The sequence below is a fragment of the Cyanistes caeruleus genome, chromosome 1 (genome assembly GCF_971803275.1).
Source record: "Cyanistes caeruleus chromosome 1, bCyaCae1.hap1.1, whole genome shotgun sequence".
Classification (NCBI taxonomy): domain Eukaryota; kingdom Metazoa; phylum Chordata; class Aves; order Passeriformes; family Paridae; genus Cyanistes; species Cyanistes caeruleus.
The window spans coordinates 69,837,158-69,981,336 of NC_141701.1; the positions used below are offsets into that span (position 1 = coordinate 69,837,158).

General features: G+C 38.1%; 1 protein-coding gene across 2 annotated transcripts; it reads right to left on the reverse strand.

The window, feature by feature from the left end:
- Window positions 1–27,282: 27,282 nt before the first annotated feature.
- On the reverse strand, window positions 27,283–85,154 carry VWC2 (von Willebrand factor C domain containing 2). Of its 2 annotated transcripts, none has more exons than XM_086899198.1 (4): window positions 85,069–85,154; window positions 83,354–84,129; window positions 76,597–76,726; window positions 27,283–27,753 (listed from the first exon to the last, which is right to left on the reverse strand). In XM_086899198.1, the coding sequence occupies exons 2-4, from the start codon at window positions 84,059–84,061 to the stop codon at window positions 27,602–27,604; spliced, it is 990 nt and encodes a 329-aa protein (XP_086755324.1). In that variant the 5' UTR covers window positions 84,062–84,129; window positions 85,069–85,154; the 3' UTR covers window positions 27,283–27,601. The 2 variants fall into 2 exon arrangements, with proteins under 2 accessions (XP_086755324.1, XP_086755256.1); XM_086899130.1 differs by having other exon boundaries at window positions 84,905–85,130.
- Between the last annotated feature and the right edge of the window lie 59,025 nt (window positions 85,155–144,179).

Here is a 144,179-nt window from a genome sequence, read left to right on the forward strand (position 1 = left end):
CTGGATTCTATTTACACAAGTTGCAGTTTCATCTCTGTAGAACAGAAAACCATAGCAATATCAGGCTTCTTCCAGCTGACAGGGTTAAATCCCTTAGGGCAGATTTCTTGAGTTGTATCCCAAGTTGCTATGCCAACCTTGGTTCACTAGCAAAAAATCTATGGTGGCAGGGATTCTTGGCCTGTGGAAACTTCAGGCATACTGCAATCAGCAGCAGGAGGGCAAAAACCATTTCAGTAAGAGAAAAAAATTGATTCCTTGATTCAACTTCGTATAGGGATGAGTTAAGTTTGGGAAAAACAATTTTTTGAAAATGTTAATCAAAAGACTTCATTTCAGCCACCACAACTTGTTAAATACCACAGAGACACTCCTTATTTCAGAGCTGTGATACTTTTTTTTTTATTATTCAGAGAAAATATAAATGGACAAAAATCTATTTAAAATTTCTAGCTCATTAAATGTTTGCTGTGTAAAAAGAATTTGATCATTTGGCCTCCTTTAACAATGGGTGTAATCCTCTCTACACAGTAAAAAATACCTGGGTTTTTATGTGACTACTGAGTCTTCTAATACGTGTCATAGCAAGACTCCATTAAAGTGGGAAATTGGGATTCATAAACTTTGCTTGATACACCATTCCATTTTCAGTGCGGTCGTAGGAAAGGAAAAATGGAAATGATGAATTGTGAATCAAGTTTTAGGAAAGATTAATAAAATACCTCTTCTTGGGATGCTTTAAAATAAATAAATAAATGCAATTGTTTAAACATAACATCTGCAGGAAGAGAGCCTATCTTTCATTGCACTATCTGTCAGAGTTAGAAAGAACAGTTCTCTCTTCAGAAATATTAGTTCTCGACACACACACTCCCTAAGTAGGTTTTTTGTGTCCCAAAAATCTGTCTAGCTACATGCATTCAAACATCATGAACACAGTACAAGCCCACAAAGTGCAATAAGCACTTTCCTTTCTGTAGCATTAAAACCCAATTGTTTTTTGAACAAGCAGCTTTGTTCACAGACTGTTCCGGTCCACCTATAGAGCAATGAAAAATTAAATACTGCAAAAACTTTAATTTAAAAGCACTACAGCTTTAAAATTAGCAAACCATTTTTCTTCAGTTGGCATAGTGGCTCTTTTGTACTGAGATCTGAAAATTGTACTTTGAAGTTTTTGAGCAGCTGTTGGGATGACTGAGAATAAGAGGTTTTTAAAATATACTTTGAATGCAGGAAAAAACTCTTCAAAATAATTGCTTCTTAAGTTCAGGATCTTAGATCAGATCAGAGATCAGATCATATCAGAGTTTTACTGCATTAACCAGAATTTTTGATGTTCTAAGCAGCCAAATAGAACAAAAAAAAAAAAAAGGATACTCTTTCAATATTTATTTCCAAATGCAAATATTGGGATAGGCCTGTTCCATTTGGGTGATAGATTTATAAGGAAGTAACTCCTTTTCATACACATCACCCCCTAATATATGCATAGAAGGAATATATATATATGGCAAGATTGTGACTGTCCTTTCATGCAGAAAAAAGAGCATCCTAGAATTTTGTAAAACAAAGCAACTGAGTAGACGAGAAATTAAATACCTGTACTCAGCCTCTCAATACAAGCTAAACTCCAGACATCTAAAACCTTCTGTTGGTATATAAAACAGTTCCTCTGTGGATAGGAAAGAAAAGAGAATCAGAAGAAATATGAACAGCTTTTAGGAGATGTGTCTCTGTATACTCATTTAATCCTTATAAACGGTACATGAGTTATTTCCTGATAAGACTGTCAGAGTCCTACAAAACAGTATGTTTCATTCCTAAGAACCTTTTCAGTTAATTCAAGCTTATCATACATGTATGTATGTGTATACATATATATATAAGTTTTATTTGTACATATATAGTAATATGTTATCTTTTGTTTCTGTACATGAATAATTAAGCACTGAATTTCCCTATTTGGACATCTTTATATATTACTTATTTAAATTTGAGCATTCCCAGTAGTTTCATCTGAATTTATGGTTTGGATTGATAGCTGTTTCTAACTGTCTGAAAGTTCTGTTTCTGAAAAGACGATCAGCATGATTCTGCTGTCCTTTAATTTTGTTCATATTGTATAATTTCAAAATAAAGAAGTTGATCTACTGTAAAACTGGTCTGAATAAGAGCTGGAAGAACTGAAAGAATTGAAAGAAGTGGAAGAAGAATCTGTTGGTTTTAAAATTAGTAAACAGAGAAACTAAAAATAGGAACATTAGCTTTAAAAAAATTATACAAAGTTAAGGGATTCATAGACCTTGCTTGATACATCATTCATATTTTTTCAGTGGGATTCAGAATCTGCAACATAGTTCTCACAGAAATAGCTCTTCTTTGCATCCTTCTAATTCCAGAGGGTCCTGGAAAATGGTTTAGCTCCCTCTCTTATCATTAATTTACAAAGAAATTCAGTTTTAAAACATGCCAATTTCCACTGACTCCAGGGAACCTCTGAATTTGCTTTTGGTCCATGATGCATGTGAGAGGCATCCTGTGCAATACAGACATATTCACAGAATCACAAAATCACAGAATAATCTGAGTTGGAAGGGACCCACAAGGATCACCAAGTCCAACTCCTGGGCTTGCACAGGACCATCCCCAAGAATCACACCATGTGCCTGAGAGCATTGTCCAAATGTTTCTTGAGCTCTGTCATGCCTGGTGCTCTGAACACTTCCCACTGTTCCAGTGCCTGACCATTCTCCAGGTGAAGAACCTTTCCCTGACATCTACAGCAAATGAGAAGCTACATGCAATCCTCAAAACCACAAGACAGGTTTACCTAAGAGAACTGCCAGAGATCCATTTCTAGTTTTGTTTTTCTGTCTCTTACAGTAGTGTGTGAAGGATTGTTAGGGGAAAAAATTAACAACAGACCAAAAATGGAATAAAGCCGTCTTGGTGTTGACTCTTGCTCTTGGCGATCTTCAGTTTAGAGACACTCTGAACCAAAGTCTCTGACATTAGTCTCTGACATTACTTCTATAATTTTAAACTGTTCTTTAAAAACAAAACTCTACCAAAAAAAAAAAAAAAAAAAAAACTAACAAAAAACCAAAAATCCCTCAAACCAAACCAAACCAAACCAAACAACCAAAAACCTCAAAAAACCCCAAAACAACAAAAACAATAAAACCCCCAAAAAACAACAAACAAACAAAACAACAAAACAAGCCCCCACAATTCAAGTATGTATAATAGTAAAAAACAGTAGGTATGGTTTGCTTTGAACTTGTTTACTCTTTAGTAGGTGCCCCTATTTTCCATAGCACAGCAAGTGCTGAAAAATTGTTTTACTCCCTTCCTCATTTAATTTTACAGTTCACAGCATCACAGAATCACAGAATACGCTCAGCTAGAACTGACCCTCAAGGATCAAGTCCAATTCCTGGCCCTGCACAGGATCATCCCCAAGAGTCACACCATGTGCCTGAGAGCATTGTCCAAATGCTTCTTGGACTCCCTCGGGCTGGCGCTGTAACCAGTTCTCTGGGGAGCCTGTTCCAGTGCCCAATCACATGCTAGGTGAAGAACCATTCTCTAATATCCAGCCTAAATCTTCCCTGACACAACTTCAAGCTATTCCCTCAGGTCCTGCCACTGATCACTACAGAGAAGAGATCAGTGTCTGCCCCTCTTCTTTGCCTCACAAGGAAACTGTGACAGCAATGAGGTCTTCCCTCAGTCTCCTCCAGGTTGAACAGACCAAATGACCTCAGCTGCTCTCATACGGTTTTCCCTCAAGGCCCTTCACAATCTTTGCTGCCTCTTTGGATGCTCTCAATGTCTTTTTTATATTCTGTCAGCCAAAACTGCCCCCAGCACTGGAGGTGAGGCCGCCCCAGGTCAGAGCAGACCAGGACAATCCCCTCCCTTGCCCAGCTGGCCATGCTGTACCTGATGCCCCCCAGGACATGTTTGGTCCTGGCTTCCAGGGCACTGCTGACTCATGTTCAACTTTCCATCCAACATATTGATTAATATATAATATAATTCACATCACAAACATGCTTGCTTGTCTTACTGAACCTGCTGCAGAAAAGTAACATGAAAAAAATGCTAGATTTCAGGGAAGGGTGGATACATTAGTCACTTCAAAAAATTGCTTTGAAGATAACTGTCTGTATGGTAACTCAAATTCAGCTGAGTAGGCAGTATTCATTTAGATAATCCCATGGAGCAAGGCATTTTAGTTTTGCTTTCTATTCTAGAACTGGTGGAAAAATCCACATAAACCAACAATATAGCTGGCTCATGATTACATGATGTGAAAGGAAATTCCTTACACTCAGACATACCCTTAAAATAATTAATGGTTTCCATGTAGAAATTCTGATCTTTTCTGGTACATGTTATATTCACTCTTCTAGGTAGGATTAAAGTTCTATAATAAAGTCAGTGACTCAGTCCATCAAAAGAACACTTTAATTTTCCATTGCTGCTGATGTACTTTGAAAAAATATTTTTGATCAGATCCCTTCACTGGATTTCCAAGCTTTGTCTTTTCCAGTCTTCTTGTAATTTTTCAGTTCAGTAACATATGTTATACATCTGGCAAAGCTGTCCTAGATACATCTTAAAGGTGTTCCAGCCATCAGTCAACTGACAGTGTTCTGGCTTTTGGCCCGCACAGGACAGTTGCATATGTCAAAGATCAGACCTGCATGTAGTTCTTAAATCTATGCAGTTTTTCTGACAATGTTAATCTATTAGCTATTGCAGCACACAGGAGAAAATGATATCTAGTTCACAGACAAAAACCAAACCATCATCCAAAAAATGAAGGACTGTGTACCATTATTGTAAGAGCCTAGGTAAATATGGAATCTCAAACCAATATTGCCAAAGAATTTACATTTTCTTTTTAATAGTGCTCCTTTTCACTAGCACTTCAATTTTTTTTAAAACACTGTCACTTATATAACAAAATTAATTAAAAGCTTAGTTTCTTGCAAAACAAAGTTGTCCTATATCCTCCTGCAAAGTATGTAAAGTGATGCATTTCAATTGTGTTATTTTTATTCCTCAATATCTTTCTTAAATCACAAACCAAGAAAACCAGCATGCATCTACATGCATCAACAGCAATATATTGAACAGGAGTGTGACTTTGAAGGGAATTGCTTGATTGTACCCACTTACCACAATTTGTTTGGATCATTGTCTGGTTTCTTGAGTGCATAAGCTGGATTAATTTTGGATGAAGCTTATTGAAGAGGTTTGCTTCAAGACACATGTGCTCAGCCTGTAAAACTGAGTGGTCTGAAGTAAAAACCCTAAGATGTGTGTAATACAGATATCTCACTGATTCTTTTTTTCAGTCTAAAAATATGCTGCTTTTGAACCACACTAATTGTTTAAGCTTGCATTCTCTACAGAAAAGTGAATTATTTAGATCATTAAATGTCTTGCAGGTTTTTTGTCTGAAAATGGAACCAAAATATTTTTTCTCAACATATTTTATCGAAGTGAGAATTTTACCTTGAAATCTATTACAATTGACTCTAAGATAGTCAGTTTTATACAGGTTTTTTTCAACCGCAAGATGGACTGCATATCATTATTATTAAACTCTTTATGGTTACTGCCTGAAGACTTTTGAGGAAAGGACCCATCAACTGTCATCAAATAACCCACATGCAGAATGCATGGGAAGACTCTGGGTCATGGTCAATGCTCATCCCAGACCCTTAGTAGTGCTTCTCTTTCAATTAAAAAACTTAGTTTAAGAGCCATGCTCATGACCTGTCCTTTGAAGTAGAGCTTACTTCCACTCTGTGTTAAATTGGGGAGTTGTGTTAAAGACTTTGGCCATCATGACAATGCATAGCTTTCCCTTCAGAAGGATTATTTTATAATATTAAACACATTTCCTATTTTGGCATAGAAATATAATTCTTGAAGGTCCATTGTGCAGTACTTGCTTAACGTAAACTTCCTGTCTTGCTTACTTTGAGGTTTACTGCATGTTAAACACCAGCAGCAGCTAGCTAATGAAGCAGTTCTGAAGACTGAAAGGTTGTTAGTCTCTTTGACTATACAGAGGTATAAAAAGAGATTATTTACACATGTTGTCCTCTTTTTTCAGTAATATTTTTGAGTAGAGTTTGCCTTTTTTCCCCCATTATTTATAAATTAACAACAGTTAATATAGATAGAACCCTCCTAATAAACTACTTTGCTTATATTGAGTGCCTGAGTCCAGGTAAGTGGGGTGGTGTTGCATTGAACAAGTTTTACTTTTTAAAATATGCCTTGCTAATTTTAAATTAATGGACTTATTTAGAATTTAATATGAAGAGATAAGAATATTCTGTTTCTCTAGGAAATAATTTTTAATATTAGTTACTACCAGGCAGTTAATTCAATGCCATTTACAGAGCCTTAAGCTCAGTGGCTGACTGAGAAACTTACAATACAGTTCTTGACTAAAATAAGAAAGAGAAAACATTAAATGTAGCAAATTGAATAAGCAGTAATCCTTAATAACATTAAAATACTGTAATTTTAAAGTTATTCTTTATGAGATTAATTTTAGCACAGACATATGAATTTATTTCACACATGTTAATGCCTTATTATCTGATTGTGTTTTTAAAGAACATAAAATTTATGAGGTACTTGAAGCTTATTTTTTTCCTGCTCTGATTACATTTTCTTCTGTCAGTAGGTAAAAAGTCTTTGATAAAGTGAAAGACTGCAAAGGGAATATTATTTATTAATTACTAGCTCTTCTTTTTTTCTTTAAAATATATTTTGTTCTTGAGGAGATGTAGGCAACAGCTCCTATTGCCCTCCAGGAACTACATCTGTTCTTGAATTTACAATGCATACTAGTGCTCATTTAGAAACATGGGACAGCCCAATAACTTTAGTTAACCTCTGAGAAAGTTCAAAATTTGGTCATGTAGCCTTCAGTCAGAATAATCATGACTTTTAGCACCTGGCTTCCTTGACAGAACAGGGAAGGAAAAGGTTTCTTTGAAATAGTTTTGACAGAACAGTTACAGTTTACATAAATACAAAAAAAATTCTGAAACATTAATATTTCAGATAGAGGTTGTAATGAGCTGCCTTAATTTGGTACTATATTTTTGGTGTTCTGTTTCTCCTTTTTGGTTTCTATTCCTGCTTTCTTCCATGCCATACCTCCTCATTTTTGATACCGTACCCACATTAGGGTACCTCTTCTTCATTTCTTTATTCCTATTTTCTATTTAACATTGTGTTCTGTTGATCTTCAGCTTTGGATAAGTAGAGTGGTTATCATGAAATAACTAGAAACATGTACATGGTACATTGGATTACTTGTGAAAGATGCTTAGATGTGCACTTAGCTTCACAGTAAATGTGAAGTAGTCAATCCATCCATAAAAGTAAACTTCTTAACTATAAAGAAACTCTTTCAGTTGCTTCTGCTCACAGAGAAGGAATTCCTGTTCATCTATTAGTTCATCTAGTAGTTCATCTTCTTGATTTCTGGGGAAGAGGATTCTGTTTTTAACCTTTGAAAATTCTTTTGTGATAGTTGACTAAAAATGTAGTCAAATAATTAAAACTGGCCAAAATACATATATTTATGTATATTTGGATATAATATATCCAAATGAAATATTGTGCCACATAGTAAAGTGTATTTTGTATGCCTCTTAACCTTCAAGCTTCTTAACCCTCATATTCCTGATTCTCTAACTGTAATCTGTTAGTTTAAAAATTATTAAAAAAAATACAATAATAAAGAGCAAGATTTCCTTATGGATGTAAATAAAAATGTTGAATTGTAAAAATCTCTTTAGCATTTCCAACAGACCCAGCATATGCTATTTCATAATTTAAAATTTTGTATGGGTGCAAAATAAACAAACAAACAAACAAACAAACAAACCGGAAATTTTATTTTCAAATATGCAAATACTTTTCCTCTTCTGATTTTATATCTGTTCCTCATCATCGTCCATATTTTTTCTTGAAGCTTAATCTGATTCTAAAAATTACTGTGAGTTCATAGCCTGTTATCAAACAGCCCCTGCAACAGTTTCTGTAACACTTCTGAGTAAGCATTGCTGCTGATATTAAGGAAAGTAGCTTCGGAACTTTGTGAGTGGCCATTAAGTCAACTTGCCATCATGTAAAAATGCAGAGAGGTCTACATAATTTTACATCTTTAGGTAAAAATCTGCCTTGCTTTTTAAAAGCATGATTATAATTTTCATTTTTAAAAGTATTTACTGCTAACATGCAGAAAATAACGTAAAGATTTAATAATAAAGTTTCTCAACCATAAAAGTGCTTCCAAGTATTAAATATGAAAATCATGTCAATAGCAAAAGGATAGCTGATCTACTCAAAAGTGCATATTTGACATTATTTCAAATAGCTTTAGAACTTTTTATAGCTCCGGATAGATGAAGACGTTTTTAGTTTTGTATCATAAACCATTATAATGTCCCCTGTTGCGCAGTAACACAGGAAGGAAAGTGATACAGTGCATTGTTTAACTGCCCCGATAACCTTCATCCAGCCACATACAGCAGGTATATAAATCACTCCATGGATGTGCCTTGGTCTTTATAAACAGCTTCCAAATGACAGACTAAGGCTGGTTCAAGAACTAAAGTTGAATGAGATGAACCTAAGTACTTTTCCTTCTTTAAGTGGCAACAGTCAAAGAGAGATATTTAATAATTTTACATTTCTTTAAAACAAAAGGAGCCTAAAGGGGACTTGGGTAAAACTGAGTTGCCAGAAATGTTGAATTGGCTTGATTTATAGGAAGTGATTACCTCTCTTGGGAATAGACCATCAAATAACAGAATATTTAAGGAGTCTTAATGATCATCATTGTGTATTGTATTAATTATAAAACTTTATATTTGATATCCAGATATTTAAGTGTTTGTATATGAATGAGTTTACACAAACGTCAGTGTCTTAGTTACTCATTCTCCTTTGATAAAGCTGTTAAAAATACATTTTTGCTTCAAAATGAATTTTCTTTTATAAAATATTTTCATTACCAGATTTTCACTGAAGGCATTAAGTGTGGAAATTAGAAATCTCACTGCCATGTCAATCCAAAAGAGATTTGTTTTTTTTCCCTGAGATTTGCACTTAAACCCTTCATTCTAAATACTGAGTACTGGGAAAAAAAAAAAAAGTGTCATCTTGTCTTGGTTTGGAAGACAGGTCTCTGGTAGGGAAGGCAGGAGTTTTCATTCCCTTGGAATGAAAATGTAAACCCCTCCCACCAAATTACTATAATTTTGAAATCAAGGGGCTCTCAGACAGAGATCCAGGGATAGGAATAACAGTTCTTTACTAGTATGTATGCATAGCTCACCACAATCAGGTTGGTTAATCAGTAAGGCAATTTATTAATTCATTGATAAGGGATGAGCAAGCAGTGCTGGGGACGTGGGGAGTTTCAGCTTCACCAACACGTCCTCATTACCCCTGGTCACTGGCTCTTTTACAGGCAGTTTCTTGTGGGGCTGTCATGCCTACTGTGCTGGGGTACAAGCCCGGGCCAGCCCGAACATTTTGGCTATCTCCTAAGCAGCAGTGGCTGGAAGCCCCGGCCAGGTCTGGACAAAGCTCCAACATGTGGCCAGGTTACACTCCTAGCAAGCAGGTCACAGCAGTAACAAGTTTCTACATGTTCGCACAAGCCTGCTGTTTCTTTATACATAAAGAGTGGGTACAATTCATAATTAAAGCAGTTACATAGTGGCAAAAATACATAACAGCAAAAGCTAGCAATTCACAGCAAAGGGATTTAAACAAAAATAATGAAATCATGATATTTTACTTTGTGTCATGTCCATGTTTTACTTTAAGATCAGTATTCTTATATTATACTGATCTTTAAGATCAGTATACTGATCCCATGGTGTGTTTCCATAATGACACGAATCACTGTGTAACATCTCACATATAACAAGGCAAGCAAACATCAATAACTACAGCATTAGCAAGAAAACAGAACCAGGGACCCTGTGACAGCTTTCTCGGCTGAGACGGGAAGGGATGGAGGAGAGGCTTTGTTTCACAAACCCCTCGGGCAGTCAGTCCCGGTGCTCCTGCAGGGCTCTGAGGAACACTCAGCTGGAACAGCAGGGATGAGCTGAGATCCTGGGCCGGTGGCTGAGGTGTATCAGCAGCTCCGCGGCGGTGCCTGACACTGCCACACGTCCCGGCAGGACAGGGGGTACGAGGCCACCAACGAAGAGGGAAGAAGGAGAAGAAGCAGCAGCTCCGTCTGGGTGATGGCGAATTCCCTTCTCCCAGCCACAACAGCTCCGAGAGAGAGTGTCTCGCTCTCAAGCCTAAGAAACCAGCCAGCCCCAGGTGTCCCTACCCTTTCCCTCCCCTGCCCCCCTTCACCCCTGGGCCCAGCCAAACTCCCTTGTGTTTCTCAAGCATCCAACAAGTACCATCAATCAGGTTTCCCCTCAACTAATGGGAAAAAAATTCCATAGGTGAGACGGAACAAAAGAAAGGACAACCAACCCCCAACAAAACTTTAACAGAGTTCCAGTATACAATCAGTTCATTGAAGTACTTTGTTATTAAAAGAGATATCTAAACCCCAAGGAGGTGCTACTTATAATTGTTAAACTGAGTGTACATAAGAACATCTGCAGTATTTTCTTGGACTTGCTGCTTCTAATTATTTTGGTTCTAAAAAGGCCATTGTTTCCCAGTGTTGTATTAGATTAGTCACTATGTATCAAGACACGCAATTTGAAAAGGTTTCTTTCTGAACAAAGTGTACCAATTTTGCTTTTTCTTTTCATTAAAGCAATGAAATCTTTAGTCTATTGTGTTTCTTTGAAAACTGTGTTTGTAGTGGACGGTGCTCATGTACCCAAAAAATCTGTTTCCTCTTATATGTAGTTAGTTAATTCTAAGGTTATTGAGACTACATAAATGAGATTTGGCCAATGTGCAGGCTTTATAGAATATTGGAATGTTAGTAGGAGAAATTCTTCAGTGAGAGATTTTAATGAATGTAAACTTTGGTATGAGCCAGTCGTAAACTACATAGTCTTAAGCAGCTTCAAGTCTAAGAAAGTACTTTTTAATTTCTACATAGCATTTGGTGTTTCAGAATAACTTCCATGCCAGAGGTAGGTAAAGCTTGTCATATAAAGAGTTAAATTCAAATTGTGAAAAACGACGTTGACTGTTCTGGTAAATTTTAAAATATTTAATAAAAAAGACAATAGGAGACAAAGACAATAAAGCAAAGGGCACTCTGCCAAGAGCACACCTGGTGTTTTGGAAACACCCTTTAAATACCATTTCTATTGCATCAACTTGATGCATATTCATAGACTTTATGCATATTCAAACTTTAATATTAACTAGTTTACACTTCCCAGGAACTGTATAGCATGGCCACTCTTTAGGTCCACCTTTTTAGAGCATGCATGTTTCTTGGCTTGTGGTTTTAATCCTCTTCTTATCACCTTTTAATTTGGGCCTTGGCTCTTTCTGCAGACGGCGAGTGTTGATAATCAGTAGGATCCCCATCATCTGTTCATTGAATGTTATCCTAACTAAGCAGACAGCTCAAACATACTATATTGACTATTATAGCAAAGCCATTTTAAATTATACATATAGCATTCATCTTAATACGTGCGAAAAGCCAATATTATGCTGTGTATCTATAACACAATGTTAACAGTTTATTTTATTCTTAATATAACAGCTTACTCTAATGTCAGTCCTGAAGAGCAGTCCAGCAGCTTAGTTAATAATCCCCCAGGTCTTGACAACAACATGTTGGAACTAGTCGGCTGATAAGGAGTGTGGACCCATGCAAATGGATTACTAAAATATAATTATGCTTCTCCTTCAGTCTGTCTTGAAATCTCCCTTTTTTCCTATGTGTCAGAGACATTCCAGGGAGAATGTAAAGTGTTGAGTGAAGGAGGCTCAAGAACTGATATATTTGTGTAGTTTTTAAAAGCACTAGATACTAACCTGATTGATTGTTCTTGAGGGAAAACTCAAGTCCATAAGAGAAACAGCCAGGAGCTGACACTGTTATGGTTCCTGTATGACTGTTTATAAAGCTGAATCTTCATAAAGCCCCAACAGCAGGGAAGTTGAGAGGGAGTAGCTTATTTTTTTAAGCAATTCTGATTATATGAATTTGGGAAGAGTCCAGAATTATACTGTTCCTTGCCACTAAAATTTGAAAATAAATGACAGTTCCCATGAAATATTTAAGTACACTGAAAATCAGGTGTAGATATGTGGTATTTATTAGAGGGATGAATTCCCTGAATACTTGCGTCAAAGCTGACTAGAATCTTGAACAAGCAAATGAAAAAATAAATTATTTCTTTTACTTTGTTCTTCTATAACCAGATTATGTTTTGTTATAGTTGCTTCCTTAGAGAGAGAAAAAAATCAGCCTATGTCAGCAGAGCAGTTGTGATTAGAGAGACTAAGGAAGGTTCTGTAGATGGAAGAATAAAACAACACCTAACATAATAAGCTACTCTCACAATAAAGAATAACAGCACTAAAAAAATGAAACTTACTTTATTTAGTAAATTATTAAATTGATAGAAAAGTCCTAGTGGATACAGAATTTTATCAGTTACAATTGCTAATAATCTATTGTCATCATGCGTAAGGTAGATCACACTTTCAATCTATATTAAGAGTATGAAAAGTGGCAAGCCAACCAGGAAACTTTGAACATGTGCTATCTTAAAAAAACCAACATGCTGTTCTGCAATGGGAGTGCCTTTCCATCACTTCAAAGTGATTTTATTATTAATTGGGAAGAATTTTAGCTGCCTGAGGGCATTTGGCTGTTACACTCAAGAGCCACAAGCCAGAGTCCTGCTTATCAAGTTAACTGTTAATTCAAAGATTCTTAGAGGGGAAAGGACAAAATGAAAGTATGGGGAAATACCAACAAAGAAGTATACTTTTGTATATCTATTGTGCTTTGGGATTCCAACAGAGACGTGAGGGAGTATAAAATGACATTGTAGTCATTAAGCAGCTTTTATCTCATCCACTGAAAAAAGTCTGAATTTGTAGGGAGAGCTCATGACCAAAGTGCATTTCTTCAATACAAAGGGATGAAGTTAAGAGAGCATGAATAAATTTTGTTTTGCCAATCTGTGTGTGTACTGAACCTTGTAAGCATTATAAAGACTTTTTTTTTTCTTTTTCCTCTTAGCTTTCTCTCTGTATAACTAGATCCTTTATACAAATATCCACAGTGTGGATATGAAGCACTGACAACTTTTATTGCTAAATTTTGTCAGATTGCTATTTTTTTTTCTGTATTCTATGTATTTTGGCCAGTTAGAAGTCACATCTTCAAATTTAACTGCTATAACTTTAAACCTTTAATATTCAAATGGAAAATAGTGTATAAAAATAGTCCAAAATTCATGAGAAAATAAAGCATTTTTAAAAACAAGCATTGTCCTTGGCTAGGAAAATGGAATAGAGCTCCATTGTATTACAACATTTCTGTCATTCTGTGCTGCAGTTTCTACTCTGATTGAAATTAATGTTTTTCCTATCTAGAATTGTATTTGTACTAATATTTTTGAGTAAGGATATTAGTCTCCCATGATTATATTTGACTGATTAACCATTATCATCACCATTATCATCATCCTAATTTAACTTGGCTTCAAGGGACTTTTGGCATTTTCTCTTCATTGAACAGAAATAGCTAATGAAGAAAGTATTTCTGAAATATAACTGGACATAAACAACAGTATTAATACAGTTGAGAAAGCTGCAAGTCTACTGAGGGTGTGCTACAGCTGTCTCGTGTAGGCAAAGTTGCCATAGATTAGCCTTGAAAGTTCTATTTGTATAATCCTGAACACTATCAAAGACTTGAACTACTTGAACAAGGTTTATCTAAACTAAACCAAACATATCCAAGAATATCACTTGTCCTGTTTCCATTTAGCTACAGCCCAAAGATTCAGTGGTACATTGTTTACGTTTTAATCCTAACTCATACCTACATGCTTCTATCTTTTCTTGTATTCTGACCTCTTTAAATCAAAGGTTCTGAAAAAAAACCTGTTTGCTTCAATTTAGGCAAAACACTGTATAGATGTTTTCATTGTGGAACTGCCTGAAGTCAGAAGGGAAAGTCCTGATATATACCCTGTAATACACCACACTGAAGGTACTCTGCAAATGGTATGAGTTGATTCCTACTGTCCCAGAAGTATCCTGGGGATATCCATGGAATGAATGCTCTAATACATCCATACTGTTGTTTTAAGTTGCAAATTAATTTATCATATGAAGTACTAAATACTGCAATGCTTTTTACTCTGATTGGACTCAGTACATTGATATCTAACTTCATAAAATTATTATGCCAGACAGTTTTTGGACAAGTCTGTCAAGGTAAGAAGTGCTAGATCAGGTTAGTACTTAGCTAGAAATTTATTAAGACCTTGTTGATTTAGCTTTCAAGCCAGACCCTAAATTTCTATGGCCTGATTCAAAAAATTTCTATGGCCTGATTCAAATTAAAAGCAATAGATTGAGTTCAGACCTCTTAAGTAGCAATGGTGGGGTTTTGTAATTAGGATATAAAATCTGTAATCTGACAAGGTATGTTTCAAGGGCTCTTTTATAGTGAGACAAACAAGGTAATTATTTTTGTTCTTAAATTTGTAAAGGGGGTCATGATAATGCAATGCTTTCATCTAATTACAAATTCAAATGTGCCATTCCAAATCTAAGTAAAGTAAGGATAATAGGTATAATAATTATTCTGTATAAATGTGTAAAAAAAAAAATTAATTTGAAAATCAAGTTTAAAAAATAGGGCTTTTTTAGGGTACTTGTTTTGCATAGACTTCAGTTTTGTTTTGATCTTTCACTCAGAATATTTTACTTGAGACTAAACTAACTTGTATTTATTTTTTCTTCAAAACTCAACTTTCATATTAGCTCTGGTGGCTGTTTAACATAAGTGGCAAAAAATAATACTGTTTTCTTAGTTTCTACGCTCTGGTACCTCCTGCACCAGACAGAAACATTACACAGCCCTACGCCAGTATCAACTCAAGGAGCTGATCCCTGTTCAGCAGGGACTAGAAACATCTTTGGGAGAGACTTTGGCAAGTTTTCACATTTGAAGAACCTAAAATCTGAAACTGTTAGTCCTGAAACTTAACTGCTACTACTTCCCACAGCTGAGGATGTCCCATAGCTTGAGTGTCAGCATGCTCAAAAATCCACTAGTTTCCCTGGTTGACCTGTTGGTAAAATCAGGAATTTCCTTTCCCAGAATCCAAATCACATTGCTTATCATCCTCTGCTTATCATTCTATCTCAAGGCAAGATATGAGCTTCAGTTATATCTGAGAGATGCATTCTCCATAATCTTTAAAAACCTGAGAAGGCTACACAGATTCCTGAGGAAATAAAACTCTACTGCATATCCTCACCACTGGAAAGCAACCTGTGTCCTACATGTAATTTTTTATTTTAGTATCCTTACAGAAGAGTCACTAGATTTTAACATGGTATTTCATATGAGCTCTTACCAGTGCCTTTTACATCATTAGTTCTTTGCTTTTGGTCCAAAGAAACTCTTCCACAAAAGATGTCACAGCACACGCTTCTCCATTCCATTGTGACTGTTTGTGCTCAGAGTCCTCTTTAATCAAACAAATATACAGGCCACTCTCATTCTTCTGTTTCTTCCTGCCTATTTACACGTTGTCTTTATTCATGACTTCTCACACTTCCATTGTCAGCATTGTCCATTGGGACTTTTTCTGATAATCTTGTTAGTGGAAATATTTAGTAAGTCTTTCTATATGCAAGCTCCTGAGTAAGCCCTTTATCAAATTCTCTCTAACTTTCATTTCCCTTTAAGAAAAATTCTGTAATATTTTTTAACATTGTCTTTTTTTAGATATGCATGTGCTGCCATATTGGGCACCTTCAAATCAATGTTTATCTTAGTTTAAAAAAGGCATCATTCTGTATTGCTTTATGCTTAACTGCATGGTTTTCAGCATTCATTCATGAAGTCTTCACATATTATACAAGACTGATCAGCTGGTCTGTGATTTCTTGGATTTTTCCGTTTTTGGAAAAGTTTATACTACATTTCTTACCAGTCATAGACTATCACCACAGACACATTGAAAACCTCATATTATCATCTGTGGGTCAGTTCTAGTTTGGAACATGCAAACAGATGTCACTCAGACTTTCTAAAGTACATTAAACTTTGAACAGTGCATCTGTTTCTAGTCTCCATGTCTTGATAAGGATATGACGGAACAAAAGAGGTCATGGAGTAGGCCCAGGAGCAGGAAAAATTAAAAAAACTATGCAAGGTCTCTGCAGGTTTCATAACCAAGACTGCTCTATTTTTACTTCTTAGTACAGAAAAATAGCTTGATGTTCAGTTACACCTATTCTCTTTCCTCTAGTATTTTTAGAATATCTCTTTCCATGTGGTGTTTCAGTAGTTCTGCTCCTGCATACCGTTGTGCAGTGCTCTGCTGTGAAATGCATCATCTATTTCACACTGCCATCACACTATCTTTGCACTAAGTATAAACCCTTTTCACTTACTGCATCATCTGCCAATCTAAATCTTTGTATCAGAACTTTCATTCATTTTCTTCACTCATCAGTCTCATACTCTTTGGTATCAAACAATATCCTGATTTTTTTTTTCATCTCTGGTTTACTACTAACATAGTTAGCAGGAAATATTGAACTATTGTCTCAACTTCTACTCCTGCTTTATAGTCTAAATCTCTTTCAGAAATAGTTAAATGTGCTATCTCAATTAGCCATTGTGTGCTGTACCTATCTATCAAGAAATATTTTTGTCAGAAAACACAGGTGGTAAAACATATCAAAGTTTTGTTCATCCAGTACTAGATAAGCCTCAGGCCAACCCTTTACTAAGCAATTTTGTAGAGGCAATGTCTTAAAGACATAGAGTTAATGATGATTAGTAATTCCATTTAGTCTTCTGCTTCAGTAAAGCACTCTTGAATAAACAGAATTGATCAACACAAAAATCTGAGAAGCTGTTTCTTATAATTTTGTATTAATTGTAATGATTTTCTGCTTTTAAAATATTGTTTTATTTTAAATAAAGAATGCTATTTCAGAGTAAGTTAATTAAATATCTTGGTAACATTTTTGATCCACTGCTACATTTTACTTAAAATAAGCAATGGAGTCACTTTCAGTCATCAAAACTTTTAAATATAATTTGTATGCTTTATAAATAAATATATATATATATATATATATATATATTAATCATATGCAGCTGCAAGATTAATACAGTACAAAATGTCATAAGTTACTTAGGCCTTCTCTGGAGAGACAATCTCATATGAGATGCTGTAGTAACTTAATGAAATATTTTTATTCTGCAGAGCTTGATTTCCATGGTATTTTTAGTAGATTAGATACAAAATAGTCAGTTCTAATTTGGTTTTCTTCAGCTCTTTCTCCTAGTATGGTGATTATTTATGTTGCAGAAATATAGTAACTTGAAAGTTCAAAAGGAAAAGCATTATTAAAAGAATATTGAAACAGTCCTAAAAATCAGAAGAAAGTGCAAAATATTATTTAGTTTATAGGATACAAGAAAAAATTAGGATGTGTCCATTTTGGTTTGTGAGGTGTGATGTGGCAAGTATGTAAAATATGCTATAAAGAGTATATTGTTAAGATTTTTAGGCTTTCAGTGTAAATATAGAGAAATATAACTTTTCCATTAGCAAAAAGATTGAAACAATTTAACAGTTAGAGAAAGTTTCCAGTAGCTGGCTAAGTATACTACTGGTCCTTACTTCAGATTCATTTCTGTTTTTCATGCTTTCTGACAGATAGCAAACAGATGACACTTCTGAGAAATAAAGTTTTTATCCCATTGTAAGAAAAATCCGTCCTCCTACAATTAAATAAACTGAAAATTCTGAAGGATTTGCTAGAAATGTACCTATAATCTTCAATAAAGAGAGAAGAATTATTCCTCTGGTGCACAAGATGATGGATTTTTCAGACTGAAAGGCTAGAAAATAACTTTAGTTACCTGTAAAGCTTTCTCTTTCCAATGAAGCCATCTTGGTGTGCCTGTACTAATGTACAGTAAACTTCAAGGTTCTGACATTACCTGCAGAGGACTCCTTCTCTCTTACAATTCTATCTAGATTTGGAAGACAGGTGTCTGCTAGGGAAGGCAGGAGCTTCCCTTGGAATGAAAAATGTAAACTCCCTCCCTCCAAATTATTATAATTCTGAAAAGAAGGGGCTCTAAGGCAGAGATCTGGGGATAGGAATAACAGTTCTTTACTAGTATTTATAACAAGGCAAACAAACAACAATAACTACAGCATTAGCAAGAAAACAGAACCAGGGACCCCGTGACAGCTTTCTCGGCTGAGACGGGAAGGGATGGAGGAGAGGCTTTGCTTCACAAACCCCCTCGGGCAGTCAGTCCCGGTGCTCCTGCAGGGCTCTGAGGAACACTCAGCTGGAACAGCAGGAATCTGCAGAAATTTTAGGCCAATGGACAAGATGTATCAGAAGCTCTATCTGGGTGGCTGCACTGGCACATGTCCTGGCAGGACAGAGGGTGCAGGGGCCCACAGAAAAATAGCAACAACTACAGTAGTAGTAGTAGTAGTAGTAGTAATAATAATAATAATAATGATGATGATAATAATAATAATAACAATAACAACAAGAACAACAACATCAACGAGAAGCAGCAGAAGAAGCAGAAGACAAAGAAGAAGCAGCAGAAGATGGAGGAGAAGAAGATGAAGAAAATGAAGACAAAGAAGATGAAGAAGAAGAAGACAAAGAAGAAGACAAAGGCCTTAATTATCTTTGCTAATGAATAATTCTAATAATAATACTGAATGCTAATGCTCTTAATTAAAAGTCTATCCCAAAGAAAGGCTACCATTGCCAAACTGAGGTATGATTCAGGAGTCATAACCATGCAGTGAAACCCTGCTTTTTTCTGCCAGGAGAACAATACTGAGACTTCTACAGTGAAGTCATTCTGCAGGTGACTGTGCAGACTTTGTCAAATGGCATTACATGAGTGAACAGGAGAAAAACATTTCATGCAGAACACTTGTTCTGCACCATACATTGATTTCTGGTTTGATGTATTATTTTTGTACTACTTCTTAATACTTACTGGAACATAAATTTCAGCTTTATTTTGTCTTGTACTTATATAAGGAGGCATATAAGTGTATTTAAAATATTACTGCATATAGGCTATGTTAAAATGCAATTGATGGACATATCCCCATATGTAAATGGAGCAAAAAGTGAGGAAAAGTATGGTTTAAGAAATGGATGATGTATAAAATATATACAATTTTTTCATCATCAACTCAGAATGCTGAAGAAATTTATTTCAAAAAAGATGAGTTCTAAACATTTTAAATGTAAGTATTATTTATTAATGTCACTGAAATTCCACTCTTTTTTTTTTGACCATAGTTATATGCAGTAATGGAATTCACTGTCTTCAGTGTGTCGGTGGTTTGACATACAGAGTAACAAAACTAACATCTGAGTGGTTTTCACTCTTGCAATAGGTCTTATGTATGTTAATGTAGTAATATGAATATTTTTAAAATGTGTACAGTTTATTTTTTTCATATAAATAGAATACATATGTTTTCAAGAAATGATTTATCATCATATTGGTAAAATATTTTAGGTCATGCCACTTAGGACTACTTAATTTTTAAGGTCTTCAAAATATCTGCTAGTTTAATACTATTAGTCAAGTATTTGAATCATAAAGCTATTTGAATACAAAAGCAGAGCTTGTATTTTGCATACTTAATCCTAGTGCTAGTTCTCTCCATGTGGGCTCATGTAAGGAGTCTGTACTGTAGTTTTCAGCTCCCTGCCCATTCAGGTGTAGGTAAAGAGGATTAGAGTGAGCAGCTTGTAGTATATGTGAAAGGTCATGATGATGCCATGTAGCTTCCAATGCAAAAACATCCTAAAGTCTTTCTTTCAGGGATAATTACACTATCACTACTGACCCATTGGTAACTTCTTCCCAAAGGATGTAACAGTCCACTTGAGTCAGTCATCTGTCCATCAGGTTGAGCACAAAACATTTACTCTAACCTGAGGGAAACAAACAGCTACATGAAGTACCTTTGATACTTTCCTTGACACTCATCTTCTTTACTTTTGTAAGACTGCTCAGAATTACAGCCTGGTTGACTCAACACATTCGTCATCATTCACCAAGACTATATTCATTAGTGGACTCCTATTTAAAATCCTGTTTGTTTTGTATTCACAAATTGCTTGGTTTTTAACAAATATTACAGAGTTTATAATCGTCTTCCACTTAACTCTTTTTTTTCCATCTAGTTAATGCATAATAATGAGCTAGATGTGAAAGTCATTTGTGCTGGATTTGGTTGGTGTAGAAACCATTTTATTCATAGTGGTTCTTTTAGGCCTGTGTTTTGGATTTGTGCTGAATGGCTGATAAAGTTATTTTTGTTATTGCTGAGCAGGGCTTACACAGAGCCAAGGCCTTTTCTGCTTCTTATACTGCCATGATGGTGATGAAGTTGGGAAGAGACACAGCCAGGACAGGTGACCCCAGCTGGGCAAAGGGATATTCCAGACCATATGAAATCATGCTCAGTATATAAAGATGGGGGAAAGAAGGAAGGAGTGGGAACATCTGGAGTGAGGGTGTTTGTCTTTCCAAGTAACCTTTATGTGTGACGGGGCCTTGCTCTCCTGGGGATGGCTGAACACCTGCCTGCCCATGGGAAGCAGTGAATTAATTCCTTGTTTTGCTTTGCTTGTGCATGTGGCTTTTGCTTTCCCTATTAAACTGTCTTTACCTCAACCCATGTGTTTTCCAGCCTTTACACTACCAAATCTCTCCCCAGTCCTGCTGGTGGGGCAGTGAGCAAATGGCTGCACAGACCTTGGCTGATGGCTGGGGTGAAACCATGACACCATTTTCACCTCTTTGTCACATCTGGAAAATGAGGTTTGCAGGTATTTATTTTTTCAAGCATAAATATGGACAATGAGGTAAGTATGTGTCTTCAGAAACTCTACTCTGAAAAAATGGACTAAGAAGAAATACTGTCCTACATCTAAGAAGTAATTTCTCAATATGATACATTATCTTAAGATACTATACAACAAGATTCCCACTAATAGCTTGTTAATGTCACATAGCTTGAAGCTCCAAATATATTTTGATTTGAAGGACAGCAAACTGAAAATAGTACATTTGAAAGGAACTACTAAGACTGTATTACTTGCCTTTCTAGTTGGAATTAAGTATTTATATGAAGTTTTTTGTATAAAACATATGCAACTAAGGCACATGGAAGAAAATGGAAAGCAATCATTTCCAGAGTTACACTGTTAACAGCCCCAGCATTAGTATAAAAGGCATAACTAGCAGAAGATATAAAATAACTCTTTTTAGGAAATTCCATTTGAAAATAAATATCTGGAAAAGAACCTTACAAAATATTTGGCAGTTAAGAAATTGAACTCTCTTTTACTGTAACCCTTAGAATGACTAAAGGCCATCTTATTCTCTTGTGGCAACCAGAATTGAACAGCCACTGGGTTATTACATTAGGCAGAAGCACTGCATGTCTGTGTTATCTCCATGATTTCCCACTCACAACAGCACTAAATTAGTTAGCATTCATTTCAATTATCAGTGGCTAACGAGAGAACATAATATGCAGAAGTGCTTTTGTGAAAATACAGACTTTGGTTTCGTTAAACAAAACTGTAACAAGTACTACAGCACATGGACCTTACTGAGGTATGGGCAGCAAACTAATTTGAGTACTGCCCTCTGAAATGGATGCAGCTATTTAAGGAAATAGCCATTTAGGTTAAGCAGCACTTATAAATTTTTAAATTATTTTTATTTTTAAATAAAATAAAATTTTTATCATTTGCCTTCCCTTATATCAGAAATTGAAAGCTCTGGTTGGCAGTCAATTTCATCAATTAAAGGCATTTACAGATTTGCATCTATACTTTGATAGAAAATAATAAAGCTGATGTATTTTTCACTGGGGTACTATATACACAAGAATATTGAATTTCTTCTCCATGCATTAAGGGATTTTATTAGAGTATAGAAATAGTGGGATTTGGTCTTCCTGATAGGTGAAATTCACTTTTTTTCACAAAGTTTGCACACCCTTTAGGACTTACCAGGAAGTGCAAAGTAAATTATTATAAAGGTTTGTCTTTAATTCTGCCTGCTTCAAACAAAGGCACTTTACACAGGATTTGTAAATGTTCCCTCTCATTCACTGACTGTAGTCAAGTACAGAAACTTTTTTATTTCTACCTCTCGAAGAAATCCTGATCTCAGTTAACAGTATTAACCTGGGACTCTGAAATACCCTTGTTTTATGCTGACTTAGCTGAGAAAATAATTTTTTCCTATTACTGATAATTTAATGTTCCATATAATTACTTCCACTTCTCTGTAACTAGTGAGTGACACACTAGTTTGGAGTTTTCCTGTACTTTTTTTGCAGGCATATTAAATAAGTAAGTAAATAGATAAATAAATAAAATACTAAATTGTGTTTATTTTTTGCCTGCTATGGAAGAAACCGCAAATTTTCATTTTCAGTGTGGTTATGCCTACATGTATTTTCAAAGGAAAGAGGATTCTGGGAAGGAGTGGCTGTCATCTCAAAACTGAACAAGTTATATACTTTCTAAAGTAGTACTTAACTTCAACCAAAAAGTAATGAAAAATTCGAGTTCTTGAATAGTCAGGAAAATAGTCTGTGATATTCAGTTCAGTGCTGTCTCCCCAGTTTGAATTTGATTTTTAATGCAGCAGGAATTTGTATTTTTGCAGAGAGAAAACCCATGTTAACACAGGCTGTGAAGAAAACTCATTGCTTGATAAGGGGAATAAATGGAGCAATTACTTGGATTACATTAGATTCTTAAATAATGTGTGCCTTTAAAAGCCTCCTATGTATCACAGAGCTATGATAACTTAGGTATTAAAGTTACTGTCTTTATCAAGACATTTTATATATTAAAAATAATATCAAGTACTTTACAAGCATGATAGTTCAGTTCCCCAGATGGAAAGAATAGCTGTTTTCCAAACTGAAGGAACCTTTTATATCTTTTTATTTCTTGCATGTATTAAAGACTTTAATACAATGGCATTAGAATCTGGTTTTAAATTTTGTACCTCTGGAGATCACCCCATCCAATACCTTGCTGAATGCAAGTTCAGCTACAGCAGGCTGCTCAGGGCTGTGCCTGGTTGAATTTACCCATCCTCTAAGATAGAGAGTCCAAAATATTTCTGGGCATCATCCCCTAGTATTCATTCATCTTTACTGTATGATTTTTTTTTCATTGCCAACTAGAACTTCCTGTAATTTAATCTGTGCCCAAATACTTTTCTCATTTACTTTTTTTGTCATATTCTTCACAAATCTATTTTTTTTTTTAAACATTCCTATTGTAATGCTCAGTCTCTCATATTTCCTCATTTTCTCATTTTGCCTCTTAAATCTCACATAGTATTTAAGTGAACATCAGCTCTTCCATTTTTGTGGCTTAAACGAGTAGTACAGAGAATCCTACTGCACACTAACTGTGCAATTTTATAATTACCTGAAACCATCTAGAATGTAATCTCTTCAGGCACCTGCTTACACAGGTTGGAAGACATTCATTTGTGATGCACTCCTACAAAAATGGCTTGTCTTGATTTCAACTGGGAAATAAGCAGAAGCAAGTGAAGCAGAAATCTCATATTCATGCCAATGCAGCTACACGAGAACATCTAAGAATTCATTACCCAAGCAACAGACCTTCAAATACAAAATTATTCATGAGTTATCAGTGTGTCTGGAAATACATGCACAACAATCCACGTGCAAAGCTGAAGAACTCCTCATGGAGGGATCCATAATCCTGTTTGCACTGTAGCAAAAACCAGCTGAGTATCTAGGCCTCAGGAGGAAGGACAATATTCTCTGGAGTTTAGCTCACTGGAAATGGCGCAGATGGCTCTTCTCCTATTTTTTAATGTTACATATGAACAGGTATATTACATAACCAAAGTGTCACATTTAGATTAGTACATGGGCCACCACAGCAGTTCTGGGGTTGTATTTTATTGCTTTGAGATTAAATTAGTTTAAAGGCAAATGGTTCCCAAATGCATTCTATAATGACTAACTTTAAATATTTTACTTTCTCTATTTTCATTATCAACTCCAGTAACAAGAAAATTTTAAGCGTAAAGTGGCATTACACATCAGGCTGCAAATCTCAGCCCAAACTCTGCTGCCACATGCGACTTGGTGCAGTCACTGGCTGTAGTCTGGCTTTTGAGGTCTATTGGTGCATTTGCCTCTGTGCCTGTGTGAGGCTGCTGGTGGAATCACCACATGCTGGGATGGAATAAACTCTCCATAATAGCCAGTAGGGTGCTGTGGTTTAGACTTGTGACCAAAGCAATGCTGAAACACGAGTGTTTTGGCTATTGCTGAACAGGGCTTGCACAGTGTCAAGGTCTTCTCTGCTTCTCACTCATCCCCTGTGGGTAGAAAGGGGTGTGTAAGAGCTTGGGAGGGATCACAACGAGCAGGTAACCTGAACTAAGTAACCAAAGAAATGTTCCATGCCATATAGTGCTCTGCTCAACAGGAGGGGAGCAAGGCTGAGGTAAAGTTTGTTATCTTTTGCTCGGGAACTGGCTGTCCACTGGCCTGCCCATGGGAGGTGGCAAGTGATGGCCATTGCCATCTTTTTTGTTTCTTCTTTCTTCTCTCCCTTCTCTCTTTACTGAATTATTTTCACCTTGATCCATGAGTTCTCTTGCTTTTGCGTTTCCTTTCTTCTCTCCCATTCCACCTGGGTGGGTCGTTGGGGAGTGAGTGGCTGTGTGGTGTTTAGCTCCCTTCTGGGGCTATCCCACAGCACACTGTGTGCCAGCTGTGCACTGGTGAGATCTGCTCAGAAAGATTTGCTCAGCCCATTTCCCGATCTCAGAGATACACCTCTAATGTGGTAATACTACAGGACAAAGCTGGATGTGGCCAATGACCTAGGAATAAAGAAGGTAAAAAACTCAGTATAACTTCTACATCACTCCATAAACAGAAAAAAAAAATAAATATCTGAAAATACCTGAAGTTTGTGTCTCAAGAAAAAAAAAAAAAGTTACATAACTCAAAATACCATCTCTTTCAGAAACCACTCACAATGCTGGATGTCAAGATGAACATGCCTGGGAAGTTTCACCTGCAACTGAAAGGACCATCCTATTACTACAGTAAAAACTGCATTAATATGTTGGCACCAGGACTAAAAGACAGAAAAATATTTTTGAAAAAATGTGCAATAGAAAATATTTATAAAAACTACACTAGAAACTAACCCTTTAACTTTGTACTCACTACTTCAACAAAGAGAACTGCCTAAAAGAACAGAAATTTACCTAGGAAATGGTATAAGGCAGAACAAGAACCTTTAGTGAAGGAGAAGCCAAGAGTGACTAGTCTGAGTTGAGATTTCCAAAACCTTACTCATTATGGCCATACGTTGACAGACACAAATAATGAGCTTCTCACAGTTCACTGAAAACACCTGTGTCTCTTAGAGACACCAAAAAGCCTACTTGGAAAGGCAATCCTGTGCTGAGTTGCAAGTTCACCTTCTCTGCTCAAGCTACATGGCTGCTTCCTACATGGGTACTTCCACTTGTCTTGAGAATTCATGTACGGAAGACTACTGACACTCATGACACTCTCTCAGAGCTTTGCAGACACTTGATTTCAGTAAGCAGAAGCCCACATGGCCATGAGGCATGGCTCTGACTGACTTAGGAGCTATCTCTCTGTCATATGACTACTGATTCTTATGAAATGGATTGGTGTTCTTTCATAAGTCTTAGACAAAACATACATCCTTTACTCCCAAATAAATCACAATGATAAAAATATGATCAAAATAAGGTAATACATGAGGTAATAACTGGGATCCACTGAAGTCACTGGCAGAAGTCCCTTAGTGTTCAGAAGCAGTAGAAAGTCATACTTTGTATGGATGCAAAGCCTATAACCAGGTTACACCATAGGAGAAATTAGCAAAGAGTAAGGCATTTAAGCAATAGTCTTCTGGTTTCAGATATTGATTCATGAAATCTTCTCTCCAGCAAAAGATTAAAAGTAAATCTCTATTTCTTTAGCCACTGCCTTAACAGGTAGCCAAAGTAGACATATTGTTGGATTTGGTGACAAACTAAACTAAAACTGAAATGAATTTAAACAAAGGCTGTTGGTGGCTGAAGTAGGGAGATATAATTCACATCCCATGTCATCAGGGTCAGGCTATGTGCTAGAAATCCTCTGATGGATTCAAAGATGGAGTTTTAAACCTTTCAATTCAATACAGAGTGCCACAGATCCTGTAAACACTGCCAAACAAAATTTTGAACCAGGTTCCAAGAAGGTGGCGAAAGCAGAGTCTAGGGAATGGTGCAGCTACTAACCACACCTCTAACTACGACTTAGCAATGTGGAGCCACATCAGTGAAGGCTTGCTTGGCTGCTGTAGCCTTTCCAAGCTGCACTTCTCCATTATGCATCACATCAATGACGGTCTGTGGTTACTTACCATCACTTCCACCAGCATGGTGATGCCATGTTATGTCACGGAAATATTTGTCCTGCTGATAAATTTTATGTCTGAAATTAATATTAAGAACTGAATTTCTCTGAATAATTTTTTATAGCAGCAGCTATGAGAGACCAGTTTCATATTACCCACTGCTCCAAGTTATCTTGGCTGTGGAGCAGGAGACAGGAGCACAAGTAAAACCAAGATATGGAGCTGACTCACCTCTATATTGTAGCCCATTTATGTTCATAAATGAACACATGTTCTCTGAAAGCCTATTCTCTTTTTTCCAAAAACAGAGAATGTCAAAATTGTCATGGGCTATCTCTTGCCTGCCCCAATAAACTCAAAATAAGCAACAGAAAAAAACAAAAACAAACCCAAACCCAAAACAAAACCAAGAGACACACAAGAAAACCCTTATATAGTGAAACTGGAACAGAAATATAATGTTTTAGCCATGGTACATATATATGAGAGAAGAGGCAATGATACAGTACTTCAATCTGTATTGTCTATATAAAACATTTATTTTTAAGCTCTATAATGGTATTATAGAAATACATAGAATATTTTATAGTGTATTTTAGTGTACTTACTCTGAAAATAACACATTTAAGACAGGTATTCTTATGTACAAATGTTTTAAATATATGCACTTTTTTGCCTTGCAATATTATGTTACTTTGAAAAACAAAATATCAGTATTTTACTCATTCCTCCTTGCCAGAATCTTCTCATTTGGATTTCCCTGCATCATCTTGGGTTCTCTCCACTGTGGGGTATTTTATAAAAACCACAAAAAGTCCGTAGGTGTGTAGATTTCCTATATTTGCTTGCATTCATGTCTAGTGCACATTGCTTGCCGTTCAATCCTCCAAGTGCCTTCTTCATAAGTACAGTGACATATAGTGCATTCATCAGTTTTCACCTCCCGGCCTGCTGGAATGACAAGGGTTTCTGCAAAACAGTTTGGGCCTGAAAGAAGGAGAGAGTTCATTATGTGACACCAACCGCACACTGCAATGCAGCCTAACATGGTCCTAGACCTGGGCATGGAAAATCTATTGAGTAGTGAGTAATGCTGGGCACATTAAACAAACATTGGCATCATGCACAAGCCATAAAAGCAGCAAAGAATGCAAGGACCCAGCCCATCAAAGTGGCTGGATGTTTCTGGTACAGATTGTCTCTGCCCTCCGTGCAGGAAGGTGCAATAAAAATGCAACTGTGACAGAGACCTGGGCACACCCTGATGGTGAAGATGGACATGGACTGAAGCCAGAGAAAATGCCAGCTGTTGATAATTCATCAATGCTACTGTAGGCTACTAGGGAGACACTTATACATTTATTACTTTTTTCCTGCTGGAAGAGAGCATTTTAGTTTCTGTAGTAATCATAGTATCACATTAGTTTATCTTCCCTTTCATGAGAAAATAGTCTATTTCTTGCAGAGTGTAATAGCGTCAGCCTCTTCTGAATAAGGACACGTTTTATGTATAAAATGAAATAAAAATGACTTTTATGTAAGTCAGCAAGTCTACAAACACCTCTTTTCATAGTACACTGAAATAACTTCATTTCCAAGGATGAGACGGAGAAAAACCCACCAGGACAACGTTCAGAAGACCAATCTGGTTCTTTCAAAAAGCAGAAGGCTGCAAGGGCTGTATTATCTATATTTCTGTCTAAAAATAAGTCTATTTCTGCCTTGAAAATCCACACGCACTTACAGGGCAGCATTAAACCCTCCAACCACGTATCTATCCACTGTCATGCCCCCAGTGGAACTCGGCCCCTCCATTCAATGAGCACAAATAGCAGCTGCTCAGGCACAGCCTGGCCACTTCACAGCACTTTGGCACCACTGTCATCAGAGCAGGATTTGTAGGAAGAACCACGATACACTGATCTGACACTGCTGAAATTCCAAAAGGCTATGGATGCACAAAACACTTGTTGACTGCCAGCCTGTCTGCCATACTCAGATGGGCTCAGTCTTCCATTGCTGAGGGTTTAGTCCAAGACCTGCACCAAAGAGCATGGCTTCTTTTTTTGCGGGAAATGTAGCCCACCTCCTGGGCTGCGCATTTTAAAGCACAAAAAAAATAGTTCACAAATCAGTTTTAGCAATTACCTCAGAGAAACAGGTTATGTCTTTGTGTGCACACAACAGCCTGAGAATCAGATGCCAAATTGGCCATAAAGCAAGCCTTTCCTCACTGAAGAGTTACATCTAGAAGAGATCTGCAAGACCTGCAGAAATTTGCTTCCCCAAGTTGTACTCCTTAATGCTTTGAAAATTTAAGCCCATGCTTCGTTTTCATAGAATAATTGACTGTAGAATCATTAAGGTTGGAAAAGACCTCTAAGGTCCCTGAGTCCAACTGTTAACCAAGCACTATTGTGTTCACCACTAAACCATATCCCCAGGTGTCACAACCTTTTGAACACTTCCAGGGGTAGTGATTTCACCACTTCCCTGGGCAGCCTATTCTACTTTTGGAACTGACTGTTGGCAATTATCTCCAACATGTGACTTCTTCCACAATTTTGGGTGACTTCCTGCCCATTTGGATGCATAAAGTACTGCAAAATACAGCATATCTCATCTAAAATCACCTGCTTTACTATCCTAATGTTACTGTGATACGTCTCTCTTTTCTTTCCATCTGTCAGTCCATGCAAAATATTATGAGCTGGAAACACTGGAAGGAGGACTTTCAGGGTGGAAGGAATGCTCCTGGGCCCCCACTGCACACTTGGAGGTGCCCTGGGTTTCAGCCAAGGTAAAGCAGAGATAACCATGCTGTCCTCAGTGGAACTTTTAAAAAAATATTTGAATGCTGAACTGTATACTTCTGTTTCTGTGAAATAGAGTATTCTTCTTTCACCTAAAAAAGTTTCATCCCAAAATGAGTTCACCTGCACATTAGGTAAAGACACCTGAATGTTTCGCTGGACTGTAATAGCCCCATTATTTACAAAGCTATATGATATAAAAAGTTAAAATATTAAAAGCAGAATCTACTTTCCATGGAGAATTTGTATGAAACCTACAAGACCATTTGAAATTTAAGCACTATTTAAAAGGCACCATAGGAAAAAAAGTGATGTGAATCCCCTGTACAGGATTTATTTTATTCTGGAAAAGCAAATGTTATACGTGGTTATAGAAACCAACTGGGGAATGAAGTAAAAAGGGTGCAACACACATGATATTATTCACTCAGATTCAGAATGTAAATGCCTCCAGTCACTACTAGCAACACTTCATTGTCATGTGTGATGAGTCCCTTTTACACCAGAAAGTTATTTAATGTAAAGATTCAACAAGTCAGACCTTTAACCTCAACTGTTAAACTATTTTATATGGGGGTAAGTAATTGCTTTGGTAAACCTACAGAAGAGCAATAACCACCCACCTGAGAAAGGAACCTGAAAAAAATAAATGGCAGCAACAAATGTTTTAGTACCATGGAACTTTTCCTTAGAAAATTACCCACTTTCTGGTTCTGCATTTGCACCCATCATTACTGTAAGTGCAAATCTTATATAGTACTTAAGCTGACAACAGTCAGCTGGCATCCTTGCCCTCACCTTTTTCTCTGCAATATCACACACAGCATTGTGGGTAATGTTACAGAAAAGGTCATGAATGAAAAGGCTGAACTGACTGGATTACTGCAACATCATGCACATAAATGTCAGTGCAATACAGTGTCCAAACAAGGGAAAATAATTCCACAACTCTCCTTTTAATACTTTAATACTTCTCCAAACTGTTAGACTTCTAGGGGAAATAATTCTGAGCTTCACCCCAAACTGAAGCTGTATTAACTTCTCCTCACTCATGGTGTCCAGTGGCTCCCTTCCCACAAAGCAGGGAATGCTCATCCCTTTCCTCTTCCTCTGAGGAGCAGACAAAGGACACAGACTGAAATGGCTGGACTGATGAGACCAGCCTGCAGTGAAGGGGTATATGTGGGACAGCACTGTTGGAGACCCTTGGTGAAGGGCTGCTCTGGCTACCAGCAGCTCTTCCCTGGCCCCTGCCTGTCACACAGTCACAGAATATTCTAAGTTGGAAGAGATCCACAAGGATCATCAGGTCCAGTTCGAGGGACAGTGATGATGAAGCCACTGATGATTCTCTGCCTATCTAAAAGGACAGTAGGGAAACTGAGGAATTGAGGATTTTGAACAGACAGTGGGAAGTCCAGGAGGCACAGCAGGCACACAAAGGCCAGCTTTTAAAAGCTGAAGAGTGCCTTTTCCTCAGACTCCCTTTGGAGAGAGAGGTCCTTCACATCCAGACTGGATGAGCTGCCCCAATAGCAAGGCACTTGCTGAAACTACTGCTTTATTTAAAATTGGGCAGTTTATATTGATTTAGCAAGGCTTTCAAAAGGTAAGCTATTTTTGAGTTAAGTTTGCGAAATTACCTGACTTAGCACATGAAAAAGCATTTCCAAGTAAATTGGCTGTTCCTACCCCACAGCAGTGGTGGGCTTTCTCACTAGGTGCTGCTGCTGTAGCAGTGAATTTGTTCTCCTTGGTCTACAAAGGAGGTTGACTGCTTTCTGAGTTCCTTCTTGGCTCCACCACTCCTCTGCCCAAATTCAGCACCTGGTACTTGCTCGGTGCAGCACTAGCTGGTTTGCTCTGTAGTATAAACTTCCTGGCCCCAGCTATGTACACTTAAATAGCACCAAGGCAATCAGTGGTGCTGCACTTCTCTACAGCAGATGAAGATCTTTCCATATCACCTTAAATCTGGCAGAAAATTCATTATGACAGATTGTATCAATTCTGAGTGCAGCTTGAAATCTACCACTACTTGTTTGTTTTCTTAAAGTATTCAACTGGTGCTGTCAGACTCCACTTGAGCCATACCATGATTGTATCAGCACAGATTTCTTTCCCAGGGCTAAGGCACAGTTGCTGCCATTGCAGCAATGTCTCAAAGCAGCAAGTTCAGTGCAAATCCTCAGCTCTCACACTGAGCACCAGATTGGCATGCAGCTCTTGGCTTCCCTGCATCTGAAACAGAGAATCCTAGTTTCCAAAAGCAACATTTTAACTGGATCTAAAGAACTAAGGAGGCAGATCCAGGTAGATAATTCATTGAAAGATTATGAAGAGATCCTCATCTTGGAAACACTTAAAAACTAAAAAAAAATTCAAAATATTATTGGGGTAATGCTGCTATTGTAATTTTTTTAAAAAATCATTTCATGGTCCTGTGGAAAGTTTCTAATTACTTATATGCTATGCTTCAGTGTTGAAAAAGGAAACAATCTAATTAAAATGCAATTTTTTTTATCTTGGAAGGAAAAAACTGATGCCAATTCTCAGCAGAGAATGCCCAAGCCACTCACCTGCAGAGGTACCTGTAACCTTGACAACCTCAGAAGTGCCTCTCTGAAACTACTCTTCCCCTCCTTCCACAAAACCAAACCTGTTACGGAGCTGTTCCCATTTCCTCTTCCTCTTGCCCTTGCTTTTGTATGGGCACATGTTCCAATAAGTTAAAAAATATGAGATACAGCAATTTGGTAAATCACAATTTAATCAACTGTTTTCATAATGTGTTAAACCGAATCACGGACAGAGAAATCTGTTCAACTGCAAGTTAATGTGCTTGCCTGGAGAATAAGTCATAGCAGATGCCAACTAAAACGACAGTGACAACCTCTGTAATACAACACTTTGATGTAAGACTGCTTTGGGCTCTGGTCTGCACTAAACTTCCTCATAGCTGCCTTTCTAATAGCTCCTTGCAGGAATCAAACAGGCTACTAAGGCACCTGATGGCAGTCCCATCTACCCTGACAGTTTTCTGGCATTCATCACTGGCATCATTCGTTTTGGCATCATTCACGTGGTATTAGAGCACTCTGTAAAATTACAATTAATCTGTAACCTCAATATTTCGTTTATCCCCTTAGTTTTATTTACTCTTATTTCATTTGTCATGGAGACAGTTCCAACAGTTACAACCTGAAAAGAGAGGTCTTATACTTTGCCCTGGAAGTGTTGAAAAACATGACAATATACAAGAAGCTGGGTGAGATCAAAGGTCCACCTGAACCTGCACCAGCCAGAAGGAGATACATAGGGAAGTACACAGGGACAGAGCAAGCACACATATCCAGCTTCCAGCACTGAATAGGAGATTTGGTTAATGGCTTCTCCTTGCTGAGTTAGCGGAGTTAATGGATGTAGTTAAAAGGTTATTCTATCATTAACCTCTCCAACATCTTGCTGAACTCAGATAAACAGAATTTGGTTGCAAGGAAGTGCACAGCCATTGCACACAGGGTAGAATAGTTTTCTTTTGTTGTTTACCCACTACCTAAACTTGGTATTTCAAAATCCCCATAGTGGAAGAGGTGGTAACAACCATCTCCACCTTTGTCATACTGTTCATGATCTTATTGACCTGTATCATGCTTCCCTTCTGTCTCACTACCTCACCTGCAGGTTGAGGAGGCCAGCTCTGCACTCTCACTGTCCCTGCTGACCTCCCCACACATCCCCCAGTTCTGCTACCTCTTTTTGGGGCTGTGAGGACCTGTGTACCACACACAAATTGTAGAAACATCATGGATCTATACAGTAGCACAGTAATATTTCTTGTTTTGTTTCCTATTTTCCTCCTACTTCCTGACTACTCCCTGACATTTGTTGCAACCACTGATGAAAAAGTTGAGCTGATGTTTCCATTACACTTACAAATTTTACATCAGATAGAAATCTCACAGAAACAAATGTATCATTGCACTCAAGTAAAATCTGCTTCTGCCTGTGTTATGTAAAAGTTTCACTGTCCAGAAATGCTACTTGACAGTCTTCCATGTACAGCAAGAGTGTTTTTGTTGCTCAGTTATTTCAGGAACGTGCTGGAGAAAGCAAAGCCTTCCCTCTCATGTCTCAGATCTTTCTTCTGACATTTCGAGACTTTCTTCATTGCAGATGCCAGGGAGATTAATGAAACACTGAGCTGAAAAATTTAGCCAACCACCTGCCTGCATTTTAAGCTGTACTGCTGCAGATGACCTGTGATGCCACAATACAAAGCCAAAGACGTTTTGGAAGTTACACTGGGGAGCAAGGACAACTGAGGACCAAACCACAGACAGATGTTGGTGCCTGCCTCCCAGTGCACAGCAACACAAAGTCCCTTTGACCTGCTTGGATATTTGAGATGAGTTTTGAAATGTGCTAATGTGGCATGGTAAGACATTAAAATAAGGCTGCTGTGCCACATAGTACTGCAACAGAAAGATTTCTGAGACACAGGCATTATCTCCCTCACCCCTCTCAAATCTAATCACTTTCTCCTGTAATGGTATCAGTACCTACTCTGTGTCCTTCCAATCTCTAATCTCTTCTAAGGGGTCTGTATCTCCCTGACTTGATTTTGTTTCGCTCTCACATGGATGTGTGTGTATATATCACATCTATCTTCTGGGAAATGTCAGCTCAGAAGATAAAGCATGAAAAGCAACTGGAAAAAGGAGTCTGTGACTAGGATTACAGTAGACTCATACTCTCACAAAAATAAGTTCATCACCCCTGCTACTGTCATGATTCTGACCTCTCCCAATCCATCAAAATCTTTTACTTGCCTCACTACCTCTGGACACAACTGAACCAAGTCCAAAAGAGAGTTTTCAATTACAGAAAAAGGATTCAGGTAAACCCATTTTTAAAAGCAATTTGAGACCGTGAAAAATCACGTACTATTTCCACAGTTAATCAATGCTTTAAGAGACTGTCAGCCAGAGAACCACAGTATATATCCTAACAGACTCCTGTAAATGTGGGCATATATATGTATGACATGGAAAAGCAGCATAAAAGTATATCCATTTTGTGATATCTCCTAGCTGCTATTGGAAGTAACAAAAAAGCAGTGGGTGCAATATGCAACCTTCCATGAAAGCATCTTTTTTTTTCATGCTAGACAGAGCTTTGGTGATTTTAAGAATAATAAAACCCCTCCTGTTAGGGCCATATTTTGTTAGATGCATAGGAAAATGACAGATTAGAAGAAACAATTTAAAATAACATTTTTCCAACTAATTTAGAAATATGTGTACAGCAGTGTCTGCTGTGAATGGACAGATAGGAGAGAGCCCAAGGAAGTTCTTCTGTAACTAAGCAAGGTGATCATGTCTTTAGTGGCACTGCTGTGAAAAAGTGGGTATCAAAGCTCTGGCACTTGCTATAGCCTAGGTGTGCCTGTGTGTGTGTATATGGTTTAATCCAGAACATAAACCAGCTATAATCTGCTTAAGATCTGAGTTTTAATGTTCTGCTGATGAGACTTGCAAGCCCTGTTTACGACCATGTTCTGTTTTACTTTTTCATTTATCACGTGTGAACAGCTCTGTTAATAAACATTTTATTTGGGCTCCAGTTCTAGAAATTGCAGTAGTGTCCAAAAAGACACACAGAACATGAAACAATGCCACCACAGCCACTGGACTGATCTTTTTCATCACTGCTTCTTCCCAGTTCTGATTCTCCATCACCTTGCACATCACTTGATGGTGATGATAGCAACCCTGGAATGACAATGCCAAATACTACTGAAACCACTGACAATGCCAATAGTTACCACTACCAAAATGGGCTGCACAGCTTTGCACAGATATAAATGGCTTGCAGGAAAGGAATGGTCTGCAACCTGCCATTGCCACTGTTTCCTTAGGCTCTCAGGTGTATCCAGTGAGCAGCATATTTCAGATATATGCTTTTTGTGTTCTGAATACAAAGAAGCAAAGGAGCATCGAACACCACACAATCCAATACCACAGGAGCCAAAAGAAAGCCTGAAGCATAAAAGGGCCCTATTAAACATGAGGTTTGACTGTCATAAAAATAAACTGCTTCAAACAACTTCCTTTATCAGAGAAAATACAGAAAGACTCAAATAGGCTACTTAAAATTATTTTCAAACGTCCTATGACTTGTTAAAGGACATTGTATGCCATCCAGGAAGAGAACCAATTAGACATGAGCTGAACATTGTGGGTATCTCACAGAAAATTACATAAAAACTTAGAAGCCAGCAAGCTGTGCATCGATTTTAGGCTCAGCTTTCTTGCAAGTCTGTCACAACCCAGATGATTAGGAAATTAAAGACATCAGGCTTGAATGTATGAAGAAAAATCATTTCAGATGCCTGAGATAACAAAGAATCACAGCAATATTTATGTTGGAAAAGATTTCTAAGATCATTGAGTCCATATGTTAAACAAGCACTGCCAGGTCTTCCACTAAACCATGTCCCCAAGTGCTACATCTACATACTTATTGAATGCTTTCAGGCATGGTGACTCCATTGTTTCCCTGGGAAGCCTGCTTCAATGCCTGACCACTCCTTCTATAAAGAATTTTTTTTTTTTAATATCCGGTCTAAATCTCTTCTGATCCAACTTGAGGCTACTACGTCTCATCCTGTCACTTGTTACTTGGGAGAAGTGACCTGAACCTAGCTGCAATCTCCTTCCAGGTAGTTTTAGAGAGCAATAAGGTCTCCTTATTAGCCACCTTTCCCTCAGGCTGAACGACCCCAGCTCCCTCAGCCAGTCTTCATATGACATGCACTCCCTACACTGCTGTTCTCTGGACATGCTCCAGCATATCAATGTCCTTGTGAGGAACCCAGAACTGGACACAAGATTTAAGGTGTGGCCCCAGTGCTTTGCCCTGGGTACATCAGTAGTGACCAGCTGCCAGCTGGAGGTAACTCCATTCACCAGCACTCGCTCGGTCTGCTCATCCAGCTGCTTTCTTTACCAAGTGAACAGCGAACCAGTCCAAACCATGAGCAGCCAATTTCTCCAGGAGAGTGCTGTGGGAGAAACAGGAACTCTTAGGGGCTGTCCCTGCCTGTTGGGCCCAGTAACACCTGCAGAAAGCTGCCTGCCTGCACTCCCTTTAGCTCTCTCTCTGCTTCCCCCTGCACCATCCAGACTGGCCTGTGAACCAGCCTGGGCTAAAGCCAGCCTGGAAGAGGGGAGGGTGGTTTGGTCTGGGTCATGAGCTGTGGCGCAGCATTCTGCAGAGATGCTTGCAATGCACTGGAGACCAGGGAGTGTGTGGGAATAGCACTGGCTACCTTGGAAATTACTTCTGAAGCCCAGGGAGGGCAGTCATATCTAAGAAAACAAACTGAATCATTGCTAATTTTTCCCTCTGTTACAGAAACTGCAGAAGCATTGCCAGGCATTGCATGGACTGGCAACAGTAAAGGGGCAGTCTGTGGGCTGCAGTGGGGTAAAATGCCTGCCTGTCCCAGCACTTGTAGCATGGGAGCTTAAAAACCCTGCTGCTGAGGCTAACAGGGAAAAATCCTTCCCGTTCTTAAGCTGTTTATTCATCCCAGTGACCCAACTGGGCTTGGCAGGATAACGGGCAGCCTGGTGAAAACCTGCTCAGCACAAAAACATCTTCTTTGCACTGGGAAACATCAGCTTATTCTTCAGATTGTTATAGATACATATTATATTATTGGCTTTTCGCAAATATTGAAATGAACATCATGTATATGATGTTGGAAAACTTTGCTGTATTAATATGGTTTCTTCTATTTCTGTTATTGATAGAATTTAGAAATAGTGGTATTATATATATGTGTTAGGCTGTGGCATGGTATTGAAATTAAAAAAATCTGCTTTGGTTCATGTAGCCCAGAAACTGAAAATCAGAAACCCCCCTGCATTCTTAAATTATCTTACCCAGATGAAGACAGCAACGACCATGCTCCAAGGGAGGAATTTAATGAACCTTGCTATCAGGGAGTGTGAGCCTCAACAGAGCCAAGAAGATTGATCTATGGGGGAGGGGGCAAGTTGGGGCTAAACAAACTAACATCTAAACTTACATCTAAAACTTAAGAGGAATGTTTGAATCATGTATAAGAATTTATGAATTTGTAGTAGGGTTCTATTTTTAAGGACATTTCTTTGTTAGTAAGGTGTGCTCTCTTGGCTGAATGCTGAGGCACCCGGCCGTATTTGTACATTTTACTTTATTTCTATCTCCTAATTGTCTTTCTATTAAACTTTTAAAATTTTATATAAAAAATATGTGAACCTAGTTTTTCACAAGATTAAGGAAGCCATGTGAAATGCCTTTGTTGAAAGATCCTCAAAAAGTTATCCTAAAAACTGTTATGCAAATTTAAAAAATATTCTACTCTTCCAAGAGTACATGATACAGGCCTCAGAGATTTGCTGCAAACACTGTAACCAAAAGCACATTTTAATTAGCCAAAACACTGCAGCACTGGTGGGCTGTAGTGTCTACCAGTTAGGTTAGTTAGGTCACTGAGAAGCGGTCAGTAACTTAGGCAAAAATGCACATACAGTCTGGATTTTATCTGTCTTGAAACACAGGCTAAATGCAGGATACTAATGAAGGATAAGATTTAGAGAATTATTTTGGGAAAATCCCTGAAGATTTCAACTAGATCAAAAGTGGTACCAAAACACAGTATAACTCTGCTTTAGCAATGAAGTAGAATCTAAATCGATATATTTTTCCAGTCACTATAAATCACTGGGGATTGAGAATACCATATGTGAGGATGGTCAGTGGCTACCTACTACTACAAGGAATTATTCAGTCAAACCAACAAAACAACATCAGTCAAGCATCAGCCATTTTTTCACCATATTCATGCACTGAATACAGTTAAACCAGAGGTTATCTTTCTTACTGGGAATGATTTATACCAAAATCTTAAATGTAGTATCATTCAAGTCCTGACAGACTGTCACAGCAGTGACAACTCTCCCAGTTACACAGTCCCCTTGCAAGTTCAGGTATTTTATAAAGGCTTGGTTTGGCTTTTTGTTGTTATTTTGTGTTTTGTGTCATCATTACTAAGATCCTTTGGGCTTTGTTTTGGTTTTTTTTGGTTTTAGTTATGATCTTAGGGGCTTGCATTCACAGACAGATTTCTAGCCACTCTTCATTAGAGATGATTTGTTCTGGTTGTAGGTGTACAGATGTCCTTAGCATGCCTCTCTTTAGGTAATCTGCTGCTGAAGTGATACACACCAATGAGAAAAAGGTGTCAACACTGAAGGAGCTGCAGTTTGGGATCTCAGACACTAGTGTCTCTCATACAGACAAGCTGTAAGCAAAGCTGACCGCTGCAGAAAGAAGAAACAGAAGTTAAGATTCTTGAAGGGAATAAAGTTTGTGCAGTAACAGAAATAAGTAGTCTGTCATATCTGAACTCCTCAGCTTTGTACTAGAAGATTTTAGCCCTGTGGCATTTTCTTGATTGTATCTGTGATTTTGTGCTTATTTTATCCATTTCCTTTGAGTTATGAAAGGTAAGTACCCAGCCAAGACCAATACCAGCACAATTTTTATTTAAAACATTAAAAAACCCCAAATAGTTCCACAAAGGATATTTTTCAATATATACTGATCACCACCTTTCTCTCTTCTACCTTTCTCATTTAGAATGTTTCCAATAATTGTCCTCCTAAAACCAGAAAAACAGTACCCCTTCTTACAGGAACAGAAGTGTCAGGAATTGTGCCAAAGAATGAATTACAACTGTCAACGTGTCGTGCATTGTTTTAAAATACAATGAATTCTAACCATGTCCCTTGCTGTGCATTTTTAGCTTCACTGACTGAAATAAAAAGCTGTCCTTGTGAAAAACAGGTGTGATGCATGGGAACCAGAACAGGAAAATTAAGAACCTGTTTAGTCACCAGTCTTAACATATTACTTCTATAGGTGTGAAAATTTACAAAAATATATAGTTGTAATAGCTAATTGTTTTAGTATCATACAATTACTATGTGAATATACCTGTAAAAAACTGAGTTGTTATGTTTTCCTGAGGACAAAATTCCTAAGCAGCTAGCTTTAAGATGCACCTAAGTTACTTCACAACTGAGAAAAATAACTGTATTTTTATGAGCAAAAGAGGCCATGCTTTGCCCTCCATGCTTCTCAATCAATAATTCCAACTTTTTATTCCCTTTAACAATTCTCCCCTGGTGGTTATGAAACACAGCCCTGACACAGCTTGCTTTGGAAAGACTGCATTTTGTACCCATGGAGGAAACTGAATTCAAAATCACAGGAAAATGTCTCTGTGAGAGCATGCTCTTCCTGCCCCTGGTACCCCAAGCAGGGTTCCCTGAGTAGCCCAGCTCCCATGGCTGGCTAGGTTGCAGTCTGGGAAAAGCTTGGCATCAATCCCTGCTCCAGCACACTGATTCTGGACAGACACAGTTGTGGGGATAGGCACCCAGCTTTGCCACCTAAAAATGAGGGATCTGGTCCAAGCCAGCCACCTACAGACTCTGTATATGGAGGGAAAGGGAGAGGCACCTCTGGGGACAAGTCCCTGTACATCCTGCAGACAGGTGCTGCCACAGCTGCTCACTAGTCTGGCCTGCAGTTGAATTCTTCACCAGCACGCAGGCATTCTCCTCACATTTCAGTCCCATTTCTCACATGGGCTCCTCTTACCTCATCAAGGTCTTGCACAGAATACTGAGTGAGATGCTGTCATGGAGTTACTTTACCTTTAAGGGAGCTGGAGTTGCTGGGAAGTGCTTGGAGTCTTTTCTCCTGACCAATTATCGGTCATTGCTGAGAATTGACAGCAGTTTAGGCCATTGAAAAGTGGGATCAACTTGTGAACCCTACCTTAAAGTGTAAAAGCAGAGCTCTCTGGGGGCTCTTTGTTTTCCTGGCTGTGAAGGGTGGCGGATCAACTTGTGAACCCTACCTTAAAGTATGGATGCTAAATCTGAACCACAGTGCCTGTACAAATTACAGGCCGCATGGCTCCTCGGGCTGCCTGAGAAAATAGCCTGGGAAAAATATGAGAAGGAATTAAAACAATTCTCAGAGATACTAAACAGCCTTGCAGGTGTTGTTTTGCAGTCTTGTTTCTCCTTGCAGGAGACAGTCAGGGGGGCAGAGTGCCCCTGACCAATGATGGTGATGTAGCACTTTGTTAACCAATAAGAGTTTCTTTTCTGTACTTTTCCACGTATCTGTCTATAAGACAGGCCTGAAGCAATAAACTAAGGAATTCTCGTGTTGTGACTCCCTTGAGAGTCAGTGTCGTTCTTTCTAGCCATTCCCAATTGGAGCGACATCAAAGTGTAAAAGCAGAGCTCTCTGGGTTCTCTTTGTTTCCTGGCTGTGAAGAGTGGCAGAGCTCCAGGCCTCCCGTCCCTGCCCAGGCCATGCGGCCGGGCGGGGATGGGGCCGGGCTTGCCCTGTCTCCCGGCCGGGAGATGGGGGGGCCTGGGGAAGGTTTTCCTCGGGCCCAGGCCGGGCCGAGCCGATCTCTGGCTCGGCTGCAGGTTTTGCTGTAACTACATTCACTAGAAACTGCCCAGTGAAGAAGGAGAGAGGCCCTGGACTTGCAGCGGGTTGGAGCAGTGACTACACGCTCCAGAGCAGCCATGAGGAACTTTCCATCGCAGACGGCTCCAGCTCCTGTTCGGCAGAGATCTCCGAACCATCTACAAAAGCCTGGGCAAGATGTTAACTCTTTCATTACCCAGATGAGACTTGCGGATTAATCTTTTTATCCAGAGAGAGAGAGAGAGATCAACATGAAAAGAGACTTTATAAACTACCAGTGACAGGAAAGAAAAGAAGCTTCAGGAAAGGTAGAGAATTAAGAAGATGCTTTAATTAAGCTGAAATATCTTTCTGTTAAAACTATGGAGATGGACAATGAAGTCCTGAAAAGAACTCCTTTAACTCATGATACAGTATCTAGAGAGGAATAAAGTGTTCAAAGTGTAAATTTGAGTAAAAAGTAGAGTAATTATGGTATAGTGAAGTGCTGGGAGATTTGAAGCCCTGAGAGGCAATGAGAAAACTGTTTTCTAGTGAAGCTCACAGAAACAGATGAAGAAGACTTTTTTGCCTTTGAATAACTTATCCTTAAAAATGCTATCCTTAGACTCATGGCCCATACACACTTGAGAGTGATGTGAAAATGGGAGGAGTGAACTCTAATAATAGCAGCTCTGGGCAGCTAACATTAGGGCAATGGAAAACTATAACAAAAATAGTTTTCTTGTGAGAAACTCCATAAATTAACAGGAAGAAACTTCTGTTTCCCTACAAAGACGAGTGAAAAGACTGTAGCAAGAATTAAGACTGTTTTAACCATCAAAGTTCCAATGTTTTTGTCTCTGTTGTCATGTGAACAAGGGAATAGTGGGTAGATAGGGGATGAAAAGGTTTTTCTAGAAGTTTATTCTGGTGTTCTTATTGCTGTAGTTTGTCAATAAACTTTCTCTTTTTTTCCCTTTTAAGTTGCATGCCTGTTTTGCTCTTGTTCTAATCCATATCTCATAGCAAGAAATAAGTAATTTTCCTAGTTATTGGTTTAAAACCACGACAGATGCTAAACGAACACCATTTGGATGAAAGAAAGACTCAGGATAGGAAAGGGTGCATCAAATATTCGTTATTATGTTGATCAGAAACTGTCAACAAGTCAGAGCTGAAAATTTGAGACACCATTCCCGAGGGGACTTCACACACTCCACTTAGTTGCATACTCCACATGTCTAAAGCCAGCTTTTAAGAAATACAACCAGATATTACGTAAATCTTAATATATTAAGTCGCAACATGAAAATCTGTCACTACCTGAAGTTAATTTCCTCTTATTTCCATTTGCATCACCCTCACAAAACTCATAAATCAAAAACTAGCTAAAGAGGGATGCCTTGGAGTAGGAAGAGTGGGAAACCAGAAGATGGATGGGTGATTCATTGCAAAAGCAAAAGATTAGGAAGCCACTGGTGTTGGAAGAAACCAAATTAGTGTGATTTCAAGCAGGAAGAAAAAAGGAAGAAAGCAGGCAGGGTGACTGGCAAAATTATTTTAAGGAATCAACTTTTTGTTGAGATGGGAAGACAGATGGTTTGAAGTGAGAGACATGAATTATGATAGGAGAACCAGCTTTGTTAAATGTAAGGATTGCCTCTGTGAGTTAAACAAATCCTTTCATCCAAGAGAAGTGCAGCAGCACAGAAATTGCATGTCACTCACAGGGGCACACATAAAACGACACACAGTACCCCAAAAAAATCTTCCACATAACATCACTCAGCTTCTTCACTTTTAGAGTATTAAACAGCATTTATTTTCCCATGTGCTGCATAGCAAGAACACCATTTGATAGTGCAGTGCTCTTCTCCCATGATGTTGTTAGTGCAGGCTCTTTCTTTCCTTTATACAGGTGTGAGAAATTGGGCAGAGCCCAGCAGACAGCACAACCCCCTTGGAGCACACAGATATTTGGCTTCCTGGACATATGCCAGCTGGGCCAGGGGCTAGTAAAAGAAACAGAGGAAGGATGATAAGCTCTATATTCTGTTTAGCATTCCCATGGCAACTTGTTAAGGTATCAATGGATTGAGTCTGCATATTTAGCCACAAACACTAACATCGCTGTTTTGGCTGTTTTTGGAAGATTCAACATTTCATCCCAGTCACACAGCAGGATACAGACACCTTCCAAAAACACCAGGGCTCATATAGAGCCCTCTGGTTTTATCCAATGCAAATCCACAATCTAAGAAGCCAACATTTGTATAATGGAGCTTGTAAAGATGTCTGCTCTTCTAAGGAGAGACGAGATATTCCTGTTCACAGAAGTAGCCATCAAGCTCCTGCAAAGTTGCTCAGGGAAAAGTAAGAAATCAGATCAGGCCTTTCATTAAATTAATAGTCCAGAAATCTCTGAAAAAAATCAGATTGGATTCCAGAAAGGGCCCCCAAGATGGCCGAATTGGCATTAGGAACCTGAGCTGATTTCTAGAACTTTCTTTCCCTTTTTTTACCCTAACATGTAAACCTCTGGAGCAGTTCCTGAGACATGAAAACCAGTCTTTGTATTTACAGTAATAAAATTATTGTAAACCTAATCTCAAATATTTCCACATAGTATATGCTGCTTCTTGTAAAATTATCTCCAAAGGCAATTATGAAAATAAAAGTTCTCAAGGAAAACAGCTGGTGCTTTTATGTTTATCTGAAAGCTATGTTTGTTTTTTCCTAGGCAAAACCAAAGCATTATGCAACTGTAAATGATTCCCAAGACTTTTTGAATTGATTTTTTTGAAACTCAGATTAGTGCACTAGAAAAAGAGTAATAAAATAGTACAAAAGTGGTAAAACTAAAAATTAAATTTTACTTTTCTAAGGAAGTTATTACTCCAGAATGTCCTACAACCAACAATTAAACACTTGTATGATTATAGTGATACCTACTCAATCTGTCTTGGGGGTATTCTTCTACTCTTTGGTGATAAAAATGATCACTACTCAACTGCTGCATACACAGCGTAAGTGTAAAGAAGACTTCAGAAGTTTGTGTTGAGTAGAAGTTATTAGTTTCAGGAACCTCCCTAGAAGACAAAACTAAATTAAAATTAGAAGCTCTTAATTACAGAGTACGTAGGAGTGTTGTAAAACATGTGAGATTCAGAGATGTGGAAAGGAGATGTTTCCTGCAGAAGAACTGATATCCTAGCAAAGGAATAATATAAGCCCAAGTGGAAGAAAACAGCAGATCTTCTAAATTGCTCCCTTTTGCAAGGTGAGGCTTATTCCTGTCTCACTGTAGGGTTTAACTTGAAATTACTTCCTTTGCACTTGATACCATAACCATTAATAGCATGATAGGTACTTGTAAAGTCTACAACCACTACTGGATTAGTAATTTATTTTCTGTTTCTTTATTTCAAGTCTGTACGTAATTTATGCATGTGCAATTGAAATCCATGTATTAACATGCATAAAAAATTAATTCTTTAAGGAATCTTTGTGGAATAAAAGCTGTGTAACAAAAGCTATCCTTTCAAGAGAGCAGAGATAATTGGTCAGAACAGAAGGATAATCACAAAAAAAACTCCAAACCAAAAACCAAAACCAAAACTCCGCAACAGTTTTTAAAGGAAATCTTGACAGCAACACTGTGAATAAGACCACGTAAATGCTTTAAAATAGACTAAATCACTTGGGAATAGAAACATTTATATAGAATATGTATCATTCCAGGCACATTACATCGAGGAATAAAATACATGAAGAAGTCTCTTTCTCTCAATTCCTCATGATCGTCAACTGATTTCTACTGTATTAGGAACACTGCTGCAGGTAAAAGCATCTAGTGGCAGGGCAAAATAATAATACAGCTGTAAACATGAGATTCCATGAGGGACTCATGTGACAACAGATCTTTTTCAAACATCTCTTCAAAATGCCAGCAATAAAAACCAAGGTTAAATACATCTTCATCTTTGGTTGTGCTGCAAACACCAGAACTGTCAAAGGATACTGAAACTAAGTCAAAATACCCTAATCATGCTTAAATAATTGGACTGATAAATTTAGATTTCAGATTTTAAGCCTTCTTGGCACATTACATCATTTTTTTCCTCTGGGCACAAAATCTTATCAAGTAAAACACCTCTATACCTGAAATTATGAGATTGATATTTCAGCTAGTTATGACATATTTAGTCTTACTGAATAAAATCATGTTGCCAAGTAATGACTGAATACAGATGCTGGCAAGGCAGAAAGGGTAAAACTCTTAAAATAGGATAAAATGGCAGCTATAATGGAAGGCAGGAAGAAAAACTTTGCTTTTTGGTATTTCCCCTCCTTAACTTTCACTTCTTTTCAAAGTGGAATTCCTAAAAGCTGCACTCAGTCACTTATTTTCCCCCAATAACCAATGTTTTGTGGGTTCTCCCTGCAGATGGCATTGCTTTTAAAAGATCATTTCTAACACAGGTTTCTGGTTAAAAGACAGATTCCACTTACAGGATGTTAAAAAGTAAGAAAAAATGTCTAAAGGAAACAGCTAGCCTGCCTAGCCATATCTGACCACATCTGACTCCCATTACAGACAGAACACCTATGGCTTTGTTTCTTATTCATTTGCTTACTGTTTAGAGAAAGATTTTAAGAAAAACTTCAACCTTCACCACATTTATTTTTCCCCCTTAAGATACAGTCCTGCCAGGTGTTCAGTTTCCCTACGTGAGCTGTGTGAAAGGATTGTAGAAAGATTGTAGGGGGAATTAAACATATAGACTTAGAAGAGAGCACCTTGGCCATACTGCAGTAGAGAGTAATGGGATTGGTAAAAAAAATCATGGAAAAATAAGAAAGTAAGGAAATTAAAGAATCTGCAAGGTTCCCACGTAGAAATGTGCAAGTCTGCATGTTAAGGAAACCGGGCCCAAGGCACTAAAAAGATTTCAAAAGAGGTCATGCAATATAAATAAAACTTAAAAGCACTTTTTCTTCCTCCAGCAATCATGGCATGAGCACGTCACATCTAAACAAGTTTTCTCAAATGTACCCCACTGGCAAATCTTTATGTGCTATAGCCCCCAGTATCACCTTTAGGACACTACTTTTCTTACTACCCAAGTCCCCCACCTGCCATGTAGGTACAAGTACAATCTGTAAGAAATTTTCCTACCTTCTAATAAAATTTATTATGATAAAATAAAATTACAGAAAGCAAAAATCTCCAAGTTCTCATTCCATTTATCCTTCTGTCTTCACCTCTAGTCTTCCCATCTCCTTCTGCTCCAATCACATTTACCTTGCTTCCTTTCTTGCCCTTAACTCCTCCTGATTTCTGAGACAGCTGCACGACCCCATCTGCTGTGCAGAAGCATCACTTCATGTTGCCTGTTCAAGCACAGACAGCAGACCTGACCAGAAAGATGCATGGCACCACAGACAGGCACCACAAGTGCTCCCTTGTGCACATTTACTTCAGGAATTCCACACCCTGGTGAGGGATTTGCTTCTCTTCATAGCTCATTATAGTAGTGCCTGTTGCATTAATTCACCCATGTATCTCCTGATCTCCTGCAGAACGTGGATAAAAAAGCTGGTCCTGACATCTTGGCTATCGCTAACATTCTGAGGTATATTGAAGGTAGATCAAAAATACTGCAACCACTTTGGTGCTTTTGAACAGCTACTGTAAGTTTGCATCTTTCAGGACTTTTTTCTGGACTTTTTTCCCCCAGCAAAAATCAAAGAGCCTTATTAGGATCCTAGCAGAAATCTAGAAGAATAATTGCCTCTTGTTTGTTTTATGACAGGTTCAGGTTCTTGAAAATTTCCATGTTCCTAATACAGGCTAGTCATTGTCTTAAATTATAGCCCTGGGGTAATACAGAGCTTCTGCATATAATTTATTTTCAATCAGTAACATTTTCTTTTAAAGATTTACCCAATATGTAGCATATTGAAAACCTTGAAAAAGTTTAAATTGTTTCTTTTTACTCATCCAATATGCTGTGTCACTTCGCAGTAGTGGGGGTGCCTTGCTACACGAGTTTTTCCCCTACAGCTGTTTCATAGATTGAGCTGCTAAATTAAGCACAGAATGCTACTGACCATCCACATTTTTCATCATTGTTTTTCTCTGTATTTTGATACACTTTTCTAAACCATCCAAAACCTAAAGATTCCTTACAGGTTTTAAGAAAAGAAGTTCCATGTGCAACTCCAACACAAAACTCCGATGTTACATTGCTGGAAACTGCTGTCTTCATGCACCTGTGTACACATGCATACAAACCTAACTCCAAAGTAGTTCAGTGAATTGAGGACTCAAATCCCCTTTCCCAAAAAGAATTAAATTGAGGAGACACAGTGAATAATTATGGGCACTTGGGCACTTATAATCTATGCTTTTAGTATATTATAGATGTATTTATTTGGAAGTTCCCAAATTCATACTTTTAGAATAACGGTACTTGCAGAAAGCATAGGCCAAGCAGACGGCAAAGCACCTTTCAGAGCATTAATAGCAGCCTGTGAAATTTCAAGGAGGGGACAAACAGACACCTGTCATCTTCGAATAGATATACTTCAAGGTTATTTTGGTATAGATTTAATGTACATAAGAAATCAAAATATGTGATCAGTCAGAGCACGAAGACCATGTGGCTGAAGCAGCCTGGCCTCCTGCAGACCTCTGGTGCAGCATGGGCAGCGCTGATCATTCCAAAGACCAAACAAGATGCCAGAATTAGAACAAATCTATACACTCAGCCAAATAAGACCCAGCACAAATGGAGGGAAGGTGTTTCTTTTAAAGAACTTTGGAAGGAGGGGAGAACAGAACAAACTGGCTTCCCAAACTCATGCCATGAAAATTTTTTTACTTCACTAAATATGTTAGCCATTATCTATGGCTAAGATAATTCAAAACCTGATCAATTTCTAACAGGAACACACCCTGGTGCTTGTTATGATAATTTCTATATGCATTTGAAACTTTCATTTGCAAAGAACTTATCAAGCCAAATAAATTCTACCAAGGCTTTGCAAAGTAAGAATATATTGGAGTCACAATTAAAAGTGCCACTTTGAAGAAAGACTGCTCTCCTCCCTCCCAACATCTGCCAATAAATAGATTAGTCTTAGATGATAAAGTAACTTCTGTTGTTGATTCTGTGTTTGGGTGGCACACACACTCAAATGACTACGAAATTTAATATTACCTGTCTGTGCAATATGAAATGAAGCACCTGTGCACAAACACATAGACAGAGGACCAGAATGGAAGGTAATTGAAAAGCACGAACAATTCCTTAAACGAAAATTATGTATTATAGTAATATTTAATGCTCCAGCAGAGACCCCAATCGTGATACAAAATACTACTGTATAATGAAACTTGTTCTGCTGTAATTCCCATTCAAGCAAGAAAAAATAGATGAGGGATGAGAGATTTTCATTCTCATAATTTTAAACATAAGAAAGTTCTAAAATCTTTTTTTTCAAGGTCATGAGAAAACTCTGTGTCAAAGCAAAAGTTTGTATGAATATGTTTAGCGATGTTCATAGCATGTGAAAATTGAGCCAGATCCATGGCTGCTATACACCAGATTACCTCCATTGTCTTTGAAGTATGAGCTTGAATGACTTTTATTCATAGGGCCTTGCTGACAATGCAGACCAGTGCTACTTTGCTGAAAAGTAGTTAACTATAGGATCATGAATGAGGGGGAGAATTTAATCTTGAAGAAGATCTTGAAGACAAGACTAAGGTTTCATCATATAGCCAGCACCTTTGCAAATAGAAATTAAGCAAACTGTGTCCTGCCTGAGGGAAATAAACCCCTGTGTGTAGGTGCAGTGATGCCTAACTGGTACAGGGAGAGCAGCACAGACACAAAGCCTGGCACAGTGGGAAACGTCTGATGCAGAGAGACTTTTTTGTACTATAGCTTGGGGAGAACAATTGGGTGAGCCTTTGAAATGGATCAGGGTAAGACACACAATGGCCAGGTCTGCGATTAAAAACATTTCTGAAACATCATCTGAAACTAACTCAAACATGAGTCTACACCAGACCCAGCTTGAAAGTTCTTCAGAGACCTGTGTGTGCCAAGAGTGTCCTCCAGTCCTTCCCAGTGATCAGTGTTCCTTAAATGGAGGAGCCAGGTTGGGATTCATGGTAGGCAAGAAGCTAGAGAAATCTGAACTAATGCATGGAAACATGCAGGGGCCCCAGGGAGCTCCCACAGGGCAAAGGAGTGGTTGATGACACAGAGACTACACAATAGACCAGTTTCTGCACCTGTCATCTTTCTGCACAGCCCAGAAGAAAAGTCCAGGATAAGAACTGAATCTTCCAAACCATCCTAGTGTTGAGGAAGCATTTGGACAATTTGGACCACCACAGAAACAAGCATGGCTTGCAGGCTGGCTAACCTCAGCTCTGCCCTCAGCAGCTGCAGGCAGGATTTTCAGATAATTCTTCTAGCATCTACAGCTGAAAATTCTCATCTGAGATTTTTGTCTCACTAGTACATATATTTCAAAATACTAAACCTCCGAAGCCCTGATTTTATTATTAGAATATTTTTTTGCAAATTCTCCAAACATGTACCATTTGATTTTTCAAGAAACACAAAAAATTACTCCCCTCCCCCCATCAGATCTTTACACTGCCTGCATAAATTACATAGAATTCTATAAAGAGAGACAAGAGTTTAGTGGAAAAGCAGTCATCCATCAGAACTCATCATTGGACATGCTGGACTAGCATTTGTCTCTCAGGTCCTGCTCCCTCAACAGGTGACGCAAAAAGGTACAGATGCCAAATCATTTTAGCAGCTGACTATAAGGAAAAAAAAAAGGCTTTTGGAAATATGTTTGTTTGAAGGACTAAAAGAGAAAGATTATTTTAAGGATTAGAAGTCAAACAGTAGGAAGTATGAAACAGTCTCACATACTTTAATATTGCATTACTGCATTAGTCCAGGTACGGGGTCAGGGACTTTAAAAACTTGTAAGAAATTTTACCTAGCTAGAGGTGTAATTAAATACAGCTGGAGAACACACTTAAAAAGTGCCTCAAGGACTGCTCTTGGATGTATGAGCTTTGTCCATCTTGCTCACAACAAAGAACTTGTCCAAGTACTTTCAGGAAAACACAACCAGGGATCACTCTGCTCCTCAGGCCCAGCTGGCACTCTTTGTTCTCCACAGTGTACCAGCCTGTAACCTCAAATTGCTGCTCTGTGCTGATCGTACTCCAACAGCAACAATAGACAGAATAAATTTCCTTGTAATGGAAAAAAATTGTGCTGAGAGCCAGTGTCCTTCAGCCTCATGCTCTTCTACTAATAGCTAGGGGCTTGGCTAAAAAAGAAAGATATTTTGCCATTAAAAAAAAATGAAAAAAAGCTGATTGGCATGTATCATATATTTTTCCACAGCTACATTCTCAACAAAATTTCCAAACATGTGGGACACTACAAGTCACACTATAGAAGACTCAAGTTTCAGCTTGTGACAGGACATAACTTCATGGAATATTCTTAAGTAAGTTGCACAGATCTGTATCTAAAGTGGAATTTCAGCTCCGGACAATACTTTGAATTAAGGAGATAGTAGTGAATAAGAATGTTGTTATCATTTTGGGAATTTACACAGACATACCACAGGTTTTTGGCTATCAAAGAACTTTTCAAAGACTGCTGTGGGACATGTTGCACTGAACAATCCCAGAGCACAGATGCATATTGACCCTGTATTTAATATCTGAAAAGATCAGAGATATTGATTTTCATTACTATTATTTCTTATTATTATTTCAGTTTATTTAAACTCTTTTAATATTAACCTATAGGTTTTACCTTTTTTATGATTCTCCTTCCCAGCCCACTGGGGACAGGGGTGGGGAAGGAAGTCAGTGCACAGCTGGTACTTACTACCAGCTGGGGTTAAATCACAAGAGAAGCAAACAGCTGCAGCTTACAGTAATAGAGGTCAAAAACTATCATCTCATCAACATTTGAAGGCTCATGAACTGGTGGGTCAAGGAAAATTAGCTTAACTTATGTAACAACATAAAGGAGCTGCAAAACAAGTTTCTCCGTGTCTTTGATGAGTTCTTCCAGCTCAACAAAGACAAAAAAAGATCCTTCTCAAAACCCCTCTATACCACAAATTACTTTGATTGTGCTTCATCCTACACCTAGCAGACCCAATTTAGTCCCCATATTAGTGCACACCATGCTTGGGCTCTTTGGTGATATAACATGTCCAGGATACCAGAAATTTGGAACATGCAACACAAATTAACCAAAAATCAATCACGTTGTTAATACATGGAATCAAAATCTTCACAGCATTAACAGACCAAAATGCCTTTTTGGTGTGATAATCAATCAGTGCACTTGCAGGCAAAGAAAACTGGGAAATCTACACAGGGACAAATATTTATTTGGGAATATACTCCTTTCTGTATATGTGAAAAGTTCCTGAACAGCGCTTCCACTGTTCACTTGAAGAAACTAGCAATTCATGTGCCACCTCCACATCCCTAAGAGCACGATGACTGTCATCAGTTAACACAAACTCCCTTGCCAAACAAAAACATGATTCACTACCTACTGACCCATCAGATAGAAGAACAAAGTAGCAGCTGGAGACAGCTCCTGCAAGGCAAAAACCTCCTGGCAGGACCAACAAAGTATATGGATGGAACCCAGGGCTTTTGAAATTAATTTCCATCCTTTCTTACCAAATCAGTCAGAAGAATAATTGTTCCCCTGTGATATTTCAATGTTATCCACAATACATGTATTAAACTTTTTCCTTTTTCTTATAATTTATTTAGAGTAAGGTTGTCTCTAGCAAGCATATATGCATGCTCTCTCTCTATATATACATATAGATGTAAGCCATCAATAAGAATGTATTTATCAGTCCTAGGCTACTGATGCCTTAAGTTTTAGCTTTCACATTTTCTAGATTCTGTACTGCCTTAATACGTGACTCTGAACTTCATATAAAGTGTTAGCAAGTTCTCTTCACAGGGTAATCAGAAAAAACAATCCTTTTCCAGCCTGAGAACCAAGGACACCATTGCAGCTTCAGGCCCAAAAAAAGTAAAAAGAATAGCTAACTGAGGACAGGACTTCATACCCTGAAGCTGTAATTGGACAATTATCCCCTATATGTAAATGGACCAAGACTTATAACAGTGTGAAAACTTGTGACCAGTTGTCCATCTTGTGTCCATCTTGGATAAAGCCATGGCTGGGCTCTTGTAATGCCCAAGGTGGATCCTTCTAGGGCCTTTTAATAGACACCTGCTAAATTCCTTTAACTCTCTTTAGCCTCTGTTCCAGGTAGCATCTTTAGGCATCACTACCATTGAGAGCTGGTCATCAGGGCCAAATCAGAATCTACAAACTGTCACAATCCAAAAGAAAACCCCTAAAATTTATAACCCCAGGCTGTAAGAAGCTGAAATTTCTCAGTGCATCTCAATGACTAAAACAGATTGGAGGAGACACCTGCTTTATTAAAACTGTGGACTGAATTATATTTTCTATGTATTATGGCAGCCTTTCAGTGTCATTTTCTGCTCAGGGGAGCTAGGAGAGAGACCAATTACAGCAATTACAGAATGTGCAACAGGGGACATTTACTAATGGGACTAAGCTGTGATCCTGCCATTAACTTATTGTAAGTAGATGATTTTATACACAGCTTACGAACTGACACTCTCTCCTGGTCAATGAGATGCTGTAATTACACCTAAACCCACTACCCCTGCAGGAGAAGGGTTTTCAAACCCTTCTGTGTCTGTGCACACATACACCTGTGTATACACATACACAACTAACCTTATGCTGTGTGTATTATATAGTACATTATTGTAGAATGTATTGTACAATTATTATATATTACACCATCCGTATGCATTGCATAAAGTGTAAAATGAAAGATCATATTCTACTTAGTATTATAAACCTTATATACCTTAGTATTATAAACACATGTATTTGGTAAAATATTAAAATACAGCAGCAAACATGAGCATGTCAGTGACAATATTTTCTTCTTTTGTAAGATCTGGATTTCCCGTACCATGCTGCTTCAGAAACAACTGATTTTTTTTCAAACACTAAAGCAGCATACAAAGTTGCAGGGATAAACACATGATCTAGCTGTCTGCTAACCAGATCCCGAAGAGGAGCATCAGTCTGTGGGAAGTGTGTTGAGGCCACTGGCTCAGCATGATTCATTTGAAGCTGTTACTGAAGAGAGCTCAGCTCTCAAAGTGTTCACCTACCCACAATGCAAGATGAATACTTGATCCTGGGAGTAAACAGCTTTGGTTCATCTGGCATGAAAACTCAGAGCAAAGAAAAGCACAAAAAGACTGACAAAGTATTTGTTCTGCAAGATGAAATTTGAAACTATAGGCTTAATTGTGAAACACTGTTTTTTTAAAACCAAGACTATGCTATCCAAAAGCTACCAAAACAGAGCTCAGCCTCCCTTACCAAATTAAATAAATGAGTGCACAAGCACAGATTTCTTTCTCTACATAGCTAGCACACTCCTCTCTCCTCCACATCCTGACAGGTGCCTCTGTTTTGACAGTGCTGTGCTGGAACAAAAAACAACTGCACACAACGAAACAGATGAACTTGTGATTAGATCTTTAGCCATTTCTCTTGAATCTTTGCCTAAAGGAGAAAATACAAGTGTTTTAAGGAGATGGTTCAAGAGAATAACTTAAAGGCTCAGGACTTGGGCTGCTGAGCCAGGAAGCCAAGAGCAGCAGTGGAGTCTGATCCCTGCAATTAATAGAGCTGGATTTTCCACGAAGCGCAAAAACAGGGATAAACTACTTCAGAGTATTTTTACTATTAGGCATGTAATTATGGACAATTATTACAGAGGTGTTATCTGTAATATTACCTTTCCAGAATCACTGTCATTCCCAAAAGATAATTAGCAGATCTGTGTTCATCATCCACTGATATATATTATATTATATGATATATGATATTATATGATATATCATATCATATCAATCCATTTTAATTCCCTCCTCCACTTTTAAGGAAGTACTTAAAAATTCTAATAACAAACTTAAGGTAAACAAAGAATCATGCAAGTGTGACAGCATACTGTATAGGAAAACACGTGTGTGGATCCTCACCTCTCAAAGACTCAAACTATTCACTGCTGTTGAAAACACCTCAACCATGACCTCCATGCTGGATTTGAACATAATGCCATTCCAAGAAATTAGCAAAAAATTAGTTGCAGGCTTCCAATTTTGATTTGTTTTGTAATGTAGCAGGAGCAGGGTATGAGTTAAGGGTGCCTGGCCAATGGAATTTCATGTGGCATGCCTATTTCTTACAATGGCTTTTACCAAGTTGTAAAACTGAAATCATTAATTTAAACCCTTAAAATATTGACACAATATATTCACTACAAAGTCTTAAAAATAATTGGACCATTATCATTAAAAGCTCCTTAACTGACTGCAACTTGAAAGTGCTTGCAATGGTGGAGATATGATGTATAAAATGAGCTTGTTTTTAATCTTGTTTTTAATCTCATTTTTAATGCTATGTGATCTAAAGAACTAAGACATCAAAGACCAGCATTTTCTAAAAGGTTTGTTTTTTGTTTGGTTGGTTTTTTTCAGTTAAATGACATCCACTTTTCCTTTGCACTTTCCTCTTTGCCTCATGCCTCCCAATTTTCCCATTTATTTAAAATCACATTAAACCTACAGCAAAGAACAGATGTGCTAAATGTGTGGCTAAATGCCTGGGTGCATGATTCTCACAGTGGCAACCCCCAGCAGCCAGCATCACCCTTCTCAGAGGTCACTTTATTTCCTTTTCAAATAATCATCATCTTCACAGCACAGGCAAATGAGTCAACATATCCTCTAATTATCAGAAATACAAAGATGACTTGAAGAAATAATGAATGACAACTCTGATGCACCAACCCTCTGCTGCTGGTTTTGTCCTTATTTCTACTGCTTAACAGAATTGTCCCTTGCCATGTGAGGGCACATGTGACTATGACACTGCCACATACTAATGTATAGCCTTTAAACCACAAGGTGGTTTAGAGATGATTGGCTTAGATCCTGCTCTATGTGAAAGCAGCTTCCTGGTGCTACAGAGGCTCCTTGGTGAGCACTGCTGCTTGGCTTGGATTCCTGAGGCACTGCAGTAGTGCAGCACTCATTCCTTCAGCTCCAGCCATATGTGTAAACTCCTCCTGCCAGTCACATTAGATAATTTCTTGGGTTTTCCTTTCTCAGATGTTTGATGCTACATGAGCTGCTGAGATGAAGGTTTAGTCCTGTTTTGCTTGCTGGGGCACCCTGAAGCCAGAAGAGGAAGTAGCAGCAATTCACATGTGAAGAGCTGAGGGAGAAGAGGTTCCTGCTCCTCTGTGGATGAGCAGGAACTTGAAAAGTGCAGAAAACTGCTGGCCGAAGATAGGAAAAACAGAGAGGCCTAAATGTCTTGCAGAAGACCAAGCAGTACTGCAGGTAATGTGAAACCTTGAATGAAGGAAGAGTGGAGAGACCTCTCCTCAGTCAAATCCATCCAAGCCATCCACAACACAGCTTGGGAGACATAGGAATGCTGTGGACAATCTCCTATGGTCAGACACATTCCAAGTCATCCGTTGACATAGAGATGAACAGCTCAGTAAAGAGGTAAACTCACAGGCTGTCGTTCCGATTGGGAACGGCTATAAAGAACGACATAAACTCTCAAGGGAGTTTCAACACGAGAATTCTCTGGTTTATTACTTCAGGCCTGTTTTTATAGACAGATACGTGGAAGGTCCAGAAGAGAAACTCCTATTGGTTAACAAAGTGCTACATCACCATCATTGGTCAGGGGCACACTACCCCCCTGACTTTCTCCTGCAAGGGAAAACAAGACTGCAAAACAACACCTGCAAGGCGTTTTAATTCCTTCTCATATTTTTCCCAGGCTACTTTCTCAGGCAGCCTGAGGAGCTATGTGGCCTGTAATTTGTACAGGCACTGTGGTTCAGATTTAGCATCCATAACAGGCTGCAGAGGGGAAAAGGAGATCTGAATAGTTCAACAATTTGAACACTTTCAGCACTGAGAAGTATTGGGTTACAGAGCATCTCCACACCCCATGATGGTGTGTGCACAAACTCACACTCTTCTTTCTCCCATTCTCTTTATGCTTGCACAATTATTTATTTAAGATGTGAGTTGTTCAGAGGAAGGACCATCTGCTTTCTCACCTCACAGCTGCTCTTCTGTTTTCAAAAAACTTAAAATAACCAGACTGTCTTTACTGTAAAGCACATGTAATATAGATACATGGGTCACTTACCGGTGTTTTTTAATGCAGTGAAGTTCACTTAAAACACTGTTGGCCTTTATTACAGGTAGCAGCAAAAGACCTTGTCCTAGATCAGGATCCTGCTGAAGTGCTGTTGTCTTGTTATTTTATTCTTTGGATTTCCTGTTTTATTTTTTCGTTTCCTTTTTCTCCAGAGATAAGGTTAGAGCATGGTGTATCCTAGCTTCAGTCTGTTACGACTGCATGACCACACAACTGTGCAACACAGCCAGATCAGACTGAGTAACTCAAAGAGCTCAGCTGCTGTACCTAGATGTCTATACCCAGGACAAGGCACTCCTTCCTAACAGTTTTGCTAAATCAAATCTGTAAAATTGTTGCAATGGCAATTTGAATTCTCCTATTCTGCAAAACTGCAACAGCAGAAGCCCATAGGAAACATTTATAAGAGTGCACACAAATCAACACCTGCACTGTCTATTCTGAAAACACTATAAATGGGCAATGACCTGAATGTAACCTGGCTATGGTCCACACCAGTCAGTCTGAAGGTTAGCAATTAAAATTATACCAACCCAAGAAAACTACCTAAGAAACACTACACCTTCATTCAGATGTAAGTCCTTATCTAAGAATGACCCTCACACCTTTTTTTTCCCAAAGGAACCAGACAACATAGCAGTATTGATGGCACTAATAAATGTCTGAGTACACATATTCTTAATAAATGGTTTGAACATGGAACTGGAAAGTTCCCCATTTACTTAGACATGTACACCTTCTGTGTGGTTTAATAAAAGCAATTAAAGAAACTGAAGTCAGGGTTAAACAAACAAGCTTATTAACTGGAACAAGCATGCTTATGAATAATAATTACTTTTAAGGGTGTCCTGAAGGCTTCTTGTTTCCTTCACTGGCCAAGCTTCGAAATCAATGATTGACACCATTCTCTATTTTTTCAATACCTTTGAATTGCACCAGTATAATGTACTGAATTGTTCTGGTTGTGAGTAATAACAACGATTGGATTTTTTTCTCTCCTTATTTGATAGACATCTTCAGTGCTATACAAATCCCCTATGTTTTGTGGCTATAATAGATGACATGTCAGGGTGAGAAAACCATCCTGTATATAGGATAGGCAATTAATAGTTTAAGTAATGATAGTGTGGGGATTATGTCATGAAGAACCGTATTAATGAAAATAACAACATAGTCCTTATGAGAAACATGCATTTAGACTGTATACTAGTTAAAGCAGGAATTTACTTTTTATTCTCCATACAAATGCTCATGGATTTTGAAACCGTAGTGCTATCACCAATTTAAGCCAATTGCAAATGTAGTGAACATTTCCCCAAGATTAGAAGCCTCTCTAAGCAAGAGACATTTCTGATCATGTGGTGTTAGAAAAAAGAGGCACTGAGATGCTGAGATACATTGCTTGATCTGGTCAAGAAATCTGTGCTAGAAATCTATTCTGTAAGAATATGTAAGTAAAAATAAAACCACACAAAAGCAGCTAAGTGGGAGTCATTTTATCTGAGCAACAAATTCATTACCATTGCCAAAAAAGTCACGTGAGCTACAGATGCCACCAGACATCAGAAATGCTCATTTCAGAACTTCCTGTTTGAAACGGATGTCATGTCCTTAAACTGAAAAAGCAAATCATTCCTCAAACCTGAAATATTTTTTTCCAGCCAATACCAGCTTTGATGGCTACAAGCAAAATTTGGCATCACAGGTTTCCTCAAACAACACAGCACAGGAATATCATGGACTCATACTGGATGAGATGCCCTTGGGTCCCCATTCTGAGTTTCTCATGCTCAGGATACTTGCCCTAGACACTGAAAATCTGGGAATCACAGAATTTGTATGATATTGACCTTAGAACAAAGGGAGACTTTCTCCTCTTTCCTATACTCCCTTAAAAAACACAAAACAATTTCCTTGTGTTTTGTCTCCTTGTAATAGATGAAACAGTATCTTACAACCTGAAGCATGGAAAACTTTTTCCAACAAGAAAAAGCATCATGTCTGTTCACCCAGAAAAAAAAAAAAAACAAACAAAAAAACAACTCAGAAGTTAAATCATTCAATCTTAAGTTCCTCTACCGTTCACAATTAGTTTTAAGGTCATGAAAAATCCATTATAACTAAAGGCAATAACTAATTAAAAAAATCAAATTACAAACAAAAAAACCCCAATCTATTTTCTTGAATAACCTAGTGCCTCTACTGACTAGAGATCTCTACCACCATATTCCCTTTTTTTTAATAAGCATTTAGCTGTGCAAAAGTTCCGCTATGTTTCATACATTTAAAAAAACCAAAAAAACCCAAATCTCCTGCCAAAGCAACAAAACTGTGGTGTGCTGAAAGCCACACTGTCAGACAGATACAAAATCTCAATAATTTCATCAGTATAATGACTGCTTAGCTCCTATGATGCTGGGGAGAGAGTTTTAAGATGGTGATGGATGACTTTGTTGAAGATGATTAAAACAATGAAATAAATCTGGTGCAGGAGGGATTCAGAGAAGACAGAGACATATGCACCACATAGTTTGTTCCCATCTACCTTGCAGGGCTATGGCCAGCCAAGCAGATGCAGGCTGGGTTTGTGTAGAATATACGGCCATCACAGCTCTGCTTTCCACACCTCCCACTCCCTAATTCTTCACCGGACAAACATTTTGGCTTGACCCTGTGGCTGGGTATATTCTTCTCCTTCAAATACAGATAAACAAGATACATCAGACTGCAATAAAAGCACTTCCTGCCTACCTCACTTTGGGGATACGATCTTTTTCTTAAGTGTGTGTCTCTAATTCACCCTCTCCCATCTTCTTTGACTCTTCCTCTCTTTCTTCCTCTTCATTCTTCTCTCTCATTTTTTCTTCATTTCCATACCTTCTGTCTCCTTTCCTCAAATCAATTAAGTGATATTTAAACTAAGATGCTGTCAGAATTAAAGACCAAGATGACCAAGAAATATCCACACCAGACAGGTGCACCAGAAAAAATTTTTCAGGAAAGGAAAAAAAATACTACTTTATTCCATATCCCAGACTTTTTCTGAGTTATATTCCAAACAAATGTATGAAATGTTTTTTGTTTAAATATTTCACATTTCAAAGATGACATCAGAAAAAGTGCCCACATTTTCACTGCAACACCAGAACAGAGAAGTTTACTCTCCTTATAAGTCTGCATGTGTACAAGGACATAACAAAGGCTAGCACACTCTTTGTTTGAAATTGTTCGAGACAGAGGTGGGGAAAAGAAAAAAAAAAAAAAATGCAAGCTTTCCCTCCCTTATTACAGATTTTCAAACCTCCTCATATCAGTGTGTTCCTGGGATACAATAATATTTTCTATCCTTTTATCATTCCTGTGCATGTAATCTTTATAACAGTTTGGCATGGTTTTGCTCTGTGCCTCTGCAAACAGGTATAGCTCATACCGGTGGGAAAACAGCCAGTGACAAAACTGAAGCTTCAAACCTTATACCTACAGACCTATCTCAATCCCACCAGCAGTCTCAAAGCTGACAGAGAAAATACACAGACTGCACACCTGTTTCTGGTTAAACAAAGAAAACGGGATTTTTATCAGTTTCACTGCCACCTTCTACATAGCACTGTTTTGTCAAGAGCCACTAATGAAAGGGATTAGCAGCAGATAAAGAACATACAGTTTTGATGGAATTCATAGGTTTATCTAAACCATTTTCCAGCCAGAAATATATTACATTATTTTCAGAGCTACAATAGGACTACAGAGCATGGAAATTAATGTCTTAAAATACGTATCTATATTATCACCTATGACTGATAAGCTTCATTAATAAAGATGTCTCTAAAGATTTTGGGTTTGTGCATAGTCTTGGTGAAGGTTTAAATATAGTGACAGTACATGTCAGTAATCTATATTCCTTTCAGCTGGCATTTTGAATGGATGCCATAGGAAAGAACAGAGAAATTTAGTAGTTCATAGGCTAAGACATAACCCAAGAGTTAACATGTGATTTCTTTTTCCATCCATGTCCTATGTACATGTGACCAACGATGTGGTACTCAGCCCACCAAGATTCTTCTCCAACACTAGTTCTGTGTGCTGCAGAGGCACTGTGTGGCTGAACTGCATCGGAGATGGCTGGGTTGGCTACATACTCTGCTTGTGGATGTCTGTATAAAGACTTAAAATAGACAATGCTAGCTGTAAGATGATGCAGCTGGAAGACCTGGAGATCTTTTGGAAATGCCCACCAAATCACTCAGTGGTGCAAGAAGAATGGAAGAAAATTCTGAAAAACTGAAGAGAAGTTCTAAATCAACACACAGATTTTAACTGAGACAAATTAAAGAATTTAAAAAAAATAAATTACAGGATGAAAATGCAAATCCCAACAGCAGACCAGTAGGGCAAGTTCTCCCCATAAAACTTAAGAGGCAAACTCTTTTCCAGAGTCACATATAAGGCTATCCTGGCAATGCAGCTGCCAGCAGACACCTTTCCGTGCAGCCAAGGAGTCAGAGCTGACTAAATGGTGTGGTAACCACATCATTTCTTCTTGCACACAAACTGCAGGAAACTTGTGTGCCTCAAGCGTACTTGCCAGATGGGATAATTAGGCTCAGACAGATCACTGACCTTCCTAATAAAAATAACCCAGAAATAGAGGTTGACTGAAGAAATTTGTGTCATGTTGCCAAACGTCTAATCAGTCCATGGAAAGCCATCTATACTGACTCACCCAGCAGCCTGGTGTTCCTGCAGGTACATCTTGTGAGGGCACAAATCCCTTGGTTTGGGGTATTCTTAAGTATTTGTTGAATTTTCTTTACAGAAAATATGCACTGAGATTTTGCTGGGAACTACTCAGTTGTCTTTCTATGAAAATGATGAAAGCACATATATATGCATTTATGCTAAGCTATTCTCTCTCTAATTATCACTGAGGCTGGTTTCTCACACTAAAACAATTTTAGGGAAGCCAAGTCTTTCAAACATCACAAAATGCAAATGCCATTTAACCTTTCATAAATGGAAGGCTGGCACCCATTCAAATAACATTATTTTATCTGGAATTAGAAATGTAAATATAATCAAATAATCTGATGCTTGAAAATAAATTCATTATTTTAGAGTTTCAGAAGCCATATGAGACACCATGCTCTCCCTGAAATCAGGGAGATTTCCATCCTTTCTCCAGCAATTCTATTTTTCTTTCATGTGTACCACTATGTTTAAACCCATGCTGATGAATAACCACGTTCACACAAGGCTACTGTGTTATTTTCCAGGCATTGTCACATCATATAATTCTCTTCCATGTCCTAAACAAGAAAGGATTAGACACAGTGCCAATTATTCTAAGCACAACCTGTTATGAACAAAGCACACACCGCAAGCCCAAAGACAAGCAATTTTGTAAGTTCACAGGCAGAAGATAACTGGAACTCCTCAAGAGGCTCATCACTCCCATGGAGATTAGGCCCGCCTCAGTGAGCTGCAGCAACTGGCAGCATCTTTTCTTGTACACCCACGGCCTGGCATTCTCAGGCAGCCAAATATTTAATGTATCCAGAAGCTTTCTATGAACACAGCCTACAAACACCTTACATACCCCAACACAGACAGGCAGCTCCACTTGGCCATGCACTGGATGCCCTGACACAGATGGATCCATCTTGCTGTTTGAGACTTAGATCTATATATATTATTTCCACAAGGAAAAGCTAGGCATCAAGGGCTAGTCCTCATTTCATTAAAAAACGTCAATTCCAAAAATCAAACTAACAAATATTCTAATTCAACTCAGAACAATATCTACCTTTTACAAACAGTGGTTCTTTACAGTATTCAGAGGAGATTGAATGGACCTACACCAAAGTTAGAGGCAGGACTTTGGCAAGAAAGTTTTAAGTCTCTGATTCACACAAGATACACTCATACACATGGACACCACTTCCTATATATCCAGCTGCTGTCCAGCAAAAAACAGTGAATCACAACACAATGGAAACAGTATCTGTACATTTAACTTCTGAACCCAGCCCCTGACTGAAAATTATGTTAACAGCTATTCAATTCAAACTCTGCCAAAAAAACTAACCCACAAATTTGAAAAGGAACACAGATTTTTAATTATAAAGTAGGCAAGTAAGCAGGAAGGGGGAAAAGAGAAGATAATAAGTCAAATCATCTTGTTACTTACCTCAAAAGCATTCACTCCATCAAAACAAGATAATAAGAATGTATGAAATGACTCAACCCAACTATTTAAGCTCCACATTTTACTCATTTTATGCAAGTGACACTGTGTCACAACCACTCACAGCTTGAATCTACAGACAATTCACCACATGGTAAGAAGAATTTGATATTAAATTTGATCTTAAAATCACTTTAATGCTGACCTCTAGTGACAACTGATGGTAATTTACCTTTTTATGGGCCTACCCATTTGGGAATACATCTTTGGGCTTTGTAGTTACAGAGCTTGCTCCAATTCACAGCTACCCCCACTGCAAGGAGTTTGCAGCCAAGGAGAGACCTTGAACTCACATTTATTACAGTCACAGGTAAATTAAAGGTTATTCACCACAGTCTGTAGAAATGTTGTGATTTAATCCAAACTCTGTTTTCACGTCTTCAAAAAGAGGAAAAGGCGACAAAGTACAAGCACTAGATTTTGAGCCTCATAACTGTAACAAATGGACTACAGTATCAGCTACGTGCAACTAATGACAGACAACTGTCCACGTCTTTGGGCAAGAAACCAAAATGTCATCTTTCATCTCTGGGACCATAATAACAAGGCAACCCTTTGTCCTCTAGTACTCTACAGCAAAAGCAGCCCTGCAGCTTGAGTAACACTCCTGCAGCTTTCTCTGCAAAACAAGGGTGTGATGGGCCCTTGGGGGCAGGCATTTCCCCCACACACACATTGCAGCACAGTCCAGATGGAAGGATATGCAGGTTGCAGCAAGTCACCAACCACCTCGTTTCATGAAAGCAGGGAGGAAATGACAGTGGCCATTTCAGAATGCAGCCTCGAATGTTTCCAGTGATGGAGCATCAACAACATCTGCACCATAAAATACTTCTTTCTTATATCAAGTCTAAATCTATCTTCTTTTCATTTAAAACCATTACCCCTTGTCCTATCACAAGAGCCTCAATTAAAAAGTTAGTCCCAGTGTCTGGGAGGCAAAGTAAAAGGGGGGTGGCCATGGACCACTGTAGGTAACTGTTTCAAGAGGGTTTCCAAAGTGGGAAACATTTTCATCGAATATGGTGATTGATGACCCTCACAGCATGTGTTTGTGTATATATATATATCTGTGTATACACACAAACACACGTTGAAAGAACATGCTTAGACAGGAAGCTGGAAATCTGCCAGCTGGATCCCAGAGGGTGAGAACCCCCTTTGGAGCTGATCCCAGCTTCCAGTAAATATAAGTGAGTTTTGTGTTATCTTAATCTATAGCATTCCCTTTTGCACTGTCCAGATGTTGTAACCTGTGTATATCATTTACATGGACATGACTGGCATCAGGGGTTTTTTTTCAAATTCTGTCAGCTGTCCACCCCAAATATTTGTCTCTGGTAGAGTCCTCAAAACCAGAGCTGAGAAAACTTCTGCCTTCTTGAAAGCTTGCTTAAAGGACTGTAAAAGTTTCCAGAGTGCTCCTCCACTTAGCTGATAACACAGGGATTTTTACAGAAGCATCTTCTGGTGCACAGCCATAGCCAGGTGACTGCACAGACAGTAGCACAGTCAGGGAGAGAGCCCTGAGGCCCTGAGTAAGTGTGCACCACAACAGAACATGGAGATAAAGACTAATCAGTCATGCCTAGCCACAAACATAAACCAATGTATTTCAAGATAATTGACTTGACTCTTCAGTCATTTTGACTGGGAAGAATCAGCTGTCACAACAAGCCTAACTTCAGAAGACTGAAGATTAAACACTCAGCTTGATGTGAAATTAGAAAGTCCTCTCATACTGACAAATACATCATATTTACATAGTCTTCTCATAATGAAGACTGCACAATGGTTAAAACATCGCTGCTGAGCAAGCAGCACAAGAAAATCCAAGGAAGTTTATTTCTCAGCACCACAGGCATATAAGTGATACACCTGATGAACACCTGCTTGCCAGCAAGCCAGGCAGCCTTTGGCAGCAAACCTGGATCTTTCTTCCCCCAACACTTGGATTTGATGATTCTTCCAATGTTTTAGCAGCTTATCTAATCTCAGTGAAACACAACAGTCACATGAGAAGGAAAGCATACCTTATTTAAACACACTGAAATCAAACCCCAACTTGCAGATTTAGTGTCTAGGCTACAAACAAGGTAATGAAGCTTCTTCATGTATGCCAGCCACATGTAGGAGTGCTTAAAGATGTACAAATATAATTAGACTTAATTATCTAAGAGAGTTGGTGGGGAAGAGTGGAGGGGAGAGAGAAAGAGGGGGCTGGAGCTTAATAATGGATAGACAATTGCCTCTAAACTGTCATAATCATCACCTAGTGTGGACATCAGCACAAAGTGGTCTACAAAACAATCATTTGCAGGTGTCAAAGCTCCATCTAATCCATTCATTAACAAAGTATCAGGTAAGCAATCTGCTGTGGACAGAAGATAATTAGTTTTCATTGTGGGGTGGCACGTTCTGCACCACAGCAACATAATAACTCCAGAAACTGCTACAATTAATTTGCTTCCAATAATTTTTTTCCCATTAGTTCTTCAGCAGATTGTATTAAACACATATCAACTATAAATACAGAGAGTCCTTTGACCAATCTCAGAAGTCTTAGCATGGGTAGCTATTACACAAGCAGTTCATGGGTGACTTGCCTTTAGGTCATGTAGAGAAAAGGTTGATAGAATAGCTGAGAGCAGACCATGCCAAAAAGGCATCCTCATTTGGTCTCATCTCCATCATCTACAAATACTGAGTAAGGTGCTATTGTGGCCTAGCCCACAACATAAGGACTTTGTTTCCTGCAGAACAATGGTTCTGCAGGAAAAGGACTGCTGCTGTTTTAACATCTCATCATTAGGTCTGTCTTCTTGCCTTCACAAGAAAGTACCCATTCAGGATGGGTTTTGCTGGGCTAAAGATAGCTCAATCCTTTTTCTGCAAAGTAATTGAAAAAGAAGCAGTTCAAAAAGGAAATTGTAAGACAAGGACAGTAAAAAACAATGTTATATTTCTGTTCCCAGGAAAATGAGCAGATCTGGGAGGCTCTACAGCATGCCACACCAACCAGTTTTATGGTATCTAGGTTAGAGTATTTTATTCCTTCTATCAAAGACATGATCTTTATTCTAACCATAGGAAACTGTGTATCAGCACTATCTTCTGCAGTGAGTTCATGAATTATGTGTTGTTTTAAAGACCTCCTATACGATGTCTTTTGATTTTCTCATGTCTCCCTTAACTTTTTAGCACAGGGAAGATTTTCATTGGTACTATCCCCCTCCCCTGGTACCACACTTTACCACATGATTTTTAATTCATGTGCTATCACTACTAGAGGCTTAATCTGTTCTTACAGGAGAATATTCAGGGGAAATTCTTGCTGCTCTTTTCTGTACTTCTGCAACCTCTTCTTGCTGAGTGCTCAGCAAACATGGAAGATTATACAAACCAGGTGGAAGGAACCAGTCTTCATATAATAGCGTATTATTAGCATATCTAATAAATGTAAGCCTTTCTTAATGAAGCCTGACAGATGTTTACATACAATACTTCACAGTGATATGTAAATAAAACACTTGGCAGAAATCTTAAAAAAGGGTCATCTGTCACCCTGAAAACTCAGCTTCTGAGCTTGCTGACATAGTTTTCTAAAGACTTTCCCAGGACAGTAACTGTAAACATAGATATGTGTACATTCTTTCTGTTACACATCTTGTGACAGGCATCTCTCATGGCCAGTGCAGTGAGAAAGTGTTATCCTGACCATCCAGTCCCTGTCCGTGGTCAGAAGCCTATAAATTCTGGGAGGAAAAATAAACTCTCTCTTCTTTTCACCACACCTCGACCTGCGTCCGTGTGATCCATTCATCTTCAGCGGCAACAGTCATCAAAACATCCAAGAAATTTCTTTCACTACTTAACATATGGTTTAGCTGAATTTCATTTACCTTTGTGCTGCCTTGTTATTTGGCTTCATAAGATATTATTAATGGTCACTACTCCTTTTTTTTCTGTCTTTAACAGGACTTGTTATTTGCGTATCTCCCCCCAAATCGTCCAGGTTAACCAGGGATTTCCCTTTTGAATTCAGAATGTTTGAGAAGGTCTGATATATTAGCAGAAAGGAATGGGAACTATTTTGGAGCACAAGAAGTTATTTTTTCTGGAAAAAGCAATTAACATCACACTTCAGTGAAACTACAGCTGAGAAAGGAGATAATACGGCAAGTATTTGAAACGCTGGAGGCCCAAAAGCAATTGTTTGGATATGGATCTTCTTTATTCAATGCTATTCATCAAATAGTATTTTGAATCCTATTGCAATGCACTGCTTGTTCTTTTCTTCTTGCCACTGCTCGATCTGATCAATTCCACTTAAAAAAGAAAACAAAAAAGAAAACATTGGGTAAGCACACAGTGAAGACATAGTTATCTTTTCCATGGGCAATAAGGAGTGTGCGACTTGCTGCTCATAAGTACTTCAAAGAGAGGTGGTCAGTAATCAGTGTGCAATAATGAGAAGAAGTGATGCAGGAGAAAAAACATGCATCATCTACAAGACTGTAATTTATTTAATTTATGTAATTTAGCAGAATTTATGCATGTGTTTTTTTAATGGGCTCCTATCCAAGGGTTAGCAGCACAGAAATAACCAGAGAGCTGAAGACCCAACAAAAGAATAGGTCATCCAGAAGAAAGTGATGTTTACCAGTAGGAAGTCTTTCCTCATGAAAATTTTACAAGCACTAGTATAGGCAGGAAAAAAAATTACTGTTTCCCTAAATGAAAATAGCAATCAAAGTTTTTGATTGCCTATCAGCTTTGAAATACTAATCATTACAGTAACTCTGTTGGTGAAGGTAAGGAATTAAAGTGTGTTATTTTCTTTTTTCAGGTTTTTTTTTTGTTTTTTTTAATCACTGCTGTTCTACACAGCAGTGTTTTTTTTTAATCACAGCTGCACATGCTCAAGGCAACAAAACTGTATGGATAATTACCCCTATGGAAACAATCCAAAGGTCCACATAGTAATAGCTCCTTCCACCTTAAAGATCAAGGTTTTAAATTAGGAAAGTACTTAAGTCTCCAGCTGATAAAGATGTTTGACCTGCTGAGCAAAGGTAATCACCAGGGACTTAATCCAGAAGTCTCACAGCACGCAACACGGGGCAGGGAGGGACCACCAGTGCAGCAGTTTGATGCAGTTAAATGCTACTAGAGGAACAAGAAAAATAATTTTACAAATACTAATAAAAAATAAGAGAAGCTTTTAGCCTTTTTCCTAAGCACTCATCATGCATTTTCCTTCAGAATCCTTTTACAAACACCAGCAGAAGGGTCCAAATCAACCCCTGGTCAAGCTTGTGTCAGGAAAGGAAACATATTTTCCTGTTGTTGATCAGATTTTGATTTCACTTACACATACAGTTCCAGCAGACCTGGAAGAAAACTTCTGAGACTGCTGTCATGCTCATTATAAGACCTTCAACAAACTCAAAAGAAAGAGGAGTTATGTCAAGTTAAGACAAACCTGGCATTAGCAGTTCTGTACTATGTGGAAAGGCCATCACGATTACAAAGCTCAGCCACAAAAAGCAAAGTGCTAAGGAAATGAATTCTAATGAAATCAGCTAATTCTCTGTTTCCATCAACCAGTAAGTCACTCGGATCAATTCACATCTTCCTTAATGCCTAAATCTCAACTTCTATGAAAAAATAAGCCGAGAAAATTGCATTGCACTTAACTATAGGAGATTTTGATTATATCATTAATCATCAGAGGGCAAGTGTTCTTTTACGGGAGAGATATACCAACATACCATAGCACTTTAATATAAGCCTCCATTTCCCCTCAAAGCCAAGCAAACTCTTGGATGCCTCATTGAACATAATGGAATAGCAAAGAAAAAATGCAAAAGAACGTAAAGCAAAATGCACAAAGTGTGTATCTTTCTTCATTGTTCCTTTTGATCACACCACAAAATACCAATCAGCCATGTAGACCTATTACTGCAGCACCTAGCCAGTAAACAGCTTCTATTTACCAACAGGATTATCTGCAAAGAACACAACTAAGAGCTCCCAATTTAATCAAACAGTGGAGTGTTGTATTCATAAGGAATACTACTCCAAGGATGTAGCATACAGCAAGATGCACACAAGCATTTCAGACCTTGGAACCCTACATGCCCCCCCAAATGTCTGCCACAATTTCAGACAGTGACAAAATTAAAATAGATGTCCAATAGCAGAATGGGGGACCAAATTAGCACCGTTTCCAGTGCTAATTTTTCCTATTATTTTCTCTAATGAAAAGCATGTAAAGAAATACCAGATGCAGAAGACAAGGCAACTCTCTTAATGTTTGTTACCTTTGAATAGTAAAGAACTAAGGGGGAATGTATTGAGCAGGAGGAGCCCACAATGTGAGATCTGGGAGCTATTTTTCTCTTTTTATATCTTACCTATCTCCACGTGTGTGGAAACAAAACTGCAATATAAACTCAGAAAATTCTTGTATGATGTACTTAAAAATACAAAACAAACAAACAAACAAAACCCCAAAGCAATTGATGACTTCACTTTGGAGAGCATGAGCTAGCTGTTCTGCTAGAAACCAAATCAAAATCAAATCAAATCCCCAAATGTGGCTCTATGTAACAAAGAAAGTGTCAGGAAAGACAAATCAAGCAATAGCACACTGTTTACTCCAATACTCTGATAGGTATTGGCACAAAAGCACTTTCCTGTCTGAACCCTAACCAGCATCCAGAACTACACAGGATGGCAGACACATGAAACTGCCATGACAATCACTCTAAGGTGCATCAGATACATGAAAGCTGCTAGAAAATCTTCTCCTCCCAGGATTTCAGTGTTTGTTCTTTTTCTATCAGCACAGTAAGCATGTTCATTTTTCTGCTCCTGAGGCTGACACAGAACACACTCTAAGAAGGCATGTATCTGTGACACAGGGAAGTTCTGACCACCACAAGGAACCGGCTTATTTCCCACACTCAAATGGGGCCGTCACCACCAAACAACAGTTCAGGGCACATCACCATTGGCTTTTGCTTCAACTTACAGTAAAATGACAAGCCCTGCAACCACCTGCCACAGAAATGGACTGATACAATAGAATTTAACTTTGATATACAACTTAAGCCTTCAGTATCTATTAAGGAGCAAAAAACTGAATGCTCTTCAGGCTCATTGTAACAGCCTGTAATGAAAACGTATTGTAAAGTGAGTTCTGAAAACTTTATAGGATACACTGTTTTTATAGTTTAATAGGCTCTTCTACATCCTTCCACTTCAGTATAAAGTAACACATTAAATAACAAGGTTAGTATAATTTCTGATCGTCCTCATGTATCTGAGCAAAATAATGGGACATTATATACTCAGGGGCACTTATAGCTACATCTTGACAGAAGAACTCCCAACTGAGAGCATTTTGGCCTCTTGAAGGAAAAAAAAATGCACACAATATTTATTTGCAATAAATACATACACACAATATAAACTAATTTATCCTTGTAACTGATCTAGGCTCAGTATAACTAGATACTTTTGCCATATCTTCAGACAGATCCTTTTCATGCTCTGATGGGTTTCTGTACTTAGGAAAATTTGTATACCCTGGAAGTCAACATAACTTGCACATTAAATAGACACCCCTGCAGGAAATAACAGCACCTACCACTACTTATCCAGCTGAACACAAGCAATGCCAACAGTGGATCGTATATCCACACGCATGCATGCACATGGATGTGAGTTGGAAACAAGGCCTGTGTGGTTTTGGCATAAGGTTTTGCTCAGCCCACTTTGCAGTGCTGATCCACATGCATTTAAACAACTTTAGATATAAAAAATGGCACAACAATAAAATTCTGTGTTTTCTGCACAGGAAGCACACATGGCCTATGAAGCTACCAACTTTCCCACAGTAGAAAGAAAAAGTGAGCAGAAAGATGAAATGAGTTTAAAGGAATTCCTTGAATTAAGACAATACAGACCAAACTTCCTCTGAACATCAATAGCAGAAACCAAGAATAAAAACTACTGCAACTAGTTACCAGTTTCACCTACCAGATTTGGAAGACACTTTAAACACCCAATGCAGACTAAAAGAAGCAAGACTGCTGTTTTCAATACATGACTGCCAAAATATCTGCTACAGTTTTTCAACCTACCTGCATAATCTCTTGGCAATTTTAATCAGATACAGCTGTTCATACAAATTAAATGGTGTTTTTGTCCCTGAAACATTAATTTCCCCTAGAACATTAATATTTCTTGATTCAGAGTCCTGTATTATAAATAATTTTGTGAAATGCAGTCTATTAAAGTGGACAGTCCACGCAGAAGATTTTGCCAAGCAACTCATGCACACAGAAACATGGAGCAAATGTTACCCTGCATACACAAGCTTTCAAATGCCTCAAGTAAACACATTAGAAAGGAACAAATCACATTGGTACATTCTGTGTGGGTGGAACTGGGATTAGTTTGAAGTGAATTCTTCCTCATTAGGTCATAACTTTTTAATGTACATTCAATTTTTTTAATAAATGAAATGCTGTTTCAATCTTATCAACTAGAATTTACAATCACTTTATGATACCTATATTTTACATCTAGAAGAGGCCACCATGACCACCTGATTTGATCCCCTCCTTATAATGTAGACTGAAGAAATCACTCTCAAGCTTTAAAACTTCTGGATCTCATTTGCTATATATAAATTAGCTGCTAAAGCATGACTGAAAAAGGTATTTAAAGTGACAATAGAAGGAGGAAGAGAGGATAATCAAAGGCACTGATTACTTAAATCTTACAGCATTTACATTCCTGATGTTTGCAACAGTTCTGCCTTGACCTCTGCTTGGATGACAGCATGATGATACCTTCTTCATTGCTGAGATTAAGATTCATGGTTAAGGTCATATCACACTTAATTTAAACACATTGCAGAAAGACATTAAATTTTACAGGTCAGATTCACCATGGTACTTGAGCAAAGCTGGGGCTGCAGGGCAGAGCAAACAGCCAGCTCACGTGAGAGCTGCCAAGGGGCAACTTCCCTTCATGGGCACAGAATAAACATCCTCATCTTTCTTATGGCCAGATAGGTCTCTCAGCCCAACATAGCCTCTCTCCATCTGGATCTTAAAGGGATGACAGGGGCAACAGTACTGCATCAACCGGCACCATTTTTAACAGATTTGAGTCCTGAGGTGAGACAAAGTCCTGGGGGGGGGACAAAGTCCTGTTTTACAAACAGTAGCAAAAGGGGACAGCAGCTCTGCCAGCTGTTACCAGGGTTTTGCTCCCTTGAGAACTCCTTCTCTCAGATGGAGGTCCCCACTTGCCCTTCAGAAGCACTTTTAAGTCACCTTAGGCCTAAACACTCTAATTGTATCGAAAGGTACTAAAGCAACTTTCAGTGAGTCAACCTCACAGCACAGGGATGCAAAACCATCACCACATGCCCTCCCTGGCCACAGCACATTACACCTGCACCTCATTAGCAGCAATTATTTCAACCAAATGATGTGTATTTCAACCATAACTATGAACACAAATAAGGTCCTCACTCATTCCACCCAAGGCACCTGAAATGACTGCAATCAGTAAAGTCTCCCTACTGCACAGCCAGTAAGAACAGACATCTCCTGCAAATGTTACAGCCCTAATCCTGCAGGCATCAGTGCTTTTATTTTTGACTGTACAGCTATGAGCCTTTGCCGAAAGGAGAAGCTCAGCTCTCCCTGCTGTAGACAGAGAAACAACACTGACGCACAGATAGATGAATGCAAGGAAGGCAACAGGCTCATCTTCATTTTATCTGGGGCAATCTTTCAGCCATATAAAGAAAACAAAATCTCTTGGGGACCTTAGATCAAAATGATTTTTGGTCTAGCAACCACAACTCCTCCCCTCAAGCTCCATGTGAGTTACGGGTTTAATCTCATCTTCCTGCAAGCACACCAGCAGGACTGGGGCCACCCTCGACTTCATCGGCTGCTCCATGGCTGCAGGCTTCAGGTACAGCAGAATTCAGCTGTGCATACCTATCAGGGTTCTAATGCTGGGAATAGAAGTGGAACACATACAACCAGGGTAATTTAATATAGAGCAAGATAATTCACTACCAGTATTACCCCTTACCGCCTTCCAGAGCCCCAAATGCATCAGTGACAGATACACAGACTTTTCCCAATGAAAGAGTGACTGTATGCCCATTATCTTTACCATTAACTCTGCACAAACTGAAGAAATAGCTCTATCTGAATCTAAGAAGTAACCACAATGCTAATATTGTATAACAGGATGGATATTTGAACTGGGCGCTGTTACTTAATGCAACTTTCTGAAGTCAGATTTACCTTTATGGATGTTTTTTTCTTGTGGCTGATGCTGATGGTTTGCAAAATCATGAAGCTTAACACATCAATCCACATGAGAAGAAAGCCTCTCCTCCATCCCCCTCTGTTCTCACCCTGTTTCCTTTCACGGCATTTATATAAGATAAATACAAAACAGCTCCCTCAGTAGCAGTGACTTGAGACATAAAAAGCAGGAAAATTTCCCTGATCCCTCAGGATCACCTCAGTGAGGTATTATCTTCTATATACTACTTTTCAGAGCAAATGTTCCTTTAAAGGACTCCCCGTCCCTGCCCAAGAAGGAGAAAATAATTTTTTCAGCTATGGAAGTATCTAGGCCTCTTTTTGAAAGTCACGATGCAACACAGAAGATTATTAAATATGACACATACAACTATTCCTTAATTCCACAAGTCTTCTTCGCTAGCTCACCACTGTTTACATCCAAAGCAAGTCTGTACCTACACATGTGCACAGTTTTGTAAGCTAAGTGTGCAGTTACATATCTGCCCCTCCTCGTAAGGGTTGCCAGCAAATTTGTGAAAATGGAGAAGTCAAATACCTGCCTTCCTACAAGAGATAAGGCACAGTGTCTCACACCTGTCAAGACACCGAATTCATTAATTTCCAATAATCACAGGCTTTCACTAGATCTCTTCCATACTTCTTAATCGGGCATTTGTATACATTCTTACTAGTGACAGAGGTAGTTGCTCAAGTCTCACTGTTGGGTCACTGCCAGCAATCTTGCACCAGGCAAGTTGGGAAGGTGTTGTATGATAAGAAGTGGCAGGAAAAGCAGGGAAATCAGTTTGACTGTGTGCATTTTCAACACACAAATTCTAGTAAACGTAGAGAACACAAACTTCACCTCCAACCCCTCCTTGCTCTACTGCAGATGATAGCAGTTAGCTCACTTGGATGCTTTCTACGCTTCCACCTTTCCCACCAGTCAGGTTAAATAGCTGAGCTCCCTGTACATCAGCCAAAGCTTTTTTGTGTTGCTAACATGATGTCATTGATGTTAAAGATGTAACGATCAACCCTGAAGCATAATGCAGTGATTGTTTCTCCAACTCACATTCACAGCACATTTGTACCAGCAGGCTTCAAAATGAAAGGATGAGGAAGGCTAGGTTTTCCTGCTCAGTAGGTTTTTGCTCCAATCTAATTAAAAACATTCAGCAATTCACTGAAGTTCCTAGAGAACTGCACGTGTACCATACTTTAAAATAAGCTCTAAAAGCAAATAATCCTTTTTTTAAAATGCACTTCCCAGATGGGGAGGTTTCCTCAGAAATTTCTTGATATTATACTGAAACTGCTGAGCCAGAAAAGTTGGGCTGCTTCTGAGCTATCTTGGTCTTGCTGTTATTGTTAATAGTTTTCTTCTTCACCTAAAAGCTAACAAGGAAAGCCACTGCTGGTTCTCTGACATGCAGAGAAGTGACAGCACAGATCACTAGAAACAGGCAGCTGTGGCCGCCTTGGTCTGAAACTGGGTCAGAGATGCCTGCTCACGGTTACATGGGAGAAACATGCAAGTAATATTGGGGATTCAGAGGCTGAGGGCAAGATCATCCTTTTCTTGCTGGTGGACTGAAAAGGCAGCTTCCTCACAACAAGAGGTATATTTCATGTACCATTTTTGGTAACTCTTCATAATTTCTGAGAAAAGTGTCAAGGAATCTGTGTGAACAGGCAAGCCAAGCCCTGCACTGCTAAACGACCTTAATCTGAAAGAGAGCCATCAATGGGAGATTGCCACAACTGTGCATTGTGCTGCTGCTTGTGGGAGAATGTGTGCTGGTGGAAGGTCAACCCAGCTCCAAACGATGTTAAGATCACTGGACAAATTCAGTGGGAAAGACTACAGTGTCTTACCATATTCTTGTATTAAATTGAATGGAGCTTGTAACTCCATTCCTGAGACTGAAAACAGACCTTTTCCCACTTTGACCTGGGGAACTGCAGCAGAGCATGTCACACACAATGTCAGTGACATTCTTACCATCCAGTCCAGAGCAGGCTTGCACAGATCCAAGAAAACTGGAAAAAAACAAAGGTCCAGGGAACTCCTCTGCCTCAGCTAGCTAAAACTAACTAAAAGCCAGAGAGAAGCTCTGTCCCGCTGTCTGTCTGTGCTGCAGACACAACAGTCCAGAAGCAGGGTGTGTGTGAGTGATGTTTTTCCTTAACACAAACTGCGCGCTGCTTCTTCTGCCTCTCTTGCTCTCAAAGCCAGTCTTAAAAGTGAAGAACTTAATATATAACATAAACCAGATGATTGGAGATACCAGTATCATAAAGTCACCCCAGGACAAAGTGCTAAAGAATCCTTTGGACTAGCTAGCTATGACATCACCAGCTTCCAAATTCAGACTTTCTCAAGAACTGTCCCTAAATGCCTCGAAAAATGCCTGTCCTCATCTCCAGAAACAAGAGTGCCCTTAAGCTGTACAGCCGAGAATAAATTCCTTCAGGGTTGTAACAACCAATTAAGGGATGTGAAGCAATTACTTTTATATCCATACAAATGAAACTCCTCCAATGCAATTAACAATCCCTTATCATCTACTGTTGAATTTGCAGAAACCATATGCTGTACACTCTCTCCTCCCTCAACTTTCCCACAATTTTAAGCAGTTTGTTTTAGCTAATGTAATGAAACCCACCTATTCAAGAGAAATAATAGATGTGTGCACATTATCTGAGTATTTTTAAATGTCTTTTTCAATTTAAAATATCATTTCATTTGAGATTTTGCAGCTTTCATTTCTATTAATAAATTATAATTTCTTTTTTATAAGTGATGAGCTAGTATGTCATGTAATTTCTTTCCTCTGAATAGACTAGGACATTGATCTAATGCAAGCCCTTGCTGGGACTAGAGAGACTTTATGTCTAATTCAGTTACAAAAAATATTCAATTAAACTTGGGAGTTTAATTCATTTAGTTATGAAAATTAGATGAGCTCAATAAGGTACATTTGATTTGCCTTAAGGAAAAACACCAAAAAACAAAAAAAAAAACTCCAAACTGAAAAAAGGGAGAAGAAATCTGAAAGGGATACAAATATGAACAGAGAACAAAAGCAGCTTTTCCTGCTCATGTTGAAAGGCGGATAATATCAAGAGTCTGAGTTCCATTTTGTGTGCCTATATAAAACACAGCCACAAGGAGTTCATAAAAATGATATATCCAAGACATACATGAAAAGCTGGTATTAACATCCTAACTGTCTCTTGGGTAACAAAAAATCTCCATAGATCATAATTGAGTCCACCCCAGTCAAGGGAGATCTGATTCCTCACAACAGGACTACACCATCCACACACAACTATTCTCCGTCTCCATTTGACAAAAAAGAAAAATACCTGAATTATTTTTAAAAAGCAGAACAGAGTAACATGGATCTCTCAGAGGTCTGTCTCCTCCTAGTTTTGTAGCTACCACTCACCATTTTTGCAGATGGGACAGCACTGGTCAGGCTCATACACCGGATCCACACACTCGGTCTGGGGACAGGCTGAGACCGTGCACAGCACTTCGCCATTGGCTTCACAGCGACACCTCTCACATGGAGAAACCTGAAATACAAACCCACTCACTTTAACTCCTTCACTTAACGCACTCCTGGAGTGTGCAGTGCACACCTTCTCATCTGTGATGTTCTTTCCTTCACATCTTTTTCCTCCCCACTCTAAAACAAATGGTTTATTGCCTAAATAATGCAGACAGCAAGACTGGGCGCCTGCAAAATTATAGAACCATAGTGAGAAAAGAAAACCAAAACAAAACAGGTTCTTCTTTGAACCTACATACTGCATGGGAAAGTCAGAGGGGTGTTGAAAACAAGAACAGTGAAGACTTTTAATACAAATAAAACAAAAATTACCTTACTGAATTTCTAATGAATTTCCTGAAAATTAAGTTCATAATCTAGTTTGGTTCAATTAGAGGTTCAAAAAATAATTTAGATGAAAAAACTGTATTTTAAAAGAAAAGTTTTGCTAAATGAAGTTTGAAACTTCTTTTAATGGAAATCCTTACTATAATCTTTTTCAGACTTGAGAGTATTTTGGTAGCAGGAAGTTACATTTTATTGAAAATTATATTTTTCAAAGAGAAGTCAGGAAAAAGAAAATATCCTTTTGAATTCAGGTATTTCCCATAGGTTAATTGTATTCGGGCAATTCTTCTAATACTTGTAACTTTCTGAAAGAAGTTGAAATTCAAAGAAAGGGGTGAAGGAAAATACAGGAATTCTTTTATACCTAGTGAAATGTTACTGGGTTTGAGGAACTCTTACAGAATAGGAATACGATGAGATGAGACTTGAAAGACCTCCTTCAAAGAAATTAATTCTCAATAAAAGAGTAGCAAGACTCTCTTTAGGAAAAAATGGACTTTGAAATGTCTGTATTTGCCACATGTACAATTCCAGCTGTCCTCTTCAGCATTCCTGGCCAGGCACATCACACTTGCATTGCTGACATCCTCATACCACAAAAGATAGAGGGAAGCAAGGACGTGAAGAGTAATAAATGCTATATTGTAAATCTCATTGCTGCACTACAAAAAACCACATGGGTATCCACACTCAGAATACAGGATGAAAATGAAGCTGAACGTTATTATTAGTGATCCTCTATAATCTGTGCAGATTACTGATCTACATAAGAAGGAGGTTGTTCTTTTTATGGATCCTTTTTCATTCCGGATTCCATCTGATGCAGACAATCCCCCACTACAATTCTCCAATAAGAGCAGAAAAAATATAAAATCTAAAAAAGAAAAGAATTCTTTGCAATGAAGAATCATCCATCCAGATGTCTAAGCTGCACATCATCTGCTTCTTGTCCCTATTTTTTAGGCAGCCCACCACATTTTTTCCTCAAATCTGTTCTCTGCTTGCCTCTCACATCCTTCTCACTTCCAAAGTTCAAACATGCTGATGCTTGCAAAGCTTCATCCCCGACTAAATGCTCATTCATGCTTTGCTACATCCCTTCCCACCTGCCAAGGCTTTTATTTGCTTATGCACTCACATACCTTTCTTGACCTCCCCTCTGCTTAGAAAGCCTAAATAGGGTCTCCTGCTGTGTTGCTTTCTGCTTTTGTTGCTATTATTTATTTCAGGTTTCATTTGCTAGCTACTCACTTTGTGTTTTCTCTTTGCTTTACACTCTACCAAGGATAACACTACAGCAGATGTTTATGAAATCCCATATGGAGACTGACAGCCCAGTGCAGAAGATCATTATTACAGACTTTGTCCTGTGATTGTTTTTAAACTTCTAGAGCTGGAGTGTTTGCAGATGAGGAGGTTTCTGATCCAGTACTCAGAGTTGAAAGGCTCAGGTATTTCAAGTAATCACTTGAAACACACATGAAGTTTTGAGTGTCAACAAACCTGAGCTCCTAAGTATTAAGTCAATCCTTTCTTCTACAGTTACAAGTAGAAACAATACTTACTAAATTATAAAAACTTGATTTTTAAGGAGGACTGAATTTTAATAATAATTTTAATATAGAAATATTATACAATATATAATCCTACTTGAAAGAATAGACCAGCACTCAGTTCTAAGGATCAGGATCAACAAGATAAACCTACAGCTTTCAATCAAATGTAACACTTTTTGCCATGACTTGGAAAAGATGCAAATTTGCAACCATCAGAGTTGAATGAGATCAGTAGCTACCATAACAGACATTCCTTAATCCAGGACACTGCTTAGCAGCTGTGTCATTCGATATTGGAAGTTGTGTAAAAACTAGAGTATCTGATGATAATCAGGAAACAAGGCAGCACATAGATGCTATTCCTAAAATCTCTCCTCTGTAAAATTATAATCATATTATAATTACATAGGTTTACTAGATTTCCAAATTTGACAAATCCTGAAATTCTCAGAAAAATAAATCATTTACATTGATTTTCAATCAATGATTGAAAAACAAAACTAATCTAATTCTTATCTAATAATGATGATTCAGGATACACATTTCTGTCCTATACAGCACATATACCTGAAGACTATATCTTTCATGAACAGAGTACACTGTTAATGTGATACTGCAGTATTGGAGACACTTCTAGTGTAATACATCATGGGATTTCAGAGGAATATTTATAGTGCACTCTTGGTAAGTATTGTCATCTGGACAACCCACCAACCTGAGTAATGGCAGCAGCAGTAAGGAAGGTTTCCATGAGCTTAATTCTACAAAGCTCTTTTTAGGCATGCAAGTAAACCATAGTGGCTGCTAAAATGGTATCACTGTCAGCCATTATCTGTACATCTTTGGACTAAACAATTGCACATTGTTTTTTAGTGATCATCAGGATACAGCAAGAACTGTAGAAAAACCCCACTTTTTGCAGCTTAATGGCAGCTCAATACTTGGAGACATAATTATCACTAGAGGGAGAGACAATAAGACAGAGCCTTTACGTAACAGCAGCTAATAAATCATAATGAAAAGACACATTTGGTCCTTCATTTCCCCCCTCTACTCATGCAATGCAAGCACATTCCCTGCAGCAGAGTTCCTAGTGGCAGTTAATGCAAGGAGCATCCCACTTGCTCCTGTAGGGAGCAATCAGCCCAGCAGCACACACGCTCAGTACTTCTGACATAACAAGGCTGGACTGGAAATAATACCTTCTATCAGTCTCTCTCTGATGATTAATGATACCACGTCTCCATGGTCTATAGATGAAGCTGTTAACTCTACAGAAGCAGCAGTTGTGTCTATGAAAAAACTGCAGGAAGACAACAAGAGGCAACAGAAGTCTTGTGTATTCACCAGGCAGCCATAAAATCTGTAGAAAACAGACTACAGATGGTAAGAAAACAAACTAGTTCTTTAGAATTGTTTAAAGGGAAGTTTATGAGCGAAGGTATAGAAGTCGCAGGCACTGTAAAAGAGCAAATGCACTACTGTGTAAGCTGCTAAGTTTTCCGCTAGTGGGGTGTGAAGAAAGCTATAGCTTGGTAAGGGTAGTAGGTCCATCCAGCAGCTTAATGTAAATTGTCATAATTAAGAAGCGACAAATCATTTGTAGTCCAAAGTAATTTGAGCCTTCCTCTACCACATGTCCAATTTTTATTACAAACCAAAATGACATCAAAACAAAATCAACAAAAAAGTTGGATTAATAACAGATATACAATCTGCATCTGGTTCCTTAAGCCTTGAGAACATTGATGTAAAAAAAAATAAAAAATCTGTCATAATGCCAAATTTATTTTCTTTTTTGCTGGAATTTTTACCAATATTTTATTGCCACTGACACAACTCAGGTGAGCATGAATGGGGTTACACTGACAATAATAAACATACCAGCCATGTTTTTACTACTCTGTGCCAACAAAACACCACGGATCTTTCAAAACTCACTTGGGTTTGTTGACTTCCAGATTTCCAAGTAACTCACCCACAAAAAAATACCATTTGTGGTAGCAAGGACATTCTAAAATACACAAAACAACAGCTTTCAAAATTATAGGTATTTTCCAAAACATTGCACTTCTGAAGATAATTCCTGGTTTTGTAAGACTTTATACATCAGCTTTCATTTCCAAATTTTACTTGGATGATTTTGACTATGTGCTTTAGAAACCTCCAGCTTTGGTGCAGAACTTTAACACCCATTGCATTTCACCAAATAAAGATTTTGGTACCAGTTCCACTAATATGGATGCTGTGATCACACTGCTATTTTGCCTTACAATACCCACGGGTGACCAGAGCGGCGCTGATGGAAACAGCTTTATGAGACCTCACCCTTTCCCTACACTCAAGTTGTGTTTTGTGCTGACATCCATGTCCTTTTGGAAAACACAAAAAATACATGCAGACACAAGCAAAGCCTGAAGGACAGACTGCAAATCAAAGAAACACATCAAATTCCCCAGCACACTCAGCTTCTGGCTCCAGTCAAGGCAATTCTTTGCCATGCCAAGCCATACAGGAATTGTATATAAGCAGACCCACAAACATTTATGTATAATTTCATATCTTTACATAAATGTTTGTGGGAAAAATGTCACTTAAATATTAGGAGGTCACCTTTTTCTTCCTTCAGTGATGTCTGAAAATAGTAGGCACAGATACAGAGAAAAATCACATCACTATCCATTTATAACTGTTTCCCTGACCTTAATCAAGAGATAGCACATTAGTAACCCCTTTAAGACCAGCAACTTTAAATTCACAAAATTACCTTTGAAACTGTGCAGTTGCTTTCATTTTGCAATTGTTTCCACTGCGAGAACCTGACTACATCTGCATCTTGTGTTGCCAGACAACTCCACTGATTGCAGTGGCCTAGGCAAACAGCTGCATTTACAGCTTGTGCTCACAATATTGGAACCAACACTGAAGCTCAACTGAAAAACAAGGTTCTCACACAGGAAAATAATCAGGCTGCAGTTCCACTGCCTAATTGTATCAACTTTCCTTGCTTGTCCTGAGCAGACACCCCTTCTCACTTGTGTGTCCAAAGCTGGGTAAAACAAAGCAATAAGAGAACCAGTGTTTCATTAGAGAAAGATATGAAGACAAGGGCTAAAAGATGAATGGAGTTAAAGCTGAAACCCCAAATCTTTTCTGAACATTTCTGTAAATGTCACTGTTCAACACTCCATTTTTACCAAGGCTGTCAGCCATATTCAAATGTACCAGGGAATATAAGGGTTCTACACTCACTACATATTTAACAGTATTTTAGGCTTGCTTTACAGCCATTAATACAACACCACTACAGAAAAAGGCTAAGAAATGGAACTCTGTAGAAGAGTGTGAATGAAAAACAGGGAGAAGCCTTTAAAATGCTGACCTATGGAAAAGGTATGAAGAAGCTTCATGTTTTGGCCAACCCTTAAGAATTAAGTTTGCTGGGAAAGAAAGTCTCTCAAAAGTCATCTCTGAAAAGGTCACACCAACTAGCTGCTGCTAAGGTAGCTGCTCTCTCTTAAGCAGAAAACTGCCACCCTGAAGCTGAATGCAACCCTTGGGGGTGACATGGAAAAAGGGAGGATGATACAATGTTTTCTGCCATACCTTGCAATTCCCCAGGGCTCTGCACCCTACTGCCTAAGAAAAGCAAGTGACAAAGCTCTTACTTATTATGGAGAAAGAAGTTCTGCTGTATTATTTATTTTCTCTTAAACTGAAGGACATGGAAAGACATTATGAAAGTTTTTGGGAACATGCAAATACCAGAGAGCAAAGGTGACAACTTACTTTCAGCCTTCAAAAATATATTTTCTTTTTCTCCATCCTGAGGGGCTCAGCTTCCAGAACCTTTAATTATATTTCATACTCCCCTCAATATATTCAGCATTAAACTCTCTGGTGTATTCAGAAATGGGTTTTAGAACAACCCTGTATCTAAGTCATTCACAAGAGAATTCACAAGCCATTCTTAGAGCCTGCTCACAGGTCTCAACCACAACAAAATGCAAAACAGAAAAAAAACAAGGTATGCAACCAGAAAACTGGCCCCAACTCCAAAACTTTTGAGTGCACTGTAACATCTTGTATTTTCAATGATAACGACCTTGCACAACAATGCTAAAAAGAGCCTAGTCTTAAAAGGATTTCCCTGAACACAAAGCTTTTCAAGTCCTTTCTTTAGGTATCACTGCAATCTAGACTGCAAACCATGCTATTATTAAAAAGAACGCCTATAGTCATTCACAGAAAGCAAACATTACGCATCCTTGGCAGCACTTCTTAAATAGTTAAAAAGGAAAAAGATACAACTGTTAAAAAAGAAGGGATTATCACAAACGGATTACTAGGAATAAAAATCAGCCCACAAAACCCTGCTTGATCCCTGCAAGGCAGAAGTTTAACAGTTATTAGTTAAATAGGGAAACAAATGTATTGCAGAAAATTTTCACAAAATCCATAACACCACTGAGTAGCATCCTTCCAAGTAGCATTTTTTACTGTAAATATCAAAGGAATTAATAAAGATCAGCAGTCTCACTTAAAAAAAAGTACCATACAGCAAGAAAGGTCATGTTTAAGGGGAATATTTTACAGGGCTGCAGAATATTACAGAAGTAATATTAACACAAAAAAATTAAAAGAGGAGGGGGAGACCCAGAACACACTCTCAGAAAGCAGTCAAAGATCACAATACCACTTTAAACAAGAGAACAACCCACAAAATGACTTTTGGTTTAATTCCTTACCATGAACTCCTCTAGGGTCTGGTAGGTTTTCCCTCGGAATTCGCAGTAATTCTTCCTCTCCTTGCATTGCGGGCAGCACTGCGTGGTGTCCACATGGATGCAGCGAGGGTGGAGCCTGGGGCACTCGGGCTGGATACATAGCGGGCCCTCTTCAGTGCAGAGGCAGGGGCAGGCAGAGGGGCCCGGCGCAAACTTCTCCCCGATAGCATAGACGAAGCCACTCTCGTCCACGCAGCCTTTGCCACGGTAGTCCGGATAGGCGTACTCCTCCGGAGGCTCGGGAGTGACACTCGCAACAGATGCTGGGAGAGATGAATCTTCAGCCACCTGACGTTCCTCAGGAGCAGCATCCCTTTGTTCTTGCACTTGAATGCTCCCAGATTTACTGCTTGTCCCCTGGCTGTTCCAAGCCTGCTTTAGCTTAGTCCAAGACTCCTTGTTCGAGTAGTTCCTGTTCCCTTTGCTCTTCCAGTCCCTGCTACCCTCCTCCCTCCCGCTCCTGCCGATCTCATTCATTTTTCCTGGACCTGTCTGGCTGTCCCTTGTGTGATCCCTCTTTTCCTGGCTCGTCTTTATCTCCTGTTTGTCTTGAGCCTTGGCCAGTTTTTGTACGGGTACGGTGGAGCTACAGAGGGCAACCATGAGGCAGCAGGTTACGAGAAGAGAACTAGAGAGAGCTCCAATTGCCATTGCAGTACAGCTGGGCATCACCTACTGCATCCCACAGGGGACACTGCATTCACATCGGAGGGAAGCGCTTCATCGATCCACAGTCCCTAGGAAAAGAAGTATTAGGAATACTTCAGTTCTGCACTTCTTCGCCCCCCGCACCCCGCCTCGCCCCCACCGATGCAACATCTCAAACAATATGCAACCTGCCTCGCTAGTTTATGCAAGAGGCAAACAGCCTGCTGCTGCATCCCTCCTCCCCCGCTCTCCCAAGTCTTATAAATAGCAGGGCTCTGGACACCGACCGGGCGTCTTCGGCTCCGAGAGACCACCACGGAGAACTCCGGGAAGTCAGCGTTTGCCAAGGCAGGTGCAGGCAAAACTCAGAGCGCTTGGGAGTTATTTTTAACTTTCAAATGACAACATGTGAAGAAGACGGACGCCCGATGAATTAAAAGGAGTGCCCCAAAATCCAGCAGGGTCCGGAATAAAAATTACCCATTTGAGTGCTATTCGTTGTCTGTATACACGATGATTTTCATTAACCCCTTATTCAGTCTGAAGTACGTTGGTTTGGGTTTTGTTTAAATACCTGCCAGCGAGCACGTTTCTATTGCAGACAACTAAAACCAAGCACAGTAAAACTACCTCCCTTCCGAACTACCCAAACCAGCACACACCACCACCTCTTCCTCGCCCGTGTTCGAAAGACAAGGTAGAGCCGCTCCGAGTTTCCGCAGCCGAGGCTCATTTAACCCACATCCTCCAGGAGTTCGGCAGCTCTCCCGCCTCATCCCCCTGAAACATTGCACACCAAATCGGGAAAAAAAAAAAAAAAAAACCAAAAAAAAAAAAAAAAAAACCCCAAGCCAAAATACGTACACTACTCCGGCCACGACAAACAATGCCGCTGCAGCCTCCCGGCACGACCCCATCTCAGCGGTACATCCAGTGGAGCCGGGAGGGAGCCGGTCCAGCCCCTTTCCCAGCCCGGCCGACTCCCCCGTGGCCCGGCGCGACGCGTTCGTGACTCCGTCCCTCCGTACCTGCGCTGGCGCCGCGCTCAGCTCCGGCGGCGGCTCGGGGCGGCGAGCCTCGCCCCGCGCCCGGCTCCCATGGCGGGGCCGCGGGCAGGTGGCCAGCGGCGGCTTGTTGCTGCCCGCTCGCCTCCGCAGACCTGCCGAGCCCGCAGCGCGGCTGTGCGGCCACAGCTGGTGCGGCCCCGCCGCCCCGGGGAAGGGCTCGGCCACGGGCCCCGCAGCGCTCACATGGCGGCCGGGCGCCCCCGTCCCCGGGGGCGGCGGGGCGGGATGGAGCGCTCCCTGCCTCTCTCCGCGCCGCGGGTGCGGGACAGGCGCAGGGCGCGGCGCGGGGAGGGGACTCGGTGCCCGCCGGGGGGCGGCAGCGCAGCGGCCCTGCCCGCCCCTGCCGCCGCCGGAGGGTGTGCGGGGCGGAGACAGCCCGCTCCTGCCGCAGGGCCCCGCCGCGGCCGCGCTCAGGGGACGGCGAGCGGCTGTCGGGAGGGAAAGTGGGGCAAGGCGGGCGCGTTTGGGGGTCGGCCCCGCATGCCGGCGGCTGAAACTTTTGGCGGTGGCAGGGGCGTCGGTTCGGGACGCGAGCTGCGAGCTGCGCGCTGCGGCCCGGTCCGGCGATGGGCGCTCTCCCCGCGGTGCGGGACGCCCCGGGGGCACCGCCCCGCGCACCTGCGGACCTGACGGCGGACTCGCCCCGGCGCGGACACGGGCGGCTGAGCAATGTTTATTCGGGACGGGCGGCCTGTGCCGTCTGTGGCTGCCCTCATCCTAGCATCACATGCGCTAGCGCTCCCCAGCCAGCCTGCTCTAGCAGCGAAGTGGTACGTGGTTTACTAGTTGAAATACTTACTGGTGCTGTTTCGTGGCTGATGGACAGTTCTGAAGTTAAATATAGTTGCATTTTTCTCCTTTATAATTTTTTGATACAAAAAGGAAAAAAGGACAAAATGGTCTGCTATGAAATGTCTGCTGAAAGACTTGAGACAGAAACACACTAGAAAAGCTAGAGGTACTTTTTCTCATGATCTAAGCAAGGGCTTGGTCCACAAAAGGTTATTTATTTATGTAGTTATTTATTTTTAAGCTGCATTAGATGACTTACCAGTATAATCTTTTCTGAATTTTGCTTTACAGACTTTCCAAAACAGTCCCAGCTGCACTAACCCTCTGCTGCAGTAACACTTTTACATCTGCTGTGCCCTACTCATGGCTAGGGCTGGATTTCCCAATGTATTTGGCACTGTATCTGAAATTTTTAGTCCAGGTATAATTTTTCTGGTTTTTTGTTTTGTTTTGTTGTGTTTTTTTCTATTTGAAATGGTAGCAGTGCAGTATCAGTACTCAAGAGAGCAATGAAAATCTGCTGGATACTAATGTTTCATTGTTAAGTACCTTCCCGAGTGCCTGTTGTGAGAACACAGATACTTATATTTCTCCACAGGAGGATGCGGGTACTAAACTCTTGGCTGCTGGATTGTTGCTGTTAAAAAGTATTAACTCCTGTCTAATTTTCAAAAATATTTCTCTTGAAACCTCCTCGTATCTTCCAGTCAGATATTCACCAGTTAAATAATGCTTGAATTCTCTGAAACTTTAAAATACAAGACTTAAGTTTTGAAGGATATGAAGAAGTCACGTTTTTCCATAGGTCGCACTAATAAAATGAAATTCCATATTGCTAGACAAATTTCTAAGGAGTTAATATAGACTTTTCTCCTTATCTGAATACTAATAACTAACTAAGTACTAATAAGTACTTTCCTTACCATCGCATTACCTCTGAGTAAAGAATTTAATCTTTGCCATGTCTAAACTGAAAACATTTTATGCCTTATATAGTTTAAACCCTGACTGGGGGTGACCAACCAGTTCACCCCATTGCTAATTGTAGAAGAACAACTTGAATGACAGGTTTACCTTTGAGTTCAAAAGCCTTTGAGTACTGCTGTTCAGCAGCAGCTGTTTGTGGCTAGAGCAAGGCAGAAGAAAATAAGGGCCTTGGGAAGGTAATGCTGTGTCTATGATAAAAAACAGAGAGAAGCCAATTTATGGTTCTGACATTTTCATATGTTCTCAGGTGAATCTCTGGAACAAAACCTAGATCTTCAACACTCAGCATTTAGAAAACAGTTCTCACTGTTTTAGCTTACTTTTACTAAGAATTAGCCTAATTTTACAGTATACAGTTGAATGGAAAACAAAAGGTAGCTCTGTAGTTGAAATAAAAATTGTTCTGGCAAGGAATAACTTAAACTGATAATCTCCATTAGACCAGACTCAGGACAGTGAGAGTGGACATCCATGCTGAATATAGTTGGCTATTAGTCAAAAATTAGGAGGACTGAAATTTTGATGAATATTTTTTTAAGAGTGACCTTTGTATGAACAACAAGAATTGAAATGTAGGATATTTTGCCAAGTTAAAGTTGGTTCTTTGACTGGGTAATTACAACATAAACTCAAAACCTTGCAGCTAGGCAGACAAGATCTAGACATCTGAGAGTACTGAAGACAACCACTTTTAGCCTAATATATGAATGAAGTCTTGGATATGTACATAGTGTCAACATGCAATCGTACACTCCAGGGAATCATCTGAAACATCCAATCCCATCACATGTTTTCGTACAGGGACCATTTTATTGAAGGAAGTGTCCCCTGCTCCAGTGAGGAGACAGGGGAGAAAAGAGGAAGAAGCTCCATGGGACCCTGGAAAGCTGGGCAGGGCAGGGGGAGCAGAAGAGGAGCCCCAGTAGAAGTGGGGAGTGGGTGTGGGTATTGGAAACCCCCACACAATAGCTAGGTTGGATTGGTGACAGATACTTGTGGAGCCCAGGGTGAGGACAGGGTGTGCTCAGGGGCGGCACTGCTGCAGCAGCTGTATGCTGCAGTGCCCATGCTGGTGCAGCAGCTCTGAAACTCTGGAAGGTTGGAGGGGAGGAGATGTCCCCAAAGTATGACTCCTCTGGGAAAAGGGATGGTTGTGCCTTTTTATTTCGCTTTGTTTCATTATTCCTCCTGAAAAGGAGAGAGTTGTTATATGAAGGGTATTTTTTATTGTGGTGCTAAAGTGTCAGCTGTGCAGGCAGGTTGAAATCACAGCCTTCAAAAGGTGGCAATTTGTGCAATAGCATTAGTCCAGCCATATAAAATAAGGCCTTCAAATCGCAGTCAGTCTGAAGACAGAGAGAGACAAAGCTCTTGATGTACGATGTAACATTTTGTACATTGTAGAGTACATTTTACTCTAACAAATCATGTGTATTTGTGAGGCTTAATTATAAATAATCAGTTTAAACAAATTTTAAAAATTAAATAAAGAAAAGAAGCCTTCAATAACTATTTTTAAAGTAGGTTAGCTTTTATCTTTTCATTTTTATTTCTTGTTTTCTTTATACCACTTGTCAAAGGTATACTCAAGACACATTCCTGTTCATCCTTTTTTCACTTTTCTGATGCCTCTTTGGTTCTGATATGTGGAGGAAGGCCAGTTTTCCAAAAGATCTGTTCCCAAAGACAGAACAAAGCTACTTAGTCATGATGACTAAGCTGTGGACCGCTTCCTACTTTGGGGCCCCATGTTATCTCCCTGTAAACTATTGGTCATTTTACCCCGGTCTTAAACCATTGGGCCTTTTCCCAATTCTCCCCTTCCCTATAAAAACCCCAGCTTTTTCCAGTTCAGTGGATTTGACCGTCAGTGGCCCCCTGTGCTGAAGCCTGCAATAAAGGACTCCACGCAATGCTACACGGCCTCCTGTCTCTTGTCCACACATCAGCTGGGACAACCCATGAGCTGAGCTGATTACAGAGCTGAAATCACATCTAAAAGAGCTGATCACTTGAAGCCTCAGACTGACATCAAACGGGTTACCTCCAGCTGGAAGCTGAGACCCCTGGAGGACTGTTCTTCATGGGACCACTATCCGGGAAGTTGGCAGCGGCTGGGAATTGGACAGACCTCCAAAACCAGCCCCAACACTGACAAGTAATCATTGAAGAAGTATTACACAGTATTGCACAAGTTGTACTTACAATTCTCTTCATTAATTGTTTTTAAATTATTTAGTTTTTCATGAATATTGATATGTTATAATAATATTTTTTTCTGCTTTGTGTTCATGAAAACTTAAAACCCCTCTCTGCCATTTAGAGTTTAGGATCTTCAATACTCTCCTACACTTCCGTAAATCACAGTTTGCATGCTGGGAAAAAATAATAAAAATTTTTGGTTTAAGTTTTGCTTATTACCTGTAATACAAAAAAACAACCAAACAAAAAAGCCCCTCTGTACACCAAGGGGAGATTTGAGCTTCAGAAGTCATACGTTTAGAAAACTTCTTTTAAACAAGATTTTTGCTGCTACTGGTTTATGTTCTAGGCCCTTTAATAAAATGATAAGCCACTTTAGCTTATCATTTGTCTCATTATTAAGCAAAGTATAAATGTAATGCTGTGTTGGTTTTGACTAGGGTATAGTTAATTTGCTTCACAGTAGGTGATTTTGAGTTGTACTGAAAACAATGTTGATAATTCAGGGATGTTTTCATTGTAGCTGAGCAGTGCTTGCACAGAGCCAAGACCTTTTCTGGTTCTCACCCTACCCCACCAGCAAGGAGGCTGGGGGTTCACAAGAAGCCATGCTTGGAGCCATGCTTTCAAGGGGATGATTGAACACCTGCCTACCCATGGGAAGGGGTGAATGAATTCCTTGTTTTGCTTTGCTTATGTGTGCTGCTTTTGCTTTGCCTATTAAACTGTCTTTATCTCAACCATGAATTTTATCACTTTTCCAATTCTCCTCACCACCTTACCAGTGAATGAAGAATTGACTGTGTGGGGCTGAGATTATATCTGGAGTTAAACGATGACAAATAGAAATAATATACTTAATTTAATGTAAAATATCCTGATTAAAGGCATCTATAATGAAGCTTGTATCAAAATGATGGAAAGAAGACTGATTTTGTTTAAAAAAACCTCTGAAAATCTCTCTTTGAAAAATATCAATTTCTTTTCCCTGCAAGCTCTTCAGAGATTTTGATGCACATATTTTGGCTTAGAGGGAAGTAGAGGTTGCCTTTTTGTATATGAGATGTCTACAAGTTCAACTACTTTTAATAATTTTTCTATTTTTACATGACTGTTGCATGTCTACTAGAGATTTTGGCAATATAAAATTCAGAAAAGTGTTATTACCATCTTAATCATAATAGTTTAATAATATTGAAAATTTCATAGTGAAACTTTTGGAGAGTGAGGAGGATTCAGTTCAGGACCTATGCATATGGGCTCATTCTGAGTTAAAAACAACTTCCTATTCAAAATGCAGTGTTTTGTTCTTGTAATTACAGAACATAAGATACATTATTAAATGAATTTTGATGCCCCTATTTTCACCATAGTTTTAGTAACCTAGGGTAAGTGGATGTTAATCATGGCTCAGAAATTTTTTTAATATTTGTGTCTTTTTGCTCAAAAACATTTTTGCATGTACATACACATGGACATGCACAAAATAACATGAAGTATTTACATGCACAATCTTTTGAATAAACAGTCTTCATACTTTACCTTGCTTTTCTATTTTGAAAAGCCAAAGGATGCACTACCAATATTTTTAGTTTTTACATTGTCATTGTACTGGAAAAATGAACAAAGTGTTTCTTAGGCTTGTGTTTAGGTCTCTTCACAGAGAATCTGAAATTCAGTTAAAATTACAGATTGTTATTACTTTTCCCTTTAGTATTTATGCTTAAATTATTTTTTATTTATTTATAATATTTAAGAGTCTCTAGGTACATTTTTGTTCACAGTAAAGTTCTTCAGTAAAGGCAATATCAACTATCACAAGGTTTATAAAAAAATTTGGTTGCTATATTGTTCCATATCTTAAGTTAATAGAGCTCATCCTTCTATTGCTCTTTAGTATTACTGGAGAAAAACCAACCCCCTAAGATAAAAAAAAAACCCCAGCTTTGCTCTCTCTCTCCAGTTCTCACAGGATTTCTTGACTTTTATTGTATTAAACATTGACCTAAACTTAATGAACAAATGGAATTACAAAAAACAACACCCCTCCCCCCCCCCCAACAGCTTATGTACCTTAGGAAGATAGGGAAAAATAAAAACTACTGGTAAAATTGATTTAGCACTGTAGCTCACACCAATATTTTTTTCCATTCTCTAACTTTCTTTGGAACTTCAGTAACATGAATTTTACTGTTAAGTACTTGTTTTCCATTGAACTATTTGAAAAACAATATAGGTGTTTTCTGAAATATATATGTATATGAAATAAAAATGTGTTTAAACACACTGTTTTTATTTAAATATTCTGTTAATATTGTTAGTGTAGAGTAAAACCATTTACTATATGGTTGTTAGTTATAAGTCTCCTACCAAGACAAATCCTTACACATAATGAAATTGTTTCCTATATCAAGAACTGGAAAGATAAGGAATTCACAATATCTGTGCAAAAGTCTCCCTTCTCCCCATAGTTTATAGGATTAGCATATAACCTCCAGGCACTTGATCCTGTAGTATTAAAAAAAATAAAAATAAAAAAATCCAAGATCTTAAGTCTGCAGAATCAGAGAACCATCATGGAGCTTAAGTGATATTTTCCAAAACCAAAACTTAGTGTGCATAGACCCCTAGATACAAAGGCCTTGGTGATATGCTTTCCAGAAGATATTTTCAAACTTTTCCTATTCTTTACCCTCTTTTTTTTCTCTTTATTACTATCCAGTTTGTAAAAATTGAAGCTTTTGCATTGATGCTTTACACATAATGCATACACATCTGATCCTACTCTCCTCGTTACTTTTTGAACCTGCTGTCTAAGCTCAGTCAAACTTAATGGAGGAATTGCTTTCTCAAAAGTTTCTCAAAAGGAGGTGAATGTTGCAAAGAGCAACATTACACTTATTGTCCCCAGAGATGTGTCTTGTTATACGGACCAGTGACTTCGCAGGAGGTGGTACCCAGGGAAGTGCCCAGGCCACATTAGGCACATAGACTTTGCACCTTGGATGCTGGAGTTAATGGATTTAAAGTTACCAATCTATAAGAAAATGCTGCTAATTATTATGTTCAAATGCTTTGCTTTCCTGCCATTATCCTTCTTACATTATTATAGACGTCCCTGTATCCCTTAGCAAGTGCCTGTGGTAGGGCACCAGGTGAGCAATGGATTATTTTGTTTCTCTGCTTAAATTAAAAACCCAATGAAGCATTTAAATTAAATTATATACATTTGATAGTGTCATCATTTTAAAAGCTGGGTAAATTATGATCTGTAACATATTGAAAGTTTCATATATTGCAGATTCCCAAGTGTTCTATCCTTAGATATAATTACTGGGGATGATTACATTCAGGACCTTCTGAAAAACAGAATTCAGTTTTCTCTCTAATGAGAAAAGTTACATGACTCAAAATTCATGATTTAGGCTTCAAGCTGACAGAGTAGAGCAAAAAAAGCCAGAGTAGAAAATCTTTGAGCAAGAACTTGAATTAGGAAACTGGCAAACAGAAGGCTTATTTATTACTGTGTTTGCACTAAGGACTGAGACACTCCAGGTGCAAACTGGATATCCATATCTAGGCACTGCATAAATGCTTAACAAATTGGTTGGGATCTCTAGAACTCTACATCCTTCAGTGACCAAGAAAGAAGGAAAAGGACAGAAATGAATTGCCTGAAGTCAGTTGTACATTGGGAAGTTTATGTAAAACTCCTGCTTCTCTATCATCTTTTCTTTTGCAATTCACCTTTACCAGTCCATGTTGCCTCTCTTCCCTAGTAGAATATTGTCTGCCCTGCTGCATAGCTGGTGTACTACATCCCTTATGTAAGTACAAATATTTATCTCATTTGTGCAAGAATCTTGGTGCTTTGTTTGCTTGTTACCACCATGCCTTGATGTACTGATGTCCTTAGGTCAAGTGTAGTGAGTAGGGAACTCCAGCACCATGATAAAAAGTTTAATATGAGATAAATTGAGGTATTCTGTAATTTCAATAATGAATGCAAGCTTGTCATGCTGGTTCAGTTTACTATTTGTTGGAAGAAGATAGCAGGGAACAACACAAAGTCCCTTGCTACTAACAGTACTGCTTGAGAGTTATTACAGACAGGATTTGGTAAGTAACCGACTTTTCAGATTAGGTCCTTGCCAAAGCAGGGAAGAAACTGACAGCCTAGATGCTCACAAAAACTCCCCTGTGGCACTAGTGACAGTGAATGAGGGACCAAAACCAGATAGAACCACAAGTTTCTTCCCTCCCCAACCTGAGGATATTTAACCCCATAGTCCTACTGTCCCTAACCACCAGGCTACTGGCAATTAATTACCCGCGTAATACTACTCTGCTTTAAATAGTTTCCTGAAGAAAGACTGACCACAGGTCAGTCATCTTTACTGTCTAGGCAACCATCTTCAGCAGGAAAAGGTAAGCAAATCTCATTTAATGCCCATCTACAGCTCCGTTCATTGTTTAGAAACAGATTGGATTCAATATGTGATTCTAGAGGTCTTTTCCAAACTTAGTAATTCTGTGATTCTATGTGTTTTCTTCTAATAATTCTAACCCTAATCAGAAAATATTGTGTAAGCATGACCCAAATAAATTTTCATGTGAATAGGCTTTGTGCTCTAATTTGTCAGTCCCTATTTTGACCTTGCATGTTCCTCAACTTGTTTTTTAAGCAGAAGCCATAGACCAAGAACTGACAAAAACAATCTTCCTTAAAACAAAACCAAACCAAACAAACCAAGCAAACCCCCCCTCCCCCCCAAAAAAAAACAAAAACAAAAACAAACAAACAATAAAAACAAACCCAAACTGACTCTTGCTCTAGGGGTAAAATGGTTGCTGGAGAAATACAAGGATATTAAATTAGCCATGAATATGTTTGCCTGAATCAACCATCCCTAACCTGGTAATCCTCACAGTGTTAAACTCCTGCCTTTAAAAGCTTTCAAAATGTGTCCTTCCTTCCCCCATTATTAAAATTAATGTGGATTTAACACAACTACTGATTTCTAAAGCAGATTCAAGCTGCTGACCCAATGCAGTAATTCCATACAAACTTACACCTCAGCTTCTGCCTAAGATCAGCAGCAGCAGTTACAGAAGGAGGAAGATCAATGCATCTGGTACCTTCAAGACTCAGGAAGGATTTGGCTAGCTAGGACTTTTGACAGGTCAAGCAAATAGCTATGAAAACAAGGAGTCTGATTGACAAAGATACTTGGCCCATTGGGCAGCGGCCTGCTCTGAATAATCATGGAATCATAGAATGGCCTGGGCTGGAGGGGACCTTAAAGATCATATAGTTCCAGCACTCCTGCTATAAGCAGGGGCATCTGTACCAGAGAAAGAACACAATCAAATATCACAGTTTTCTTTTATTTCACTTTAGGCTAAAAATAATTTTGTCATTCCTGTCTTTGAAAACAGTCTCAAAATTCCATGTAAAAAATATTTCCAAAACATTTTTGCTTAATAGTACCTTAACTGATGTCATATGCTGGTTTTGCAAGTAGTCAAGATGTATAACTTGGCACATGACGGAAAAAGCACTGAAGATCTAAATAGTGGAAAACAATATGTCCATCCTCTCTTGAGAGATCAGAAGTAATGTGGCAATTAGTTTTACAGGAGAAATGAATGTCCAGGATGTCTGGAAATCTAGTCCTTAGCATGCCCTAAAAGTACTTCCTTGTTTCATAACTGTTTCTAACTACCATTAAGCCTCCATAATCATTGTCCCCAAAATAGTCTGCTGACAATGTAATCTAGGTGTTGACATTGAAATGAGCTTTGTTTTGCTAGCTGTTTGATTTCTAAAACTTAGATTCCTTTTGCTTCTTTTCATCTCTTGCCTTTCTCTGAAGTTCCTTTTTCCTGATAGATTCAAGAACAGGTGTTTATGTGCATATATACAATTTTACTATTGGAATGAATTCTATATATTTCATTCAAAGAAGTAATATTTGTTTTACATCAGTAACTGCTACACAAAGATCATTCAAGAATGACCTAGGAGCCTAAGTTATTCCTGAGTGCCAAAGCTGTTGTAGTATTTGTATTATGCCTGACAGTCCATTGGAGTTTTCATTTTCCTCCTGTATCTTTTGGAATCAATGACTTCCAGTTGTGAGTGTGTTTTGTTTTGGGGTTTATTTGGTGGGTTGTTTGTTTTTTTATTTTTAATTAAGGAGAGGAACAATTGATACGAGTTGAAACCATGAAAGAAGATACCCTTGTCATTACTCCATCAAACTCTAGCTCAGGCCTTTGGAGAGATCCTTACATAGCAGCTTGCAACCACTCCAAGCAGTCATATTTCTCTCTGTAAATTAAATTTCTTTAAAAAGTCTCATTTTATCCTGAGGCTGAAATTCTAGTCCAGTAAATTCTGATCTGCAGAGACATCTACTTCCCATTGAAGTTGATGAGAGCTGCAGGTGACCGGTGCCTCCATAGCTCAGACCCTTAGGCTGGATTTTTCCCAGAGTAGGAATACGTTATTAATAAGAGTCAGCTATCTTTGGCTGAAAGCCCGGTCAAAAACACTTCTGTGCTTTAAACAGAAGTGAGGTTGTTGATTATGGAACAAACTCAACTCCCCTTGAAAGTTTTTGCCTGAGTTTCTTTTAAAACAATTTCTTTTTCAAGCCAAGCCTTAAATAAGAAGTAAACATAAGAGCAAGCTCCCAGAACTTTTCGACTTTTTTGATTAAACAGAACAGAATGAGATAAATGGGAAAAAGCAACCTTCTATCTCCAATGCTTTTTTTTTTTTCCACTTGGGATTAATTTTTCTTTAGAAAGATAGAGGTTATAACTGACTTTGAAAAAAGAAAATATCAAGCACACCTGAGGTTTTAAACAAACAGTTCCTGCTGTTAAACAAGTCCATGGTGATTTGTAGATGGAAGAAAATCTCTGTCTCCCTGAAGCAGAGACAAAAAATCCAGTAGTTCACTGGATGTGTATCTAGGCTCTTGCTTTGGGATTTCTTTGATATATTGACTTAGGCTTTTGATAGAGGCAAGATTTAGTGTGAAAATGTTCACATCTTCCTTTGCTGCCTTAGTTCGTATGTTTGGTTTCCTAGTTTGGTGTTTACATTGCTTTTTACAGTCTGCATTCCGCAGATCACATCTGTAATTTAATTTCTCTGGATTTTTTGTGCTGCAGTGCTCAGATTATTCAAGCGAAAGTTATTCTGTTTTTATATGTACTTAACAGAGATTAATTAGCCAGGAAGTTGGTTTCAAATTAAAGAATAACTTCTTGCCCTTATTCTTAGCAACTCAAGATCGCTGAAAACACCACAAGATAAAAGAAAAGATAGGTGTTACTCTTTCCACTTGCTAGCTGGCATCTGGACAATCAAGGGCTGTTGAATTGTTAGAAATGTTTTGCTATTTGTTTGTAGATCTATGACTCATTGCTCCCCCAATCCTTCTTCATCTTAAACAGAGGTTTCAGTAGGTGATTTGGGAAGAAATTTCCTTCAGATTACCCATCAAGTTATTTTCCTGCCTGGGGCGAGAAACTGAGTGTTGTGCTGATGTGGGGAACCCTCAGTCCCCAGGGTTAATTGATAAATTGCTGGAAAGGGCTGTCAAAGCTAACAGTCAATTATATCAAGCCTGCAGGAACCTGATGACAAGCCTCAGGTCAAATCTCTTAGCACAGATACATACTGTATTTTGTCAGTTACATTGATACTGCGTCAGGGTAGGAAAGAAGCAGTAATACAGGCAAAGCTGGAGCATCACAACTTGGATTTTTTGTACTCAGTATAGAACTACAATAAAGAAATAATTAATTATTTTACATATAGTCTTCTAAGAGGAACTTGAAAAATAGACCTGAAAATGTTATCCCAGAATTGTATGTTTTAAACATTAAAACTAAATTAAATCCCACAAGTCCCACAAAAAACAAAACAAAAAATCATCTGCCTTCCTCTCATCTTTTGCCTCCCTGCACAATAAAGCCTCACTGGACAGAAAAATAAAAGATGTCTCAACTCAGCATGTAGAATTGCTCTTGCAATGCAGCAAGTGGCCTGCCTGAGAGAAAGGCAGGGAAGTGAGAAGACAGCAGAGAATCAGAGAGCAGGTTTAACTTGGAGGGCTGGGCTGGAACATCATCACACTGTTTGCAAAATCCTTTGATTTTTGACAGGTATGTAAATTCAGATAAAAGTATGATTAGAAAGTTTTATGAGCTAGCCCAACCTTCTGGTTTACTGGCTCTAAAGTTTTCTTTGAGACACTCCTACCACGAAAGGCAGAATATGGAAGGATGTATTCAGGAGGGAGAATACATCTGAAAAATTTCTGTGGTGTTTCTGAATTGCCGGTGTATAAAAAGTAAAGTGACTTTCAATTCTTTTTGAGAAGTAGGAACTTGGATTGTGATCAAATTAAATAATTCATATTAAATTTTTGTTGATGATGAAGAGCTACATAGCATTTCAGCATAACTGGTTTTCATTCTCAAAAGACACAACACAGTAACACTCTCAGTGCTGCATTTTCATATTGTCCAGACCCACATTTATGATTTATAAATATCAAAATTCTCTCTCCCTAACAAGGATTGTTTACTTAAGTGTGGAGAGAGAAATTCATGAATCAAAGTTCACCCAACGAGACTGACTCACTTGCAACTTGTATGGATAGTATAAACATGAAGACTTACCACATTCTGTGCAATTGCCACAGCTCCTAAGTGAAAACTATTTTAGTGCCACCCAAATACCTTCTGATGAAAATCCCAGTGAAGCAGCTACAATTCCATGGCTATATTCAGTCTGAATCAATCAATCAGAAATGTTTGATGAAACAGCTCATTAAAAAGTCTTCATCCAGCAGAGTGCAGAACTCTCATGCAAGGCTTTCATTTGTGGCAGAAAAGAATTTCCTCAGTTTCTTGCTCAAGACAGACTTTTTATCCTTCACTGAGCGTTCTTCTCTGAGTGTCTGGACTTAGCTGCAATACTGATTTTATTCAACTGCTTCACCAGATTTACTCCTGTGTGTGTATAAAGTAAGAACAGAATGAAACTTCCCACCTTTCCCATTTTACACCATACAGCCTTCTCCTGCACAGTGTCCCAAATGTAGGTACAACCCAAGAGTGCATATATGTTCTTGGTACTAACCATAAAAGGTAACTCCCCAGTATATTCTATTCCTTAATTCCTCTCACTGGAGAATAATATATTTTAGTTTTGCAGTGGAAATAGAAGCCTAGGCATTTTTTTGAAACAAACTACATCAGAAGCTCTTGGAGGAAATGAGGCCATAATGGAGAAGCTAATTTAATTTTTTGTGTCTGATGTCTGTTCACTGTGAAAGAATCTTTTTTTACAAGAGTACATAAGAGGTTGTACCTCAAACAAATCTTTATTTCAGAGAAAAGTTGATATAAAGTACAGGAACAATTCCTCAGGTTTCAGCCAAGAGTTTTAGCCTAATACTGAACTTTACAGCTATGTGCAGTTTCTCACATCAGAAGACTGTAATGCTAACTCTAAGGGTTTCAGGGAGTCCCAGAGATATCACTTACCAGAAAAGCCTGACACGATGTAAAAAGCTGTAGAAAATCTGAATCATGTACTGGCTAAACCAATACTGAAGAATAAAAATTGTAGGCATGTAAGAAAAACAATGCACTATGGGAGAATCAAGCAGAATATGCTCCAAATATCTGTTGGCATAGTTTGAGGAAACTGAAAAGGGTGTAGGTGAATATGATCCAGCTAATGACACTAATCTGGAGGGGTGAAGGTTTTAAAAGTCTTTTCCAAAAAACTTTAACTGACGTGTGTGAAAAGGAAGGCATTCTCATAAACTAATAATGGACTAAAGCATAGGAAAAAAAAAAAAAAAAGAAAAAAGTCCCTAATGATGAACTTTAAAGCAGATACTACCACTCAGGAAAGAGATTTTGGAGTTATAATCGATAGATCTAAGGCAATATTAGGTTGGTGGTAATCAAACAGGGACTAGGATATTAGGCATCTTCTTTAAAAGTATAACTGCCATACATGCAGTTTTGATTCCCACCATCTCCTAATGATTATAGTTGACTGAAGAAATGAACAGAAAAATGTGACAATCAGGAGCCATGTGCTCAACCAACAAGGAAATGCTGTACATACCAAGAATCCTCAACTTATAAAAGACATGACTCTATGAAAATATTATATTCAGGAGAGACGTAAAGAAGTTGAATATAGAATGATGATTCAATTTTGTCATAGTATCAGAACTAGAAGGAAGCAAATGAACACGTATTTTGACCATACCTTCCATACTGAGCAATGAAATTGATTGCCAAAAGGTCTTGCAGATGGAAATGGATTCAGGAAACAAACTTGTTTAGACAGGTGCACAACTATACAGTGTGCTGGCTCTACTTTCCCCTTGCTGTCCCCTTTCAGACAGAAAATACCCAAATTTGGAGTTTTAATCTAGCACATTACAGTTGGTTTTGCAAGTTTTGAATGCACTGTCCAGAAGTTATGCATCCTTATCTCCTTCAGAAGATCAGTGAAGTGGTTCAGGAATTATTCCACATGTTCTGAACTTTTTTCCCCAAAAATACATAGTTCCTCTGAGGTTAATCTTTTGTTCAGTGGTAGGAGATTTCTGGTTTCAATGCAATTTCTGTCAAAACGCGGTACTCCAATTTTCTTCAATATACGGTCTTGTCATATCTCCCATGGTCAATGATTTTAGGATTGTCTCAGACAGGCTTAGTGTTTGGCCATGTAGTAATGTCTATCATTGTTCTGGGAGAAAAGGGTGAAAACTAAAAGATTTGTCAAGGGGGAGAGAATAGTTTCATTTGAAGTGACCTTGCAGCTGGGTGTACTAAAAATATCAGTATGGGAAAACTTCATTTATTATGCTTAGTGGTGCTTACTTTTAGAGGAAGAATTCCCATGGAGAGATAACATACAATACACTCTCAGACATGCCCAAAGCCCTTTGTTCCAGTGAGGCAGGCAGAGAATCACCCACCTCTATAGGATGAACTAAGCCAAACAGAGCCCTTGTCCCTATGTGTCTGTGCCACCCAGTGTTGTCAGTGAAGTAACCAGATAAATCTACTCCTTGCATTTTGGCTGTGGTTTGGTGGCTCCCCTTGCTTACCTGGATATGTTGATTCATACATATTGCAAATTTTCTAACCATTTTTGAAAGCTAGACTAGTGCTTCTGACTGACTTTGGCCTAGCTAAATCTGGAGAGAGATTATGATAGATTTTGAAGAAGAAGAATAATATGCCTTTTAGGACTGGTTTTCCTACATATAGGAAAGGAAAAAACCCAGAGTGAATGGGACAAAAGAATACAGTTAAAACATTAAATTGTCAGGAGACTTAGATAATACAGAATCATTGCATATTAAAATTCCATACCTAGATGCAATCAAATATGTATTAAATGTGTTACATAAGGTATAATGGGCCATTCAACCAGGACAATGATAAAGACTGCACAGTGCTGAAAATGATTACATATACTGTAAGTATGGAATATCTGATAGTAGTAGAACTCACTTATTCTCAGTGGTAATTATTTGGGTATATTTTAAAAGAAAAAGTGATGGAGAGACATTTTTGACATTGCAATGCCATTAGTTAGACTATTTGTTGGAAAAATAAGAATTTAAAAAGGCAAAATTTAATCCCTTTCAAAAAAGAATCTGGTACATGTGTATCTGACAATAATCCACCCTGTTACATAGTTAAAAAACCAAAATAGCCCCCATATAACATTTAGGTTAAAAAAAAAAAAAAAAGGAATTACATAAAAAAGCTATGAGACAGGAAATGGTAAAGTACTTTTTGTTGTCAGGATAACTGTTTAGAGATCCCTTTTTGACAGGCTAGACTAAGTCAAGATTACCTCTCAAGAAGGAATTACTCTAAGGACAAGAAAAAAATGGCATACTTTTAATAGAAAAGTAAAGGAGGTTAAGAGAATTAGATTCTTCAGTGTCTGAAAATGTGTTCAAATGGAGGGAATATGAAACTGAAAGTGTAAGTATAGAAGTTCAGTAAAATCTAAAATAAATTCAATACAATACAGAATGTTTTATAGGGACATATTAACACAATATATTTATATGATATACATACACAGAGGTGTTACAAAATATGAAAATACAAAACCATCATTTTAAATGTAAACCTAAAACACAACAGACCAAAAAAAGGATTTTTGAAGAACATTTAAGAAAACAATTCAAATCTCTAAGGATGTCTTTCAAAACATTAGAAAAAAGTAAACTATTAAAATGCCAAAAAGAAAATGAGCTACAATGACAGTAGTTGGAGGACAAATGACCTTATGTAGATTTCTGTGCCAGAATCCTTCTTTAGAGGATGCTAATTTATGAAACTATGGCCCAGACTGAAGCATCAGCAAACAGCCTTTGAAAGGAATATATAAAATTCTTAATAAGAATTAATTTAGAACAGAGTTCTAAGGTTTGTAATGGAATTCCATGAATTCTAAAAGAATTTAAATGTGAAATTACTAGAAGTACTCTGTTTAGTGTACAACTTATGTTGGTCTTGCTGTCAGAGAAATAGAAGATATTTTAGAATGCCAGTTACATATTTTTAAAAGGCATCCAAAAGTACTTATGGATCAGCAATTTTGATATTTCTGACATTTAAATTATGTGATGTCTTAATGCATATATGTATGTATAAACAGATATGTTCTAATGAAGAATAAACCATGCCTCACAAATTTCTTAAAATCCTAAAAAAACCAGTCCATAGAAATATTATAAAAAATAATCTAGCTAGTGAAGTAGACTAAATTGCAGTTTTCCATAAAAGCTCAGACAGAGTTCTTTACTAGAAGGTGCTAAAAAAAAAGATCTGTGTGTGTACAGGAAATTAGCTAAAAGGCAGGGAACAACATAGACAGGAGTGGAAGCATTCCCTAGGGCCAACCATTTTCTCTTTCTCACTATTCTAAGAGACACCTGGAGAAGATGTGAAAAAAAGAGTGACAAAATTTCATAGAATGTGACAAGCTGCTTTAAAACAAAGGGCAAACAACTGATGGGCTCAATTTGGGGTATATTATCACCTAAGAAAGACTCCTGAGGTACTGTTGGTAGGTATTCAAAATCTACTTTACAAAGCTCACTGGAAGTCAAAAAGAAAAGAAGATAAATATTAGAAATTTTTAGGAAGAAAGAGAAAACAGAGACCATCTTTATGACACAGCATAAATTCACACACCAAATGTCATTATGGTACAGAAAGTATCTATAAAGATAAGCATAAGAGCAAAATTATTTTTACTGTTATTGAATTTTTTCAGATAAAATAAATATCAAAGGCCACAACAGTTTAACAGAGGAATTACTTTTGGGCACAAGAAGCAAGAGGAAACAGAAATCTGTTGGATAACATAGACAAATCAGAGGGCTGGGCAATCAGCAACCATATTTAATATAGGTAAGTGTGGATTCTGCACCTGACATGGGACAACCCTGGATGAATGTACAGACTGGGGAATGAGATGCTGGAAAGCAGTGCCACGGAAAGGGACTGGGGGGTCCTGGTCAATGGCAAGCTGACCATGAATCAGCAGTGCCCTGGCAGCCAGGAGGGCCAAGCATGTTCTGGGGGCCATCAGGTACAGCATCACAGCCGGGCAAGGGAGGGGATTGTTCTGCTCTGCTCTGACCGGGGGCAGACTCACCGTAAGTCCTGTGTGCAATTTTGGGTGTTGCAATATAAAAAAAGGCATTAAACTATTTGAGAGCATCCAGAGGAGAACAGCAAAGATGAAGGTGAATGAGAAGCAGCTGAGGTCACTTGGTCCATTCAGCCTGGAGGAGGCTGAGGGGAGACCTCATTTCAGTGTGCAACTTCCTCATGACAGGAAGAGGATGGGCAGGTGACCAGTGACAGGACCTAACGGAAGGGCCTGATTTTGCATCATGGGAGGTTTAGGTTGGATATTAGACAAAGATTCTTCTACCAGAGGTACTGGAATAGATTCCCCAGGGATGTGGCCACAGCACCAAGCCTGAAAGAGTTCAAGAAATGTTTGGACAACACACTTAGGCACATGATGTGATTATTAGGGCATCCTGTGCAGGGCCAGGAGTTGGACTTCAACAATCTTATTAGGTCCTTTCAGCTCAGCTTATTCTATGATACTGTGAACTGCAAAACTAAATGAGGAAGGACTTAGGGGAACAAATTTTCAGCATTTGTTGTGCTATAGAAAGTAGGGGTACCCGATGAAAAGTTAACGTATTTAAAACAAATCAAAGCCAATATTTTTTTAATATTATACATACTTAAATGGTGATTTCCTTGGGATTTTTCTTGTGGGTTTTTTGCTTGTTTGTTTGGTTTATCTAAAATCAGAGTACTGTCTTTAAAGAACAGTTAAAAATTATGAAAGTAATGTCAGAGACTATTAAACAGATGGTCCTGATATAATCTGTGGTTCAGAGTGTCTCTAAACTGCAGACTGCCAAGAGCAAGAGTCAACACCATGAAAACTTTATTCCATTTTTTTGGCCTGTTTTTACATTTTTCCCCCTAGCAATCCTTTATATGCTACTGTAAGAGAAAGAAAAACAAAAATAGAAATTTACCTCTGGCAGTTCTCTTAGGTAAACCTGTCTTGTAGATTTTGGGACTACATGTAGCCTCTCATTTGCTGCACATGTTTGTTTTTAAATTTTATTTATTAAGACATTTTCTTCAGTTTTCATAGATTTAATAAAGCTGGCTGCCAGTTTAATTTAAATTAAAAAAAAAACCCAGAAGTCTCTTATTGATATTACTTCTTTTTCCTACCTTTGAACTTCTGGATTTTACTCATGTTTTTATTACAAAATGATAGCTTTAGACCATCATTCTCCAAAGGGACACTGGCAACTTGTATTAAATAGCTTTAATTCCCTCTTACTATTCACCACGGCCCAACACATTTTCTGAGATCCTAGGAAACACTATTTCTTTCCTCATTGATTTTTTCTTTACTATAAAACAAAGCATTGATTTTCTTCCTTCTTGTCTTGTGTTTTTAATGGTACATAAATTAACAGGGTTCATTTCTATGCCACCTTCCCAGGATGCCTTGTCAGACCAGCATCACCAATAATAGAAAGTAGGACCCTCCACTTCATCAGCAACCTGGTAAATGCTGCACCAGTTGACAAGAGCAATGGTCAGATTTGGTCTTCCTCTATGCCCTTGAGCAAGATACTTAATTACCTTTTAATTCTATGTGTACAGCATAGGGGAACTATTTATGCCATAGACATTTGAAGATGATTCAGACCCATTGGTGAATGTTACATTGGCTCAAATACCTCTCAAAGAGGCATAACACACAACCTCATTATTTGGATTCAGAAGAATGAGCATATCACAGTTTCGCCAGCATAACCTCTCTCGTTGCTTCAGCAATCAATACATTCTTGAAGCTGTACTATTCATCCTCTCTGTTGAAAAGTCTTCTAGTTTAGAGGTGCTATTCAGCATGACTAAATAAAATTTGATTTTACAGAATAAGCAGGATTCTTAAACTCAGAAAGAATTTGCTACCACTTATTTTGATTCTTATAAATTTCTTGTAGCTTCCTTGCTGTGTAACAGCTGCTAAACAGACCAACGTTGCCATTACGCCTTATTAGATATACTCATGTTTTATTATATACTCATGGCCTCTTTGCTTAACATTTCTGTGACTCCCCAGTACAAATTAATGCTTAACTAGCATTTATTCATTTGCTCCATTATCTTTACCTGGAGCATGTGGGGGTTTTTTGAAGAGCTTTTTGTTTGTTTTGGTTTGGCTTTCCCCCCCACCTCTTCCTTAATTTACAGTGATGCTGATGTATCCAGAGGCAGAGCAAGCCAAAATAACACAAATGTGAGGGGTTTTGAAACAATTGTAAAGACTACCCATGGCTCAGGCATTTGGCAATAAAATAAGGATGTTTTATATCTCAGGACAGTGTTCCTCAAACAAACAAGTCAGAACTGAGAGGTGGAAGAAATGTTTCTAATAAACAAAGTTCTGTTCCTGCCAATACACACCCTGCCAAAAGAAAACATCTGCAGAGCTGTATTTGGCCCCAGCTAGCGCTTAGAATGTGAATGAAGACCTAGTGTTACAGTATTCATTCATTCAGTGCGACTCACAGCCACATGGGAAGTGCGTGAAGAAATAAAATCTGTTGACCATGGCATTGGAGATTTCCCCTTTAAAAAGACTAGTTTCTTTGCTGCGGGAAGACAGGTGTAGAACTACTTCTATCAAGCACCACTGGCCTGAAAAAAGTTCCTAAGGAAAATCCCAGGACCAGATTTTACAGACAAGTGTTCAGTAAATAACTTTAAAATTATCTGTTCTTAATTTTAAATGTTTTTGGAGCTGCATTTTCTTTATGCTTATGTTGGGCAATACTACTATGACTGATGTTCCTAAGTGTAGATGTGAGAAGAGAATCCCATCCCTATGGATGAGATATGAAGATAATTAAATGCTCTATGTAATAGAAGCAAGCTTGTTACTATTTTTCTGTCATTTAATTATGTATCAATTTAAAAAGTAAAATATTTAAGTGAATAAAAAAAGTGAACCCCATAGAAGAAATCAATGTTAGAAGTAAACTGATCCATTCTGGCAAATTTTCAGCACAATGAATTTTGTACATCCAGGTAGTAGCTTGTTTCAAAGACAACTTTGCCAGTAAAATTGAGCATCAGGAGAAATGAGTACCACACAGTAGAAAAATGCAGTGTGAGTCATTCATGCTTGTCAGAATTTACTGATTCTTGGAATGTCTTCTGAGCCTGAAATGTGTTCTTAAAGAAATGAAATTTCAAATCTGCACTCTGATTGACAGACATTATCTTTTTTTTCCAAGCAACAAACAAAATGCTTAGAGCTCACTAGCCACAAGTACTTATTAAACAGCTAATGAAAAAAGGCAGGCCTAAAAGTGAAAGAATCTCACTTACATGCAAGTGCTCCAGAGAGACGTGGGATCTTCAGCAGTATCTGCCAGGGGAGGTGAGCAGCACAGAGTAAAATGCTTCTCAGGATGAGAGCCATTCCATTGGAAAACTTTATTAATTTAGTTGCTTATGCTTGATACTGAACAGGCAAACTTTTACAGATCTCTTAATTTTTCAAAAGTTGATTCAAACAGATGAAAAACCCTATTGATAAACTGTTGTGAAAGAAGCTGGAGCTCTCCCTTATAGGAATTAAAATTAAATAAACCACCATTCACATAAACCATCACTGGCATCCCTAATTATATTGCTAGTAAAGCCAGTAGGAACCCAAATGACATTAAAAGCTGAACAATGTTCACATTTTGCGTACCTCAGTTTCATCCAGCAAGTGGAACAGAGGAAGAGTCATGGGCATGTTGATCTGCTAGGCAGTTTAAAATATTTTTACGGAAAATATTCTGTATTAGTCTGAAATATTGTACCAAGCCTAAATTCCTAGCAATATTTAATTAAAGGGAAGCCATATATGATGGCTTTTTTTAATGGACCATGAAGCACCTCTTACAAGTGATTCTGACTACCATGTATAAGCCTTAGTTTTCCAAATGTTTGTAGCTGCAAAGAAAACAGCTGTTTTGATGAAAAGCTCTAAGCTATGAATAGTGAAACTGTTTGAAAACATATCACCTTGTGCCTGCAATGAACAGATCTTTACCTGTTCACAGCAGCAAATTTAATACATCCCAGGACAGCAGTGTACAACTTAGATAGATAGTTGGGTGTGTAATGTTAAAATGACAGAGGAAAAAAAGCAGATGAGTAAAGAAAGGCATATTCCACAGGTCAGCAAGATTACCTAAGGAAGTCTCAGTTCTGGGAGTGGAGATAATTCAGGCTAAATTATCTCCTCTGATCTCTCCCCAGCAAGAAAGGCTTTCCCCCATTGATGCTACAGATAAACAACACACAGTCACAGCTTCAGTCTGGTTAAAATTGAAAGCAGTCAATTCATTTGAAATTAATGAAGTCCACTTGCAACAAACTTCCTGGCCTAAAGTGAGAGAATGATGTAACAGAGAAAGGATCAGATATTAACATGGTAGAACTTTGTAATAAAATCAAGGAAGGCAGCAGGTGGGAAGCCAGGCTGTGAAAAAGGGAAGGATCAACACTTTCTCACTGGAAGGGGAAAAAAATACAAAACAAACAAACAAAAAAAACCAACAAAAAAGTTATATAACACGTACGTATATAACAAGTGTGGCAGCTTTGATTTTTTGCTCTTCCTGGCCAGAAAATCCCTATGGGGAGGAAAATACATCATAGTGAGCTTCACTGTGCTGTCCACAGGTAGGTAGAACAACAGGGTTCTGAAACTGAGATCAGGTCATTAAAACGGGGCATTTCTCTCTGCCTTGGAGGCTGCACAACTCAGAGAGCACTGGGAATGCTTAAACTCCCTTGGGCTGTCCCATGTAGAACAGATTCACTCTAAAAGTCTGTAATCTTTGATACTCATCTCTCTGGGTATCAATAGGTCCTACTATTATCATTTCCAAATTTAAGTTTGCATGGAATACTCAAAGAACAACTCCATGACTGCTGTCTCCTGGGCATGGTCAGAATTTTTCCCCTGTTGCTATTGGCAGGGACATTTGAAAATCTTCATACCCTTTTTTCACTTTGATTATGTGTAAAGGGGTCAAAGCAAAGCTGAGGATTAGCATGGGAGCTCTTACAGAATGGTGTCTCCTTGAATTAGGTAAAGTGCATGTATTTGCATTAATGTTCAGTATAAAAGGCATGTCTTGCTCTGTGAATATGTTTGCAAAATCAAGTAACTTCCATCTGACTGACAAACTCCATCCCAAAGAAAGTGCTCTGAATAATCCATTACATAAAAGGAAACAAAAGTGATGTATTTAAAACTTGTTCATTTAAGATACTTTTGAACAAGAGCAGACATCTAATACTTAAGCTTTATACCCAGTCAAAACTATTTGTGCTTTACTGGCAGTAAACAATTTCAGGATACTTTTGAAATGTCATTGATCTTGGTTTGTACTCCTCAGAACTGCAGCTGTCTTTCACTGCCTATCTGGTGCTGGTTGCTGGACTTCATTCACTTATATTTCATTTAAGGTGACCACCCCATGAGCTCACTGGGTAGAAATTGTGAAGACATCATGTATGGAACAGCAAGTTACAGCCACTCACCAGGAAATCTTGAAGCAGATTAACAAAATACTATTTTCCTCCAATACTCAGACTAAAAATTTGCATAATAGTGAGATGTATCCTTCACTGAGCTTTAGTTTAGTGACAATGGATTTTACAATATAGTGCTTCCTGCTTCTGACAGCCTTAGAAGTCTCTGGGGAAATGCTTGTTTCCCTGTTGTTTGTGATGCATCCTCAGTCAGGAAGTTCAGAAGAAAAGAAGAAATTAAATAATTACCAAAGTTAACCCAACTAGACAATAATTTTATTCTTTCTTATTATTTGCAGCCTTCTGGTCTCTAAATAAAGTATACAACAGCAAGGCTAGGGATTTTTTATTGAGGGCCTGATCTGTACCTATCACGGCAAACAACAACAGCTGCCCTTCCTTCACTTTTTCAGTGCATAAAGACACTAAATAATACCATTTTCTTTACTTGCTAAAATTTCCAGCTATTAAGTGGAAATTTCCTAGAGTTTCAATAATTTATCTTTATTTCCTCTTGGTAAAAAAACAAAAACAAAACCAAAAAAGGCCTTTTTGAGCAGCATCACAGACAAATCATGGCTTGAAGCCCAACACTCATAAAGGTGAACATTTATATTTCTGTAGGAGACCAATTTTTGACTTGAGAATTAGGATTTTGTGAGAACTGCTTGCTAACGGTGCACAACAGATCAATACAGCCTCTTCTGCAGAACGTTTTGAAAGCATATGGCTTCCAAAAAGATGATGATAGTGTTTAGTACCCAAATCCAAATGGTGTCTTCCCCCATGAAATATCCAATTCCCTCATCTTTCTTTAAAGGCACCCTTCCTGTGCTAGACACATATATGTGACTTGCCTGTGTTTTGTGCTGCTCCTCTCCTCATTACAGCTGACACAGCCCAAGATTCAGAGGTGAATTTTCCAAAGCCATGCTGATTTCCTGAAAACTCAGTGAAATGCAAGGACTCTGGGATTGTGTGTGTGAACCAAAACATTACTGTTCTCTTCATGCCCCCAAAAACCCCAAACAGCCCAACGCTTGAGGCCGTATGCAGCATATGGTTTGGCACCAAAGTCCTGTTTGGCAAGATTTCTATGGATGCTACTTAAAATAAAACTGGAAAAAAAGCACAACCTCAGCAGGCAAAGTTTTACACACAGCCTGGTTGCACAATCTGCCATAGAGGAACATACACCCTGAAGAAATTTTTATATATTTATTCACTTTCAAATAATCTTCCTTTCTGAAATAGGTATTAATCCTACATAGTCTTGTTCTCTATGGATCAGTGAATCTTCTTGTACAGCAAAACCCCTCAAATTTGCCACACAAATCCTGCAAAAAGAGGGCAAAGCAGGCCTTGTTTTGTGGAAAAAAATTGCTCTCCTGATGTCTAGCCAAAGGTATGTTAAATGGAAGCACTGACAAATTATTTTCCTTTTCTCCAGGGCTCTGAAGTCACTAAGGAAGAAGCAGTTTTTACCTTTACTTTCTCTGCTGGGCAGAGGGCAGACAGGAAGCTGTGCTTCCTTTATCAGCACTGCTCCGTGGTGTAGTTCACACAGCTTTTGGTACAGACTGCATATCCCTCTCCCTGCACTTGCAGGACAGCCTAGCTGCAGTGTGTGGCAAAGGCATAAATCTCTCCTCTACTGCCATCACAGCAAGGTTATCAGATTTGCTCTTACAGGAATCTCAGTTTGTCTTTATATTTTTAGTCTATCTATGGTAGGCTACAAAACCAAGCAGACTGACTAGCATCTTCTTGATGTAGGAGTGGGAACGTGCCAAGGGTATCCTTGTATGGCTTAGGGACTTGGACTAGAGGAGCAGAAAAATGACTGCTTAGCTCCTAGCTCCCAGCACAGCAAAGAGTGTGCATGAGGAAATCAGACGACATCCATTTCTGTACATGCAAAAATCCCTGTGATCAGTAAACAAAACTCACTGTGAAAAGCAGAGCCTTGACTTTTTGATATAAGGAAAGGAAAAATAATAATCTCTAAAACTGATTATATATATATGTATGTCTCTAATGCATGTATTCTAATGCATAGATTTTTAATATGGAAATCTGCACATATAATAGAGATTTCTACATACATAAACATTATGAATACATGCATTAGAGACATACATATATATAAGCAATTTTAAAGTTAATTATTAAAATGTTTAATTTCTTTAAACATACTAAACATTCTTTCTCTAATAAGTACTTATGTGAAGCAGAAAGCTTTAAATAATACAAATTATTAAATATGTCCCAATTCTAAACAAACACAAGACTTGGAAATTATTCTATTCAAAACCAGGCATGTTGTAGCTGCATTTATGTATGTAGATTGGCATCTGTGTAATCTGTTTTAGAAAAAATTGACTGTGATTGTACCTATATTCCATCATCTATTATAAGAACAGATAGATAGATGACAAGAGATAGATGACATTTTAGGGGGTGAAAGAAAGCACAGTACAGTTACATTTATCCCCTGATAAAATGTATGTTAGCAAATGTCTTTCAGGACTTCCCAGTAATGATTTGACTATAAACTAGAAGTTTGTTTAAATTTCCTAGAGACAACTGAGATTCTTTGGCTCTTCAGCATGTCCTCTCAGATTTTGCAAGAAATTAGAATAAAGGATTTCTGTCTTGGCAGCTGCAAGCTCAGAGCACATATGTATATTTCCTGACTCTGTTCAGCAGTGTTCAATGCATGAATCATAGAATCACAGAACCATTAAGGTTGGAAAAGACCTCTAAGATCATTGAGTCCAGCTATTAACCCAGCGTCACTGTGTTTACCAGTAAACCTGTCCCGAGTGTCACATCCACAAGTGTTTTGAACACTATTCCAGTACATGACCACCCTTTCAGGGGAAAAATTTTTCCTGCTATCTAATCTAAACCTCCCTGGTGTAACTTGAGGCCATTTCCTATACCTTGAGAACAGTGTTCCTTTAGCTATCCCTGCTTTACCTCTCCCCTTCCACAGATTCTCAGAGTCACTTTAGTGATCCCCAGGCAATAAGGAATCTTAGCTCTGCATCCAAGGTAGAAAGTTTCCCCTTATGGGGCTTTCCACCTAGGAAACAGCTACCTGGTATTTCTAGTAATGGCTTCACATCAGATATCCCACAGTGTAGAACGTCTTGCCGCAAAGCTGTGTACTATGGGACTCAGGGAGGTTTAAGTTGAGACTTTAAAATGCTGATTGTTTAGCTGGTCCTGCCTGGTGACATAAGGGCAGCAATTTTGCAAGTGTTCAAAAAATTAAGAGGAAAAGGACATTTATGGATGTTTGGTCCATAACTGTCTCTAGGGCAATCTGGCAAGGAACACAGAGCTATCAGTTATATTTATCTCATTTCTTCATTTTGTGATTGAAATTTTATGCACAAATGGTGGATTCTGAGTAGCAATTGTGTGTAATAAAATAAGATACCAGTGTTAATTGAGTCCAGTGATCTGCTAGATCACCTGGAAGACCCTGCTTAAAGCTCATCATACTGGCATACCCAGGGTAGTAATCAGTAGTCAGTGGATAGTCTCTAATGACTATTGACAGAAAGAGTACAAAGAGGAGATAAATTCAAACATAATAAGCTATTTCAAGGCCTTTTTAAGCTACTTTTCCAGGTCTGTGGAATTATCAAGACCCTTAAGTGAATGACAAAAAATAGGTCTAACTGGTAATTCCAAATACATCATATTTTATTGATTTAGAGGCTGAGGTGCTCCATATAAATACACTCAAAGGGAAACTCAACAGCACAGAGCAAAACCAAGGTGATGGGTTGCTGCAGGATGCAGTGCCTAAGGCTAGCAAGGCTGGGTAATTCTGATCTTTGTGCATAAGCCTCTACTTTTGGGCTGTGCAGCTTGGATGCTCCAACCTGCATGAGCTCTTGCTCTGCCACCCCAGGGCTGCATGTCCTTCAAATAACCCCACCTTGTCCCCTCTCTTTTCACTCCTGAACTGGAAGTGAGCTGCACGACACTGCACCATTACCATAGCAGAGAACAACCCCTTCACTTGGGCCTAGCCTGCAAGGAATGAGGGAAGGAAGGAGATTTTATCCTGATGATTCTGTGAACTAGGGAAGCAAGCCAAGGTTTAAAGGAACAGCTGTCACGGCTGACCTGCCAGCCCAGAGTATCCATCTGTGACTGACCAGCTGCCACGTACCCTGAGAACATGAACACAAAATTATGCTTCCCTACTTTTGCTATACTGTATCTTTCTCTATTGTGTCTGTTTTGTCAAATGTGAGAAAATCATCTCTATTCTCACAGCACTCCGTTTGAAAAGTCAATAACACACCCCTATTTCCAGCTTTGTTTTACAGCCTAGAAAGCTGTCTGGCGGCCTCTTTGGGCCAAAAAGGCTTACATAAAATTCAGTAGCTGCTCTTGCAGCTCCAGTTTCAGAATTAATTGTGATTTTATTTTGGTTTTGTCTTTCTTGTGTGTTGTACTTTAAATAGTTGCAAAAGGGAATGTGTGTTTTATAGCCTCTTCTGGTAGAAAAGTAAATTGAAAAATTTATACTCAAAGGCTGAACCTTGTTTCTTTTTTTATAGGAAAAAACAGGACTTCACAATTCTAGCCCTCTACATCTTGTTTTTTCTTTGAAATTAATTCCTGATTAGTTTCTACAGTATCAAAAGACTGAATTTTATGGAAGATGAACTTGCAGAAACACAGGAAATAATTACATGAAAAATAAACAACACCACTAACCAGAAAAACTTTAGCAGCCATTAACTCCTTCTTCTGCCTTTGCAGTTTGCATTTCAGTATGTAAACATCTATTTGCCGTATCATTTTCCTTTTGCCTTGCCTGATGATGTCTGCTATCATGTCTCCTCCAATAGGTAATTCCCACACAGCTACTCAGGAAAGGAGACTTGCTCTACAAAGCTCATTGCATTAGAATAAAGCAGATGCAAAACCATGGTATGTCTTGTCTGTGGATAGGAAAGGTATGAAATCAAGCACATAAAGAGAGGTCCACAGAGAGTTACTAATGAAAAGCAGAGGAGAGAGCTTTGCTTTCTTACCTTTAAGCAACTAATTAGTGCATTCAGCTGGCCTCTATGTGTTCTCCAGGACCACAACAGTCTGCCCTCCAGATTTCAGGTGCCTTCAGGCCAAACTGTCTCCAGTCTCTAGGCTAGTCCAGAACTCATCATTTCTTCATTCTTTAGTAGCCAGTTAGGGAAGACTGTCCTTGAATATTGGGACAAAAAGACAATGGTGTTGCATGGTACTGCATGTTATCACACAGAGGCATTGGCTTCATGTTATTTCTCATGTAAGGATAGAAGAATGAGGCTGGAGTGCAGGAGGTACTACTGGGAGTGTATTTCCTGCCAAAAATGGGATCCTTGTTTTGCACATCTTGTATATACCCAACTGTCATGGGAGGAATTGTGGGTAGAAGCCTCAGGCAAACGAAAGTTTCAATTTTTTTTAAGGTAAGCATTTCTCTTTCCAGTATCAGAGAATGCCATGATTGCCTTCTCTTTGGAGAGTCATATTTTCTTTGAGTACTTAAAGCAGCTCTGTTGTTGCTCTTTCCTTGTTGGCTAACATCACAGAGCAACTAGCTTCACACAGAGGGATTTGCTGAAGCTTAGTAGCACATCACTTTATTTTATGGCTTTTCTTTCCTCCTCTCCCCCTTCCTTTTTTTTTTAAAAAAAAAGCAAAGGTAGCTTATAAAATGTGTGAAGGACTGATATTAATTTAAGCTATGGGGATTAATACAATACAGTCCATGTAAACGCCTTCAAAAGGTTTTTATTAATGGATGCACAGTTAGTGCTTGTGTGCTCCTAGGGAGAAAACATACTATATAATCAAAAGAAGGGATTTGCCTTCTTTTGCAAAGGTGCCCTGCTCCTCTCCAAATGGTGCCAGCCCCTCTCCTGCTGCCAGTCTGAGGGGGCCATGCTCACAAGGCAGTGCCATGGCACAGAGAAAGGGTGACAGCTGGCATCATTCCCCACCCTCAGAGGAGCTGCCCTGTACATTCTCACCCTCATTTGTCCTCCACTGAGCTCCTTTACCATCAAACAATGCTAGATGTTTAAGAAATTAAAGGCCTGCAAGACTAATTATATGGAAAAAACCTATGGCACTTTCAAAAGAGTTCCTCTTGCCTGGCTAAATGTTTTATGGCTAGCAGAGAAGCAGAGACTGGATTCCCTAAAAATGTAGCCTTCTTGTAGTAAAGCTGCTGCAGCCTTTATGCTTTACAATCATGGGTAAATGGAAATAGATGTCCAGACACTCAGGATCCATATCTGAAACTTTTATTTTGTTCTAATACAATTAGAGCCTTTTTTTTTTCCAATATTTTCATACTGCCTGTAACAAACCAATAATATAGCTAAAAAATAACAATATTTAACTATATGCTATAGTGTGTTTGTCAGATAGGAGACCAAACTCATCCTAATCTGCTTTTAAGATCTGTTTTTCAGAAATTTTGAACTAGAGTTGCCCAAGAAGAGCATTTCCTGTGGGAACTGATTTAGCTGGGATAGATAAAACATTGGACCAGGTTCCTAAAACAGAGGGAATAAACCTGAAGCCTTGGGAGGCAGGGTGCTGGGGAGATGTTGATGGATTCATTCCATAATAGGTCATGTACCTGCTCTGTGTTCACAATTGGACCCCTGCCCTCAGATACCCCTTTACACTGTGAAGTTTATCACACCCCTGGGTCTTTGGAAGCAGCCCCTGGGACCATGCGGTCTCTGTGAACATTAAAATCTATCTTTGGGGACTATCTTTGGGCACTCCATCGTACCCATCCCAATTTATTCTGCCACGTTTGACCCAGGTGAACCAGGAAAGAGAGGTCTCAGAACCCCACTGTGACAGTTTCCTATACTGACATCTACAACAACTCTGCTAACAGGAATTAACCTTTTTTTGCAATTTTTGTCCAAGCAGATTTGATTAATCCTGACTATTTTTTATTATAGAGGGATTCATTAGTTATTTGGTAATAATTTGTACAACTAGGAAAAATGTACAGTGTATGAATTCCATTATTAATGTAGACATTGACAAAAGCTTTAGGTGAATTAGTCATTACTTACATTGCATATCTTTTATGTTCATTGAAAAAAAGGTATTTCTAGAGGAGCATGGTGACTCAGAAAGATCCTGCTTCTGGTTTATCTTAATTTTCATTCTTTCATAATACTATGTGTTCTCTCTGATAAACCTTAAACAAAACAGTTGGCACTTTGTACCACAGAGTCACCAGAGAGTCTACTCAGGCTACTTTCCAAAGTCCAATGTTTATGCATTTGAAAAGAGGGTGAATTAAAGTAAGAAATAAAAATAAAAATAATTATTTTGATAAAGCCTTAATAGAAAGCTAAGAAAATGTAAAACAAGTGAGAGCTGTTAGAAATGAATTATTAAACCTCTCAAGCTGAAAAGTTAGGCAGCTAGGATGCAGGGGACATGGTATCAAATTGCTGCTTATTTCATTTTTCCAGTGACTGTTCATATTAAAAAAGTAATAGAAAAGGCACTAGAGATTGATTAATAAGACATCTGAGAGGGTGAAAGCTCACATTCAAGTCCCTGTTTTTAAAGAATAAATTGCTTTTTCTTTCTCCACATTTTTCCACACCTCAAATTAAAAAAACCCCAAACATTTCCTATAAGTTGGAATTGTTATTTAAAATTAACTGAAAGTATTAAAATAAGTAGCCTATATCTCTATCATTCTTAAAATGTGTGTATGAGCATTTGCATAGTTTACTGTACATGTTTTTAACATATATAACAATATTTAGGCCCAATATTAGTGCTGGCTCCACCAATGTAGGATGGCCATAATTAATTTGTTTTCTCTTGTAGTTTTGATACAAATGTAATAATTTTAAAGTTCTGGGAAAACTGAAGATAAGAGACACTGTATTATATTCACAGTAATTGCATTGCAAGTGTTTGCTGAAAATCTGAGAATTCAGCATATCATCAAGGTAGAATACAGAAGGAAAAAAATATGACCATAATCATCTAGATAATAAAATAAATGTGTTCTGAACAAGAGGAATGGCCCATGGCACTACATTTGTTAGAAATACCAGCTAAAGGATGACCCAGCTATTGCATACCATTTGCATACCCTCTCAATACAAGTGATCCAATTGTTGCAAAGTGGTAATAGAAATATGCCTGGAATTGTGCTTAGCATTTTTATAGGATTTAATCAAGGTATGAACATTTAACAGAGACTGTTTCTTCATAAATACTGCATAATACTCTCATATAAATACTATGATATTTTCTCAGATATCACATTCTACATATATTTTTTCATGGACTTCAGTATCTACTGTTATTCCAAAACATACTGTTTTGCTCTGTGGGAACACACTAATAGGATTTTCTTCTTCCTGCCTGAGAGTTATGATTGTAGCGTCGGTAATTTCAGAAAACTGTGAATACGCTTTATGCACTAAAATTAGATGTGTGTCTATGTAAGTGCTTGGCATGTACAAATAACCAAGACATACTATTTTTTCACTGGATAAAATCACAGTCTTCACTCAATATTACTGTCTGAGTACTCTATCAAACTGAATGTATATGCATTTCTATAATTTCCTTTTGATAGAAATTTAGGCCTGTACCCTTCTGACAATAATTTCTAAAAGCATATAACTTTTAGAAGTAGTTCATATCTGTAGGAGACTATTAGAACCTTAAGGAAGACCTGGATATTTATTAAAATAAGATTAGCATTATCCAGAGATTAATATGTTCCAGAACATATACTATTTATTTGGCAGATGTATAGTGAAGGCTTTAATTGATCTGTTCAGAAAAACTTTTATAGAATGTGAGAGAGCTGGGACACTTGCCTCTCTGTAAGGTGTAAGGCTTCATTTAAATTTTATTTAATCCAGAGGCATTCTCTTGTAGCTTCATAAATAACCTGTATTAAACATATTCCTTCCCTCCTTTGGTAATTATTACAGTTTTGAGGCTGTCTTCTGTGCCTGAAGATTTTTGCTTTTGAGTTCATGGCTCCCATATTCCCTTGTGCTGGGATTATGCTGTTTCACTGTGCAGCTGTGATGAGCAGAACTATTAATAGCTCGCTCCCTCATGCTGCACTTACTGGGAACTTATGAACAGCTAGAAGAAATGCAGCAGCGCAGTGCTACGTGTCCTTCTGCTTTGGCCTTTTATCTTTCCTCTGTACTCAACACACTTGATTACACACTACAAAGCACATTTACTCTTCTCTTCCACATACCTGGTGGGCCCTCACAAGAAGAGGCATGCTACTCAGAAGAGCACTGGAAATTAAAAGTTCTGGTCCCATGTTTAGTTGCCATGCCTTAGCGGTATCGAACTGTTTAATTTACAAAAGAATTATTTATTTTTTCTTGCCTGCAACCAGGGCTGCTTCCAAGCACATTCAGAACTGGCAGCAAGCTCTCAGGAGGAGCTAAATGTGCAGGATCTTCTTTGTGATGCTCATGCACCCTTAAAAAGCCAGAGCCACTGCTGCTTTGCTCAGGTAAGGGATAGAAGCAGTACGGGAGATGACAGCCTCACTCCAGTGCTTCCCAGCAGCAATCACAACCTGTCTCCTACCCTCATGCTGCCAGGTGATATAGAAGGCTCATCTGCTCTGGAGTTACCCTGAACTTGATCATCCCGAGCAGTCTTGGCCTGCTGCCATAGAAACCACCCAACCTTAGACATCCCAGCCAGCCAAACCTCTTCCCACTCAGGCGATGGTTCAATCTGTTCTGCAGCCCATGTTGCCTACCCACCTAAAAGCACCTGAGCCATACCTTCTGCTGACCCAAGACCCCCTGTGTCTTCCCTCTTTGTTGTGCCAGCTCTGACTTTGCAGGCCAATGTACACACACAGAGAAACTTTCTGAAATCCACCTTTTTTCAGCCATCTTGTTCAAGGACTTAGAATGTAGTTAAGGTCTTGCTTATTAACCTACTGGGAGTATTAGACTTCAGTTAACTATCCATTCCTCTCAGTATCATTTTGCTGCAAAGCTGAAATTCAACTATATGTCACCTGATAGTAGAACAGGTGATTTTTGAAGATGGGTACTGAGGGGTAGGTGCCCTTTAGCTTGCTCTCAGTAGGCGAGATGCCTCCCTTCTGCAGTCTTCTTGCCTCACTGGCAAGATATAGCTGGATAACAGGGAAATAAATTCACCAATTTGCTTCTTAAAGTGGGGCAATTACATGGAAAAAGGTGCTAAAACTGTATAATCCTGGAGGAGGGACAGCAGGAGCAGAATGTGGAGACTGCCCTCCCTTAACGCAGTATAACAGGCCTAAATTGGAAAGTGGGAAAACCTCAGGTTTTCTCAATATGGTGAGCTGATGCATTGAAAGATTACAAGGAATAACTTTGCAAGACTGTTTTCATAAGCATCTGAAGAACAAAGTCCCCTTTAAAATAGAAGAGAACATAAATCCATGATGGCATAGAGACTGAAGAACAGGGATGTAGAAGCATTCTGAAACTTAGGAAACATTTATCTGAGGAATCCCAGGGAACAACACAACAGACCCTCCGTTTTCTAGGAAAGTGTCCCATGATTTGAAGAAGCCAGGTGTGCATAGAAGCCTCTTTCAGCAGCCTCATTGACATGCTTCTCTTTTTTTTTTTTTTTTTTTTCCACAGACAAGACAGGCTGTCTCCACTTTCAATAGCTGATTTTGAAGCTGTGGTTTTTTGTGCTTTGTTCTCTAAGGGATGCAGCAAGAGCACCTGAGCAGTGACTTCTGACAAGAAAGTAGGAAATGTGAGCTTTCACAGTAGCCATCACGGTCAAGGTAAGAACTTGGCAGACAAGGTTTTTCATCCATCTCAAGCCAAAGCATCGTTTCCCACGTGCATGGAGGGAATACAGGATTTTGGTCCTTTCTCAAGTGAACATTAGGATGCAGCCTGCTGCTGCTTTTGCAGGAATAATAGTGCCAGAAAAGAGAGTTTACAAACCATCTTTTGATGAATTCAAAGTCCTTCACCATCTAACAAGATATGGGAAGAAATTGTTAATGCCAGGTATCAATGCAGGCAGTAAATGATTCCTTGTTTTTGACTCACAAATCTGAGAAGTGAAGCACCAGTGAATCTAACCAAACCAGACACTTTTTAAAACTTATTTTGAATTAATATCCTTCTATCCTTCCCCTCTTCCTCAAGTTAGGTTCTTACTGCAGTTCATTTACAATTTTAAGTGTATGATAAATGTGATTAGTTTCAGAAAAAGAGCTGATGCTGCTCAGTGAAAGAAGAATATTCTTCACTTTGGGGAGAGAAAGGGAGTTTGTGTGTTAGACTGTGGTGGAATATTCAGGGATGGTTTCAAGACTGCTAATACTTTTTTCCTCTTCTTATTCAAAGCTTTTCTTTTCACAGGGGTAATATTCAATTAGGAAATTCCTATGGAGCAGAGGGGGAAACCAGCAGGCAAGGAGTCAAAATCTCTGCAATCAGCACTGATAAAGAACTGTTATTTTGGGATAAGAAGAATTGGCATAAAAAGAAAAAGCATAAAAGGCTGCAGCAGGAGGCCTGAAATGGGCGCTGAGTACTCTCCTTACTCAGCAAGGATGTGTTTGCCATGGTAAGTCATGCATGACTGTTGGAGGCAATATTCTTTGATTTGTTGCTGCCTTTTATCTTATTATCACTTACTGTAGTTTGAAATGTGTTAAGCAGAGCAATGCTTTGTGCATGTAATTCTTTCAAGGGTTTGACTGCAGCACTTTGAATCATTTCACAGGCCTTCTGTGTTGAAAGAGTGACAAATGTCTCAGTGGCTTGTGTTTCAATGTCTGCTCAGGTCTAAAAGAGCATAAAAACCAGGTACAGAAGATGTAGGCTCAGTTCAGCACATAATGACCTATGTTTCATGGACCACATCTTTCCTTGTTCGACATCAACAAGTAACAGGGCATCATATCTGACATTTGGCTCTCTACTCTTTACCACATTTCAGAGCCTCTAGGATGGCCAATAGGTTGCCCAAAACAGTTTCCTGTGGCTTATTGAAGCACAGTGATTGGGGGAGCATGCCTCTGGAATGTTGCAAATCTAACACAATCACTTTGTAGCACTGGTCCTGCAACATGCAAACCTAGCACCATTTGCCTCAGAAGAGAAATTGTACATGCCCTAGGAGCTTTTATAATGCAGACCAAATTAATACTGTATACAAACAGAGAGCAGTGGAGAAAAGCCAGGAGGGTAGATCCTCCAAGATTCTTGCAGCTATTAGCATGCTGAAATGAACTGGATTAATTTTGATGAGCCACAAGTTCTCATACATTGAATCTGGACAATTAGATAAAATGCAGATGCAGTGTTATCCAGATTTTCGAGGAAATATATACACTTCTAATGGTTAAGACATCACATTGTCCTATAGCTTCATTTATTGCTTCACTTGTCCTGTGCTGCAATGTCTGATAAATCTCAGCTCTCATTGTTGAGGTTTTTTATCTGTAGAGTAGGATTAAAATACTTACTACCATCCCCAGAAGCACATGATGGATGGATGCACCTCAGGATGAAGACAATGATGAATTGTCTTTGTGAGCCAATTTAGAACTGAAACAGCTTTACATGGACTTATTATGTTCAGTAATATCACATACAATCAAAGACTTCCTAATCTATAGAATCAAACTGCTTGGAAAACACTGGATTTTTCCATTCAATGCAAATGCCTTTTAAAACTTCTTACATATATTTTAATCCTAAATAAGTTGTAAAATGTTGATACTAGCCTGCTATAGCAGACTGTGATACAATATTCATTACAAAGTGATCAAAACCAATCATACAGATATAATCTACTGAGGAGACAAAAGCCCTGAAAAACAGTAAGAGATTAGCAGCTCTGCTATATATGGAGTATGATGATGACAAAAGCCAGCTAATTATTGCAGTTATGTTTCAATAATTTATAAAGTCAGCCATTTCCCCAAAAGATCTATAGGTCTCTTTTGACTCCTCAAGGGAAGAAAAAATGTATCACAAGTAAGAGTCTAGCTTTCCACAAAGGGGTTTGAATGCATGGTTAATGCTGATCTCCTGTCCTTTGAAAGAGTAAAATTTACTGAAAATTTACATGGCTGTTTGAATGAACACCCTGAATTTTGGGCAATGCCTCTAGTCTCCAAAAGGGCTGACCATGGAAAACAGAATCTTTTGTGTCCCAGAATAGTTTTATCCAACCCACTTACAAGCCATAGACAAAAATGATAATACCCTAATATTATACCCATACAAATATGGTCTGAAATTTGAAGAACTGTTTAGTGTTTAAATATCCAGATATCAAAGTTTAACCTTTCACAAGGTCCTAAAGGTCCTAAACCTTTGCTCTTGAAAAGCTTCTGTCCTTATCTGGTATCTCCAGTTCTTCATATAAAATTATGAAATTATTACTAACTTCTTTTTTCTTTTTAGCCAAAGGAAATCAATCTAGTTTGAAGGGTAATATAAAGATAAGCCAGTCTATGAAGTCTCAAGGTTTAATATGGGTGCACAATTTCATTTCATACTAATCAGTCATCTTTGCTATGTTGGAAAGCAGGTAAGAGAGTTCACTGAGCAGTTACCTGCTTCAGCTTTTAGGAAAATATTGAAACAATTAAAATGTTATACCAGTGAAATGTGTATGCAGACATTCAGGTGAATGTGGTTCAGGAAATTAAAGTGTTATAAAACCCCAGAAGACAACTGCATTAGTTTTCAACAGTTTATAACAGCGTTCCTTCCAGGCTCCACCTGGTGCCAGACTAGACTTTTTGTGTCTCCTGCCACTTGTGTGCAGTGGGCTGATATCTGTACATGCATGTTATACTCCAAAGAGGCATTAGGAGTGCAAAGAAGGAGAATTTAGATATTTTTAGATAATTTTCTGTGTGCAGGTAAGTCATGCAGCAGTGTGTAGTTTGTTGTGATGCTTCCTTCCTCTTTCCCATTCCCGCACTTCAGTGTGATAAGGAAAGACCTCTCTGGCCAGTTCATACTTCTCTTCACCCTAGAGGGATCAGAGGTTTATGGTGGAAAAGACCCTCAATATCTCTGATTCCAACTGTTAATCTAGCATTTCCAAGTCCACTGGAAATACACTGGAAATCTGTATGTCTGACACCACCACCACCACTTCCTTGGGCAGCCTGTTCCAATTTTTAGACAACTTTTCAGTGAAGAAATTTTTCCTAATGTCCAATCTACACCTCATCATTACAGCCTATTCACCACTGGAAAGGGATTTATTAGATTTGTATGAAGACACTTTCTTCAAAGCCAAGGCTGAAGTTTTCACTGAATTTATTGAAAAAATTCCACCTCTTTAGAGCCAAATAATTGTGGGACACTATCAGTTTCAAATGCCTTTTTCCAGCTAAAATTTCCCTTAGGAGATGGTGTCATGGTTTAGGAATTGTACTTCCTAATTTGGTGTTCCCACTGAAACTACTGCAAACCACACACCAGTTTCTCACTCCCTGCCTCCTCCACCCCATCCCTGCAGTGGGCTAGGGAGGCAAACTGGGGGCACAAAAGGTGAAGACCATGAGTTGATAAACAAAGAATTTACTGTAAACAGCAATGAGATAAGAAAAGGAACAATGACGGCCACAATACGAATGACAGAGAGTACAAGAAAATAATTATATTGCTCACCACAGAAGCCCCTGACAACACACAACACCCACACTATCACAACAGCTCCCTCTGGTTTGGGACCAGCACCATGCAAACAACCCCTTCTTCCCAGAAGAGAGTCCTTTCCCTCCCCTCCTCCCACTCTTCTGCCCACCTCCCCTCCCAGTAGTGATATGAGGTTGTACACAACAACCTCTGGGTACCTGCCGGGCCTGCCCCCAGCTTTTGCAAAAATTAACTCTGCCCTGGCCAGAACCTCTCATGGAAGCCTACTCTTCCTTTCCAACAGCAGGGAGTAAGAATTCAATTTCCTCTTTCAATTGTTGCAGCTAAGAAGTTACAAGAAAATATACCTTTTTATCCTCTATTCTAGGAATCTATATTTACATGAGAGAAAAGAAGACTTATAACTGTAAGTTAATTTCATACTATGTCTAAGAATATGTACATTATTGATTGCTCAAAGAATTCAAGCTACAAAAAAAAATTGTTGTGATGACTGTGAGGTATAACACAAAATAATAAAATATGTGTGATCAGTAGCAAAACATAGACACGAAGGCAGACAGGCTAAAAATTCAAAATTCTTAGCAGTTGCAGCAATGCATCTTATTAGTAACAGGACTCACTAGAAGGACTTCAGGTTATAGAAAGCACCCTCAGGTGAAATGAGCATCCACAGATTTTTGTTTTTTCATCTCTGTTACAGTTCTCCTTTGATTTATTCCTACCCAGTCTCCAGTACATTGTGCTCAGTCATCCATACAAACATAAAGTAAACAAAAACCTGTAATAATTAATCACACCATTTCTCCCATCTCCAAGGAAGAAGAAAGGGGACTAGCTGTTTTCTCTATTTCAAAACATTTGGGTGAGAGCCACATAAGTGTTTTAAGGTAAATAAGTGAAGAGCAACTTCATTAAAGGAATGAAACTCAATTGCCCAGTACTTTGACTGCACACTTGGAAGAGCTTTGTTCAAAGTTTGCTATCAGGAACTTCTGCTGCAGCTAGCACAGGCATACTTACGTTACTTCTCTTCTGTCACATCAGCAGTCTCCTTCCTACCAAGCACCATTAATTGCACTGGTGTTCACCAGTTAAAAAAAAGAGGGTAAGTTGCTGGTCCCTAAGGATGCCACACCATCCTGCAACCTGAAAATCATCCTGAATAAGCAGAAAATGCAATCAGAACAAGCACAAAATAAACTAATTTATGTTTTTGGCTTTATTATGCCAAAAAACCAAAAAAGACCCACAAAAAACCCACAAAACCAAAACAAAAAACAAACAAACAAAAAAAGAAAATCAAAAACCCACACCAAACCCCCAAAATAACCCCCCCAAAAAAGAGCAAGAAAGGGAGATATAAAAGGCTCCAAGTAATATTTGTTCCAAACTTTCAACTGAGAAAATTTTTCCTTGTGGCACTAATGAGAGGACAAGCATGGTCAGGGTTGTGTCTTCACCTGGTTCTAAGGTATGCAAAAGCTCGGTTTTATAACTGCAGTTTGCTTAGCCCCTGCAGAGGGAGCAGGAACACTTCATTATCAGAGATGGGAGGTCTGCAAGCAGGAATCTTGAATGAGATGCACCTAATTAGACAAAACTCTACCCCTCCATCATCAGAAAGTGAGAATGTACTCAAGGATTTTTACAATTGGCAATGTATTCTGAATGAAAAGGACCTAAGGGCGTAATGGGTATTTTATTGTAGTATATTCTGTAGGAAATGCATATTTCTTTATTTTCTGTAGGAAAAGCCATTGCTGGCAGCCAGTTCTGCATGTGAAGACCTTGCATAATTGAGACCAGAAGCCTGAAGGGCCTAACAGTCAGTGACTTTAAAAAAAATCCTGCTGTTTCGCTGAACTTTAGAGAAGATTTTTGTAACTTTTGCTTTGATTATTTTCTTAAGGAAAATCCCCTGACATTTTTCCATTGTTCCTGATCTTGCTGGGTTTTTTTTCCCCACTGAACAGGGTTTAGAAAGTAGACATTAAATTTAAATAATTCAATTACTCCTACTGCTGTGCAGTTTGACTTAAACTCCATTTCTATGCCCAGAGCTATGCTCAGGGCAAGAGAAAACTTCTAATTATTTGGACAGTTTTGCTCTTTAATTATAGAAGCTCTTAGGCTAGAATGACATTTTCAAGAAACAAGGAGAGGCTTGTTAAAGAAAAATAACAAAAGAACCCACTAAATCCAAAAGGCTGAAATCTTTATGTGTTCCTTGTTTTGATACAATGCTACCCATTATGATAGTGCTGAAGCAGGTTTAAAGCCTGGGGTGTTGGAGGGAAGATAGATAGCATGGTATGTTGGAGAGTGTCAAAAATACTGCTACTGTCAACACTGATTTTTCTATTCTCTGGGTTCAGTGTTAGGATATCCTAAGAACTGCTTCAGTTTGTTTAATGTCCTTGCAAGTTTGGCTAAATCCTTAAAAAAATAGAATGATAGGGATCTATGGAAATGGTATGGTAACTAACATATTTTACATATCAATCCTGCTCTCTTATTTCTCATGCAAGGGGCTTTAATTTCCCAGGAAGATTCCCTACCAACTTATGCTCTCCATCTGTCTAAGTAGTGTTTGGGCATCCTTCCCTTCTTCTTCCTCCTCACTCTCTTCAGTCAAATTCCCAGTGGCCTGCCATTGTCTGTCCTGCTCCACCCCTCCAGTGTCCTGCACACTATGTGTCCATTCCAGGTCCTTTGCTCTTCCTCTGTTTCTCAGGATGACATCACCGCTCCTAAAAGTGGTTAATTCCTTTTTGAATACAGATGCAGGAAGTGCTTCCAACCTAAGCTCAGCACTTCCAGCATCACAACATCTTCTTGCTTCTTGAACTGAAGACAGCACTGGAGAGAGAAAATCATCCCATGAAACAATGAATTATCAACTTCAGAATGAGTCAGTGCTACTGGAAATACTCCAGATTGCAGCTTGCAGCAGTAACTCTCCACAAGTTAACTGTCTGCTGCTGGGAATGTGGCAGCAGCTGCTGGCACTTGGAAAGGTTTTCAGACAGCAGCAGTATCATGCGGACCCACGGGTGTTACGTGGAAGCTTCCAAGACACAGCAACTTTGGCACCAACCCTGATGCTACTTTTTATGACACTGTAGGCACTAGTTGTCAGAAAAGGACCAAGGGTCATGGACCACATAGCTCTGAAAAGATAATACATGATGATACCTGACATGAAAGAATTATCAAGCTCAGTCACCACAAAAATATGAGCATATTCTGCCATAAAACATGTTCACATAAAGAAAAAAATATTCCACTCACTGAATTAAGTAGTCTGCAATTGACTATTGCCAGATTCTACCAAATTCCATCAGTAAAGTGTTTAACATTCTCCAAGTATTTACATATGCTGAACCGAAGTCTGCCTTGCAACACATAGTGCCATCTCTAAAGACAATATTAAGCAGCTGCACAGCTTTGGAGTTACTACCTACTAGAGCTCAATAATTTCTTGCTGTGTAGCATTTTGTGCAGGTTTGTAAGACGCAGATCTGTTAGTGAGTCCAGCAGTTCACTGCATTCAGTCCAGCTGCTATGAGCATCGTGCTGCTGCACCCACTTCTGAGATGGCACTGGGAAGGGATGTGTCTACCTGCAGGCTCTGGAGAGGATGATGCTAACTACATCTCCTGCCAAGAACATGCAATCACCCCATGCTGTCTGTCCTTTGGGGTTTTGCTTGCAATTTCTCTTTGGCTGATATTTCTCAAATTATAATCTCCACCCCTGAATCAAAGACTGTCATCCATTCAGAGTCCCTGTAACTTCCCCCACAGATATATTATTTTTTCATCTAGAAACTTTTCCTTCCAGATCTTGCATGCTTACCTTCCTAATCACTTGTTGACTTTGTTGTCTATATGCAGGGACCATGCTGATCCCCAGCTATATAATTTTGATGACATTAAGCATGGCTGGATTTTTTCCCAAATACATGTCATGAATCCTGTTTAATGCTGTTTTTGCCACAGCATATGCTACCAGCTGATGATACTAAACATAGGCAACCACCAAAGAAGTAGAGGCAGCAGTTCTCCAGAGGCTACCTTCTGAGCCTTCAGCTGAGTGCTAAATTCCAAGAGTAAATAATAATTAACTGAAAGTAATTAATGTAATAAAACTGCTGCAAATGGTACAATTTTATGTCTCCAATAAGCATCCTGCAATTGATCTGGCACTCCACTCCTGGTACAGTAATGGATGCATAGTCCTGAGATCAAAGCATCTATGTTTTCTTCTGGTTTAAAGCTTCAGTTTTAAAGGATTTTTTTTTTTTTAAATTTCTTCTGTTAGTTTAAAAAAGAATTAACACAAATAATTACCTTTAGTTGGAACCAAGAAAAGCTGACACCAAACATAAAGTAGCCAAACAGGTTGTTTTCTCACACCAGACTTAGCTCAGGAATTTAGTTCTTAACTTAGTTGAAGGTCACATCTTTCCACCATTTTTTCTGCTGAGATTTTGAAGCTTTTAAATATAAGATAATCTTCTAAGTATAGACTAAGTAAAATAATAAGGAATGGGACACAGTGAGGCAATTGCCCCAAGACTCAGAATTATAAAGGCTTTATTACTATTTCTCTCCAACATCCTCCCCATCATCATCAGGTGGATAAAAGATAGTAAAAGATGTGCGCAAGAGAAGAGAAGGAAGAGGATAGTTTATTTACTCCTCCAGGAAGATCAGTACTTGCCTAGTACAGCTCCTTGGGGATTACAACTGGATCAGCTTCTCTGTTGATGAGTCAGCTTTTGCCCAAATGCTGTGCTATTTTCCCATTTTGCTATTCTCCATAAAATACTCACATTTTCCTTTCTCAGAAAACTGCTTTTGAAAAATCATGACTCAGCCAAAATGCTTTAGAAAATTAAAAATTAAGGACTTTGGAGTATTTTGACTAAACAGTCATTATGGAACACCTTGCCCCAGCATGAAAGACCCCTTGCTCTCCCTCTTTTCCTCCCTCTGCCCCTCATTTTTGTGCCATTTGCAGACTTGCAAAATTACACAGGTTAATAATAATAATAATTAAAAAAATGTCTTAATAGAAACATTGAACAATGCTGGTCTTAGTGTTTGTCCCTGAGGGATGTCGCTTGTTTTTTGTGACTCTAATGAACACCCTTTGAGCATGATGGTTCAGTCAATTTTCCATCCACCTTATTGTCCACTTATCAAGACAAGAATTAATCTCTTCAGCTATAAGGACCCTATGGAATATCATGGCTTTCCTAAAGCCAAGGTATATAATATCTAGACGACTTTTTCTATTGCTCCTGGGTAGTCTGATCTGTCTTTTCACCTTCTATATGCTTTCATTTTACATAACAGCTCAGCAAGGTGTTCCCTATTTCAAACCATATAGCTTCTTGTTGAGAAAGGATGAGTTACCCTATATCAAAGAGATAAATTAGTCTCATAGAACATGGCAGAAATACTCATACATTTCTCATGGTGTTAAAGGTACTGCAGTTCTATTTACAAGACTGAAAGGAAGCCAATGCCTCTTGAACTGCTGGAAGAGTAAATGATCAGTGAGACTTGAATTTCAAAACTTGGCATGAATGTTTTGTTGCAGAAAGACTGTATATTGTTTTTGTGTATCATATGAGTTTATGTATCATATCTAGGTCTGGATGTCAAGCTTCTTTTAGGGAATATGGCTTCCTTTTAAAATATCCTTTCAGCTTTCTCTGCTTTGCTTCAGGCTTCTGGAATCAGCCTCACTTGGTTGGTGCATGACAGCTCTGCTAACCAGACCTTCACCTGGCTTATGGAGACCCAGAACAAGAAGGAGCAGAGACAGTTCCCCAGAAGCCTCAGTGTGGCAGCACAAGGCAACAGGTAGAAGAGTGAGTCTCCTGCTTAATACCCAACACAGCATGTTTTGCTCTGAGTTCAAGACTACTGCTGCAACACCAGGTGTGAACTTCCAGCAAAGAGAAAACCTCAAGAACTGGAGCCACTGCTTTAGCAGTAGACTAATTAAACTATATCAACTCTTGGAGAGAGTTGATATAAAAATGAAAGGGATGGTGAAAGGTTTAAAAAACAACCTGAAAATGGACCATGAGAGATGGAAACCAAGGTCTGTTTATTAAGAAAACTCATGTAAGATCTACAATTATTTCTCTATAAGAGTTCAGCAGACCACAGAACACCAAAACAAGAGCACTTTGTTGGCAGCTTCATATGTGACAAAATGTAGGAGAGAGCTTTCTACTGGAAGCTAAAATGAACTTATCTGTGAAATACCTACTGGAATGAAAGGTGGAAGAGACCAACTCACTTCTTATAGTTTATGTAATATTGTTCCTTGTTAACAACCTTGAAGGGTCTGAACCTGCAACTGTATATCAATGTAAGTCTCAAGAATGTTAAGTTTTCCTGCTGTCTTTTACAAGCAGGCAATATATGGAGGTTGAGTTTCTTTATAGATAGGCCACTTATTTTTACAGAATAAGAGGAAAGCTCACAAGATTGTGAGGAACCTTTGAGTTTACAGAGATTAATGAGATTAAATCAGTGTTGTTGTTCAGATCCCCTTTTGATTTCTTTTTGGTTTTCCTTTTTGATTTCCTTTTGACTTTCCCAGTTCTCTCTGCTTCTATAAAGGCCAGCCTCTGTTTGAGAGATGTAAAACTACAAAAAAGGTCAAGTGCAGAGAAGTACAATATTTTTATTTTGTTATGCCCTAAAATACAGATGGAGTTAGATTTCTGTTTCACCTCAAATATTTTAGCAGTGTTAATATAAAACACAAAATCATTCAATCATATCCAGAGAGATGTAAGAAAGATCATGAGTGATTGCAGTAAGGAGTTAATCCACTGTAATCATACCTGTAGGGTCAGAATGACACCCATCAATTTAAGACTCCACATTTACTATTTTCAAGAAGTAAAATTTCTTATTAAAAAATCCATCCATTCATAATTAATAAGGATCCAGTGGTCCTTACCTGTCCTCCTGACTCACTGTTAAATTTTACCCACTAATATGATTCCTTCACAGGTGTGATGGAATAGCCCTGAAATAGAGAAAAAAATGTTTTTTTGTAAAAAGTTTTCAAGAACTCAGGACTGAGGCTTGTCATGTCTATCTTATTGGAAGGTTTCTTAACCTGCCTGTAGCTTTGTGTTACTTGTTTTAGATCTGACAAAAAATTTTTCATATAGACCAGGTGTTTCTAGCCATTTGGTTTACTTTTGTTTTTCTTTCTCTGTTACAGCCACTGTTATATATAGGTAGCAGTAATAAGCAATTGCTCTATGCAAATGAGATATTTATGATTCTGGAGTGGAATTCCCTGTCGCCCTGAGAATCAGGGCCTTGATATTGTTTTTCTACAAGTTCTCACCATTTTCCCAAGAAACTAACTATAAACATAAGTGTTTATACATTTCCATTAAAGATATGCCTTTTGATGGACATCTCTCACTGCCAGTGTGGTTGGGAAGGTGGTAACCTGACTATCCAATCCCTGGTCATAGTCAGAAACCTATAAATACTGAAAGAAAAAATTTCATATCCAACAGTGACAATTCCTTTGCTCAGTTTACATCCATTCCAGGTGATTATTTCATATTGCATGGGTCCTGGGGATTCTTGGTTAACAGCAACATCTATAGAGGTATTTTAAAAGCCTGTTTGTCTGAATATCTCTATCTCAAGCATGTAGAGGGGAAAGGAATTTTTTTATTGTTGAAAAACCAGATTTTAATTATAATCATATATTCTGTCTATAATTCTGAAGTGAAGAACACAATTCAGAATCCTGAATGTTTGTACAGAGGCTCTACTAAATTGCTTAGAGAACATTTGCATGAGAGCATCATTTTCCATTAAATTAATACTGATCATACTCATAGTCTGGAATTAATTGGATAATTCTCATGCTTGTACAACTCCCATCTATACAGTATAGAACAGTATGATAACTGTATTCAAAGAATGAAAGCAAATAACATATGTAATCAGTATGACATCAAACCAAGGTTCAGCTATGAGCACTTCATTCCATTTCCCAATCTGTAGTGCTTCAAATGAAGAGTGTGTGTGGAAGTGAATTCTACTCTGAGCTCTTGTCTTAATGGCATCATCAATGAAATACCAATGTCCATCTTGTAATCACTACACTTCTAAAGGTTCATTTCATATGGTTGATACAAGAACTCTCCATTTAGCTTCATTCATGCTCTAAGGACTACATTTCAGCAGATCACTTCTACTAGACTCAAGGTATCTGTAAATTGACATAGAAATAAAGTGTATGTATAAAAAACTCTATATGTTTTTGTGAGAAGGATTGTTGATTAAAACTGATTGATAAATTGAGATTTGCTTCTTTGTTTTGATCCAGCCTCACACTTTTCAAGTATCAGTGATTCTGTATGCATTTACTGTGCTATTTCTTCTACTTTTCAGTGTGTCTGTATTAAAAAGAAGAAAGATGTGCAGTACAATAGAAACAGTATAACAATGTAACTTTTGAAACCAAAACTAAAGATATCACTTTCACCATTTCTGCAAGTGGAAAAATCATTTACTGTCATTGGTTTCATGCTATGGTTTCATTGGCTATGAGAAAGTGAAAACCTATGTATGTAAAGAAAATCAGGAGCATTAAAAATGGTTTAATGTGCAGTAAATGAAGAAGTAAAATTGTGAAAATACACTTAAGATGTTACTGCTGTGGTTTTGCAGAAACAATAATGAAAATAATGGTTAGACTCTATTGTCTTAGAGGCACTTTCTAGCCTAAATAATTCTATGATTCTATGAAAGGCTGTCTCACAGATAACAAAAGCAACACACAGAATGCTGGAAAAGAACTCTGTTTTTATGCTGGCCTTGTAATGCCAGCAAGAGTGAGCTGGGAGACCACCGTATAGAAGAAAATTATGCACTTTTCAACCTCTATTACCATACACACAATTTAGCTTAAAAAATTAATGCAGACAGCACCTCCACTGTAAGAACAGACGGAAGTATGTTCTTCCTGCATGATTAAAAAAAATAAAAATAAAAATAAAAATAAAAATAAAAATAAAAATAAAAATAAAAATAAAAATAAAAATAAAAATAAAAATAAAAATAAAAAAAAAAATAAAAATAAAAATAAAAATCTCTGTTTACAAAACTGGCCACAGAAACCTATAGATGTACTTCTGTGTGGCAGGATATGTTGTGTTGCCATAGGTTACTATCATAAGGTAATGGGTCTTGTTACACATAAGATTAAATATTGACCATGGCATGTAGCACATGCAATCTATAATGAGGCTTTCTTATGTTGTCTGGGTTTTGGAAATAACCTATTAAATCTTGTGTGTGTATTTCCATCCATGCATCATAGACCATAAATCACTCAAATACAGCATTATGACTGGAAAAATTTAACTCACCAGGGATTTGTAGTGAACAGAGAGGTTTTTTTATTCTTACATAGCACCAAAGTAGAAGAGAAAGCAAGTGCATTTTAATGTATGGAATGAATACATGGGGTTTTATACTACTGTAGGCTGCTTGAAATACGTTTTTCTAAAGTGATGGGACCAAAACCAACTCAAAAACTGGTGAGAGGAATGGCATTATGATTTACAAAAGGACTAGATAGTTAAACTCCCAAAATTCTTTTCAAAGGAATAATGCTTGCAATTTGTAAATAATTTAGAACTAAAATTCAGTTATACTCATTTTGAGAAGGATAAACATAGTGAGCACAGACAGTGTTTTCTCCGAATAGATTTCCAAACACATAAGAACATACAATCTTCATTTCTGTCATGAAGTTTCATAGTAATGTTAGCTGTACTTCTGCTGACCCTACCTTTACTGGGACTGTTAAATTTTATGTTTAATTTATCATGATACAAAACTGACATAGTCAGAAATCATTCAAATTAATGAAAGTACATAAAACACTGCCTGCTAGGTCACAAGCAAAATCAGCTTATAGGCTTGGGAAATACAGTGTGCTACATAAAGATTTCCATTTTATTTCTCTGCAAGAGAAATTGTTTCTTTGCTAAGTGCTGTTTGTTTTCATGTTGACATGGATCAGTACAAGGAAGCTTAGACACATCTGTGAGGCAGTGGAGTCAGTGCCTCACAGAAAACACAGCCCAGACTATGGAAACAGTGAGTTAAATGCTGTGTTTTGGAGATTCAGGTTTAAGTCTGGCAGAGACTAGTACCTAAAGGAGCAGTCACAGCCACTGTGTCCTGCAGACAGTGTTCCCACAGGCCAGAGCTGGAAATCATGCAGCTACACTTCTTCAGGAATCAGAAACTCCTGCAATCTTCTTCAGGAATCACATTCACCCAGAACAACTTCCCCCTGCTTAGCTTTCATCTTACACCATTTTGATTAGTTCATTCTGAAGCCACATGAACATTAGCTCTAGCATAAAGACAAGAGTAGAAATGACATTTTCAGCAGCAGCACAAGCATATGCCAGCTTAAACTGACTGTGGAATTTAAGTCAATTCTTCTGACATTTTCCAATTATTTGTAATGGCTTAATAAATATATAATTCTCAATCCAAAAACACTGTAAGTGAGCCCGTCCTAAGACAGTAAGTATAGCTCTGCCTAATAAAATTTTATGTGTCTTGAAAATTAAGATTAATATTAATTTCAAAAAGAAAGTTACACTGGATTTCATAAAAAAACCCACATCCTTGTTATAGAGTCTGTTACTGAGAGATTTACAAGTAGCCTTTTTCTGCACATTTAGCACATGGGGAAAATATAGGGCATGTCTGTACTTGTTACTGTCCATGTTGCTTTCTTTTTCTACATCCTTCTGACTGCTAATATTGTACATATTACAGGGTATTTGTAAAGTTACAGAACCAAACAATATCAATGCTATATTAGGACAATAAATGAGAACCTGCCAGATCAAGACAAACCTTGGCAATTAGATCCAAGTCAATCTGGAAAATCCTGCTAAACTGAAAGACAAAATACTAAAGAGATGCAGTCAATGGAAGGAAAGAATCATAGCATACACATCTCATTTAATTCTACCATTGCTTTTGCATGCCACAAACACAGCTCAAAATTAAATATTCAACCATCAGACTATAAACTCTTCCACAGCTTGCTGAGACACTTCTTTAGAACAGACAGAGTTTATGTCCTTCTTTTGAATTTGTAGGAAGTCCCACAATGGCCTGTGGGCAGTGAAACACAGCCCCTCCATAGGCAGGGTCATGAGCTAACATAGAATTTCCTTTAACTGAAGATGAATTATACACATAATAAGATAAAGAGAAAACATTCAACTGTCCTGAGTAAAACAGCATTACATCCACAGGTCATGAGTCCCTAGGAGTCTCTAGGGTAGCAGAGGCAAGCCAAGGCTTGGGGAAAAGGTCTTAAACTCATCCCAAACACATGAGAGTACCAAAGGCCTCAAACCACCTAACTAAAAAAATTAATCCTTTTCCAAAACATTCAAGCAACTACATCAAGACAGAAATAGTTAATAGTATTTAAGGAGGCAAGAACCAAGAAAAAGCAACCAACAACAGCAGAAGTACAAACATTTAGTGGATTTGGAGAAAATAAATGGCAACCTCCACCACTAAATTGCAGTAATACATAACAGCTCCCTGGGCCTGCAGGTAGTTGGCTCTTCCAGGATTAAAGACCTAGCAAATATAACTAAAAGGAGAGGTGGAAAAGAAAGAGACAGTAGTAATCCATCAAAGGAAAGTGAGTCCTTTTTTATAAGCACTGTACTACCTGTTTGTGAAGAGAGCTGGTATACCACTACCATGAAAAATTACCAAACATACTTACTTTAACTGGGTTGTGTTTATCCACTGTCTTGTAGGATACATAGTTTGAGTTGCATCAAATTCATCAAATCAGCTTTGAAAATCTATTTCAGATGTCTTAATATTATTTAAAATAATATTACATACATACTTACATAGTTTGGACCAGATTCCCGTGCTGCACCCCTTTAGTTCATGTAAATATACTGCTATTAACTTCAAATTTGGTTAGCTGTGCTTTTACAGAAAACAGAGATGCATGTTTATTATTCACCTGAGATTATATTCAGGTTTTACAAAAGGATTTTTTAAATGATACAACATCCTAGAATATCATCACTGAACTGCTGACATCACCTGTCCTATCCTGAGAGAAAGGTGATCTATTTCTGTTCACTTTACAGGTTTACCTCTATTGGCCTTTCTTTTTAGAATGCTCAAGGGAAGTATGTGACCAGAACCTTGTTTCTAGGCACACTTATTAAAAAGCGTATTTGTTGTAAAGTACATTAAGAAAATGCTGTTGTTCTTTTTCCTTCAGGTATTTATAGTTACTATTCTCAGTAATCTAATTCAATAGAGCTCAATCAGTGCATTCACATTTTTAAAGGCTGTATTTTTGAACAATTCAGTCATATAAAAAAAACAAAACCTCTCTTAAAATAGATTTTCAAAATAAAGTAGGCAGACAGGTTTAAAACTTGGTATCCATGGAGTATACTAAAAAAATCCTTAAACTTTCAAGGAACTTAAGACTTCCATCTTGTAACAGTTTTCCAGGGGGCTCTGACAGAATTCAAGGCATTATTTCAGAACACTACTCTAAAAACAATAAAAGTATTCATCTTCAAGTCTGGTTCTCAGTGTTGTATGAAAAGACAATGTAAACAACAGATAGCAGGAGAGTATATGAGCTACATTGGCATGAATATTAGCATATACCCAAGCTATCCATTTCTTTAGAGCACTATAAATCTCAATAATTTTCAGATAATGTAGATCTCTATTAGAAATGCTCCAGGGTTTTATTTTGCTTTTCTAAGCTAGTAAACTTATAAGTGATCAAACATTTACATTTTAAAGAGGGAGTTCTACTAGGTAATGGTTCTGTTTGAGCAGTTGCATTCACCTAATGAGTGTGTTCTAAGGTTTTTTCACTTGTTAGAAAAAACTAATATGTACCTAAATAGTTTGTAGCTATGGCAAGTTACGAGACCTATCAGGTTTTTAAAACTCTATAGAGGTTGGCAATGCTGCATCCTTTACATTACTTAGTCAATGCAACAATTTTTCCCCCTATTTTTTCTAGGTTTAGAACAGTGATGCTTTTTATTCATATGAACCAACCATATTATTATCTATTCCATAGCTTTGGAAAGAATTCCTTTCTATTTGCATGTCACATTGTGTGTCTGTCTCATTATTTCAGTGGTACATAAATGACCAAACATTGTAAATGCTACACTGTAAAACAGCACAATGACTGCAACCACATCGAAAATCTTTCTTGGTTGCTACAGTACAGGATTCATTTTGATCTCACTAGGGAGAAACATATTTTAAAATGGACTATTAGAAGTCTTGTGAAAAAGAAAAAGCACCTATTTAGTGACGCAAATGGAAACACTCCTATTGATTTAATTAAAATTGAAGTGGACCCTCTTTTCTCATTATCAGTTGGCAGTAGACCCTGTTGTTTGCATTGAATACTACTGCAAAACACAAGTACTTTTATTGGGATCTCTGTAGGAGTGTGTTGTGCAATAACCTACTCCACATGAATAAAGGCATCAAAATCACCTTGATCATTTGATAAAAGGCAGTGTATACTTAAGAGACATTCACAGAAGTTCTAGAACAAAGAATTTTTCATATTATTTTGATCCCAGTGACTGAAATTTTTGATTTCTTAGAACTTTGTAAACACTAATTACCAAAATGCCTTTTCATCATCTCTCAAAAAAACTTTTTGCTTCTATAAAGTGATTAAAAGTATTCCATACTTCATAAATTAGACAAAAAACAAACAACTGTTGGAAGTTTGGTATTTCTCTTATAATCTGTGCAAGTTACAGAGAATAAGTACCTATAGGCTGGCTGCATTAGCCTGAAACAGACAGTAATAAAACTGTAGCAGAGCTGTCTATGGTAACTCACTGTCCTTGTGGTCATTCTGTCACCAGAGGCCTCATGGACTGCTCAATGAAGGTCTTACAATAATGGTGTTCATCCTACAGTGCTAAAACCAGCAGCCATGCATCTTAGTGGTTGTCATATGGGCAACACTTTAAAGGAATAACCTTTCCTAGTTAAACTGATCATTATGGAGCTGCTGAGTCAACATTTTACTATAACTTTCTGACAGCTGTGGAGCTAAATCTCTAATTTCTAGATATGCCACATCCCTAGATATACCCCTATCTCCCAGGTACCAATTGATAACTCCGTGGATTTTGCATGTCCTCCTTAATATACTGTGCTACTGTGGGGTAAGAAGACTACATTTAACTGATAAAAGTCTTCTTGTCATCTACCTTTAGAATTCTGCGCCTTTTCTCCAGCTACAGATAAAAGTATTCAGGGTTTTTTTGAAATCAGACTCAAACAGTACAATGAAAATCTGAGACAGAAATAAAAATTTGAGGCTTCTTTGTAAAAAAATTATGATGTTACCAAACTGCATGGAACAGTTCTGGACCAGAGAATAGCTTCGTACAAAATGTGTTCTATTATCTTTGCTGATGATAATAAGATCCAGAGAATACAATAAGTGAAATAATATGTGTGTGCACATGCATGAGAATGTTCATGTGTGTCTATGTATCTATGTTTTATATCTATGTATCCCCTGCTATGTCATTAAAAATATTTTGAATACTTGATGTCCTCATTTCCTTCTTTTTTTTCTTTATGACTCTTATGTCTAAATCCCAGTATCCACTAGTCTATTTTCTGCCTAAAACCAATTGTTCTGATTTTTTTTTAATAGACAGTATTTTTAATAAAATTTCTTTGATCAGTTTCACTTTCCATGGGCAGATTTCTAAAACAGTTTCTCCTGGAAATCAACCAGAGCTATAATTAATACATGAGAAATGCCCCAGGATACTTTCTTATTTTTCTGCACTCAAATAAAGTGTTTGATGGTGTTTTTTTTAAATATTCATGTATCTGGGATCAGAATAGAATGTGGGAATAAAAGGAGAGGCTGCAGTGATTAATTTTGAGTGAGAAAAATTTGATACAAAAGAAACCTAAACCTAAAAGGGAAAGCAATTTGTAAAGTTTGGGGTTTGAATATTCTGGAAAAAAAGAAAAAAAAGTATCCTTTCCCTTTATTAATTTATTAACCATTCAGTGTCATTTACTGAGAAAATGTGCTGCTAGATGGCAATGAAATATTTCTTACACTATGTAAAATTGACAATGATAAATTTTTAAATTACTATTTACAGACAGAAACCAAGCAAAATAGTAAAATATTGGAAAGAAAATTCTGGAAAGATCTAATTACGTTTGCTCTTTCCCAAATGTAGTGGGTTGACCCTGGCTGGGCAGAAGCGGTCCCTGTAGCCCACCCGCTAACAAAGTTTGGCCACACAAACCCAATACATGACTACATGAGATCAGAGACAGCATTTTCTCAATCCAGTGACAAATCTCTGGTACTAAAGCTTAGTTGATATTTTAGGAGAAGATTCAGGAATCCTTCAGTAATCATTTAGAGAGAAATATGCTTTAATGTTACAATATTTCTATCTTTGAAGCTATTTCTCAAAAATACCTTCAAAATTAAAAGGCTCAAATTCCAAATCTGATTCTAAAAGATATATTCTTTTATCAATTTAAATGTCCCTTTAAAATGAGAGTAACATCAGTAGTACATTCCAGTATTTAGTATCATATTAAGCTTCTGATGGCAGTATCTTTAGAGAATGAGTTGAACAAACAATATTTTCAAATATTTAGTGCACATCTACAGCTATTCATAATTTTTATAGTTAACTGGAGTTTGAAAATTAATTCTTAGGAAATCCACAGATAAGGTCTTTACTATCACAGACAGGAAGAAATAAAGACTCAGTAAGTAGGAATTCTTATATAAATTAATTTTCATCTTACCTGCCCATGCATGCCACTCCTATTCACATGGGATTGCAGGATGAAGGTAAATACATGTGTATCTACATAACTGTAGCTATATCTTTATCTGTCTACCTATATCTATATATCTTGATACATATACACACATCCCTCTTTTTTTACATCAAAGGTTGTCAAACACTGAAAAAGATTACCTGAAATGATTGTGGAGTCTCTGTGGAGATATTTATAATGTAACTAGACATGGTCCTGGAAAACCTGTTCTAGCTGACCCTGTCTGAGTAGGTGACTTGACTGACTTCCAAAGATCCCCTCAATTTAAACTATTTTTTTACTCTCTTTGATACATGTCAATGGATAGCTTCTGTGAATCAACTTGAGAAATTACTCAATCTGGATGCCATAATTTTGCTTCATAGAACAGTTTACTGAATGCCTCACATCTTATAGTTCTCACTGCTCATTTCTGGAAACTATTTCTTTATCTTTTTCCAGATTGACTCTGAGGAGAGGGTTCCATTGATTACCAATGGATACTTGTGTGCTTTATAACCTATTCATTATCCATCTTACCATGTTTGCTTTCCTTAATTTCTGCAGTGAAGTGCAGAATTCTCTTCAGTTTGAGCTGTCTGCAATGATAATTACATTTTATTCTTTCCATGAATCTTTACACGTAGTTACCTAAAAGCAATTTGCACGGAAATATGTCTTAAACATCAGCTTTTCCAATCTGAAGCTTTCAAACTAGAAGTAAAAAGAGATGAAATTATTTTATCATGTTGGTAGCACATCTCTAAAGCATGTCAGGATCTTTTATTTTAAACAAAATATTTGATTTTGTTCATTTCTGCCTCAATCAAAAAGCAGGAAAATCTTAGAAACATATAGTTTAAGTATTACTTCATTTATACTATATTTTATCCTTTTATACTGTATTTTATCCTCATGTTATTGTCTTCATACCTGCCAAAATTCATGCATCTCAGTTAGTTTCAGAAAGTCTAGACGTGTCTGATTTGATTGTCTACTTATCAGGCAATGACAGAAGAGATTCTGATTAACAAAACTTTGATGCCAAAAAAAGTCATCATTACATAAATGAAAAATGCTTCTTGATATTTCAAAGGGGGCATTCTTAACATCACCAAAAGTGCCAACAGAAATTTCACATACTAATTGAGGGCAATATGAACCTACAACATGAAAAATTCTTTGCAATCAAATTATACAGGAGATTAGCACAGGATAAGGTTAACTTTGAACTCTTTTGCACTTTTTCCATTTGCACAAGGGTCACTTTGTGAATGTGATAGAGGCCTTAGCTGTCTTTGCTGAAGTCATTACCCAGGCCTGTATTGAAGACTAATCACCTCTGAAATGATACGAGGCAGGAGGAATATATTCAAATTGATGCAAAAAAGAGTATATGCATCCATGTGTATACATTGGCTCTGATGGTGAAATAATGGAATCTTATAATATCCTTTATTCTGCAGAAGCCTTGTTGCCTAATGAACTCATTCTGCTGATACCAAGTGCAACACAGGCTTTAACAGTTTTAGGAATGCTTCCTACAAGATAGAATTGCATTGTAAATTTTATAGTCTTTTCTGTGTTGCAAAAAAAAAAAAAAAAAGAAAAAGCTATATTTCTTCTTCTAAAACATTTCTAACATCAGTAAATTGGTTTGAATGCCTACTGCATTAAATTAAAATTATAAAACTTAATCACTTTTATGTAGACTCACTGAAGGGATAAACAAAAATTTTCAGAACTGGCTATCTTAGTCCCTAATCATCAGCTAGTAATGATGATATGGTTGTAAAAAGTTGACAAGTTCAGAGTATTGAACAATATCATAGAAAATTCCCTGGAGGGTTATTAAGCAAACAGTTAAGGTGTCTAGCTGAAGAAATCCCTAAGCACAAACTTCTGAAGGTTGCAGAGTATTTTCAAGAAGTATCACTGTTTACTCGTCCTGGTCTTATACTCAACCTTATATATCTTCTATTGACCATGGTCTTGGCTGTTAGGCTTAATAGATATTTAGTGTGATCTATTCTTATATTAGAAAAAAGGTTATTAACAGTTTTTAAGAAAATTATTTGTATTGTCCTTTTATTCTTCAAAAAAACCCATAAAAGCCTTTCAGTTGGGGAAAATTTCATGGTATGTCTATTTCAAGAAATGCCAGAGAAAACAGGACCTGAATTAGTGAAGTTACTACCACAAAGCCCTCTCTAGTTTAATTAGTTTTCTTCTACTGTGAATTAAAGCCAAAACATCAACACTACTCATTAGGAATAACTACATGTTGGTATACTGGTAGAGGTATTTTTAATCTGATCTAACTCATATCAAGAATTTTACTCTTAGAAGAGTATTTAGAGACTTAAGGCTTATGTCTGTACTTAGAATGTTAGTTGAAATGACGGTTATCAGTTTTTACAACTGAAATGTCTAGGATATCATGAGGTAGAATAAAAACAGTATGACTTCTGCAAAGGAAATTCTCATTTCTTTTTTATTTAACTACTTTGAAAATATCTCTAAAATGGTAGATGAAGAAAAAATATTTCACATAATTTAGTGAAACTACTTATGAGCCTTTGGTGTGATCCTGACTAAGAGTCTTTAAAACAAACAGACCAAAAGAGTCTGGCTCCAAATTGTGGCCTACTCATCCCAGAAAACACTGAGGCTACGTAAGATCTAGTTCTACACTGGAAAGCATAATTTTGCAAATATTACATATTACTTTACTTTCCTATTAATTTTCAACCTTTTTCCTAACATATAAATTACATTCTTGTTTTATAAGGTAGTGATGTAAAGTCTTGCTCATTAGAAAAAGGACAACTGAGTGCACAAAATAAAGAATAGGTACTGCATGAGTTGAGACTAACTGGTCACCTCAAGTCTTTCAACCAAATTCAACTGCAAGACAAAGTAGGTTTTGCTGTAATATGCCCTGAACCCCTGTTTCCATAAAGAAAAGTCTCTGAGGATGGGAAGCAATTTTCTATGTTTAGCAAATATGATATGTCCAAAACCATTCCTTGCCCTTGAGATTAATTGGCACACTTGTAGCTGGTAACTCACCCAGTGGTCTATGCAACTCATTATTTCCTGGGGTAACCGGCCTGTTGTAACTCTGCTAATTGCCATTTGCCTTGGAACCTGCTTATCCCATTCAAGACACATCTACCTGCATGTAAGGTTCAGAAAGCTCCCTGTTGAGAACCCTGCTCACCGTCACTGCCAGCACACCTCAGAGCACCTCTGAATTCCTACTGTTCTCAGACATCCACTGGGCAATTGAAAGGGCAGTTCTATCGATAACCGCGAACATCATGATCCACTAGTTCATGCTTGTGCCAACTTCAAAAGTAGATCTTCCAAAACATGGAGTCGCATGTCTTCTTCAAACAAACAGTTAATGAAATATTAAACTTTGACAGAATTTTACTGTTGTAAACTTCACAAACAAAGTAGGAAAACCTACTTTCAATAAATTTATTACAAAATAAGCAACAAGCAAACTTTATGCTATCACGTAAGTTTTCATTTCAAATATTTACTATGCTCATTTTAAGTAATTCAGAAGGAGGTTACATAATGGAAAGTGTTAGAAGTTATTGGGTTTTTTCCAATAGTAAGACTAACTACCTAATTTATTTTGTTGCTGAATATTATTCCTAACAGTGGAAAAACTTCATCAGTTAAAACATGATTTTTCAAAACTTAGCTGAACTGCAAATTATCTACTGGCAACTCAACTTGCTAAATAAGCAGAACTTGAGTGAATTATTTTTTTAAATATTGTAAGACAAAAAATAAAGAAATAAACTATAAAGGGACTTAATTGCACTTGAGAGATTTGACCAATGAATGAGAAGGAAGAACTGAAGTATTTGTATTTATCAGGGAGGAAATGGATTTAACTAACTCACATAGAGCATTTGCAATTTTCAGTGAGTGACTTTCAAGTCTGTAGTACACTTGACTGCGTCCTGCTGGATTTTGTGCTTAGAATGTTTTACTAACAGTCCACTGAGTTTTGAAAATACAATATATTCTTACCATGGGAGGAAAGGTACATTTCTTAAGAGTACAGCAGAACTAAAAATAGATTGCTGTTTCTCCCACATGAAATATGCTGCTCCTTACAACAGGACTGAATTTATTTCTAGGTACCAAGGTTCCTATCAATGTTCCTTCATATCAGCTGTGTCAAGCATTTATCACAAATGTAGTTTATAAAGAAGCCAAAAAAAATTGTTACCTCTCACTGTCAGATACATTTTAAGGAATATTTCTGTGTAAGATTTAATATACAGTCTGGAATAAATAAGAAAGTAATCAATAACTATAGCTTTCATCTATTTATTTTTTCCAATTTCCATCTCACTTTGAGGACTGAACATCTTCTGATGTATGGCTTCATAATTATGATTATAAATTCTTTCCTTCTTTTTGTTTCTATACAATTGCTTTTCAGGCTCTATTCAATTTAAGGCTAATAGTACTGTGCCTAAGGAATACCCATAACAAATAACTTGCTTTTATTTATATCAATGAAAGATTTCATGGCTTGTTGACAAATGCATCATGCGGATTGCACATCATTTCAGCATTTTTTATTTTCAGTGAGGAAAGCAATAAAGAAGTTCACATTAAATTATGAAAACTGGCAAAATCTGAAGCTTTATATTTTATGTTCCATATTTCAAATTTTATTGTGAATAGGAGATATTTGATCTGTTTAACCAATAGAAGTAAGTGAGCTTATATGTATTTTTGAATCATGAGATGCATGGAATAAATGGGATTTTTTCCATCTATTCTTATCAGCAGCGGGTCATCTGATTCAATGAACTGATTTTCAAAAGCAAAGTACATTTTGCTGAATAAATAATGTTTCTGTGACTTCAAAGAAGTAACACATTGGAAACTAACATAATTTTTGTTGTCTTAATTGGAGCTCAGAGAACTTGTGGGAGGCCTATGTAGAGACCAAAGCTGTCTGAGTGGTTTTAGCTGATTTTCTGAAATTATTAGTAGCAGATATTAAGAAATCACCATTAACCTTCTTTCAGTTGCTTGTAACATTATCACAGTACCCTTGCTTAATTTTAAATTTTCAAATAGGGTCTTTATCTGTTGTTCTCAAGCCCAGCAAAGTTTGATAAAA

Coding starts and splice junctions, on each gene's coding strand:
- VWC2 (XM_086899198.1), bottom strand. CDS start 84,061: ATGCCCAGCTGTACTGCAATGGCAATTGGAGCTCTCTCTAGTTCTCTT. Junction 76,727..83,353: donor AGACCCTAGAGGAGTTCATG/GTAAGGAATTAA, acceptor TTTGTATTTCAG/GTTTCTCCATGTGAGAGGTG. Junction 27,754..76,596: donor CTGTCCCATCTGCAAAAATG/GTGAGTGGTAGC, acceptor TCCTTCTTTCAG/GCCCAAACTGTTTTGCAGAA.